At 37.1% G+C, this 139,896-nt stretch overlaps 14 protein-coding genes, 3 long non-coding RNA genes and 2 pseudogenes across 28 annotated transcripts; 9 read left to right on the top strand and 10 right to left on the bottom strand.

The window, feature by feature from the left end:
* The first annotated feature begins 1,799 nt into the window (after positions 1 to 1,799).
* Positions 1,800 to 4,695, top strand: LOC145218887 (3-oxo-5-alpha-steroid 4-dehydrogenase 1-like). Its single transcript, XM_080086286.1, has 3 exons — positions 1,800 to 2,035; positions 2,528 to 2,743; positions 4,140 to 4,695. The coding sequence occupies exons 1-3, from the start codon at positions 1,829 to 1,831 to the stop codon at positions 4,524 to 4,526; spliced, it is 810 nt and encodes a 269-aa protein (XP_079942412.1). The 5' UTR covers positions 1,800 to 1,828; the 3' UTR covers positions 4,527 to 4,695.
* Positions 4,696 to 4,720: 25 nt separating this feature from the next.
* LOC145218863 (uncharacterized) lies at positions 4,721 to 13,283 on the bottom strand. The gene is made up of 14 exons (XM_080086261.1): positions 13,199 to 13,283; positions 12,328 to 12,413; positions 11,948 to 12,049; positions 11,554 to 11,671; positions 11,286 to 11,423; positions 10,982 to 11,108; positions 10,813 to 10,907; positions 10,181 to 10,369; positions 9,293 to 9,484; positions 8,992 to 9,177; positions 8,567 to 8,678; positions 6,090 to 6,241; positions 5,706 to 5,869; positions 4,721 to 5,172 (listed from the first exon to the last, which is right to left on the bottom strand). The coding sequence occupies exons 1-14, from the start codon at positions 13,245 to 13,247 to the stop codon at positions 4,954 to 4,956; spliced, it is 1,929 nt and encodes a 642-aa protein (XP_079942387.1). The 5' UTR covers positions 13,248 to 13,283; the 3' UTR covers positions 4,721 to 4,953.
* Positions 13,284 to 16,524: 3,241 nt separating this feature from the next.
* Positions 16,525 to 21,103, top strand: LOC145209203 (b(0,+)-type amino acid transporter 1-like; annotated as a pseudogene). Its single transcript, XR_013855031.1, has 9 exons — positions 16,525 to 16,829; positions 16,982 to 17,232; positions 17,897 to 18,103; positions 18,268 to 18,404; positions 18,707 to 18,854; positions 19,150 to 19,337; positions 19,919 to 20,029; positions 20,330 to 20,425; positions 20,491 to 21,103. The product of XR_013855031.1 is annotated as a b(0,+)-type amino acid transporter 1-like (transcript).
* A 1,122-nt stretch (positions 21,104 to 22,225) lies between these two features.
* Positions 22,226 to 27,870, top strand: LOC145209525 (b(0,+)-type amino acid transporter 1-like). The gene is made up of 9 exons (XM_080079837.1): positions 22,226 to 22,307; positions 22,861 to 23,112; positions 23,486 to 23,692; positions 24,267 to 24,403; positions 25,419 to 25,566; positions 26,080 to 26,267; positions 27,123 to 27,233; positions 27,402 to 27,497; positions 27,575 to 27,870. The coding sequence occupies exons 1-9, from the start codon at positions 22,226 to 22,228 to the stop codon at positions 27,803 to 27,805; spliced, it is 1,452 nt and encodes a 483-aa protein (XP_079935963.1). The 3' UTR covers positions 27,806 to 27,870.
* Positions 27,871 to 29,065: 1,195 nt separating this feature from the next.
* On the top strand, positions 29,066 to 30,186 carry LOC145222341 (cofilin/actin-depolymerizing factor homolog). Its single transcript, XM_080088443.1, has 2 exons — positions 29,066 to 29,342; positions 29,454 to 30,186. Exons 1-2 carry the CDS (start codon positions 29,143 to 29,145, stop codon positions 29,776 to 29,778), a joined length of 525 nt encoding a protein of 174 aa, XP_079944569.1. The 5' UTR covers positions 29,066 to 29,142; the 3' UTR covers positions 29,779 to 30,186.
* A 995-nt stretch (positions 30,187 to 31,181) lies between these two features.
* On the bottom strand, positions 31,182 to 36,203 carry LOC145222324 (zinc finger CCCH-type with G patch domain-containing protein-like). The gene is made up of 9 exons (XM_080088424.1): positions 36,140 to 36,203; positions 35,780 to 35,926; positions 34,835 to 35,247; positions 33,398 to 33,583; positions 32,979 to 33,112; positions 32,468 to 32,552; positions 32,126 to 32,249; positions 31,615 to 31,889; positions 31,182 to 31,407 (listed from the first exon to the last, which is right to left on the bottom strand). The coding sequence occupies exons 1-9, from the start codon at positions 36,188 to 36,190 to the stop codon at positions 31,269 to 31,271; spliced, it is 1,554 nt and encodes a 517-aa protein (XP_079944550.1). The 5' UTR covers positions 36,191 to 36,203; the 3' UTR covers positions 31,182 to 31,268.
* A 43-nt stretch (positions 36,204 to 36,246) lies between these two features.
* Positions 36,247 to 45,516, bottom strand: LOC145222330 (serine/threonine-protein phosphatase CPPED1-like). The gene is made up of 6 exons (XM_080088437.1): positions 45,310 to 45,516; positions 44,903 to 44,995; positions 44,451 to 44,567; positions 43,013 to 43,295; positions 41,620 to 41,845; positions 36,247 to 37,699 (listed from the first exon to the last, which is right to left on the bottom strand). The coding sequence occupies exons 1-6, from the start codon at positions 45,449 to 45,451 to the stop codon at positions 37,556 to 37,558; spliced, it is 1,005 nt and encodes a 334-aa protein (XP_079944563.1). The 5' UTR covers positions 45,452 to 45,516; the 3' UTR covers positions 36,247 to 37,555.
* Positions 45,517 to 46,861: 1,345 nt separating this feature from the next.
* Positions 46,862 to 50,526, bottom strand: LOC145229965 (serine/threonine-protein phosphatase CPPED1-like). The gene is made up of 6 exons (XM_080095317.1): positions 50,283 to 50,526; positions 50,008 to 50,100; positions 49,755 to 49,871; positions 48,551 to 48,833; positions 47,862 to 48,087; positions 46,862 to 47,602 (listed from the first exon to the last, which is right to left on the bottom strand). Exons 1-6 carry the CDS (start codon positions 50,422 to 50,424, stop codon positions 47,375 to 47,377), a joined length of 1,089 nt encoding a protein of 362 aa, XP_079951443.1. The 5' UTR covers positions 50,425 to 50,526; the 3' UTR covers positions 46,862 to 47,374.
* A 3,913-nt stretch (positions 50,527 to 54,439) lies between these two features.
* On the bottom strand, positions 54,440 to 61,634 carry LOC145227343 (mediator of RNA polymerase II transcription subunit 14-like). Its single transcript, XM_080092355.1, has 7 exons — positions 61,126 to 61,634; positions 60,287 to 61,015; positions 59,471 to 59,631; positions 59,099 to 59,267; positions 58,667 to 58,826; positions 57,700 to 57,967; positions 54,440 to 56,695 (listed from the first exon to the last, which is right to left on the bottom strand). The coding sequence occupies exons 1-7, from the start codon at positions 61,579 to 61,581 to the stop codon at positions 54,679 to 54,681; spliced, it is 3,960 nt and encodes a 1,319-aa protein (XP_079948481.1). The 5' UTR covers positions 61,582 to 61,634; the 3' UTR covers positions 54,440 to 54,678.
* A 1-nt stretch (position 61,635) lies between these two features.
* On the bottom strand, positions 61,636 to 70,832 carry LOC145227359 (laccase-like). Its single transcript, XM_080092356.1, has 14 exons — positions 70,653 to 70,832; positions 70,375 to 70,559; positions 69,834 to 69,935; positions 69,595 to 69,726; positions 68,989 to 69,188; positions 68,463 to 68,603; positions 67,993 to 68,197; positions 65,748 to 66,001; positions 65,037 to 65,133; positions 64,371 to 64,485; positions 63,739 to 63,887; positions 63,545 to 63,650; positions 63,201 to 63,390; positions 61,636 to 63,106 (listed from the first exon to the last, which is right to left on the bottom strand). Exons 1-14 carry the CDS (start codon positions 70,753 to 70,755, stop codon positions 63,049 to 63,051), a joined length of 2,037 nt encoding a protein of 678 aa, XP_079948482.1. The 5' UTR covers positions 70,756 to 70,832; the 3' UTR covers positions 61,636 to 63,048.
* Positions 70,833 to 72,874: 2,042 nt separating this feature from the next.
* Positions 72,875 to 78,168, bottom strand: LOC145209511 (multicopper oxidase mco-like). The gene is made up of 12 exons (XM_080079815.1): positions 78,073 to 78,168; positions 77,674 to 77,805; positions 77,147 to 77,346; positions 76,823 to 76,963; positions 76,318 to 76,522; positions 75,572 to 75,825; positions 75,182 to 75,278; positions 74,319 to 74,436; positions 73,705 to 73,853; positions 73,480 to 73,585; positions 73,021 to 73,276; positions 72,875 to 72,929 (listed from the first exon to the last, which is right to left on the bottom strand). Exons 1-12 carry the CDS (start codon positions 78,157 to 78,159, stop codon positions 72,875 to 72,877), a joined length of 1,800 nt encoding a protein of 599 aa, XP_079935941.1. The 5' UTR covers positions 78,160 to 78,168.
* Positions 78,169 to 81,055: 2,887 nt separating this feature from the next.
* LOC145209466 (multicopper oxidase mco-like) lies at positions 81,056 to 87,118 on the bottom strand. The gene is made up of 14 exons (XM_080079752.1): positions 87,016 to 87,118; positions 86,563 to 86,747; positions 86,120 to 86,221; positions 85,731 to 85,862; positions 85,242 to 85,441; positions 84,868 to 85,008; positions 84,422 to 84,626; positions 83,661 to 83,914; positions 82,992 to 83,088; positions 82,605 to 82,722; positions 81,906 to 82,054; positions 81,681 to 81,786; positions 81,218 to 81,476; positions 81,056 to 81,110 (listed from the first exon to the last, which is right to left on the bottom strand). Exons 1-14 carry the CDS (start codon positions 87,116 to 87,118, stop codon positions 81,056 to 81,058), a joined length of 2,106 nt encoding a protein of 701 aa, XP_079935878.1.
* Positions 87,119 to 87,514: 396 nt separating this feature from the next.
* On the top strand, positions 87,515 to 88,714 carry LOC145209456 (uncharacterized; annotated as a pseudogene).
* A 5,360-nt stretch (positions 88,715 to 94,074) lies between these two features.
* LOC145217577 (uncharacterized) lies at positions 94,075 to 107,212 on the top strand. Of its 3 annotated transcripts, none has more exons than XM_080084861.1 (7): positions 94,075 to 95,013; positions 95,267 to 95,451; positions 96,943 to 97,044; positions 99,196 to 99,321; positions 99,433 to 99,638; positions 99,711 to 100,305; positions 100,650 to 107,212. In XM_080084861.1, the coding sequence occupies exons 1-6, from the start codon at positions 94,923 to 94,925 to the stop codon at positions 99,898 to 99,900; spliced, it is 900 nt and encodes a 299-aa protein (XP_079940987.1). In that variant the 5' UTR covers positions 94,075 to 94,922; the 3' UTR covers positions 99,901 to 100,305; positions 100,650 to 107,212. The 3 variants fall into 3 exon arrangements, with proteins under 3 accessions (XP_079940987.1, XP_079940978.1, XP_079940994.1); XM_080084852.1 differs by having other exon boundaries at positions 96,943 to 97,048; positions 99,200 to 99,321; XM_080084868.1 differs by having other exon boundaries at positions 96,943 to 97,048; positions 99,200 to 99,321; positions 100,626 to 107,212.
* A 1,802-nt stretch (positions 107,213 to 109,014) lies between these two features.
* Positions 109,015 to 114,186, top strand: LOC145217568 (uncharacterized). Its single transcript, XM_080084841.1, has 10 exons — positions 109,015 to 109,073; positions 109,860 to 109,961; positions 111,444 to 111,575; positions 111,685 to 111,890; positions 111,962 to 112,105; positions 112,354 to 112,555; positions 112,902 to 113,158; positions 113,363 to 113,459; positions 113,672 to 113,783; positions 113,950 to 114,186. The coding sequence occupies exons 1-10, from the start codon at positions 109,047 to 109,049 to the stop codon at positions 114,183 to 114,185; spliced, it is 1,515 nt and encodes a 504-aa protein (XP_079940967.1). The 5' UTR covers positions 109,015 to 109,046; the 3' UTR covers position 114,186.
* On the bottom strand, positions 109,067 to 114,567 carry LOC145217601 (uncharacterized). 4 transcript variants are annotated; one of them, XR_013857445.1, is made up of 7 exons: positions 113,966 to 114,028; positions 112,976 to 113,184; positions 112,340 to 112,530; positions 112,157 to 112,264; positions 111,439 to 111,614; positions 109,809 to 109,971; positions 109,067 to 109,239 (listed from the first exon to the last, which is right to left on the bottom strand). It is a non-coding gene; the product is annotated as an uncharacterized LOC145217601 (long non-coding RNA). The 4 variants fall into 4 exon arrangements; XR_013857443.1 differs by lacking the exon at positions 109,067 to 109,239 and adding an exon at positions 114,503 to 114,567 and having other exon boundaries at positions 109,907 to 109,971; positions 113,966 to 114,301; XR_013857442.1 differs by lacking the exon at positions 109,067 to 109,239 and adding an exon at positions 114,503 to 114,564 and having other exon boundaries at positions 109,907 to 109,971; positions 113,966 to 114,358.
* On the top strand, positions 114,283 to 114,567 carry LOC145217593 (uncharacterized). Its single transcript, XR_013857439.1, has 2 exons — positions 114,283 to 114,419; positions 114,501 to 114,567. It is a non-coding gene; the product is annotated as an uncharacterized LOC145217593 (long non-coding RNA).
* A 2,407-nt stretch (positions 114,568 to 116,974) lies between these two features.
* On the top strand, positions 116,975 to 139,657 carry LOC145221697 (kinesin-like protein KIF28). Of its 6 annotated transcripts, none has more exons than XM_080088045.1 (27): positions 116,975 to 117,186; positions 124,450 to 124,488; positions 124,767 to 124,843; positions 124,964 to 124,980; positions 125,102 to 125,124; positions 125,239 to 125,357; positions 125,907 to 125,985; positions 126,103 to 126,166; positions 127,776 to 127,962; positions 128,161 to 128,313; positions 128,489 to 128,586; positions 128,708 to 128,874; positions 129,165 to 129,322; positions 129,792 to 129,895; positions 130,035 to 130,225; positions 130,523 to 130,665; positions 130,924 to 131,067; positions 131,278 to 131,425; positions 131,573 to 131,660; positions 133,140 to 133,313; positions 133,925 to 134,047; positions 134,157 to 134,264; positions 134,422 to 134,583; positions 134,911 to 135,066; positions 135,602 to 135,727; positions 136,373 to 136,570; positions 138,946 to 139,657. In XM_080088045.1, the coding sequence occupies exons 1-27, from the start codon at positions 117,017 to 117,019 to the stop codon at positions 139,069 to 139,071; spliced, it is 3,342 nt and encodes a 1,113-aa protein (XP_079944171.1). In that variant the 5' UTR covers positions 116,975 to 117,016; the 3' UTR covers positions 139,072 to 139,657. The 6 variants fall into 6 exon arrangements, with proteins under 6 accessions (XP_079944171.1, XP_079944175.1, XP_079944176.1 ...); XM_080088048.1 differs by lacking the exon at positions 116,975 to 117,186 and adding an exon at positions 119,512 to 119,540; XM_080088046.1 differs by lacking the exon at positions 116,975 to 117,186 and adding an exon at positions 122,696 to 122,832.
* LOC145221764 (uncharacterized) lies at positions 117,181 to 121,398 on the bottom strand. Its single transcript, XR_013859228.1, has 3 exons — positions 121,043 to 121,398; positions 120,583 to 120,732; positions 117,181 to 119,999 (listed from the first exon to the last, which is right to left on the bottom strand). It is a non-coding gene; the product is annotated as an uncharacterized LOC145221764 (long non-coding RNA).
* Positions 139,658 to 139,896: the final 239 nt, after the last annotated feature.

Raw genomic sequence — 139,896 nt, 5'->3', positions numbered from 1 at the left:
TCTAAATTGAGACCGACAATTAAAAACATAGATTCTTAATCAAAACTGGCCCGCCGGTTAAAGTAACGGCCAAAAAATAGTGCAATGAACACGATTACAGCTACAGGGTAGGGATGATTGCGTCGGTTCGTGCAGGAATATTGAGTTTCTGATGACCCAGACAAAATAAAGTTGAACGTCAAACCACACGACCCAGTCTGCAGAGTTTGGCAGCTGCACGCACGATTACTTTTAAAATTTTAGGGGGTTGCACGTGGAAATTTCGCACAAAACGCATTTAATTGTACTGCCTGGACCTCTTTTGGACATCTTGGTCCTGCACGCACGAGATCTCGTCGGGAACTGCCATGTTCTGCAGACTGGCACACGACCACACGACAGCAAAGTCTTATACACGAAACTTTGCACAACACAATAACCAGGGGTAGATACTTTAACACCAAAAACTAGCGGCACTGGAGTCCGGTTTACTTTAGGTCAAATGACAAATAGTTTATGATACTTTATAAGTGTTGTTTAAACCATCAGAACGCAACTGTTGCTGTGGTGTAGTGGAAGAGACAATGCCTCATGCGCATAACTTTTGGGTTCGAATCCCGTTTATTTTTTATCATTTTTTTTATTTTTTTTTGCAGACTTGTAGAAATGCCGGCGGTTAGGGCTATTAGGGTCAGGTGAAGGTTTAAAATCATAAATAACGTTAAAAACAAGCATTTCCAAACATTTGACCTGACGTTACCTTCTTGACCTAAAGTAAACCGGACTCCAGTGCCGCTAGTTTTTGGTGTTAAAGTATCTGCCAATAACCAGTAACCACAAGGCCAAAATTGCTGACATCATCACGGCCAACTTAATGACTTGCGATTATTCTAAAACATAAAAACGTAACCGATGTGAAGATGAACGAAAAATCAAAATTCAACTGAAGCACCAATTTGTCGTAAATTTGGCCTTTTTCTTGGCGCTTACTTCATAACTACAAAAACAGAAATGTAGCCTAGAAAACGAATTTTACCTCAGAAGGTGAATCAGCCGCAAACCGCAGTACACCTATGTGAGGCCAAACCATATGAATCGAAGTTTTTAAATTGCAAAAACAATTAGAGTGAAACTTCTAAACTTTAGCCCATATTCACCTTGACTTTACTAGTTAAGGGCAGAAACCGGAAAGCCACAAACCTACCGAGAAAAAGTCTGTATCCGCTATCTGGACTTTTAATAGGCGGGTGCTTGTATCGTCACACATCCGTGGTATTTAATAGTCGTTCCCACGAATATGGTTTCATAAACGACGTACATCAAATGGTCAATGCTTGGGCACAATGACTTCTTTGAAAAGGTAGAGAAAGGTTTTGCGCTATAGGTTGGGATCAGTTGGCTCAGAAAAACCTTTGCGAACAGGTTAACCTATTATGTTCTAAGAATTAGTACGTCGTCATAACAAGACGATCTGGGTTTTTTCACCCGCCATACCTTCGTACTTGACAGCTTTCTGTGCTATAGTTGCATACTACTGCAGTGTACTATCAAATTGAGACTAAAAAAGGTCACCATTACATTTAAGATTAGTTCATTAGGTGTATTAAGATGGATGTCATTTGTTTTTTATGCTTTGCAATTAGACATAGACAGATCCACTGGGGAGCATGAGTGTAAGGTAACACCATTTCAATGCTTTACGTGATGAGGGAGTGAGGACAACGGTATACATACATATCGGCTCATTTTCAGATCGGTTTGAATGGAAAAGATTTCCTAGTTTTTGTGTGATTTTGCACTTATACCCAATAAACACAAAAATTATGTTTTTTGGCATATAGATTTAAAAATGGCAGATACAATAGTGGGAAGATTGGTTCTAGCCATTTGGCCTACGATAGACCAAAAACAAAGGGTGGACGTACTTGCCAGTTTAATGTTGGACTGGGCATGTATGGCCCCACTGGTTGTTGTCAGTGGTTTGTTGCCGTATGGTCGTTATGGCCGAAATAGCAAGATGCTGCAGATCAATGCCAGACTAGGATGGGTTTTGCAGGTAACATTCGATTGAGTTTGATGTATAAGTTAGATATTGAAAACTAGTATGATCAGACGCTAAAACTGCAATCGTATTACAAATTTAATATGTAACCGGCGTACTAAGGTTTAAGTATCGTTTGCGCAACAGTCAAGGGTAGGTATAAGGCTGATTTGAATTCGACCAAATTCGTGACTCCGAAACGTGACGAGACGGTAGCTAGAAATGGTCTCATTAAAAGTTCGAAGCTTTAATAACCACAAGCTTTTAATAAACCACCGCTTAAGGCAAACGGAAAATTTTTAGACTGGATTTGGGTTGAGTATATTTTGCTCATTAAAACAAATCACACAGTTGCGCTAAAATTATTACTACGCTGAAACAGCTGGAGAAAAACGCAACATAGAAAAATTTTAAACAGCTTAAAGTTAGAATTTGCCCTACAAACGAAAAGCTCTAGTAGTTGCATGGCAAACTGTTATTGATACCGCCACAAATTTTTTTATGCAGGAGCTACCCTCCTTTGTCATTCCAATCTACGTGTTTATGACGTCATATAGAACACACCCGCCCACGATGACGAACTTGGTTTTGCTGGGAATGTTCTTGTTCCATTATGGGTACCGGGTGCTTGTGTACAGTTGCAGCATACGAGGTGGAAAACCGTCGCCACTCCCATTTTTTATGACTGCAATGTTTTTTTGCACAACCAACGGGTACATGCAGGTGGGTGACATCACGTTGCATGATAGTATGTGACGTGCTAATATAAAAGATTGCCTGTTGGTGCAGTATTGGGTTCTATACGCAGGTCAACCTTTACAACCAGATCAGGCTATACTCAATGTAATACCGATATCTGGGCGTGTTGTTGAATTAGGTGGGCGATACGCACTTTGGACATACACACATACAGAACAACAAGCACATTTGTTGGTGAAATGAGCAGCGTCGATCTGGAGTTTTGTGCTTCGGCATTCGTGTGGTATCTTTCCAAACTGTTTGTTGCTTCACTTCTTGTGCAAACATACAGAATAGATGGGTCAATAAATTTTATATCGTTCAACGAACTCGCTTAACCAATAGGCCACAATCGGCTGTTATACATGTTCTGATTGCGAACAAAGTACATTTTTGCTTTACTGGCCTCCGTGTGAACCTTGGACTAGTTTAATCGACATTTCTAAGTTAAACACTATATACATGGGTTATCCAGAGGGCAAACACACACAGGTATTGCCAATCTGATATTAATAAAACCGGCATGCCTACAAGAGGCTATTTGAGGTTAAAATAGACTTAGTAAAAAACATACTAAGTCCTGCAACTGTTCTGTACAGACGAACAAGTTCACACAAAAAATCGTTTTTGTAAAAATTGCCAGTAAAGCAGGCAAAATGACCCGGTGACCGAAATTCGTAAATAAGCTTAGCCGCAGGAATGTCGCTTTGCGCGGCTTCATGGAAGCTTGCTGTTCGGTGTTATCACCAAACTTGTTTGGACTGTACACACACACTTTGGCATGTCCTTTGGTTGAACCTTTACCACATGTACAACGTGCGTTATAACATGAACACAGTGACTGGAAGAAATCACCAAACTAACCTTTGAGTTCAGTTACAGACGAGTCCAAATGATCAATTGGTGTGCAAAGTTAGAAAAGCCTCACCATATCTCTATGACAACTACAACCCCTGTTTGAAACCTAATTCCCAGCTCAACGTAACATTTTATTTTTGCATAAAACGGATAGTAGCCTTTGACGTTTTTTCTTTCTATTTTCTGTGGCGTAAAAACCAAAAATTAGAAACCATAAGCATATACCAAATAACCTACATACTTTAACTATGTCAGGTTATATTTACGCTTTTGTTTTATGGGAAGATACAAATGTTTATTCGTTACGAGATCAAATACATTGGAAACTTTCACTTGTTCTGGGGTTGCGATTTGATGCAAGTGTCGAAAAAAAATTAAGAGCGTAGTTGTTCAATATCGTCTCGTAGAAACTAATTTTTTTATTTCCCTATTGTTCCAAGCCTCCTATGTGAAGTATCACACTCAATGCACTTAATGTTTCTTGCTTTTGAGGTCTATTTTATTCTCGACTGTTTCTCTGCAGGCAAACTATTTATTACGTCACTCGAACTACCCGTCATCATGGATTGGAGAGTGGAACTTCATCATAGGTTGTTCGTTGTTTTTACTTGGATTCTACACCAACTGGAGGTGTGACGTCATCCTACGAAATCTGCGTGGACCGGGCGAGACAGGATACAAAATTCCACGCGGCTGGGCGTTCGAACTTGTATCAGGAGGCAATTACTTGGGAGAGGCGACTGAGTGGTTGGGCTGGGCTCTGGCTTGCTGGTCACCACAAGGTGTAGCGTTTGCTGCTTTTGCCGCAGCTTTTCTTGGTGCTAGAAGTTATTCTCACCACGTTTGGTACAGGGAGCACTTTAAGGACTACCCTTCGCACCGAAAGGCTTTTATTCCGTTCGTATTCTGATTCGCTCAGTGACGCAATAGTATCAGCGATAACGAAGTGTTTTTCGGCTATTTTACCAAAACTTTTTAATAATAGTTATATTTTCTACGCAACATGTTTTGTTTCTAACAAAGTTTTACGGAAGGTAAAGTTGTTTAAAGTGTGTGTTTGGCGTGTAATCACTATCAGTGCAATTTAAGGCAAACTTCACCACGTTCTGCAGTATATAAATGTTTATTGCGACATGCTGACAAGAAAATAACGCAAAATTTTCACTAAGTTATCAAATAAAATGATTGCAAAATAACTTATTACAAGACCCAAAACAAATATCACAAGAAAATCATGAACACAACAATAACAGTTAACCTTCATAAGGCGAGTTTTTGAAGGTCATCATGAGGTTATCAGCGGTAAACTATGATAAGGGTCGCGGGTTTTGCAACAGTTAACCTTCGTGTGTGTGCAGCACGTGATCACAGGGGTTACCACAGATCATGTTGCTGACTTCAACTGAAAATTCATCGGTAAGAGCGTCAAAACCTCCCTCAATAGCGGCTGTTATCACACGCTCTTCACTCCCTGTCATCGAAACAATTTCATCCATATCAAGTGTGATCACCCGGTTGGGGTTACGTTGCGGGGGCTTAATGGGAAGGACGAACACCTGCAAATAAATACGATAGGCCATTAGGGGTGCGAAATAATAAACAGAATCAGAACAAATGCCAAGTTGGGCGAGTGGTGATCACAAGGTCATGGGTTCTAATCCTATCTCGGTCGCTTATGTTTTCCTAAACAAGAAACTTAAGCGGCATTGCTCCAACCCAGTGGTTCCCAATGGGTTGAACTAAATTGAAGTCACAAAGTCGAAAATATCAAATAAAAAATGATCAACGGACTTACAATAAAAACAGGCAGCGTTGCCCGTCCAGCAAGGATAAAAATGAAACAAACAAACAAATCGACAGTTTGATAATTAAGATGTTTGAAGCAGACAAGATTTGAGCAGATAAGCGTAAGTCATAACTGACAAAATTTTAAGACATTAAGTACTGTATATTAAAATCAATCAATTCATATATATACAACTGCTACAGGCCTGCTATCCAGGTTAAAAACAATTTTAATCTAAACAACCTATGCACAACTATACCTTCCCTAACCTTATTTATAATTAGGTCCAACAAATTTACTTACAATAGCCCCTGTATCTCTGAGTCTTTGTGATGGGGCTGCAACTGGATCTTGTGATTTTCCATCAGTTATAATTAGAACAACATCCCGTGCACCTGGTCTATTACCATTTCCTTCCTTCAACATAACATCAACTGCATGGTTTATTGCGTTTCCTGTTCTGGTACCTGCATAAAAACATATATATTAGGTCACAAGGCAAAAAAGAACTTCTTGCTCTTAAAAATGAAAAATTTCTTATGATATATTGTTCATGTTTTTAATTAGTTGGCGGATGTTAGTTTGAAAACCTGACTTTCGGGTTTTAATTTGTAATTTGAAAACCGTTTAGAAAAACGGAATTACATGAGATCAAGATGATATTTTTTTATACATTAGTAAACCCACCAGATCCATCATATGGGATTTCATCAAAGGCATTTAGCAAAGCATCAATGTCATTCGGGTAATCATTAAGCAGGATTTGTGTGTCGGTATCAACAGCTCTATTGTAACGGAAGATTCCATAATGACTTGCATCAGGAGAAACAGAGAAGTCACTGAGAAAAAAATAAAGATTGAAACTGTCAAGTAAATCTGTTATGCAAAAAATTGTGCACATAAAATACGAAATGTTATAAAAAAGAACGAATTTTACTGGTTAACTGCATTTTGGTCAATTACATATGTAAATAGACAAACAAAGAAACAGCATTACAACAATTTACATTAAACGAAGTGCAGATTTACTTTTAATTAAAAAAAATCATAATAGAACATACACATTTGAAATATAATAAAAACATAATTGTTTCCCCTAAATTACAATGCTATATGTCAAAAATTCAATGGTCGGGCTTGACTATCGGCATGCTGTTAGCTAGTCATGCACTTGATAATAAACTAGAAGGGTGGCTTAGCACATTTTGTGGTTGCATTTACATTATAACATATTTTAAAACATTAATATATTTCCTATGCATATTTTGTATTGGGTCCCATATTAGCCATCGTCTTTTATAACCTTAGTCATTTCTGCAGGCAGAAACTCATGGGTCCCCACACATGCAAAGTTGAAAATAATGCATTTCAAGAGATAACTATGAGAAAGTCGGGTGTTGTAAGGTAAAATACAGTGATCAGCACTGGGCTTAAATAATAATACTATGTAGAGTACAAACTATAAAATTAGATTTACCCCAGATATTGTTTAGATTTACCCCAGATATTGTAAGTATGTCCTATTTAACATTTTAAAAAACTGACCCATTTTAGGGGGCTAGTAGGTAACTAATTAGGTTCGACACACAAACCTAAAAAATATAAAACCACAATGACTCAATCAATACTACTGCAAAATTTCAGCCCAATTCGCCAATGTTTGACCACTAGAGGTGTTTTGAGCAACAACCGGCAATGTTTCTGACGTCATAGGGCTGTTAACAAGCCCCTAACTGCCATGGCGCAAAAACGTCCAGCAAGCAATCCACAATGCCCCAATGAGTAACATACAACTGGTTGCCTTCGTAACACTATTGTACCACAGAAATCTTTCGTTTGTAGTGCAAAGTTACATACAAATGCGTTTTACACTTTGGGTTGTGGGGTAAATGTTAGGACTACAGGGTTGAACACAACAATCGACACCTATAAATGGCATACTATACAAGCTATCCAAGTTTCAGCCAATTCTGACACTGTTTAAAAACTCACCCATTTTAGGGGGCTAGCGGGGTTATCAGGACAAACAAAGTGGGATGCACATCTACATAACTATATCTACCATCTGTGTAAATTTCACCCAAATCCATCAAACATTTGATGGAAAAACAAATCGGACAAACTTTGGGTACAGAATACCCATTTTAGGGGGCTAACTGGGTAAATACTGGGGCTATCAACAAACACAAAGTGGGATGCACATCTACATAACTATATCTACCATCTGTTTAAATTTCATCCAAATCCATCAAACATTTGATGGAAAAACGAGTCGGACAAACTTTGGGTAAAAAATACCCATTTTAGGGGGCTAATGGGGTAAATACTGGGGCTATCAACAAAAAACAAAGTGGGATGAACATCTACATAACTATATCTACCATCTGTGTAAATTTCATCCAAATCCATCAAACATTTGATGGAAAAACGAGTCGGAAAAACTTTGGGTAAAAAATACCCATTTTAGGGGGCTAGCGGGGTAAATACTGGGGTTATCAACAAAAACAAAGTGGGATGCACATCTACATAACTATATCTACCATCTGTTTAAATTTCATCCAAATCCATCAAACATTTGATGGAAAAACGAGTCGGACAAACTTTGGGTAAAAAATACCCATTTTAGGGGGCTAATGGGGTAAATACTGGGGCTATCAACAAAAAACAAAGTGGGATGAACATCTACATAACTATATCTACCATCTGTGTAAATTTCAACCAAATCCATCAAACATTTGATGGAAAAACGAGTCGGACAAACTTTGGGGAGAAGAAAAACAAAGAAAAAAACAGAAAAAAAACAAAACAATTTGAGTAAAATCAATAAGTGTCCCCTTCAGGGAAGGGGACCCATAATTAGTAACTTGAAAACCTGTCCAAAAACTATCACTATAAGACAGCAGTTCCCAGCCGTTCCGGTGCCGTGACCCCTTGATAACATTTGCCAAGTTGCACTGACCCCAAGGATAAAATTAGTAGGCTTTAAATTGAAATTGACTGTATTTTTTTAACAATAACGTGGCCCATGAGTTTATTTATTTGAGCTAGTGGTCCATGGCCTAAAATGAGTTAGAAACCATGTTTTATGCGCCCCCAGGCAAATTGTCAGGCAACCTAGTTGGGGTCGTGACCCACAGGTTTGGAACCGCTGCTATGAGACATACTCAAGAAAGTTTCGAACAAAATTCTTCATTTTGAACCAATTATCATCACCAACAGATGAAGAAGAGTCAAGAATAACAATGAAATCCATTACAGCATAAGGAGGGCAGGATCCTGCAATGTACAATAAAAATTTAATAAAAAACATGGCATAGTCATAGTTTTAAAGCAGTTAAAGTTCTCTATGAAAACATTACCCAAAATGACATTTCAATTTAAGACTATTTTAATTCTCGACACAGTTATGGTCTCAGATTTAGGAACATGAAAAATAGCTTGTGTAATTTAACAAAATGCATATTGTACAGCCAATTCTATTTAACAATTTTAAAACTATCCATTACAAATTGTGACAAAAATATAACACCATTTACAAACATAAATCAAATAATTATTTCTGGTATGGTATAAATAAGTTTTTGCATACTTGCACAACAAGGCATTGGAATATTCCATTCAGTGTTGTTCTGGCAAATATTGGATGTGCTTTCTGGTGGGTACAAGCTGTATGTTGGAGTTGTACAGCGAAAGTTGCATTGAGATGTAGCAAAATTATCCTTTGTGCAATCGATCACTCCATGTGCTAGTGCCTCCTGGTGGTCGCACAAGTTGGCTGCAAATCAAGTAATCTTGTTAAACTCGATGAGCACATTTTTAAATACATTGTATGTCTAGATATTTTTTTGCAATTTATTGATTTATAATTCAATGATGTCCAGGTTACTTACGTTCGCAGGTGGGAACAGGTTTATCCCAGTTTAGTGTTCCATCAAGAAACTCTATGCACTGTGAAGAGTAGTCACCTTCTAATCTGTGGTAATTATCACATATAAATTCACACACTGAACCAACAAAATTTCCATCTGAACAAAGGGTTTGTCCATTTACTGGGGATACTGGAATAGGTGGACATGATTTGCCTGAAAAAAATATGTTTTGTTACGGAGGCTAAAAAGGTCAATGCATACTTTTTGCCCACCATAAGCAATCTTAGGTGCAGCATATTTTATCACTTATCAAGATAAATCAAACAAGCGAACAATTTAATTAAAAAAAGGAAAAGAAACAATATGCTGTATCAAACAGATTGGAACAGCTGTGTTTCGATTCGTGTTAAACTTCTGCCAAAAATTTTATGTTATCTGGGGGTGGGCAGCGCTAAACGCCGATTTAAACCCACACTAATTTGCCAGAGAGACATAGTTATTGTTTTGCTTAAGTGACTCGTTTTATACAGCTAACTTCACCAAGTTCAACAAAAAAGTCGTTTAGTAGTTAAAAAATTCGCAACTAAGAGCAGCATAATTGTTATTTTGTTGGTTGAATTAAATTTGTGACTTACGCTGACAAACTGGTGCTCTGTTGCTCCAAATTCCAAAAATACCCCCGCTAGGTGCTCTCCCGCATACGGAAACGTCGTCACCGATCATAAAATATTCTGGCTCGCATGTAAATTCGCACACGCTTGCGAAAAAGTTTTAATTTGTGCACACAACTTCGCCATTTGCTGGCGCAACGTGGATGGGCAAGCAGGTTATAGCTAAAGACAAAACAAAATACAATCACTTTTCGGGATGCTTGAAACGCGATTTTGCCACCAACGAAATATTACTTACCTTCACACACAGGAGTAGGGTTGGACCAAACCCCAGCACCTCCTTCTTCATTACATGTGCTTCGTCTGTTTCCCTCCAGTGCATACCCCTCTTCACATTCAAACGAACATATACTACCTACTCTGACGTCATCGGTGCAAACCATAGCACCGTTGGTGGGAGACAGAAGTGCCGGTAGGCAAAAAATTTCTGCGAACAATTTTACAGTGTTGGTCAGTTTTATCACAAGATCACCATTGATTGCGGCAGAAGGAGTAGCCGAAGCTAATATTGTGTTGTACAATTGTTTCTATATGGTGAAATAAAAACGTATTTTCACAATTGCTTAGGTTAACTGCGCTACGTGAAGACGACATACCGCAAAAAGTGGACCTTTTTCAGTAACAAATCGAGACTGGCAACGTTGGTAAAAACCTAGCAAGTCGACCCCAACGCTTGTTTAATTCTGAATTCAACCGAAAGAAAACCTAGATACACTTTGGGCGATGGGTAGTTTAAATTGTGACGTATAATAAACACAGGCCAAATTCTATTAGCCTACCACCGACGCAATTTTCTTGTGTTAGCTTTCACCACAACAAATAATCAACTATACGATTTTTACTGTAGTTGTGTCAAATTGTATGATCTACCTCTGCAGAAAGGGGCTGGTGAGGACCACTGGCCGTTATCCTGGCACCGGGAAACAGATTCTCCCTCTCTGACAAAGCCGACGTTGCACGAAAACCTACATGCAAATAAGACGTTGCAGGTTAAATGCTTTTCATTAATTTGTCTAATTGTTTGATGAACACAACTTACAAGCATCGGCTGTTTGCCCTGTTCTCATCCGAACATGACATCCGACCATCAGCGGGTGCAACATGAGGTGGAAGGCAGACTATAGGTCGGCACACGGGGGCGCTGTTGTCCCACTGTTGATTTTCCTCTTTACACAAAAATACATTGATTTGCAAACAATACATTACAAATGCATTCCAGTGACGAGGGCACTACGAATGTCAGCGACTTATCTTGCAATGTAGACTACGTTGTTTTATGATTCTTTAACTCAACTATATGCGACCATTTGGTAAAATGCTCTTATCCGTGAAAACACACTTACGGCATACAGAGGTGGCCTCTCCTTCCAGCTGATATCCGGCATTACACTCGAATGAGCATTCGCTACCAATAGCGTTGCCTTGGGAACACTGTACATCTCCGTTGCTAGGAGCAGCATGAGAGGGTTGACAACGTGGAGCTGCTCAAACAATACACGATGTCACTTTTGTTTTTGTTGATAAAAATGTAACGCTTTTGGAAGATGTGTTAGTTAGGTGGTGTGGGAAATTTAGAACTCACAAAGTAAGCGTCAATTTTATACAACTTACATTTGTCTGTGCATGATGTAAGATCCATGTTACATGAATCGGTGTCACAACAACATCTGCAAACGGACGAAGGATCTTTCTCGTTGCATTGGCTTGGAACCCAGGCGCCACGTGGGTTCTGCAAGATAAAAGGTTTATCAAATCTACCAGTCAGACAAATCAGTTTTGAACCTTTCAAACCAAAAGTTTACAAGTTTTATAACGCCGTGTTCTCTGGCTATCACAGTAAATAAAAAGAAATTTTAAAACGACGTTTAAAAAATAAAATTGCAAGTACTGGAACAGCATTATATTTTTATTATGTGCTGCAATCTTAGGAAATAATTTTGTCACAAAGAGAGATTTCTGCATCACACAATATTAAAAAATATTTACAAAAACATTTGTGTGTTACCTGCACGTAGTTGTTGATGCACGCAAGTGGTTGTTTGCAACCTTTCTTTATAAGAACCCGACTATCCCAGTTTCCGTGGCGAATCTCAGTTTGACAAGATAGCTGTGAAACAAATCGCAAAACATTGAAAATAGCTTTTTACTATTATCCATGTCTTTCGTAACTTTTTCTTGTTGTCCAATAACGAAAGGTCAAAACGTGTGATTTAATTTAGCTAGTCAGTCAATACCAAAATATTAAAACGTGCTCAAAATTTAAAAACTTTCCCAAGTAAGTTTTGGCTTGGGGAAACGATTTATTTCCACATTAGTAGTTTAGATTTTTAAAGTTCTAAGTTATATGAGTTGTGCCTGCAAGTAAGACGGACAAACTCTATACACCTCGTTCACTTGGCATTCTTGCAAATGTCCTTTTGCCAAACAATCCTCATTTCCCCATGCATTTTCACACTGCCAGCAATGAAGGGCTAAAAGCAAAGTTTGATAAATGTTATAGTTGCGAAAGTTTAAATCCAAACTTAGAAAGCAAGTTTATTAAGGTCCCTAGAAAGGTATTTGGACCCGTTGCCTATATTTTTTTAATCAATTCTAGGTTATGAGATACGGGATTCTGGTATCTCACTAATTCAAACTTATATGTACTTACAACGGTTTACAAAATTTGCGGCCTCTTTGTTCGGCTATATGGGCCGAAATACCTGTATGTACTTTATAAAGCAGAAAGGTATTTGGGCCCGTTGCTTATACTTTTTTAATCTATTCTAGGCTATGAGATACGGGATTCTGGTATCTCACTAATTTAAAAAGTATATGTACTTACAACGGTTTACAAAATTTGCGACCTCTTTGTTCGGTTATATGGGCCGAAATACCTGTATGTACTTTATAAAGCAGAAAGGTATTTGGGCCCGTTGCTTACACTTTTTTAATCTATTCTAGGCTATGAGATACGGGATTCTGGTATCTCACTAATTTAAAAAGTATATGTAAGTTACTTACAACGGTTTACAAAATTTGCGACCGCTTTGTTCGGCTATATGGGCCGAAATACCTGTATGTACCTTACAAAGCAAATAAAACTAATTGAGTGGCTTTTTTACTTCTTACTACAAATTTCTACTTTTAACAAATGTACCTTAAGTAAACCATATGTTAGCTTATAGTCTATGTTTTATGACACAAAGAGTGATAAAATGTAACTTAAACCATTGTTTAATATGCTACAAAAATGCAGCAAAAAAGCATAACTTACCACTGACTGCCGAAACACCGAGCAAACAAAACACAACAATCAACTTCATGCTGTTGTTATCCGTTGTTGTAAAATCTTAAATTGTACTTCGCTATTTATAAGAAAACTAACAACAATAAAACTTAGCCTGGTATTCAAACGGGTTTCAAGACTTGACCGACGGCAACGGTTACGACGTTACATGTCATAATACCTACAGAGCGCATCGACAGTGATGCAATAAACGTACCCGTTCGACAAACGTTTTATGGAGGTTGGTACGTTGAAAATTATTTTCACACGTAATACCTCGTAAAAGATGACGGACTCGTAATTTTAAGTTTAGTTCAAGTTTAAAGTGAATGTTTGTACTTGTAGTTCAACTAAAGGTCACATGTGCCTATACCAATAATGCATTTTGTGGAAAATCTCTATCTGTGGTCGTTTTCTCTAAGATGGAGTTAATGTGCAACAAAAAATACGAACTGCGATTCGTTTGTTGGGCAAATTAAATAATAATGAAACTCTTAATTTTAGTTGATGTATATGAATTTTAAGTTGTAAAAATGGATGGTTTCCAAAGAGGTCTATCATGAGAGAAAACAAAAACAAAACAAAACAAGGAAGACAGTTTTTTTTTTCTATTTACGTTTTTAAACTCTTTGTCACTTGGATAGTTTGTCATTCCTACTATTGTGTGGATGGTGTACGTGAAATAAAATTGCCCGAAGGTACAGCAGAATGTTAGTTGCGTAGACTTCTAACTAATGGATTGATAATGTCAGTGCAATATTCCCTTAAGCGCTAATTGCACCCTTCGTGTATCTAGGGTACGATTTAAATCGTTCCTATGCATGAATGCAATATTATTAATTGATTTTGTATCTAAGATGTTTTTGGATTTTTACGCCAATTGTTTATTTTAATTTTTGTTTCTGTTTTAACATCTGTAATCAGTTTTTTTTCTATGTCACCAGAAATTGCGCAATTATGGGCTTACAAATTATTTTTAATCATTTTCATATTATTACAAAAATTATCTTTGTATATATTACATAAATTTTGAAGTGTTTTGTGCAGATGTTTTCCAGATTGCGGGACGGAATAGGTCTACGATTCAATGATTGTACAGAGTAAGTTTGCTGCGATACAGAATTTTCACACGTATATGCAGGTTGTATTCTTATTGACCCTGAGACAACCGTCATTCACTTTATTCATAAATTTACACACCTACGTAAGGTGTCTCAACAAATAGTGCACGGCCATACACACGGCCACGAACACGAATTTAAACTTTTGCGATAATTGGCTTTTGATTCATTTTGGGATTTTTATTTCAGATATAACAGTGAAATGCATAACAGCAAGTTATCACGGTTATTCAAAACCATTTAAAAGAAATCCTAATTTTGTCCTACTCTTTTTAACTACATGCAAAGTGGAAAATCAACAAGAATTTATTACTCGAAGTTTACAACAACAATTACGCACGTTTATTGCAGTGCAAAACGTTTTTCAGGGTTCCCGCACACCTGCTTGTCTGATGAGAACCAAGTTGGTGCCCATAAATCTGCACTTGTAAGTTGTAAAGCATGTTTTCTGAGAATGCCAAATTGACTGGTAGGTATACAAAAAGATTAAAAGTAGCATATTTTGCTTGGCATCTACTAGACATAAATGTGCCTCATCAAATCATTTATATTTAAGTTTGTATCTTGTAAAAACGCAGGCAATTGACCGAAAAGCTTATCTACACGTGTCTACTTCTTGCACAGTCGTTAAAATTTCAAAAACTGAACATAAACGAGTAACGTGGAACGTAGGCAAACGTACAATTTACATTATTCAGATAGTGTAGGATTAAAATTCTCCGAATTTCTCTGGTTCGAATGGCCAATCCCAATTGCAGGTCAAGCCATTGTATACATATTATACTGTATAGTATATTATAGGACCGGTAATGGTGTGAAGTCATCCACCGTTTTTTGATACGTCCATACACAAAGCACAATATAGCGACACAATTGCAAGGTTGTGGAGGACTCAATTGGTGTAGCAAGGCTGAATGCGTGCAGTTACACACCATTGTGAAACATCAAGGGGCAAAAAAGTGAGTGTAATGCACTGTGCGTAAACAGAGCTTTAACGTAAGTGGTAGCGGTCGAGGATAGCCTTAAATCAACCACACGTGACAATTATGCTTCAGAGTCGTTTGGGTAATAATTAGCGATCAAACTAACGATGTACGTAGCGTCAGTTGTGCATGTTTGCAATTTGTAGTAATATGAGTTTTTTAATATTTAGTTATTGGAGATACGGATTAGGGAATATACTGAATGGCAAAACGCCATATGGCGTGGCAACAGATGTTTAAAAGTATTCGTGGTGTTGCATAATCAATTCTATCTAACTATAAAGGCATGTTCGGCGAAAAATGTAATTGCATGTACTCGTACATTACGATTTGTATGTATTTGACTCTATTTCGAACAGTTTAGGACAGTGGTTCCCAAACTTTTTCATATTTTTTTCAAAACGGTCCCTTTGCCATTTTTTCGAGGGCTCGCGGTCCTTAAACCTAAGTGTGTATTACATAAAAACGAAAGTTGATTGCAGGGAGTCGAACCGGAACTGAACCCGAACCCGCGAACCGGTTTGAGCGGTTAATTTCATTAAACCCGAACCGAACCCGAACCGCTAATTACGATTTTCTAAAAACCCGAACCGGAGTTGAACCCCATATTTTGTTTGGCGTTGGACCCGAACCGGACTTGAACCAGTAAAAAATGCAGTCTGTTTGAAATTTTGTGCTTTTTTTCCTCAAAACAACGCGTTGAAGAATACGCGAGATAACACTTACAGGGCGTGTCAAAATTAACAGTGCAAGGGCAAAATTATTTTGGAATTTGATAAGGCCAGGTAGATGATGGGTAGAATTAAACTGAAACGAATAAAAATTTGAATCGGTTTAAAAACCGCAAACCGGTTCGGACCGGATAATTTGCCCAAACCGGAACAAAACCCGAACCCGAAAATATACATTTTTAAAAACCTGAACCGAACCCGAACCCTTAAAAACAAAACCAAGTGAACCCGAACCGAACCTGAACCCATATGACAAGCGGTTCGACTCCCTGGTTGATTGCATGATTTTAGATAGTTATGCAAAATTGCGCATAACAATCATCCAAAGACAGCATGTGACATCACAAACAGGACAAAAACATTACGATTGTGCGCGAACAATTGCGTTTTTGATAGTTGTCATTTATTAAAGGCCATTGTTTAGCAATGGAGACAGTCGATTCTCAATTCTACTTTGATTTAAACTTATTTAGTGGCACAAACTGACGCCAAATAAGATTATAGAATTAATTCAACCGCTTCGCGGTCCCCCAAAAATTGCCTCACGGACCCCTAAAGGACCGCGGACCCCAGTTTGGGAACCGCTGGTTTACGACAAGACGAACCCGCAAAAATGGTCTAAAAACACACATTTGAATCTTGTTGGATTTGTACACTCATGTCGAACTTTAGACTGTTTAAGTTTTCTGCAATCAAAAGATGATGGAAACTCAAGAAATCAACTCAAGTGATGTTGGCTTAAAACGGAAAATTGGTTTCAGCCGAGGGATGAGTATTGTAGTGGGTAAGATAAACAAGTAAAAACAGAGTATTTTTTGAACTTATGTAGGCCTATCGCTACAGCTACACAAGTGTGGTAATATGCCTTATCTTCTTTAAATATTTAAGTGTAAAAAACGACCTTTATGTACATTACTTCACAGTAACTGTTTCCAGGTAGTATGATCGGCTCAGGAATTTTTCTTTCTCCCACCGGAATCTTGTATTACTGCGAGGCAGCGTTGGATTGAGTTTGGTCGTGTGGGTGGCTTGTGGAATTTTATGTTTGTTAGCTGCACTATGTCTTACCGAGCTGGGGCTAGCCTTCCCAGCATCGGGCGGGGTTAACACCTACCTACTGGAGTGCTACGGATCAGGAGCAGCTTTTTTACACGCCTGGAGCTCTTGTCTCATTGTTCTACCAGGAAGTAAGTTCATAATGCCTCAAAGTGTTAAAAATATGAACCAAAAAAGTTGTTTTAGTGCTATTCGTGTTAAGCTAAATCCTAACGCCAACAGTTTCGTGATATGTGTTTCAGAACTGTTGATTATAGGGTAGCAGTTTTTATGTACGGTTTCAAATATTCTGTCCAAATTAGAATTTTTTTTCACGGGGTTCGACCCAGGACACTCCCGGGGACGAATCCCGATCAAGGTTTTTATGTCTGTATGTGGGTTTAGGCGCGCCAGACCATTCGGCCAAGTTCCTGCCCCTGTCCAGATTAGAAAGGTTCGCAAAAATACCTTCACGTTTAAGCGACTGTCCACTAGCGGACACATTTAATTACGTACATTATTACACTAAGATTTAATTAAACGCACTCAGATTGAAAATAATGTAAAAACAAATTTAGCAAAGATTTTGTACTTCGTTTTATCTCGAATCTTTTACAAAAAAAATTGTCATCGATAATTTCGAACTAGGGTGCTATTAGTATATTTAGGTGCTCCAAGAGCAACAGGGTTTTTGGCTTTTTATCACCTTTACATGATAAGTTGGAGATCGTCGCAAAGTCCAGTACGTTAGGATTTACGGAAGCAAATATTTCAGTCATACCGGTTACTGCTTATTTTAAAATATATTTTTCACAGATGGTGCTGCGCTCGGGATAGCCCTTGGTGAATACATAGTGACGCCGTTTTACAATGGATGTGAACCACCTTCCACTATTATTAAATGCGTGGCGGTGGTGGTGGTTCTTATGATCGCAATGCTCAATTGCTTCAGTGTTCGTACAGCCGCTAGATTGCTGGTCGTTTTTACAGCGGCTAAAGTAATCGTACTGGTTATCATATCGGGTAAGCAGATTATAAATTGGTCTTGGGTAAACTGGTATTGGGCGACATTTGCCAACAATACCTTGTGGGATAAACTTTTGCCATTTAAGTAAAAATCAAAAATTATGGCACTTAAATATACCAGTACATAACCTTAGCAGACATGCTAATTTATCACAATACAGTTTCAGGTTATGTTTATCTCGGCGTTGACAATTCAGTGGCCGAAGAAAACTTCAAAGACGCCTTCGATTTATCCAACCCGGTTTATGGGACGGTTGACAAGATTGGAGCTAGAGAAATAAGTTTGGCAATATACCTGGTATAACATTTAAGTTTGGTCGAATATTATTGGGATTCGCTAAAACAGGAAACTGTGGATTTTTGTTGCGACAGAATATATTAAAGCATTTCTGTGCCGCCTAGCTAAATTTCTTAGGTAGTTGAGTTACAATCCAATATGTTGTACCATGCGCACTGCTGGTATTTTATGGGTTACAGTTACTGGTATATATTGAATGCAAGAAAACCTATCATATACAATAGAGTTTGACCATAATTCCCAACTAATATTCGGTTTCTAAACACCTTTAATTCTTTTGTTTAATTGCTGTTGTATTGTAGGGTCTGTTTCCGTACTCCGGATTTGCAAACCTCCACGTAATAATGGAAGAGATCAGTCAACCGAAACGGAACCTGCCACGTGCGATCACGTGCGGTGTTTGTGTCGTCATAGTTGTGTACTTATTTGTCAACTGTGCTTATTTTTCAGGTTTGAAACCAAATAGACAAGTGCTATGAACTGGTAAAGTACTTGTTGCATATGAACCGACATGTTTGTTTATGACAAAATATAATCGGTTTCCTAAAAATCTGAAACATAATTAGCGATTTTCATAAGTATTTGGTTTCGGTCTAAAAAGGCGACATTTAAAGCCACAGCACTAAGAATATAACGAAGCAAATGTTTTAGTGACACCGATTTGGTTCATTGCTGTTATAAATTAAGCAAACCGTTTTAAACTATGAACGGGTAAGACTCGCAACTACGTACATTTTTATTTTAGTTCTCACTCCGAGTGAAATGTTGCAATCCAGATCGGTAGCGTCTTCTCTTGCTGATCGAACAATCACGTCGTGGGCATGGATTGCGCCACTGGGTGTCGCTGTGTCAGTCGCGGGGACAACAAACTCCCTGTTCCTGTCAAATGGAAGGATGATGTTTGTGGCAGGAAGGAGAGGATATTTACCTGAGGTCATTTAGTTTGAATTAAATTGACCACAACTAATGTAAAATTTCACATATTGAATTTTTTGCAACATATAAATCGTTTAAGTCAGTGGTTTTCAACCTTTTACACCCGACAGTGTATTTCAGCAACGTCCCTTTGCGTTGGCCCCATTTACAACAGTCCAGTCCTGATATGGCACGGATAATCAAGTCCTGTTCGTCAACATTTCAGTAGAACACGACAATATATGACATGAAAAAAGGGATTGTTTGATTGGTTCGCCTGTTTGTTTGACAAAACGATATTTCTTTGACACAACCATACCATCGTTTAAAATACTGAAAATATTTAAGGCTACTGACTCAGTAGCTTACAGTAGTACTGAAAAAAGAACGAAACACAACTGCATTGCGACCGCATTGATAGCTGACACTTCGCCAACTCTTGTCTGCCTATAAAACGTGAACTAAATAAAGTTGCTCCCAAGTTATTCAAACTAATTACCTTGGAAGTCCAGGTGAAGACAAGCCTTTTTAAGGTTGACTAGAGTCGGACTCATGTTAGTGACTGAACTCATTTTAACACTGCCAAATCCCATCGACAGATTCTATCCATGGTTCAAGTTGATTACAGTACACCAGCGGTTGCCATCAGCCTCCTTGCAGTATTATCCGTTATTCTGCTCTTCCCTTCAAACTTCGACGCGTTGGTACAGGTATGATGTCACAGCTATCTATTCATATTTTGATCAAAAGCAAAAAAATGTAAGCCTAATTGTTATTTTCTATACATTAGGCGGTATTTTCAAACATGTCGAATTCAAGTTTAACAGTCGCGGTCGATTTTGGTCAAACTGAACATACTTCACATGAGACGTATATGAATTTCGACAAATACGAGAAAAAAGTTTACTTATTTTAAAATCCCATACACAACCGTATATCATAGCCATATTAAAATCGAGCTAAATCAAGTTTACAAAACCAGGCTTTTTGATTGCGTTTTTGTATAGTAGGGCACACAGTTTATGCAATGGCTTTTTATCGGGATGGCTGCCTTGGGTTTAATATTTACCCGTTTCACACGCAAAGATGTGGACAGACCATATAAGGTAAAGTTATTTGTGAGATTATATTTGTGTCAAGAAAATATATTAAACATCTATTGCATTAACAGGTCCCTCTTGTGATTCCAGCGCTTGTTGTGCTGATGTCAGCATATTTGGTGGTGGTTCCGCTTGTGCTAAATCCTGACCCATTTGTTTTATACGCATCATGTTTCACAATCGGCGGACTTTTCTTTTACTTTCCTTTAGTTTATTTTAAGTTGAAAGTTCCGGGGATGCCCCACATCACTGCGTGGCTACAGCAACTGACTAACGTCGCCCCAGAGAAGAGACAAATGTGATTAATTACGGGCGGTTGAATCGCTGTAGCATAGCAATTTGACAACTTATAGTTTACCTGTGATAACCAACAAACGCAAAAAAATGTTTAACCTACCATAAAGAAAACTATGCCAAAAAAACTATTGGCGGGTGTAATTGCTTGAAAAAAGTTGTATGCTTTGCTAAAATTTGTGGGTTTGGACCTTAATCGGAACAACTAAAATGTTTTTTAGCGACTTTACTTTGTAGGCTACAAAAATTAAATTTAGGGACTTTACTTTGTAGGCTACAAAAATTGTACGTTAATACCGACTGTTTTGCTGGATTCATATGCTTGATCAGGCACGTCTTTTTGTCACGTTTGACAAGTCTTATCGAAAAAAATAAATATATATATATATACAGACAATATTGCAACCTTACGGAATCCGCAGTTTGTTAAAACAATAAACAATTCCGTTTGAAAAAGATCTTGATGGTGCCTATCACTTGAGATATATATTTATCCATACATTGAAAATTCCGCAAAAACGGGAGGAAAATAGGATTTGGAGCAAATTTCTTTAAGTGAGTTCGGTGCATAATAAGTTGTTGATGCCCAGCTCAGTTTTTGCTGGTTTGTTCGACATTGGAACGATGTAGGGTTAATAATTACCTAAACTTTTATGCAGTGTCGACTGTTTGATTGCGTGACAATGCATAAACGGATTACTTGTTTACTTTCAAGAAGTGACAGAAGTCGGGATGTTTGCCATTCCCCTGCAATTCCAAGCCAAACCATCACTAATATTTACAAAGCAGCAAGCTGTGCCCTGAAAGAAATTTAATAAGTGGAAGGCAACCTTTACAAATTAAACCCGCTGAAACTATTTAATAATGTTGTTTGTATAGCAAATTTACGATGTTCAGTTAATTTAATTTTAGTTTATGTGGCTTGTTGAAAGAAATGTGATATTGAGATATTAGAGGTAAAAACGTTGCAGCTTCGCAGAATTATCGTTCTGGGTCGACAGATCACGCCAGTTTTATGCACCTTGAGTAAACACAACTTTAGGTATGGCGAAATTGAGGAAAGCTATAAACTAACGAACTTTTTGTTTGATGTGGTTCGGGCAAAAAAATAGCGATCAATACTACAATGACTTGGTATGCAGCAGCTATGTATGTTTGCAAACTGCAGTGCTAGGAGCTTTTTTTGCCTGAAGTTGTTTGCTATTAAAAGAATATATCAAACAGGAAAACAGCTCTAGGACTGCAACGAAGATTTTAGTTAACGCAGATTCGTGTTGTATGATTGAATGAGTTCACCCGATTATATACGTTTGTATAGGCTATATACAGTTTGGCAATTACTAAAGCTGTGAGCACTTCAATTGCGATTACTTTTTTATAGGACACCATTTCTAAACCCAAAGTTGATTTAGCACATTTAGGACAAGACAAAACATGCACTTTGTTTTGTAAGATTTTTGCAGACGAATTTAAGTTTAGTATTCTCTTGGAAATCTTCACAATTGAAAAGTGATGGAAGCTAAAGACAAAACTTCAAGTGATGTGGGCTTAAAAAAGAAAATTGGTTTCAGTCGTGGAATGAGCATTGTTGTGGGTAAGGAAAATATTATCAAACAGAACAGTTGACAAGTTTAACCAAAACTATAACTTTACTTAGATTGGCATTGTAGGGAAAAAATTCCATATTACTTGAGTCTTAAGTCAAGACATGTTTCAGTTCTTGGTTTATTGCCCTTTTCGTTTTTTTACTCTTGCTCGTAGTAACACAAAAATATTTCCATCAAACCATTATCTGTTTGCCTAACTTTCACAAGTGAAAAAAAACAATTCAATCACAACTACGCCACTATACAAAATTACATTCATAAAAACGAGTGTCCGGTTGATCACTTAAAATTAAAAAGAGTAATTAGAAACCGAACAAGTTATCTGTGAAGTTTTAGCGGGCGTTAAAGATTACTTGTTTCAATTCAAGTCAAGTCAAATAGCGCCTCAGAGGGTAAAAAGCACGAGTCAAATCAAGTATTTTCGGTAGTCACTCGATTCAAGCAGATCTGAATTACGTCTTCGCAACACTAAAAATTGTTTCAATACCTAGACAGCAAAAAAACACTTTACAACAACACGGGATTTTAACATTGTTCCAGGAAGTATGATCGGCTCAGGAATTTTTCTTTCTCCCACCGGAATTTTGCGTTACTGCGGAGGCAGCGTTGGATTGAGTTTAGTGGTGTGGGTGGTTTGTGGGATTTTATGTTTGTTAGCAGCACTATGTCTTACCGAGCTGGGGCTAGCCTTCCCAGCATCAGGTGGGATTAACACCTACCTACTGGAGTGCTATGGATCAGGAGCAGCTTTTTTACACGCGTGGAGCTATTGTCTTGTCGTTCTTCCAGGAAGTAAGTTATCATCTTAATGTTAAGTATGTGTTTGATGTTTCACTGTGTCACTACACAACTACTTTACCTGACAATGGTGCGGCATGTAGTGGCATGTGTGTCCTAAGTTTTTGTACAGAAATTAAATCAGTCCTTATTGTCTATAGCTTCTTCCCTAATTCAGACAAATGAACATAAATATACTTTAATCATTGAATTTCATTTACATGAACACCTTTAAATCTATACTGCCATACAATGTCGATAAACACTATTATACACGATTATAGAAGAACTGAAGGAATGCCCACTAAAATCGATAGAACTTTAATATAGGCCTACATTCCATAAATTCGCAGACAAACTGTCCACAAATGTTTAATATTTTCCACAGAAGGTGCTGCGCTCGGGATAGCCCTGGGTGAATACATAGTGACTCCGTTTTACGATGGATGTGAACCGCCTTCCACTATTATTAAATGCGTGGCGGTGGTGGTGGTTCTTATAATCGCCATGCTCAATTGCTTCAGTGTTCGTACAGCCGCTAGATTGCTGGTCGTTTTTACAGCGGCCAAAGTAATCGTACTGGTTATCATATCGGGTAAGCAGTAGGTTTTGAATTGCTCGGTTATTTGTGTTAACCTGATGTATAATACGTGGTTTTGTAGTAATTGTTTTAGTGTGCTCCCCAAACACTGAAAACTCCACTTTATATCCATTATATTTAGATTCACTTTGAAAGAATGTCTTTAATAATTTATGGTATTACGACTTCGAAAGTGCTGGATGTTTATAATTTTGTAAATAAATGTCTTGATAAAAAAACAGTATTTAGGTGATCCCTGCTGTTCATGTGTGCAGTTGTGCCGAGTTTCAAACGTTTATAGTCCCTGAACAAAATATGGCCACACAGCACTGTAAATACAAACCTCACCTCGCAGGACAATCTCTTTTGCATTTAATTTGGATGCTCTACTATTCACCAGTTAAAGTAACTCAAACTTAGCGACTAAAGGGTGTGAAACACATGTTATTTATAAAAAATGAAAAGATTGTATCAAGTGTTTTTTATTCAATTGAAATTTTGTTTGAACAAAAGAGATAGTAATGAATTACTCACAAAACAACAACAAAATCCTGCAACAAACTCTAATAATCACTTTTTTACAAAACAGTCTCAGGTTATGTTTATCTGGGCGTTGACAGTTCAGTGGCCGAGGCAAATTTCAACAACGCTTTCGATTTATCCAACCCGGTTTATGGAACGGTTAACAAGATTGGAGCTAAAGAAATAAGTTTAGCATTGTACCAGGTATAACAACTTTGTTTGGACTTTTTTAGGTGTTTAGGATTTGCTAATATATGATGTTTTTTAATTGTTGCTGCGCTAAATATATAACGCAGTTGTGTTCAAATGTAATTGCCTATACCAGGGATACTCAAATGGTGGCCCGCGGGCCATATCCTGCCCTTTGGGGCGTTAAATGTGGACCTCGACGCTCTTTTGATTACGGCAACATTTATATACATATATCATTTCTGTGTTAATTACTTGAACATTGCTATGTTTAAGGAGTGTAAAGTGTTTCCAAAATCTCATATGAGCTCAGATTGTCCAACTGTGACGAAAAAAGGGTCGATTATTCCACTATACAATTGACGATTGTTCGCGCACAATTGTATTTGTGATATAATAAACTGAATTTAAATCATTACCTTGTGAAGCAATCCTGCAAATCCAGATTAAATGTATTATGTATGGCGTTGTGCCAATATACTCTCGCAAGGAGTAAATTTACGTTTAGGGCCTCATTCAAGCTTTAATCTTGGACCGCGATTCTCACCATTAGCTATAACCCGAACCGGCTAAGATCTATTGCATTTGCATTTTCGAAAGAAGTGTCCGGACCTTTAGTAATTCTTACCTTTTCCATCTGGACCCTTGGCAAAACTAATTGAGTAGCCCTGGCCTATACCATGCAATGTTTTACGAACAATAATACATGTAACTTACGATTTTATGAAAGATAGCGACAAATAGTGATAAATATTAGGCCAAAAAGTGAAAAAGTCTAACCTAAAATGCCCGTTCTAACTGATGTTATGGTCTCAATCGGTTGCTGTAAATGCAACTAAAATAGACTTTGCTGTTTCAAAGGAAACATTTTGCACGGTAAGAATGTTGTTTTGATCGACCGAAAATTCAGTGCTTTAATTAAGATGGTTTTATAAGCAAGTTTTGCCAAAATTTGGTTACCAGCCTTTTTTGTTTTTAAAATTATCTTACTTTTTTGGAAGAGAATTGTATGGTTGTTGTTTTGTTGCAGGGCTTGTGGCCGTACGCAGGCTTTGCGAACATCAACGTGATAACGGAAGAGATCAAAAAACCGAGGCGGAACTTACCACGTGCGATCACTTGTGGTGTTTGTGTCGTCATAATCGTGTACTTGTTTGTCAACTGCGCTTATTTCTCAGGTTCGAAACCACGTTGTTGTTTTTTCAATATACAACAACCAATATATTTTGCATGAACTCTTACCTCTATAAGTGCTTTAAGTTATCAACAGAGTAAAAAGATTTTAATAGTAAACAAGAATTTTATATGCAACAAGTAACTAGGTTATATTTGCAAAAATGAATTAGTAGTTAAACGATTGATGACGCAGAGCTTTTTGGAAACATCGTAAAACAGGGTTCCTAACCAGGGAGAAATTCCTACCAAGGGAGGAAATTTAAAACTGGATGGGAGTAATTTGCTTTTTAAATATGGTTTGTAAAAAGACACTTAAGCTCTGGGATATATGACCTGTGGAGTTGATAAAACATCCATTTTTAATGATCTTTGTATGGTTTACTTTGTAGTAATTAGGGAGGAAAGGAAATGTTTAAACTATTAATAGATGAATTCGACGAAAAAAGGTCGGAAACCACTGTCGTATAGGCACAAAACAATTTGCATGTGCGCGTCGACATTTCTTTTCATTTCAGTTCTCACTCCGAGCGAGATTTTACAATCCAGGTCGGTAGCGTCTTCTCTCGCTGATCGAACAATCACGTCATGGGCGTGGATTGCGCCGCTAGGTGTCGCCGTGTCGGTCGCGGGGACCATCAACTCTTCATTCCTGTCAAATGGAAGAATGATGTTTGCGGCGGCTAGGAGAGGATATCTGCCAGAGGTTTTTTTTATTTTTATTGAAGTGATAGGTGAAATGTGAAATTTAAGTTCAAATTAGGTTAATACGCAACTGGAAATGTCAATCAATATCCAGCCAAACTAGACAAACAATATTTTGACAATCACACTAAACTTTACATCGAATTTTTGTTTCCAATCACTTTTGACCGTTTAATAACAGCGTTAAGTTTTGTGCACCACGTATTGTCTACACCAGTGATCTTTCTGTGGTCACGAACCACTTTAAGGTTACGTATCGTCACCGCGTACAACCCATGCTTATGTAGAGAATATTTTTAATCAGACACCTGTTACTTTCTGAATTTAAAAATCTAGTGTAGCGAAGAGAACAGCACACTAATGCGCAATTCTACTGCTTGCTTTCCATCAGCCGATTAATGCGAGGCAAACACTATATTTCGTGAGTCATACTTTCGCTTCGACATCGTAAAAAATTTGAATTTTAGCACATGCAATGCATTTTAATACCAAGGAAACCAGTTTAATGGTGAGCGCCTAATCGATTTTGTTATAGTTATGACAAAACAATTCAAGACACTTCGTTTACAAAGCTCATATAGTAGCTATATCGTTCTAAATTTGCACAATCAACAAGTGATACACAAACCGTTTGTTTTAGGTTACAAACGTTTTATGTCAGAATAGGCGATTTGTGTGCAAAAAAGCGGAATGAATATAATACCGAAAGGTGTTCGCGTAACACCAGGAATGCCTATACGCGGACACTCATTTGGAAACTTTTCAATCGAAACTTCGGTACATCATTTGTTAAAACATGTCACACAAATAATTCAATGCCAAAACAATAGTAGGTAATATAATATTCCTCTAACAGATTCTATCCATGGTTCAAGTTGATTATAGTACGCCGGCAGTTGCCATCGGCCTACTTGCAATACTTGACATCATTCTACTCTTCCCTTCAAACTTCGACGCATTGGTACAGGTATGACGTAACAGATAGTTTATTTTTCGTGTTTGAATTAACAAAGTAACAACAAAGAATTATGTTAGCATTGTGCATACACAAATTAGGTAAAATATCTTATTACTGCCATATTTGAATTGAAGCGAGTCCTATTTACAAACAGCCCTTATATGTTGTTTTCTACAGGGAACGCAGTTTATGGAGTGGCTTTTTATCGGGATGTCGGCCTTGGGTTTAATACTTACCCGTTTCACACGCAAAGATGTGGACAGACCATATAAGGTAAACTTGTTTGTGAGAGTATACTTGTGCCAAGTCAAGTAAAGAGAAATGACATTCGGACTTTGTTGTATTTACAGGTCCCTCTTGTGGTTCCAGCCATTGTTGTGTTGATGTCGGCATATTTGGTGGTGGCTCCGCTTGTGCTAAATCCTGACCCATTTGTTCTATATGCATCATGTTTCACAATCGGCGGGCTTTTCTTTTACTTTCCTTTAGTTTATTTCGATTTGAAAGTTCCAGGGGTACACCACGTCACCGCATGGCTTCAGCAACTGATAAATGTCGCTCCAGAAAAGAAACAAATTTAAATTTTTTCAAGTCGTTGTAACGTAGTCGTAGGCTGTTAATTTGGAAATTTGTGGTTTACCTCTGATAGCCCACTTATACCCCTAAGCGCATTAAAATTGTACAATTCTTTGATATTTGACAAACTGTTAAAATTTGGCAGAAACAGAAACATTATATGGTCACGCGATCCATAAGAGAAACTCCTAAAAGTTGGTTTTGTTTCGAAAAATATGAACCAATCGCAAACAACGATCGAAGCATGTCGAAAAAGCGAAAAGCTTGAAAAAACATTTGGCAGTAAACAACATGTGATGCATCAAGGTGGCTTAGCTAGTTTAAATCAGTGAAAAATAAAACATAACACAATAATTAATATTTAAAACTTCTGGAAGTTTCTTTTGAATATGGCCTCTCTCTTCCTTGAGAGCACACGCCCGGCAAGACCATATTTGGTCACGGCGACACGCATCAGTGAAAACAACCAATAAAGGTTGATGAAAAAAGAAATGGTAACCGGCAGTTCGTGTGTTTCAGGCCTTTGGTGCGTTTTTCTAAATATGGAGACCTTTTTGTGTTTGTTTCCTGATTAATAGGTAACGGATTAGTTTTCAGGCGAGAAACGTTGTGTTGCGACACGTAACAATACAGTAATTTAACTCTAGTTTAAAAGATATTTTTGTAAGTCTGACGGATCCCCTATTAAGGCTCAGTAAATAATGTCTGCTGTGTTATAGTTGACACTCTAAAGGTGGGCATGCCGGTATTGACAGGGATTGCCTAATGCGGAAATAGCCGTCATTCTTGATCAGTCAGTACGATGGTTGATGCAGACTCTCGGTACTAGTATATAAACAACTGTTAATGTTGCCGTTTGGAAATACAGCATGGAAGTGAAAATGTTAGGCACAGAGAAAAATGCCACAGCTTAACGTACGATTTTCTTCTGCTGAATTTTGGAAACGTTTTTTCGGATGGGTGCTTGTATTCTAATTGTCGTTGACAGTATTTATTAGGGATATTACCAATGTGTAACGTGTTACTGGATTTTTGTGACATTATTTAAAAAGTAGTTGTCTCATTTAACAGGTTTAATGACTTCGCATTATAACTTGTAGCCATTAATTTTACATGATGGCTGGTACTTTTGTTAAAAATCTACTTTCTGAAACAAAATGGTCTATGTTTTTTGTAGTGTGGTAGAGGGGCCCAAAATAAGGGCTATGTTTCAATTTCAATCATTATATGACCTGATTTATGTGTTTATGACAAATTTTGTTAAAAATCTAAATTAATTTCTCATTACAGATCAAGTTTTTTGTTGATTAATTTATTAAACTGAAATACCAAATCCATCACCATGGCAGTGTCCGGGATTAAAGTGGCTGATAATGTTAAAGAACAGATTGACCTTGTGTCAAAAAAGAAGAAGCCTGCATGTGTATTCAAAATCAGTAAAGATGAAAAACAAATTGAGTTGGACGAGGATTTTGTTATCGACCCTAAAGAAAAGAGACCATTTCACAAAGTGCTTGAATACTTCAAGCCTGACAATTGCAGGTAATATTTGTCAAAAAACATATCCTTCTGTATCAGCAAAATTTTAAAAATAATGTTTTGAGGATTTCCAAACTTGGTATTCTCTGCCTACTTGTGATTTGTGTTGTTCAGATATGGACTAGTGGATGTGAAGTTCAAGGACACCGAAGGCAAAAAACAGAACCAGATGGTTTGCATAAACTGGGCTTCTGATTGTGCAACTATCAAGCACAGAATGATGGCTACCTCCAGTTTTGATGCCTTAAAACAGCAATGTCCATCCGTAAAACTGTTCTTGCAGATGAATGATGATAGTCAGAAAAATTCCAACTTTGTTCTAGATAAAGCTGCTGGTAAGGGCGCAAAAGCTTGTCGCTTTGAAAAGAGAAAATATGCTATTGACAAGCGGTCACATGATTATGTAAGTGATGGTGATGATTCTGAAGAAAGCGACTAAAACTTGTATTTCCACCCTGCTCACAAGTTTGTATTCTTAATCATATCCGTTGTAGCCCGTTTAGCTTTCGGTAGCTATCTTATTTCTCTTTGGTAATTCTCCCGCAACCATGACCTGCTTTTGGTCTACAAAATCATTGAAAAAGTGGATTTAATTCATGCCCATGTGAGCTAACAGCATAAAAGCAATTAGTAACCATTCTAACCAATGCTTGATATTTTGTTGATCTGTAGCATTGAAAGCAAGATGATGTACATGTAATTTAAATAAACAGTGAAAAAACATTTTTTGAATGCTATGTGAATACTGTTAGCTGATTTCGTTGTAATTTTTCAATGTAACCTTTCATCTACTATTAAGCAGGCAGTACATTAAGGAAATGTAAAATAAAAAGAGTACCAAACCCAACAGACTGCAAAAACATATTGTCCAAGTTTAGTTGTAAAACTTATTTGTCCCAGGTTCATTGTATAGTGTAGTTTTTTCATAGTTGGTAAATAGCAGGTAATTTATCTATTTAACAAATTCCAGTAATTTGTATTTGCTAGTTGCCTGTGTTCAGTTATTAGGATGGATTAAATGGGTTGTGAAAAACTTAGAACTTCAATAATTACACTTGTGTTTTTTTTCACAAACAAAAACAGCAGTTTTCCAACAGCTTTATGGCTAGAGATCTTTTTGTTAAATGTAAACAGTTCCTTGGTGTTCTATTACGCCTGCGTCGGCCGGATATCGCTTCATATCACGTCACTTCCGCTATTTGCCGCTTAAAGTTTCCTCGTGGGTTACTACAGTGACGTTAAACCGCAAGTTACATGAATTGGGGAAAAACAAGCAAATGTCACAAAATGAATCTTAACTGCAAGCCAAAAATGCTTTCAATCTTTACTGCCAAAAATAACAAAAATGTGCAATGAGGATTTGTGGCTGAGTGAAGAAGACCTTCATAAAAAATAAGTGTTACGCGATTTAACCAACAACAAGCCTAAAGGCGGCTCTGTAGGTTGACTATTTGGACCGTCACATCGTAAAGCAGAATAAACAAACCTGAACAATTATTGACCACGAGATGGTATGTCGCTGCTACGCCAATAGTTTCCAGGGCGCACAGGTGTTTTTTCCACACTTGCAAAAAACTTGTTGGGTTGCTTTTGACCGTCAAATTGGGGATTATACCAGCATTAACGTTCGAGAGTATCAGACGGCACTGTAGTAAAAATTGAATGTGACTTATAAAAAAGAACAGGCTTCATGGTGACTCACCTAGCCGACTTACGCACATTTTAAAACTCTGCTGACTAATAAAGCTGCTCTGGCAAACATATAATTGGCCATTTTTACAAACACTGAACATCGACTCGCTATATTTAAGCCTTGGCTAAACATGTTCTGTGTGACTCCCGTTCAGTTCCAACATTTCTTGTTCAGGCAGCTACACAAATTTTAATTCTCTTAAATACTTTATCAGAAAAAAACGAAATGTTTAAAGTTTAAAATTTTGTCATTTTTCGATGGGTGTCACTTCGATTCTGGTGATTTTCAATCGCTTTGCTAGAAGATTGGACAGATTGAAGCTGCCTCAAGGCTTCCGTCAATTTTTCTTGTAAATGTTTTGCAACTTTTGGATTCCTGTGCAAAAGTATGACGAGATTTTTTGTTAACCAAAACTTTTACACAAAACAGGTTGTGATGTTTTTCCGGGGGCGTCCAAACTTGACGCATAAGTTGGACAGAAATTATTTGATAAAGCTAGTAACGCACCAAAACCACCAAAAAGGTTGGGTTCAACCCGATAAAAAAAAAAAAAAAACGAAATACATGCACAATTAAACTTACTTGTCTTGGTTCCGTTTGACTGATTCACGTAACTTTTTTACTCTTCCATTTAACTCCTTGATTTTTGAATCATTTTGAATTAGATGGGCACTGAGTTTTTTACGCTGCGAAGTCACACCCTTTTTTTCTATGCCAAATGGGTCGACGGGGTCAAGTTTTGGGATTTCCTTGTTCTTTTGTTTTCTTTTGTCCCCCAAAGTTTTGTTTAGGAAGTGAAAAACGGTTGGAGAGCGATGTTTGCTTGCCGTTAGGTGACGCCCTTTTTCCTCTTGTTTCTTTAATATGATTTGTCACTGGTTAGTGTTTCGTTTTAAGTTGGCTCAGCTTAAACACCTGGACGTTATAATCTAATAGGACCTTCAAACGCTTGATTAAATGGCAATGTACTTATTGCACGGTTTGTAATTAGTGTGGAAAGAAACGTTTTTACAACAACCTTCAAATCAGTAAATTCAACAACAAAAATGTTAAAGTCTGAATTAAAACATTTCTCATGCTAGCGAAAATACACCTGTTGTTTCTTCTCCTTGATGTTCATACAATGATCAAGTGACTTTCCCTGGGGTAGAACCACTACCGGCACTGGTTCCACTCGACCTTCACCTTCCTTCCCAAGTCCTTGACCTAACTTGTACCTACAGTAGACACCATGATTGTTACAAACATGTAAATATATACAAACAGTTTTATAACATTTGAATGTGGACAAAATTTTGTTTTGATTTAAAGTAAAAAAAATAAAATGGAATTGATAGTTTTCATGTTAAAAATAATGTTGTGACAAATAATAACAGAACTTTTAACATCGTCAAATTGTTTCTGTATAGTATAATGAGTCGAGTGAAAAACATACCCAAATTTCATCATAATCTTTGATCCTATACCTCTTGTGTGTTGCTCCCATGACCCAACTTTGTCCAAATCAATAGTCTTTCTGGCTAATGAAATGTTAGATCAGTTACATGATACTTTTACAGTAAAGAGTAAAATGGACCAACACATAAATTGGTTTGTTTTAACCAAGTGTGGAAGATGCCATACCAAGTTTTTTATTGTACACATATGAATATTTTGAGTATAAACTGGCCAAATTAAGTTGAGCATTAATGTAAGTTGATAAGTGCCAGAAAAAGAACTTTTTAAATAAATGCTTACAAAAAATGTGGTCATATTTAAATTGTCACATGAACGGCAGTACATCTGCCAAACAAAGCAATTTTTGCAACAAAAAAGGATCAGTAGCACACCTATCAAATTGGAATCACACCCAGCAACATCAAATCGATGTTTTGGTATGATAAAAAAATCCTCTTTTATAAGGTTGGCATAACATGTATAATGCCCTACCTCGTTTATCAACAAACCTGCTGTCATGGAAACGCCGTCAAGCAGTATGACATTATCATCATCATCAGAGTCACTACTGCTATCACAATGGTCATCAATTGGAACAATATCAGTAATACTCAGGGTGGTTGTCAACATTTTGTGAAGGAACCTGTGAAAAGAATGTAGACCTATGCAATACATACCCAAATATTTAGTAAAGAAACTGTTGTGCACATTTTTGATCCATAAGGGTAAATTTGCAAGGACTTGTGTTTGACATATATGACCAGGTTTCGTTAACCTTTTTCCAGGTAAAGTTAAAACAGAAATACAGTACACCCAGTATGATTAGGTTTGGGAAAAACTGGAGCTTCACATTGCTGGTGGTCTGCCCTACCATAAATATTAGAATTAAATCACATTTTAATTTTTAAACATTCAAAGTCATTCTCACTTGACCGTGTATTGGTGATCATCGAGACATTCAACCACAGATGCAAGATGCCACAAACCATCAGGATGTTTTGCTAAACAGGATGAATCTACCACAAAGTTTTTAAAGTCAGGTTCTTTGAAAAGGTGAAGGTCATACAGGCTAGCTGTGTGGCCATGAGAATATTTGCAACTTTCCTCTGTAAACCTGCAAATAATGTAGTGATATTACAACTTGTGTTAGCCTGTAACCAAATTAGTAAAAAATGTACCCAGATTAGGCCCAATAGAAAAAACAATGGCTGCCAAGAGCACACTTTAGATCACAGACTTATTAAACTAGAATTATAGGCCCTAAAGGGTTACTGAAGCTAGGTAAGATAAACAAGGTGCTATATTTGCCCAAATGATAACATGTCACCATAGGCGCCAAATTTGGTGGTGACATGTTACCTAAAAAAACCAAGAGTGTAACACATGTATTGTCATCCCTGAACATCCATTAAAACTTTGTGTCATTTGTGTTATAGAACAGCTACATTTAAATAAGTTTCAAAATGCACCCATATCAACACTGTGCAAGATAAATACTAAACATAGGTTTGCCCAAACTTCCTATCATATACAGAGTATGTAATTCATAGTGTACTTTTAATCTAACTACTACTCGTCCAAGACCTGTTAAAATTAATGGATATAGGGACCATTCTTTATTTGGGTTTGGTCTAAACCAAAGGTGGGCAACCTTTTTGCATGCGTGGGCCAAAAGGTTTAGGCTTTAGGGGCTTGTGGGGTAAATGTTAGGACTACAGGGTTGAACACAACAATCGACACCTATAAATGGCATACTATACAAGAAATCCAAATTTCAGCCAATTCTGACACTGTTTACAAACTCACCCATTTTAGGGGGCTAGCGGGGTAAATACTGGGGTTATCAACAAAAACAAAGTGGGATGCACATCTACATGAATATATCTACCATCTGTTTAAATTTCAGCCAAATCCATCAAACATTTGATGGAAAAACGAGTCGGACAAACTTTGGGTAAAAAACCCATTTTAGGGGGCGATCGGGGTAAATACTGGGGTTATCAACAAAAACAAAGTGGGATGCACATCTACATAACTATATCTACCATCTGTGTAAATTTCAGCCAAATCCATCAAACATTTGATGGAAAAACGAGTCGGACAAACTTTGGGGGGGAAATACCCATTTTAGGGGGCTAGCGGGGTAAATACTGGGGTTATCAACAAAAACAAACTGGGATGCACATCTACATAACTATATCTACCATCTGTGTAAATTTCAGCCAAATCCATCAAACATTTGATGGAAAAACGAGTCGGACAAACTTTGGGAAGAAAAAAAAAAGAAGAAAAAAAAGAAAAAACAAACAAACAATTCGAGTAATATCAATATGTGTCCCCTTCAGGGAAGGGGACCCATAATTACCTGCACTTTCCGTCTAAAAGATACGGACACAATCTCATAAGTTCTGACGTTGGATTAAGAAATAAAACTTTAACTTGTATGTCATCATTGTCCAGTGTTTCGATAACATTCATTATCATAGCGTTATGGTAACTTGTTCCTGACCAGTCTGTTGTAAATGGAGCTTGACATTTTGTGCCAGAAATATCATCACAGTTTTGAATTGTGTCAAGAAATTCCTCATTTAAATTGTCAATTTCGTTTGGAGAAAAGTTTTGAAACTTTTTTGTGGAGTCTTTACAAGTGCTTAAGGGTTGGATTTCAAGAACACATTTATCTTCATTTTTATCATTGTCCCCAATGTCAGCATAAAATTTGGCCATTTCGTCATCCAAACAATTTTCCTCTTTCCCATTCTTGAATGATGTTTTTTTCTGCACATGTTCAAAAATAAAATTAGTAATAAAAATTCCTTGAAATGTTTACAAGCTTGCAGTGGGAATTCAATAGATAGGTAGATGCCAGTGTTTTTTAAGGTGTTTTGGGGGACCGAAAGAAATTTCTCCAGCGGTTTCCCAAAATTGGACTATGGCTATTTTTTGGTATTTAAATGAAACACTTGCGGTCTCTTAAAACTACTTAGCGGTCACCCAAACCAAACCTTAAAAAAACCTGGGTAGATGCATATTTCAAAGCAACATGCTTTCAATCCATTCTATTGAGTATTTCATAATTAAATCAGGGATATTTAGGGCCTTCTAGTTTGCCAAAACACAGGTTTTAACAAGCGTATGATAGAGTTGTATCAGGCATTTTATAAACATCACCTATTATAAAAAAAGTGTATCTTGAGAAATTTACCTTCTAAAAAACCATAAAATTCACATTTGCCTTAAATGACTATTTTTAAACTTCAACCAATTGTCAATCATCATGATCAAATCCTATACCAACACATGTTTGTACCTGGTCATTATTATTGAGGGCTGATATGAGTTGACTTTTCTCATAAGACAACAAGCTCTCCTGAGTTAAGGATATTAACTCTTTCATGTCATTTTGTAGTTGAATTAGTTCTGGATCTGCTTGACCATGTGATAGTGCAAGTTCAACCTAAAAGTGACAAAACACAAAAACTGATTAATGGTGTGTTTTACCATTTTTTCAGGATCATGGTTGGTAAAAATCATTTTTAGCAGAAACATTTATTGACCTTTTTGAGGTTGAAAATTTGCAACATGCTTTAAATTTTTACTTAATAATATGGTATTAAAATTTTGACTATTGTCATAATTTCCCAGAAAAAAAACAAAAACAGTGTCAAACCTGATTAAGTTGAGCTTCATAAGACTTTAAAGTTGCTTTCAGGTCATCCATGTTATCAAAATTAAACCTTCATTTTTAATTAATTAAAACTTCAAAAGTTTTTCTACTCTTAATTAAAAAAAAAATATGCAGTAATTTTAAAAATCAGATGCAATATTTTGAAACAAAACAATGAATTGACCCAAAACTTGTAAAAGTTAAATAGTTGCAGTACACAAATGAAGTAGGTGCACAATTATACAATTTAGGTTAACAATTCTTAAACCCAGTGCTGTAGGGCATGAGTGCATAAGAACATATTTTCATGTGTTACAAAAAAATTTTGGAAAACTTTTTTATCAAGTCGCAAATTGCCACAACCCAAAAACTTAATCCAAACTATGGCAGGCCATATGCAACACAATTTGAAACAACAGTTGAGGGCCAAGCGAAATGCGACCAAGGGCCCTATTTGGCCCACAGGCCACAATTTGACCACCCCTGCTGTAGTTGTTGGTAATAAGTTTCGTAACAGAAGTGCAAAATCGCATGCAATTTAAGGTTTGAAATCAAAACAAAATTTAATTTACAGTGTTGAATTACAGTACACAAAAACACATCGAAAAAGTAAGTAAAGATTTTACAACATATTTTGCTATTACTGTGGACTGAGCAGTGATAAAACATCAAAAGGAGTGTTTGTTCCAGGCAAAAAATCATAAAAGTAGTATTGTTGGCACATCATACAAGGGTAAATATGAAACACATGTAAAGGTGCTTTTGCTCAACTGCCTAAAAACTTACACTTTTAAAAGACATACCTATGTTCCAGAATTGATTAAACAAGTAGAAAACTATTTTAACCCAAAAATGACACACATGTCAACAAAACACATAAAAGGCAAAACAGGACTGTTAACAGAGGTGCCAATTTCACAAATGAGGAAAAACTACCAAAAACATCAAATTTCAATAAAATTAAAATCCAAAATTAATGGACAGATTTTTTTAAATTTTTCAACAAAATTAATGGTCAAAAAGTTTTTTTAACAGACAAAAGCAGCAATTTGCTGGGTCTCATTCCTGATTCAGTAATACATAGAAAAACAGTGATTATAATGCATGATGAAAATAATACAATGAAATAACAAGAGATTAGTTGTTTTGAAACATTGGATACTTCCAAGTAGATAACATCAGTGGTGCATGGTAATGAAGAAAATATTAGGTTGCATTTTGAAAATGACATTGCACAATTACCAGCAAAGTTGAGGATTTTGGCAACTGAACAAAGTGAGTACTTGCACTGATAAGGAGTGAAGAATGTTGCAGTAGAAACACAGGAAAAAAACTAAAGTTGTTGTTTAACAGTATTAAGATATAAACACTATGTGTAAACTTTGATTCTTTAAGATTTTCTTCAAATTTAATATGGAATCAATCAAAGGAAATAGTTTGGGGAATTTCTGACATGGGATAGTAAGTGTGAGAAATGTTATTTTCTGTCACTTTAACAATGTTTATTCCAGATTGTTGATTTCCGAGTTGACAACCAATTGCAGAAGAAACCACAACCTGAATCTGCACATAAAAGTTTCGATATTAAGAACATAGGTTTTTAACCACCTGTCTACTTGTAAAAATAGATGTTATATTTATAGTAAGTGTTTGGAGTAGCATGACTTTGCAAGAAAATTAAATTTCAAAAAAAAATCTTAAAAGATTTTTTTCTTCTTTTTGATAAATATTGAACCTTGAACCTTAAGAGAGAAGAAACATTTGTAAAATACACCAACAAAGTACTGTTTTGGAATCCTTTAAACCAGTGTTTCTCAACCTTTTTTCTTGTACCGCCCCTTTTACGTGTTCGTTATTTATAAACGCCCCCCTCCCGTCAAAACTGACAAAAATAAATACGATTTTATTTCAATGCGATAATTAAGATGTTTAAGCACTTAATCATAAATATTCTCACGTTAACGCTCTGTGTATTGTGACATCAGAAACGTTTCGAATTCCATGTTTTACTTGCTCCCTTTTTAGCCCCCAGGGCCATATTTAAGATGTATAGGTCCTTTCTGCATAACACGTAAGGAAAGCCAACGCCAAGTGAAACACCAACGTTTTTATGTAACAAAGGGCAATTGAGATTGTTAACACTATTTGACGTTTTTGAAAACAGTCACTTTTATTCTTAGGGACCCTACTTGTGTACGTCAGCAGTAAACAAACCACACGTTCAATTGTGATGTCACAAAAACCGTTTATGACTTGCCTTTTACAATATTGGGTAATACGCAAGTAATCAATTCGCAGTACGGTTTAGTAGTGATTGTCTAACGAAGGGGTCACCAAACCTTTTTCACTGCAGGCCGGATAACATTAAAAATATCTTGCGAGGGCCACATAGGTTACGAGCCCTAAGGCGCGTCTTTCCGGGACCAACAAAAGTGCAATCTTTGTTAGATCGTGCTACTGTCAAATAGTAAAATTGTTTTGAAAATTAGAGAATCTCTTGTACAGGCAAAACTCATTCATTCTATCACAATAAACAATAGAAAGCCGTTTGTTCGCGCACAATAATGAAGGCATTGATAGTTTTAGTCTGTGATAAAACAAACAACTTTTGGATCATTTTGTGGGTTCTGTGAAACTAATATCCCGTTTCCATGGCCGTTGGTCCGATCGGACTTTTCCGTTATTTCAGTCCGATCGGACGCAATAAGGAATGACTCAGCATTTTTTTCAGTGTTTTCGCGGACCTCCTCGCGAGGAGGTCCGATCGGACCAACGGCCATGGAAACGGGATATAAGTGAACTTAGTCCTACATGTTGTTGCAGAAATACTTTTCCAGTAAATTAAATTTTAACGTTTAACTAAAACTTTAATTTTTCCAAGACATATATTAGGACGAAATACTCTGGTAGGCCGGATGAAATGACGTCGTAGTTTAGTGAACCCTGGTCTAACGGCTTAGTTAATGCGGCCGAGCGCCGATCATCAAAAATTGCGATGTGCGATGCTCGGCACCAAGTACTCGGGTTCTATCTCGGTTCGGCCAATCACAAATCAATTGCTACCAGCAAATTTTGCTATCAAAGCGCAGGCAAGCCCCGACAAATGACGAATTGTGATTGGTATAAAATGCATTGTGACATCACAGTCAAAAACATGCAGCAAACAAAGTACACAATACAGTGAATACTTTGTCAAATCTACTTTAACTGGTGGCAGATGGAAGAGATATGACAAAAATGACTTTGACATTTTGTTTTGTTTTACCTACTCCATCTTTTCCCAGCGCCACCCCAATCGCCCAATTATTCTCCAGCGCCCCCTTAGTGAGAGCAAATGCCCCCAGGGGGGCGCTGGCGCCCCCGTTGAGAACTGCTGCTTTAAACCATAGGTGGGCAACCTTTTTGCATGCGCGGGCCAAAAAGTAGTGATATATTGCGGCGGCGGGCCGCAACCATGAACATGCAATAACATAGCAGTACTAGGCAAAGTCAAACATTCAATGATTTTGTCTTTGTACGTAACAATGCCTCTTCTCAGTAATAAACTAATAACTCTCAACGTTTAATGTAACAACCCTTTGGTATAAAAATGGTATTTAACATATACATTCCGTCCGGCCGATCAAAATAAAATACTAGAAAAGTGGCTTTCTGATGTACTTCCATTTCATATATTTTATACGATATTTATCAATTTACTATACTATACTATACACAATTGTATCTACATATACGATTGTTTTTGCAAGCAAAAACGAATGGGTCCCCACACGTGTGTTTGTGCGGATTTACGGTAAACCTATGTTGCGGTTATTTTTAGATTCTTAAGGACAAATTTTTCACAAAGCATTAACTTAACTTTAAATGTTTTTGTCCGTATTCTTTTTGTACCATTCAAAAAAATCAATGAAAAAAGAACAGGGAAAATACTTTCAATTTAATCTTGCTTTGACCTTGATATTGTCGTTCAAGTTCAGTTTTTAAACACAAGTTTTACTAGAAAGCCCTTACTGTTACATTAGACACTATATAAAAAAAGTCGTTTGCTACAAAGGTATACATAACAACTTGTTTTTCACTTAACTTTGTTTCGCAAAAACGACCATTTAATGACCTTTTGACACTTTTTTAACAGCATGCAGTCCTTAGTGTTCAACAACACTGTTTAGCCTAATTTATACATGACGTTAGTACTAATTCTTAAATTGAAAAGAATTTAAAGAACATTTATCACGGCGTGAGAAAAAGTTAAGTTTATTTTTTCATATTTATGTTGATCAACGACGTTTTGCCTGACATAAACGAAACCGAACTACGTTTATCGAGTTTAAATTACGTCTTAGGTGTAAAACCTTCGGCAAAACTGAAAATGCGCATGATAACTCCATAAAACGACACAACATTTGCTGTACAAAGAACAGCTGATTTCTAATCATCCAAACGACCGTCTCGTAAAACGTCTGTCCGGACGTCAAGCCGGGAACTCCCGCTCTGCCGCTTTAATCGTAAACCAGTGAATTCCTCCCTTGGGACTTATATCTGACTGATAGCGTAAACATATTATGGGTTATAAAGGTAACTGGCAAAATTTTAAATACTAAACAAATACCCTGCTTAAACAATTGTTAAAATTTTTAAAAATTTCTGAACCATAGGGCTTGTATTTCTTGCCTAAAACTAAAACCGAATATTTCGGGGCTTAAATGGTGAAAAATTGGTAAATCCGAAAAAAAGATACAAAATTCTTTAAAAAACCTTACATTGCACCAAACAACAAAGCATGAAACTCCAAGATGCTGTACTTTAGTTAGTACAGCTGTTTTAACATTTTTACGTTTTGGGGGCCTGTGGGTGAACCGCTAGGTCAATCAGGGTCAAACTTCAGGAGGATCAAATTTGGATTTTTAACTAACATCTCTGTAAATTTGAATAAATTTAAAGCACTCTTTCTTGACTAAACGCGTCTCACAAACCAGCGTTTAAAATTTTTACGTTTTGGGGGCCTGTGGGTGAACCGCTGGATCAATCGGGGTCAAACTTCAGGAGGATCAAATTTGGATTTTTAACTAACATCTCTGTAAATTTGAATAAATTTAAAGCACTCTTTCTTGACTAAACGCGTCTCACAAACCAGCGTTTAAAATTTTTACGTTTTGGGGGCCTGTGGGTGAACCGCTGGATCAATCGGGGTCAAACTTCAGGAGGATCAAATTTGGATTTTTAACTAACATCTCTGTAAATTTGAATAAATTTAAAGCACTCTTTTTTGACCAAACGCGTCTCACAAACCAGCGTTAGACAGAAAAAAGAAAAAAGAAAAAAAGAAAAAAGAAAAAAAAATACGGACAAAAACAATATGTGTCCCCTTCAGGGAAGGGGACCCATAACTAGTCGCGGGCCGCTCAAAAGTTGCTCGCGGGCCGTAGGTTGCCCACCCCTGCTTTAAACCTATACTCTATTTGCTTATCACATTTTCATCTTACTGTGTGTTCAGTTCCATCTTCATTAGTTCTGCTCCATTCCCCACCAGCTTGACGATGGTAGTGGCCATGAAAAACTGTTTTTATTCCAGCATCAGCAAATTTGTTTAACAATAAAACCCGATCAGCTTTTTTGATGGAAAAATAATTGTCTTCTTCATCAACATTGTCCAGGAACAATGGGATGTGCATGAACAGAACTACATGCTTACATGAACTGTTTTTGGCTCTGCAAAAATATATGTCACATAGTGACCAAAATGTGTAGACTTCATTACATTGTAAAACACAGAAACATTAAATACCTAATGGACACAGATTTATTTATTTTTCAAATGGGTACAGTTTAAATGAAACATATCACTGTTTTTTGCACACTATCTGGGTAAAGACAAATCTAGTTAAATGCATAACCAAGTTTTAAATTTGCCATTATGCAAATGCTGTCCAACTCGTTGTTAACCAAAGTGCTAATTCACACTCCAGCACACAAGATGTACACAATGACACCTCATCAGAACCAGCTCAATACCCATACATGACAGAACAATTTGGAACTTTCACATACAAAACCACTTCTTAAGTTCTTATTGCAAGTATTTTTTGAAAACCAGGGGACTAACTAGATCAGGGGTGTCCAACCTTTTTGGCCAAAGGGCCACATGCGGTTTACGAATGATTGCGCGGGCCACTTGAGTGTTTACTGCTAATTTGTAATCTGTAAATGTATGTCCACATGCCCACGTTTCTCAGAATATACTGTTAGCGTTTCTTGCTTTTTGTTTCTTATTTGGCATAATCTATATCACTGCAGAGTGCGGAAGATATTTCACCGCTAAATGCGTTTTTGGCGAGTGTTTGATATCAGATGTACATCAATGAAGCAAGAAATATTACTGACTGACTCTAGAAGCAAGAGTAAGACTGTGACGTAACAATGCAGAAATTGTGATGCGTAACAATGTGCATTGTGATGTAATAAAAGTAACTTGAACAGTTGTGTAATACTCTATTGACAAAGAAATAAAGCAAACAATAAATGCCAATCCTCGGAATGTAAGATCGCCATAAATTGAGAAAGCATTAAAGTTCATAATATAAGTCATTTCGAAAAATATCGTGCGGGCCACTGAGAACCTTCCTGCGGGCCACATGTGACCCGCGGGCCACAGGTTGGACACCCCTGAACTAGATTATGTGGTTAGGCCGATTTTCTTCTTATATTACCATTTGGGATTCATAGCCCAGTACAATTAGTGATATAATGGGATTAACCAGTATGCAATTAAACAGAATTGTGTGCACATCCACCATATCTGGTCGCATGAGCTATATACATACACACAATACTTCATGTCTTACAGCTTATCACTAATTACAGATTTACATATCTTACTTTTGAAGAACAGAGGTGAACCAGGTTTCCTGAGCAGCTGATCTTTCTGGTGTTAATGAGTCATCAAACAAATATTGAGAATCGATAACAATGTAAAACACTCCCCCAACCCAAAATGTGTAATATTCATCTCCAAATTCCTGGTTGTAAATATCTCGTGTCTCATTGGTTGGAACATTGCCTACATCATGGTTGCCACTAGCAACAAATATTGGAATGTTCTTGTTAGTTCGAGAGAATGAAGCTTGAACTGATGCATATTGTTCATCTCGATACTGCTGGCCTAAAACAAAATTTTGTTGCTTTTTTGTTTGTTAATTACTACTGTTGTACTGTTTTGGGGTTTGATAACTATCATTAATATCACTGACTGCATTGCAGACAAATCAGGTTTGATTTATTTTTGCAGTTTGCCAAGAGGTGCAATTAACCATAGTAGGACAATATCAGTTGTCGGTTATATCAGATTATTTGTCACAATGATTATTTTGCAATTTTCTCAATCACTTATAGGTCAAGCTAAATATATTGTTGAAACTAAACATATCTCACCAAAACAAAAAACCTGATTTTACAACTATAAGTTAATTTATTCCTGGCAAAAAATTTTCCACAACAACATACAGGATAAATTTTATCCAATTTAATGAGAGCATCTCACATGGAAAAGTTTCATGGACAATTTATCAAGTTATTTATAAGACTAAAACAGCAAATTGTGCAAACAATCACCTTCTGTAGTTACTTGAAAATAATTAAAAGACCACCTCTTGCCACTGGACTCATGTTTATGCATCAAGTTTTTGCTAATACAATTGCAAAATCTGACATTACAAAAGATTGTAGAAATACTTTAAGGCCCTTCCACTGAAAATGCTTTGTGTCCCTTAAGCAATTAGTGATCCCAGTTTGGAAACTGATGTTCTAAATAGGACTTGTTGTTAACCGAGGTGATTTGCCACAAACTTATCTGCAGCAACAAAGATACTGAAAACAAATGTTTTTTTCAGAAATATATCAACACGCAGAAAAGAGAGCACAACATGATGTTAGACTGCTAAATGTTAACTCAGTGCTAACTAATGTGTGTTCGAAAAAGATTTAAACACAAAGGTGTAAACTGTCTGTGGCACAAGTGTTTGTCAGGCTGGTTGAAGTGTTTGCCATCATTATAAACAATTCAACCCTGCCTTGCATAAAAACATTTTACTGACAACTGTCACAATCGTCATCTATTTCTGGTGCTAATTTGTTGCTTGAAAAGTTATTGTTACTAAATAAGTTTTTGTATCCTGCTGTTCTTCAAAGTATGCTGAAGTGTCAACATTTTTTACTTATAATTATGATGATGTAAAAATAACTTGTTCTTCAAAAGAAAAAGCATTTGTGCAATTTAAAATCATGTAGTCAAAATGCTAGTTCGGTATTTAAAAGTTACCTGGAAAAGCATTTAAAATGTCACCACCAAGAAACACAAATTTGGGTAAAGGATCTAATTCATTGATTGCATTGACTGCTTCATTCATTAGTTCAATTTCTCGATCCCAGTTACTCCCTGCAATGTACACAAAAAAGAAACATGTTATCAGAACCTTTATTACAATAATCACTTAACAGAGTTTCACATTAGCTTAAGTACTTAAGTTTTTCGCGTACCTGTCTAATTTACACAAAATAGTGCAACCGTGAAAACAGAAAAACTATATTTAAAAAGTTGCTGATTGAAGACATACAACACAACTGAAACCACAAGCTCTGTTGGTTTTAATAGAACATTTGCTTTCTTGTAAAATTAGTATTATTAATGAATTATGTTCTTGTATAGCCCTTATGACAAGTCATATTTGTTGTTTATAATGCAGTGATTTAGAACTCAAACTATTCGCATACCATTTCCCTCTTGTTCAACTTGGTTAATCAATCCTGGTTGTGGATCAGCAGCAAATACAAAAGCATATGATCCTTTCCAAGACCCTTCTGTTTCTGTAAATTAATTGCACATTATATCCCAGCTAAAATATTGAACATGCAAGAAGTTTTGGGAACATATTTGAATAAAACAATTTAAACCATTTCAAAACCAAATCTTATTTATCTTCAAGAGAATGCTGAGTGCTGATGCAGTGGGTCAAAAGTTATATGGACCTATCCATCACAGTATCACATGAAAAAATTTGAAAAAGGTAAACCGCCTTATTCTTAACCAAACCAAAGAAACAAACTCCAAACCCACAGTATGGAATAGCAGGCTTAGCAGCACAAAACATAGGAAAACATTTAGCTGATGTTCAACTGACCTTCAGAATAATTTTCAACCAAATGATTTCTAGCCTTGATAAAACAACTTGTTGAAGCTGGTGGATTTGACATTATTACTTCACAACAAAAAATTGCAGCTACACATATTTGCAGCACTAAGTTTAAAGCAGAAACACTCATTTTGTGTCTACAAGACTACAGTACAAGCACCAAACTCTAACTAAACTACAATATGCAACTGTACATAGTAGTTCAAATAAAGAACATGCAAAAAAGAAACATCTAATTCCAACATGCAATCATTGCAAATTGTAATGCAATGTTAAAAAACAATTGTTTTTTCTGATTACAATTTAATCTAGTCTAGGCTATTCCAAAAACGAATTTGCATTGTATGTGCAATGTACAGGCTTCTGTAGTCATGATAATAAATTTACTTTGCAAAAATTGTACCATACTTTTTGATAATTAAATATTTTTATGTTTGCTTGCAAGCGGTACAGATTGTATTGCCGTTGCCGAGAGTGCAGCCAAAATTATGAATGGTTCTAGCGCCCACTTTTGACAAATTCTCGAAAGACGCTGCGGTCTCGAATTTGGTTGTGTTGCAGTTTGCAGATAATATTTTAAATTTTGACTTGTACCATCGTGACGAATTTGTGCTTGTTTAACACTCAGTCCTATCGTGCTGGCAATGACTGTGTTGCAAATTGTTATACCCCCGTACGACTTGAAAATATGTTAGAATTTTCCCAAGCCAGATGTTGGATTACCCCGTGTTGATGGTACACTAAACTTTTGGCACATTTTGAGGGCTGTAATGGTAATCACTGGTCCGATTAAGCTAACTTTTTGCACAAGGACCAGGAACGTAACCTATAACAACCCGGTTCCAATGAGCATTCGTTGAATTAAAACGTGATCAATACGAATCAAACCCAGAATATCAGATACTATAATCGGCGATTTATCCAAACCCACTCAATAATCAAGAAAAAATCTTACATCACAGTTTGTTTGACTTGGTCATTAATATTGAGAATAGAAATAAACTGACCTTTCTCATGAAAACAACAAACTCTTTTGGGTAAGGACTTTTAAATCCGCCACATACTTTGTAATATGATTAGTCCTGCTTGAACATGCAATAGTACAAGTTCAACCCAAAAGTTTATAACCCTCCACCAGCTAAAACATTATTTTGGAAATATGTGTGATTTTGGTTAGCAGTTAAAATACCACACACTTATGTTCAGCTTGATTGGACTTCTAAACTTTGCCATAAAGTCAGCTATGTTAACAATATTGAACCTTATTTTTTTCACTTCCATGTGACAAAACTCAGACAGGATTTTTCCTTAAAACAATGAGTTGGCCACACAATTGCCAATCAAATGTAGGTTGTTGATTAAAAACTTTAGGTTAAGGGTAGGCAACCTTTCAGGGGTAGCATGCCCATAAACAATATTTGTTAACGGAAATGACTTAACATGCCAACATTTTTGTGACTTATAGTGGTTGGTACTAACTGACATTTCATACAAAAAACTCAAAATACAATACAACAAAAGAAAACATAAAGTCCAAGAAAACAGTAAGATCAGAAATTTTGTAGAATTTAGTGTACAATGTATTTATGCTCAAATTAAACAAAAACAATGACACAACTGACAGAGTAGGGCAATAAAAAATGTCCCAAAGTACACAAGTATTTTAAAGTACCAATGAACAAATAGCACTTAAATCATAACAAAACAAAAGATTTATTACTAAGACAGAATATATTCTTTAAAAGTTTGCTTGCATTATATAAAGTAGCTAACAGTGGTAGTGCATTGCATTAAAAAATTAAATATTTTTATTGCATATTGTATATGATATTGCACAATTACAAAAAATAAAGATTTTGGCAACTGAAGAAAGTACATTAATAAGAGTAAAGAATATTGCAATACAAACAGAGCAAAGAAACACTTTTGTCAGTTCAAAGTTAGTTGCTTTTTAATAGTATTGGGACACAAACACTGCTTGTGCTACTGTAAATTCTTGTTAGTAGCAAGTCCAATTTGTTAAATAGTTAGAATCTTTTTTACTAATGATCGGTTACAGTTTGAGATGCAGTAAGCAATAAAACAAAATTTGCAATGTAATGAAATTTTCTGAAAATAGAAAATAGTGATTATTTAATCGATTTGAGGAATTTCCTGGAGGAATTTCTGACATCGGATAGTATACGTGTGAAATATTATTTTCTGTCACTTCAACAATGTTTATTCCAGATTGTTGATTACCAAGTTGACAACCGATTGCCGATGAAACCACAACTCGAATCTGCATACAAAAGTTTGGATATCCACACACACATACGCTTTAGCAGACTTCCTACCAAGCAGGGGAAAAATATCATTTTTTATTTTCACCAACAAAAAAAATAAATTAGCTTTAAAACATAAAAAAACTGTTTAAAAAAATCATCAAAAAAAACTTTTTGTAAAAACTTGTCCCTTTAGAAGAAACAAACCAATCAGAAATTTTTGTTTTGGAACCATTTAAGTCTGTCTTGTCTTTGCTTATCACATTTTGATCTTACTGTGTGTTCAGTTCCATCTTCATTAGTTCTGCTCCATTCCCCACCAGCTTCCCGATGGTAGTGGCCATGAAAAACTGTTTTTATTCCAGCATCAGCAAATTTGTTTAACAATAAAACCCGATCAGCTTTTTTGATGGAAAAATAATTGTCTTCTTCATCAACATTGTCCAGAAACAATGGGATGTGCATGAACAGAACTACATGCTTCGCCAAACTGTTTTGGGCCCTGCAAAAAATATAAATTACTTATCTTAAAGTACACATGCATGTGTTGGCAGGGACCAAAATGTGTTGTTATTGTTGTTGTAAAATAATAATACAGACAATTGCAATTACCCGGTTTTGTATGCACTTAATTAGGCACAGTTTTTATTCTTAGCACACTTTCGAGCATTTATATTAAGATGTTGATGCTTACATTTAATAACCACTCACATAAAGCCAGAAAGTACAACATGTACCTCATATATTGCAAAACTGACCTAGATATTGCATGTACTTACATTGACAACCTATGTAAAACATGCACCCACTATATTTTAGTTTCACAGTTCATGTTTACAAACTTTAGTAGGGTATATACACTATATTTAGTATGTAAGCACACAATGTATCTGATACTAATGGTAGACACAACGTTTAACGTTCTTAAGACCCCTTTATAGGATCTTTTATTACAGATATCTTACTTTTGAAGTGCAGAGGTGAACCAGGTTTGTTGAGCAGCTGATCTTTCTGGTGTTAATGAGTCGTTAAATAAATATTGGGAATCAATAACGATGTAAAACACTCCCCCAACCCAAAACGTGTAATATTCATCTCCAAATTCCTGGTTGTAAATATCTCGTGTCTCATTGGTTGGAACATCGCCTACATCATGGTTGCCACTAGCAATGAATATTGGGATATTCTTATTAGTTTGAGAGAATGAAGCTTGAGCTGATGCATATTGTTCATCTCGATACTGCTGGCCTAAAATACAATTTTGTTTGTTCTATTATAACTATACTACTGCATTTGTAGTTTAACCTGCTATTATTAAAACTGCATTGCAGATAAATTGAGTTTGAGGCACAGACAATTTGGCAAGTATCTATGCAATTAAGCAGGGTATGCCATTATTTGCCATCAGTATTCACAATAGATGTTGGCAACATAGGTCATAATTTGCTATGGGTTCATTTTTATCTTTTGTATAGTCCAAAACATTTTCTCAGAACTAGATCAACACAGCAAAAAATACAGTGTGGCATCACACTGCCAAACCAATGTAGACTTAGTGTAATCAATAATGTGTACATCACACAAGATTAAAGCACTTTAAAGGTTTCAGAATCAGCATCAACATTGTAAATAAATCCTGTGACAATGTCTTGAAATGAATAGCATCATCTCTAGGCATTAAATCTTTGCTCCCTTAAAACTTATTAGAAACATTAAACTGTGCCACCTTGAAACTCAATTTAATACTTGAATCAATCCAACAAAGCAGTGAAATTCTGTTCTATTATGTTGTTAATGCATATAACATATGCGTAACTAACCAATGGCATTTTCAACAAATCATAGGCTGTGGAAAAATAGTCTGTGATTAACCGGATTTTTCAATACATTGAAAATTAATAACATGTTGTTTTAACCCACACAAAAAACTGTCAATCATTGTGAATAACAATTGGCATGTATAAAAGGTTAGGAATTTAACATTATGTTTTGAACAAAGCTTGCATTGTTTCTTGATTTAGGGGGCTTGGTAAACCTTTGTAATAAACAAGATAACATTGTAATAAACTCTGTGTAAGGTCATAAAGCCGGGTAATAGTTTTCTATCTCTGGTTTAACTCCTTAGCCCTGATTACATGAATGATTAGATTTTCTAAAAATAAGATTTACCTGGAAAAGCATTTAAAATGTCACCACCGAGGAACACAAATTTGGGCAAAGGATCTAGTTTATTGATACCACTGACTGCTTGATTCATTAGTTCAATTTCTTGATCCCATTGGCTGCCTGCAATGTACATGAAAACATATTGTCAAGATTTATTACAAGGGGAGCATTTTGGATGGTGCTGCTGGAGTAAAACCCTCCAGTGGTGATATTATTACTGAAAAAATATTGATGATATTATCAACTTTGCACTTACCATTTCCTTCTTGTTCAACTTGGTTAATGAGTCCTGGTTGTGGATCAGTAGCAAATACAAAAGTATAGGATCCGTTCCAAGTCCCTTCTGTTTCTGTAAATTAAATGCACATTATACCTCAGCTAAATTGTAAAATGTGCATTGAAGAATTGTTGAAATAAAACAATTTAAACCAACTTTTAAAAATTCCTATTCAAGTTCATGATTTCACCAAATTTAAATCAATTGATAAAAATGGAAGAGGACCCAAACTTAGTTAGTGTTGTTCAACTGACCTTCAGAATAATTTTCAACCAAATGATTTCTAGCCTTGATAAAACAACTTGTTGAAGCTGATGGATTTGACATTATAACTTTACAACAAAAAACTGTAACTACACATAGTTGCAGCACTAAGTTTGGAGCACAAACAATCATCTTGTGTCTACAAAACTACAACGCACACACCAAATGCTAACTAAACTACACCATGCAGCTGTATTAGTAAAAACATATAAGTAAGCAACATTGCACATGCAATTTAGAAAAATCCATTGTTTTATTCTAACATTAATTTAATCTGGGCCATATAGAAAAATGATATGTGAAGTAAACATGTAATCAAAAAATATTTTGTACATATGAGATCGAGAGCTGTTATGATTATTGTTGTTATTTCTTATTTAAAAATATAAACAGCAAAAAATAGTAACAAATCATATAGCACAAGTTAACAGGCAAGACCAATTATTTGTAAGCAGAAAACTTTCCATATTTTCTTTTCACATAATATGGTAAGAAATGCACTAACTTCACAAAACAAATAAATCTGGAAACACTCAGAACAATATCACACTAGTTAAACACATAATCCGTTTAATTGCATAGGGATGGACTTTGAACCAAGTATGCGATAAACCAGAATGGTTTTCTATGTGATGATCGCACAGTTCCATGATTTCAAAACCTAGGGTTCGTAGCAAGAGGTCGCAAGATCTGCTTATAGATTAACGTGACATGGCGAAAAATGTGAGAAAAAGCAAAGATGAAAAGTGAAGAGATGACGCTTTCACCTCAAAAGCTGTGTCACATATGTCCTGGGCCGGTGCTTTAACCCGCGTATGACTAGCCGACTGTGCAAATAGGCCTACTGTTGGGGAAAGTCACGTCACATTTTGCGCTGCTGTGTGAGCATAAATGTAATTTTGAGAGCGCAATTACATCTCTTCCGGATTACTAAAAAGGGAGAAAGCATGTTTCCGTTGTGCCATCACAATTCGATTTTAGTTTAGGACGTAGCCTATAAATTAACGCTGCTATAACCAGGTACATAGGCGCCGAGTTTTACAAAAATGCAAGGTTGTAGGGAGGTGTTTATTCGAGGTACATCGTAATAGAATAACACAATGAGCGAATACGCCGCATAAGACGAGAGTCAGAGAATGAAGGCAATCTGTCCCACACGATAACGGAAGTGAGAGAGGCCGCTACATGACCCCCCTCCAGAAACGGTCATTATTAAATTAACACATTAAAAATTAACACGACGGAGTGCGAATTTGACGCGTGCGCGTGTGTTGACCCGAAGGTAAAGTTTCTAGCTGGTGACCTGGTGGATCCGCCAGGGCAGGAACGGGTTCGGGTGGAAGCGGACCGGGTGGTGCTGAAACATGCGATTCCTTCTCGGATGGCACCGGTTGTGTCGGCGTTGGTTGGTGCGCGGAATTGGGAGGGTGACCACGGGGTGGGGGTTGCGCCACTTGTACCGGCTGCGTGAGGTCGACATGCGCTGGCTTGAGACGGTCGATGGAAACGAGTTGGTTGCTTTCGCCGATGGCAAGCGTGAAACCCTTGCTTCCTCGATCAATGCCGCGAAAAGGGCCATCGTAAGGTGGCGTAAGCGGGGGTCTGTGGCCTTCTTTCCGTACGAAAACGTACGGAGTGGAGGCCAATGCTGCGGGGACCGTTGTGCGGACAGGACCGTGGCGTGACATTGGAGTCGGTACAAGTTGACGCACCGTAGCCCTTAACGATGGAAGAACCGTTTGGGGTGAAGGCTGTGATGTTCTTGGCGGAAAAAATCGCCTGGAACGGTGATGGCAGATCCGTAAACAAGTTCGGCCGATGAAGGCTGCAGGTCTTCCTTTGGAGCTGTGCGGATTCCAAGCATAACCCATGGTAGTTCGTCGACCCAATTGGGGCCCGTTAGACGTGCCATGAGTGCACTTTTTATGTGGCGATGAAACCGTTCCGCCAGGCCATTAGCTTACGGATGGAACGAGGTTGTGCGGTGCAGTTGAATGCCAAGAAGCTGGGTGAAAACCGTCTATAGATCGGAGATAAACTGGGGGCCGCGATCTGATGATATGTCAGCAGGAACCCCAAAACGGGATACCCAATGGAAAGCAAATGCGCGTACACACGTTATGGCGGTAGAATCAGGCATAGGAATTGCTTATGGCCAACGAGTAAAACGGTCGACCAAGGCAAGGAGGTATCTGTTTCCCTGCGAAGCGGTCCAACAATGTCGACGTTGAGATGCTGAAAGCGTGCATAGCAGGGCGGGTAGCTTGCTAAAGGCGCACGGAAGTGGTGTTGGACTTTTGCCTTTTGAAAGCGGACACACCGTTTTGCCCAAAGGCCAACTTGGCGTTTTAGCCGTGCCAAACAAACGACAAGTGAAGCGCCAAGTTTGCGTGTTGACCGTATGGATGGGTGCGAAAGACCGTGTATAATGTCAAAAACTTTGCGTTGCCATGATGTTGGGACAATTGGACGAGGCGATCCAGAGGAAACGTCACAAAGGATTGTAATTCCAGATGGATCAATCTGTATGTCCTCTAGCTTAAGGTTAGTGACAGCGTTAAGATATGCTTAAACCTCCGGAGCGACCTGCGCAGCTGCCAGTTGGCGTGCTGACCACGGAGCGGACACTTTGGTGAAAGCAAAGGTCAGAGGCTTGTGATCGGTATAGGCGGTAAACACGCGACCTTCCAAAAAATAGCGAAAATGACGAATGGCGAGATGCAAGGCGAGCAGTTCCCTGTCAAAAGCGCTGTATTTGAGCTTCGGCGGTCGCAGACGTTTTCTAAAAAATGCCAATGGTCGCCAGGCATTATTGATAAATTGCTGGAGAACAGCCCCGATTGAATGCTGTGATGCATCGCCAGTCACAGCAGTCGGTGCATCAGGCAAGGGATGGTGCAACAGCGTGGGGTTCGCTAGGGCGGTTTTTGCCTCCGAGAAAGCCAAGTCTAAGCTGACACTCCAAAGCAACGTTGTAGGATTACCCTTGAGTGCCTCATAAATAGGAGTCATAATGCGTACAGCGCCAGGAATGAAACGGTGGTAAAAGTTTACCAAACCTGCAAACTCCTGAAGGCCTTTGACAGTGGTGGCGCGCGGAAAACTTTGAATAGCCTCGACTTTGTTAGAAAGGGGCCGGGCGCAGGTACTGTCAACGCGATGCCCCAGAAAATCAATTTGCACTTTCCCAGGTTGATGATGAAGGCCATGGTCGGAAAGCTGTTTGAAAAGCCTACTCGGCGCCTATGACCAGGAATACTATTTACACAGAATTCGGATCAACACATACCTGTTAATTGCATAGAAACACTGGTCAGACACCTTTCCATTCGTTGAACACTTTGACATTTAGATTTATTTTTATTTAAAAACTTCTGAACCTGTTTCGAATAGTGGGATTGAAGTTATTAAGATAAACTTATGACCACGGTATATGACCGACGTGCCCATCTGGTGGCTGTTATAGGCCTAGATGAAAAGCAATCGATATTTTAGAACTGAGTGTGTGTGTCGTTCGTTTCCAGAGTACCATTCTTCGGGCAGACATGATATAGTTTATTAAATTGAGTGAAGTGTAGCCTGCATTATCTGTCTGGAAATTAAACCTAATGCCAATGTCGTTTGATTTGTCCTACTACCATTCCCTAATCAACTAGTGTTTGTATAACATCACGTCAGAATCAGTTGCCAAAAAGGGTTCGAATTCAATTTCATAATTCGTTTGCCCAAAGTTGTCTCTGTGTTGTTTTTGGATTGAGCAGATTTGTGATATTAACACAACTACCAAGGGTATGGCGCAAGATTTGCTAGTGGGAAACACGTTTATTTTCAGGTAGATTAAGGCAAAGTGCGGCCCACGCCTGTTGTTTTTGTGTTAAATTTTTGTTTCAAACCTCTGAAATAAGGGATGTGGTCCCACTTGAAAAATCGCTTCAAAGTACAGTGCTCCAATATGTTTCCAATCTATGTTCTAATCTAGCAAAAACCATGTGAGGTAGCTGTTCATAGAATACCATTTAAGTATTTTTTTGCATTTTTATATGACCACGTTAGTTATTGCAGTTCCGCATTTTTAATCAACCTTTTTTGCGAGTTTGCTTTGTAAACATTTTTATCATTGTCATCATACGGAAAAACGTGTTGACAATCAAATGCAACATCTGGTTTATTGCTGCAGTATCACGTGTATCAGAATTGAAAATGCAACATTGCAGTGAAAGTGGAACATGTTTGTTTTAAACACTCATGATTTGGCAAGTAGTAATTACATCATGACTAGGCACAAGCCACAATTCATGTAGGATCAAACAGCTTGACAAAACAAAAAAATACTATGGAAAGTAAATGTTTTACAAGGCAATGACAAAACGTCGCTTTTAACAACACTTAGGATGCCTGGATTACGAAGTTGTCTATAATCAGTCTGACAGCATTCGAAAACCAATTCTCACGAACATCGGGAATGCGATTTAACAATTCGTCGACCTGCTGTAGAACATGGTGAATCGCAGTATTTCCCTGAAGTGCTTGGGGCAGAATATTCACCGTGGGTTTCTGGGGCTCATGCAAAAATGGGATCACTATAATCTGGGGGCTCGCTTGGGTGGTCGGTGGCAAAATTTGAGTAAGCTGAACAAACAGTAGGATTTTGTCTTTGATCAGTACAGAGGGCATTCCGAACGGAGCAATAGAAACCCTTGGTGGAGACGTAAGACCTATGTTCATCGACCACTTTGCGTTCGGCCCTGATCCACGTGCTCCACTAAGCTCCATTCTCATCAGCTGAATGAAATCCTTCAAAATGCGAGCGGGAGCACAAATCATTGTGAAGAAAGATTTCATTGCATTGAAACGATATGGGGAACACGATACTCGCATGTTGAAATATTCCTCGAGATATACAAGATCGTCTGGATTCCAGCTTTCAATTTGTTGTCCTATTTGCACGGGTTGGATTTTCAACACTAATTGCTGAAAGGTTTGCGGGTGGGGCTTGCAAATAAACTGCAGAGATCTAGTGGCAAAGGAGGACGCTAGAGAGCCATCAGCTCCATCCACGGGAATAATTGTAATATCGCTGCTTGCACCTTTAATGCAACGATCGAGGTTGCGACGTACCATGGTGGTTCCTAAGAACTGTTCAAGCGCACACGGAGTGAATGACTGATTATGGTTGCGTCGATTTTGGATCATCCCAGGGCTGCACATCATTTCTAGAGCATTGTGTGGCAACAGAGTGCAACTCGCACCCGACCACGCGGAGTATTTGATGTCTTGCAATCCATATGTATCTGACGTCAAGGTTCCTGGTGGAGCAGGTGCTGGAGAAGGTGGATTGTCCTTTTCCATATCGGAGCGATGCCGGACGTCTTTGGGGTCTTTAAACCGAGCCAGGAACGTTGTGAGGCCTGGAATCGGGACGAAGTGGTGCTTTATCTTGGCATAATCAAACTGCGAAAATGACCCGTCCCTGATTGCGACCAAACCGTCGCTTCGAAAGTAAACATCGATGCAGTAGGTTGACAGGAATGTTATCCTTACATGAGTGGGAGTTTGAGCAATCACCGAAAAGACTTGGTCGGCAACGTTAAGTTTCGTACTCACCCCGATGAGTGGAGTGGACGGAAGTTGGGCGATCGCTTGAAGCGGCGCTGAAGTATCGAGTAGTACGTGCATGAGTTTGGAGATATCAGGGTTAATTTTAAAGGTCTCATTAAGGTAATGTCTTGTAAGGCAATGCGCGTTGCTGCTTGCTGCGTTGTCGCACCGACCGAAATGAAGTTGGTATTTCTTTTCAGGGGACCATGTGATTGTGACAAAAAAGGTCGGCGGCTTCCCGTATTTGATGGTAATCGATTTGTAATTGAAGGCATAAAGTTGAGTATCATTTCTCAGGGTACATGCAGGGTGTTTTAACTGCTCACAGAACAAGTAGTAGGGTCCATAGAGTCTTGCCACAGCACCCCAATCGGCCAAAAATGATTCCACTGGGTTTGAACCACCAGGGGAGTTTAAATTTAACCCGATTTCATAGTGGAATGTTACTTGCATAGATTCACTTTGGTGTCGTGGTGTGACTGGTTTTAACGGTGGTGCTTTCATTAAAAGTTCCACAGACCAAAACTTATTCAATCTCTCCTGAAGCCTAAATGAACACTGGAGTACAGCATCCTGCAGCAGAGCGTTAACTTCTGAGCTGACGCCCTTGACATTGGGAAGAGTTACAATCTTGCAGATAATCCCAACATCCGGGCCTTCATCTTGTGCTCCCTGGTGTTCAATTCCTGCATCCCTCAACTTTTCCATGAGTGATACAAACGGGATTCTGGCTGAGCATAGGGAGGTTATGTGAAGAAGCTCACGAGCATTTTCATCCAAAGCTTCAGAAGAGGTCAATTTTTTTCTGAAAAATACAAATACTTTAAAAACCAAAAGATTTCATGCATACCGACCTCCGAACTGTAGTATATCATAATATATTTCAGTTAATTACAAGAAAAAGCTTGACAAATTAAAGTCATTATGATGGCGGGAAAAAGTGGGGAAATGGGGATGCTCCATCCCGGGAAATCGGCCACAGTCGCGGGAAATTTTTAACTCGTTGTGTAAAAGCGAACACAAAAGTCGAAAATAAGTTTTGCGGTGGACTGGTTACATCCGGCGGTGCAACGAAACGTGACGTAACTAAAACGCTGCGACACACAGGTCAACACACAAGGTGCTGAGTGTCTTTGTTCGCATTGCGTGTGTGTGCACCAGCACAACAATACGCATTTGTTTTACGACAAGTATAGCAATGGCGCGAAACAAAAACAAGCAGCAACATGAATGAAAAAACAGAGTTAAATCCAGACGCACAATAGTGATAGTACACATCGTTGTTACGAATTTTAATCTTTACTAATCAGCTGAAGTTATTTTTAGAACTTGACAGACTAATTATTGAGTTTAAAAATATACAGCATCTCAGTGTTTCGTATTTTGAGCAACGAAAGCGCATAAATAAGTTTGGATGACTCTTTGTGTGCGAAAATTACCACGTTGGAAAGGTGAAATACGTTGCGTTAGTTTAGGATTCCTGTTGCGTATAACAACTTGGGGGATTTACCGAAAAATGGCGGGAAATTTTGGTGGCTTCCCGGAAAATTTGCATTTTTTTTCTTCTAGCCCTTGTCATTATTAAACCAAATCAAGTGATTCAAGTCAATTAAAAATTTGCTGAAGTTAACTATTATCCAGTACTTTTGCCAAACCATAAAGAATTTTGTCAAAAAACGGTTATTTTGCCACAATAAAAACAGTTTGTTATAGAAACACACAATTGTTGAATTGATACCACTAACATTTTCCAGATATCTTTACCAATATTGTTACAAAGTCAGATAGAAATAACTTTCACACTCTAACCTTTTGTTTGGTGGTTGTTCAAAATCCATGTTAAAGTCGGTTAATTTGGTGTCAAGTTGAACTAACCCAACAGCAAACAATTCGCTGCTCCTCGAGTCATTTTCCAGATTTATTTCTGATTTCACAGGCGGGGTTGTGCTTGTTTGAAGAAGGTAATATTTGTTTGTAAACCTTGTTGGACGATTCACATCAAAAACCATTACCACCACAATATAGTACATAGGATATCGTGCAATCTTTATGTACATGTGATTTTCACCAAATTCACCTGCAACAAGCAAACAAAATAGATCGGTATGACCCTTGATATTTTGACAAAGCTTTCAACATATTGCAGAAACAGAAGTTTAGATATTTTTAAGTTGTTTTTACTTATTGGTCCCTAATTTCTACAGCTTATTTTTTGTGCATAAGGCATATAGGTAACTGAAAACCATGTGTGCACTAAAAACTACAAACATTGAAATGATATAAAGTTCAACTACATCAAAATTTAAATTTTTGTTTATACTTTTACTTCTAATTATTTAATATTCAGCTATTTACGCCCAAACACTTAAAAAGTAACAGTTGGCGACAAATTTAAGGTTAACTATTTATGATTTAAATAGTGATGCACTAAACTAACTAAACTTGGCTTAGACTGAACTAAATATTTGGCAGTGATCCTAGTAGTATGAGTTGTTGGCTGTCATTGCCAGTCTAAAATTCAATGTGTCAGTGTAAAGATTTTGTAGGACATAATTAGTCAACAAATTATTCAGCCGAAACCGAATCTTTGCAAAAATTTCTTTTTCAGCCAACTAAATTTGGCAAACCTAAGCTTTGGTATGTCACTAATTTTTACCATTAATAGTCACAAAATCAAAATGTAACTTGACAGGAAACGCTGACACAATGTATGTTATATACTAGAAGCGTGACTTAGCCTTCAGGGAAGGGGACCCATAACAATACTGTTACTTACTGATTGGGTGAGTTTGGTTGTTTGCGAATGGTAAGCGATCAAGACAAACCACTGGCAAATGCTGAACAAAATTGCGACATCTGTCTTTTAATGCCATACACCGAAGTGTGGAAATCCATGTTAATATGGACAGTTGGTTCTCATTTATTTCCTTTTCAATCTAAATGTAACAAAATTTAAAAACTAGTGTTATATTTTATGACAACAATACTATTAAAGTAACACATAACTGTAGCTTATCATTATGCAGCAAAGAGTAAATAAATTTAAAACAAACTAGTAGAACATACAACATTACAACAAAACAAACTTGCTCAGGCCACAATTATTTAATGTCATGAACTGGCAAGGGCATAAATAACATAAGTGTTACTTTTGTACTGCTGACTGCATGTTCAACTAGACAAGACAAATTTGAAATTTTTAAACAACCTTGTCAAGAAGAGATTGCTCTGCTTTGTCAAGAGATGGAATGAATGCTCCAGTTTGTGGATCAACATGGATGCTTAAACAATCTTTTTCTTTGTAAGGTTCCAGCAATGGAATAAGTAGAACAGAAGACTGGCCATTGGATTTACCAGCAAAGTATGAAGGATCATTTCTAAAAAGTTATTGGGTTGTTTCATGGCAGCAAAATCTTTAGGTGACTTTTAAGCAATAAAAGATATATAGTAAAGAAATACCAATTCAGGATAACATTTTTTCCTATATGCTATCCTTAAAGTGTAGTGGTAAGTAACATTAAAATGAGATTGTAATGCAAACTACACATGATTCCAATCTATCATTGATGTAACATATTACCTGATATGTTTGTGAAGCATTTCTTTGAGTTGAATAAGTATGTGATAGGACCGAATACATATAGATTGATTGATGAGAAGCTCAAGAGAAAGATGATTAATAGTGGAGGCTGATTCCACAAGACTCACATCATCAAGGGGAACTTTAGGAATATGAATTACCTGTGGTCAAAAAAGACACATGTTAAGACCGACACAAAAAGTTTCATGATCATGACCAGGGGTGTCAAATTCGCGGCCCACGAACACTCAACAACAATTGTACAACAATTGGCGGCCGTGATGTAATTAAAACTCCTTTGCCAAATATTTGGATTTTGAAACTGCTCTAAACAGATTTTGTGTTACTGAAAAGAGTATTACCGGCCAAGTAGCCATATGCGACATACTGTTTAATGCGAAAAAACAGGTACCACAAGCGTCACAATATAGATTATGACGGCATAAACAGTTAAAACTGATCTTCACACTGTGCAGCTCAATATATGCATCCAACTTCTCTCTTCCATACCTATTTCTTTACAACCGTAATTTTAAAGCAAAAACCAGCAGGTAATTGGCGGCTGTAGGTGAAATAAGGATCTGCAATGTGGCCGTCTAGCGAAAAGGTTGTTTAAGTGTATAAAACTAGATTAAAAATCACATGCGGCCCTCAGCATAATTTCCAAACTGCAATGTGGCCCACGAACCACACGAGTTTGACACCCCTGATCATGACTACTTCATTGATTGGCAAGAACATAAAGTCCCAGACTGTAACAATACATAAGTGAGACAACAGGAATTGTCAATTTTATGGAATAAATAGAACACAAACCTGTAGTGGATTTGATGGTTTAGTAGCAGATTGTCGTATCACAATTGAAAAAGGTTTCGTTTGCTTTTTGTAAGGATTAACTCTCCAGTAAGAGAGGGTTAACTTTTGTCCTGCCTGATACTCATCAATCTGTATGAACTTTCCCCAGCGCAACTTCATCAAACGATCTGCTTGCGCTTGCAGAACCTCCAGTTTCAGTGATAGACAAAAGAAATGCAAAATATTAAAAAGATCAACCAGTGGTTTGTCATTTGCAACCAGCCTTGACTGAACAAGCTCATGAATGTAATTGACTTGTATACTATGGACAAGTGCCTTTCCATTTCCCACTTCACGATCTTCAACCAGAAAATCTAGTTTAAGTAGCCTCCAAGGGACATCAGCACCATCTCCCATTAAAGTAATTGAGGCCTTAAATTCACCTGGCACATGGAGGTGAACAACACCTTTCTCAACTTTTAACTCATTTATTTGGGGTGGTATAATTTCAGTGACCAGCCTAAACAATATGATCTGTTCGATACGTTTCAATGTCGCTTTCTTTTCTTTTGGAAGTATAGGGTCAGGGGGAATAATGCGATCCCGAATGCAGTTGGGTAGTCGTGGGTACGTGCCTGTGGTAAGAACATCAACTGCTGCTGGAACAGAGAAATTTGGTAGCCTGGCTTGGACAACCACTTGGTTTGCTAAGATATGCATCTTGTCAGCGGTGTCAACAAACAGCATTGCCTGAAAAAAATTACAAATAATTGTGAAATAATGTTGCTCGTGAATTTTCCATGATCGTATTAAAAAACAAAATATAACAGAAGCCGAAATATAGATTTCACATTTTTTACCTGTCGATCAAGGAATGATGAAATTTCACTGCATTTCACAACTTTTCCTACAGAGCTTGCCCATTTTACCAAACTTAAAAGCCTTATGAAGAGTTGTCGGGTTCTTGTAGTGAACTGAACAATTGCAATCTTTCGTTCCATATCTGTCTTACTGGGCAACAGATCTGCCATTACTGTGATATCATGGTAAGTTTTGTGGACCACAAATTCAATCAATGTGTTAAGTGGAATTGTCCCAGGTGGTGGGAGGTTCTGATTTGTATTAGCAGGCATTACTTGGTTCTGTGGAACACTCGGTTGAAGAAAGTTTGAGTTGACCTGCATATTTTGCATGGGGTGGGTCTGTTGTTGCTGCTGATGCTGCATTTGATTGACTGATGGAATATTCTGGTCAGAAAAATGCATTTGCTGATGTTGGTTAAGTTGAACCATCGAGTTTTGCATCATATGAGCCATGACCAAAGTTCCAAATTATCCAACAACAACTTGGCAGTTAACTGATTCTACTGCACATAAAAAATGCAATAAACATCAGCAAGATATTTAAATAATATTGCAAAAAGTATTTAAATAATATCAATCAAATAATCGTTGACTTAGCGACAAACGTGTACAAAAAATACAAAATGTATGTGAAAAAAAGTTTGTTTCAAATTGTGTACGTGGGTAATACGACACTGACGCCTAACGAGTCTATATTATCACATATAACCGTGAGATGTCGTATCATTTGAGAACAATCAGCCGTAATCAAAAAAGTAGACACAGCAATTCGAGTAGCGAGTTCCAAATCCCAACCTCGACTCACCGAAACTTGAAATCCACAGGCACAAACTAGAAACTACATGGGCATGGTAGAGCTACTAACACTGAGCTTCACCTTTGGCTCGACCTGGGAACTTCTGGTAGGTGGCGCAAAAGAGCATAGGCGTTTATGGTGCTGTTATAGCAATTTGGGTTTCCGGTAAGAATAATTGCTGAGTCAGCACCATAAACGCCTATGCTCTTTTGCGCCACCTACCAGAAGTTCCCAGGTCGGGCCAAAGGTGAAGCTCAGTGTTAGTAGCTCTACCCATGGGCATTGGGTACGTACAATAATCCGTAGCTTGGCGGTCTCAAGAAAAATAGTTGTCCTGTACGGTACAATACACAATTTTTACATAATCTGCTTAGCAAATGTCAAGTAAAATATAATTTTTGCCGAAGTGATTTGCAAAATCTAATAAATCAACATTCTACATGTATTAAACACGGTTATGACTTATGACGTGACACTGAATTCCGCTTTTTGTTTAAACAGCACACCGTGTGCCGCCAAACGCAAAAAACGCGACGCTTGCCGCAAACCCCGTCTGGTGTAAATTCAGCTAATCTGTTAGCAACTTTATACCTATTTCCATTTTTATACGAACATTTGCGATGACATGGTGCGTTTCTTCATGTAATGTAGATTTTGTAAGCATTTACTGATAACTTTATACCAAAGTATAAATGAACTTGCCAGTTCTCTTATTAGCCATAGTAGTTGCATTCCAGGATTCCCTAAAAGAGTGTTATTAGACGACGCCGAAATAACTATCAAGACAAATTTAAATTTCTTTTGAAACAGTTCCAATCAAACCACTTTGTAGGGTGGTTGGCGAGAACGATAAAAAACTCTTTGCCAGGCATCATTTTTTGAACAGGCGAAAAAGGCGGAAAAGTCCGATCATATCGACAATATGGCTCTGGAGTCGGGGTAAAGGTTTTGCAACCTTATCTATGGATTCGTTGTGAAAAGTGCATAATACGGTAGTATATTTTTAAGCATTCGAGCACAAAATCTGAACGATTAGGTATTACACAATATTTCCAGCAGCGTAAAATCTGGTTGTTGTTTTGCACACGGCTTTTCTTTTGCATCCTGGCAGTTCAAGTTGTCAACTAAGTTATCATCAAGTGCAGGTAAGTTCCGAACAGAAGCATGTAGATTAGAAGAAACCTTTAATAAATGTTTTTTGTTATTGACGGTGTTACAGTTAAAGTCTTTCAAGAGCAGGTTGGATAACTTGATTAGAATTATAAAGAGCGGTTACCTGCTGTTGATGGAACGAACTGAAGCAGAACTCGTAGTTGATGTAATCGTAGGGGTAGCATTTGTTACGGTACTTATAGTTTTGCTGTTGGGACATGGGTCGGCTGCATTGCTAAAAGGATAAGTGTCACACTTATTACAAGTTCCAGGGTAGGCATCACCTGATGCTATCGCTGCTGAGAGATCTGAACCTGTTAACGAAAAAAATGTCTAAGATAAGAGTAACTGTTTAGAAATGTGCAAAAACAAAAACAAATAAAAACCAATGTTAGAATGAGTTAAGATTTGTGTGAGGTTGAGTTGTATATTTTATAGTACTTTATTTAAACTGTCGTTTTCTCCAACCTTGTGGTACGATCTCTGTGGTCAAAGTCATTCCGGTATCTCCATCGTTGAGAAAATGGCAATGAACAACAACAGTACCGAGAAATTTACGTGGAAGAAAACGGATCTGAACAGCAATTAGATTTGATATGGCGGTTGATTATTTAGTGTTACTGGTATTTGTAAAGGTACCGTGGTGTCGGAAAGTAACTCACTGTAATGTTGGAAAGAGGTGGAACCCATACAACATCTCGAAACTCCCCAGCCTCAGCATAAGCTAATGTCCCTTTTCCTCCCGCCACCCATCGGTCATAGTGACCGGAAAAGTGATGAAGATTGGATGGAAGCGGTATGTTGTCGTTTGCTGGGTAATAACTTAAGGATTATGATTGCATATTACACTTATAACTAAAGATATTGATTTTTCCGAGTATAGCTCACCCTTTTTTACATTTAGACGGAAATATATAGAACAAAATATCACATTTTTCATGTCGAAGCATATATGGCCCTTAAGGACTCGAACCAACTCTGCGCTGTGTAATATGGCAGTGGTCGGCAACCGCCGGTCCGCGAGGAATTGTTACCGGGCCGTATCATTTTTTAGGTTAAATGCTATAAAACATTTTGCCCATGTATCCCGGGGATGATAAACTAATTTAAGCGTTTTTATTTCTAAATATTTGTAGTTTTTTGAAGATCGATGCGCGATAAAATTTCACTTTCAAAAACGGTTCGCAGTGCAAAAAAGTTTGCCGACCCCTGTAATAAGTTAAATACAAGGGTTTGATTTTGTTTTCGTTTTACCGTGGTTTGACAAATTTTTAGACTTTCAAGAAGAACTAACGATAGTTGAAGCGTTGATAAAAACAAGTCTGATTGTCCTGTCCGTACATCGTCCATTCCAATGTACGAAAATCAAGTGCACCTATGGGTCCGCTGTAAGGCTGAAAATTGATTATCTGCGAATAAAAACATGACCATATAAGCATTGCCTAACAAAAAATACTTTGCATTTTTATACAAAGGAGCCTAGAAAATGGTGTATAACTTTTCCGACCCAAGTTACACTTTCCCATTAGCCAATGTCTTGGGATTTGCTGGTTCGTCGGTGTTCAAATAACAAACACACATTTCAGTTATCAGTGGCCAACCTAACTTGATTTAGCATCTGAATTTACAAAATAACCCCACTTAGAAACACCATACACGGACTTGAAAGTAATTTAATCATAAACATAACTGCCAAAGTACTGCCTAGAATACACCATGTGGCCGTTTCAACAATAAGTCGATTGACAACCTGCACTGATGATGACAACAGAGATTGTCGAAACGTCTGCATGATGTATTCTATATACACCATACTTTGGTAGTTATGATTATGATTAAAAAACACCAAATTACTCTACGCAACAAATCGGTAAGTATTTCGTGCTTATGATACACTGATATTAAAGATACATATTTCATAAAGTATGTCAGCTGTGCGTCAACTTTATGCTTGCCTTACCTGAAAGTGATTGATGTGCATATGCATTGGATGGGGAAATAGGGGTGACGTATTAATAATTTGCCATTCTTGTAGAACGCCCAATTCCATTTTGTATCTAAGCAAAACAACAAATAAGATGCATTAACGTGTTCGTTAGCGGCCACGTTTATAAACAGACATTTGTTTGTTACTCAAGTAGCTTACAGTTTAACAATTCGTTAAAAAAAACTGACAGAAGCAGATCTATTTGCACTTAATCCGTCTCATGGTGTGTTGGTATTTAATAGTTGTTTGGAATTTTTTTACGTTTTAAACTTGCGTCGAATTGACACACTTTTTTTAACGTACCACTTTGCAGAGAATACACACTGTTTAAAGAAGCATTTTTTAAAATAATCTATGATAGGGGTGACTGCCTTTAATAACAAAATGTGACCGAGAATTATCTTAGCCCTGAAACATATGGGACGAGAGTTCATCACTTTGCAAAACAAATAATTCGCAGCACATTTCGTTTCAAAGTTGTATGCGGGCCTGAAATTGGGGGCCCGAACCCTTTAAAAACAAACAAATCAGGCCCTAAAGTAGGTAAAATTGCTGCAAAAGTGATACGGAGTGTAAAGTATGGCCAAATAATCTCGTATGTTAAAACTCAAGCCCGAACCCTACTTAGGCACTCCACTTAAAAAACGTTGATATAGATACACCATAACCACTTCCATTAAATACCTGTAATACTGCTCGCATGTAAAGTACTCTCGGTTTAACCCGAATGCCGGACTTAGTTCCAATATCCACTTTCCCTTGATATCTTCAGATGGAACGTTCCGGAAGTCCGATAGAAAATCTGGTCGCTTTGGCAACGTCTTGATAATTTTTGTGGACTTTTTTGGACCTTTGACGTTTATGGTAAGAAGAGTTCCGCTCCACCGCACTGCGTCTCCAACTGAAAGTTCGTCTGCGGTTTCTGCGTTTGATCGCAACTACAAAAAGAATTCATTCCATTAATATTAAAAACATTCGTGTGTCTGGGTACAACGGAAACATTTCTGACCGAAACCCAAAGGAAGGAATGGATACTATTTTCTGTGGACGAAATAAGCCTGCTTAATGCTTTCGCCGTCAAGCTGGATGCCGTATTGTTAGGGTCCAGGGGTGCACGACCTTTTTGCTAGAACGGCTGCATCGCAGATTTTTATTTCACCAACGGCCGCCATTTACCTGATTATTTTTGCTTTAAAATTACTGATGTAAGGAAATTGGTTTATATCATATATATAAACCATCTAATGCAGTGGTTCCCAACCTGTTTGTAGTCACGGACCCCTTTAATAAATTTTATAGGTCCGCGGACCCCCTAAGTAATTTAGTCTTGTTATGTTTTTGTTTCCTGCATTATACTTTGCTTTTGGGGGAGAATTTTAATTAACGTTCACAGTCAATCTCAAGGTCGTGAGTTCGTTCCTCACTCGGGGCACCAGCAATGTTGCGACCTATTATCTAACAGTTTATTCGATTAATGTGTGAGCTAATCGGGCTGTCAACTGATTGTTACTACCTATTGAAAATAGATCGCTCGTGAGTTCTTATTTTACCGCTGTGAAGAGTCAAACCTTTGATCACGTCTGTAACAAGGCACAACTGCTTTCTGATTACTATAGGATGTATATACAAAATGTTAATTCGATATTAGATTCGATACACGTTAGATATGATTGTTACACGAAAAGGATGAGACACAACGAGAACTGCCCTTCAGCAGCAAAGCAACAGATTATATACACCAAAAATGCCTTTTGCAAGGCCTCACAAAAATGTCGGTATAGCTTGGGAAATCGTGCGATCTTTAACAAAGAGATTACTTAGAGAAATAGCGATCTCCTCCACTTAAAGAGGTGTGAGCGACTGAGAGAAATAAGGAAACTAGCGGACATAAAACAAGAGAACGGCCTGGTCAGCTATAAGCAGCGAAGCGTAAAAGCACCGTACGAAGGCTAAATATGGTAGCGTCCGAAGCTGTTATGACGTCATCAAACTGTCATTTTGGCATAAATGCCCTGTTACCAAATGTAACAGTCAGTCAATGCAACAAAGAAATACAGTTCCTGGTGTACAATACCTGAAACAAAGCACTACACACCATAAGTTATATTGTTCATGTGTGTTGTGATGAAACAATGGAGGTAACAATCATACAAAAAGTTTTCTTGATCCAAAGGTTAAATAGCAGTTTGCACTTGTATGCAGGATTGTAAAAACGGTTTGGAAACTTAAAAATATTGTACTGTTAGTTAATGGTACTGTTTGCCTTCACAGACCCCCTAAAACCATCTCACGGACCCCTTGGGGGTCCGCGAACCCCAGGTTGGGAACCACTGATCTAATGGCACCCAAAAAGCACGGATTTTGCTGTACAGTATGAAGATCAGTCTTAAGTGTTTATGATGTCATAATGTATACTGTGATGCTTGTGGTACCTGTTTTGTTTCCATTGTTAGCACACAATAGACATACAAAAAGTCTGACGTATATGGCTACTAGGCTGGTAATACTCTTTCTAGTACCACAAAAACTGTTTGGAGCAGTTTAAAACTCAACCTATTTAGTAAAAGAGTTTTATTTGCGTCACGGCCGCCAGTACATATATTTTACCAAACATGTTCACGGCCGCAGGTTGTGCACCCCTGTGTTAGACAATTGTAACCAGTCCTGCAGTACTTGATTTCGGTTTAATTCAACAAGTTGGACCTTAGGATTGCAGCAATGTTTAAACACAGGGGCCTAAAATGAAATCACGTCTCCGAGCCTTGCGGTTGCGCTAAAACTCTTTGTTGATTTGTTGACGATATATATCTATGATTATTCTGGTTGCGAACAGAAGGACTTTGGCAAGAAATACATGTTTTAAATAAATGCATAAAATACATTCAAAAGCATGTAAGTAAAACAAGTTTTGAAGAAACGACTCACTCACCATGTATTTGCCCGGTCTGCTGCAAATAACCAACCAATCACAACGTTGCGACGGCATTAGGAAAGTTTTGTTCAATCTTTGTTTCCTCGCTTCATCCAAGTAAACTCCATCAATAGCAATCTCATAAACTTCGCACGCAGGTTTGCCACTAGAGGCGTCAATCAATTCAATTTCGAGGGTGGGACCTCCACCAGCATTTGCCAGTCTGTATTACCGAAACAAATAACCACTTTACTTCAAAAACCGCATTGCACTTGTAACTGCGCTTCCGAGTGTGGTATTGAAACAAGCAATTGGCTATGTTGAGATTTTTTTTTACATTAACTTTTATCTATAAACATGCAAATCGTACTTGTAAGAACATGCAAATCGTACTTGAAGAATTTGTTTTTAGTTTTGAACAATTTGCTAACAGTTAACATCAATAAGCGCAGAACAAATACAACTACATACGCCTACATTCGATTTACCTAAATCTTTTAACTTGACCAGTCGTGATGTTTAGGACTGGTTCGATTTTCTCGTTTGTTGTAAAATAATCGACGCCGTTGTTATCGTTTTCCATCCACTGTCTGAATGTTCCACCAGTTGACACATTGTACCGATTTAAACTAGGGAAGCATAAGAGCGGAAATAAGAAAAACAAATACCAAATTTAATAATGTAAATAACGGCCCAAATGGACGTAAAGAGCGACATGCTTGTTCGAACGTTTCGGCAAATGCTCATGACATGATCAGTGATATGAAGGCCATATCAGTTATATCCGTTTATATTTACTTGAACCACGTAATAGATTGATAAAAAAGGCGCGAAACAAGCCTCGCGTAATAACGATAGATAAAAAAGGTCCTTGATTTTCATCATTAAACTTTTGAACAGAAACGTATACATAGTGTTTCAAACTACCAAATTACTGGCGAAATAAGACCGATAAAGCTATTGTGGCTACATATTGTGTTGTAAGCTGTAATAACAACAGGTTACACTCCTTACTCGTCAGTTAAATCGCCAACTTGATCTTGAATGCGGGTAAATTTAAACATTCGTGGAATATTCGAATAGAGGAGAAGCGGTTGAAACAAAAGTTGAACATCGTGCTCACAATTGAGCGGACAGGACACCGACTTGAGTGTTTTACTCAAACTTGAAATTTCGTCCTCAATTATTATAAAACCAGCCAATCCACCATGGACCTAAATAGTGAAAAAGTTTCTGTGAATCAAGATTAAATAGATGCATATTGTATCAACATTTTTTAGCTCTTCCAGCAGTCTTTATTATAATATGTCCCATAGTATGTGATAATTAACCAATGCTTGTATATATAGTGAACGGAATTCTAATTTAAATAAATGTTACTTTGACATTTTTTAGACGTTAAAATTTGTCGACGTTATTGCGGTTGCTGCAGCCTTTGCTACAACGTTGTAACTTAATGTTATTTGTTTCTAAATTCTGTACTACCAAATTTTTGCGAGGGCCAAACAGAGCAATTAAAGCAAATCCAGTCCTTATTAGCTTGCGCAAAAAGTCGGTAGCTATACTTTAGGTGCTAAAACCCAGGAAAAATACGTTCGTTTCAAAAGTCAGTCAACCCACCTGAAGTAAACTTGACCCATGTTTATGGGCGTGGTACCAATAACTACCAGAAGGATGCAGTGGCTCAATGTAATATTTGTAGTTGAATTCCTGTCCAGGGTGAAGGTGTATAAAAACGTTGTCACTTGGCGCCTGACAACAATAAGTCTTATTTGTTTGAAAAGAATAAAACAAATAAATAAAACACATGAAGAATCGGTTCCATGTACACGGTGGTTCACCTACGTTGCCTAGTCTACCTTGCTTGATATATGGAGGCCATGTGTATGAAGATTTGTACTATTGGGAAATTGCTGTTTGTTGTGGCCGAATTCGGGATTCGGATACGTCAGTTTGTTTACCTGTAAATACAAAATATTTTGAGTTTTTGTGATTAACTTTTGGACACTAAACGTGATGCATATCGAGTGTTGAAGATAAACTGTGTGGAAAAAAGCCATTTTGCAGCATATAACACTAAACTATAGCGGTGATGACGTAAGAACCACAACAGGCTCGACTCTTGCACATGGGGCTGTAAATAATTACGCGAGCACTAATTGCTTCCAACATGATCACTGACACCCACGGGTTATAAATTGTGCTATACTATCTATCGAAATATTTGACCAAGATGTTTGGTCTTCATTGCACAAGTCCGACAAAAACATTTCTCCAAACTTTTAAAATACAAATTAAAAATTGGCCACTTCGTGTTGGCCAAAGCAAAATCAACAAAATACCTATCTAATCAAAAAACAAACTAAATAAAACCGGATTTGGATTCGCTTTCAATCTTACCAATCTAACTTTGACATGATCTCCTTGCCTGAGGCTCCAAGTAGGACCGACGACAGACCCATTATACATTCGCCGTCTCAATGTCAACCAATCCACATTAAAATCGCCGACATCCACAGTTAGTGTTAATGTGAGGCTTCCGTTTGTGGAACGAATCTGACGCGGTTGCTCCAAATATTCACCTCCTGGAAATACATCATTAAACTTTGGGAAGAAATTATTTAAAAAAAAAAAATTTTTATGAAATATTTGAATAATTGTCACTATTTTCAACTCACCTTTTAACCTACACGGATGAGTAAAGTTGCATTTGAATTCGCCGATTGACGTCACAGTCAAAACACCAATCAGGACAAAAACAATAATCACGTGTTTATTCATTCTATATTGCAATAACAGGGTATAAACTACCTTGAAAAAAATCTCGCTGTTGTAGCATTGCAGTTGTGGCTGGCACAACATGAACTTTATTTTGTTTTAATAAACTTCGCATTTGATGCCATGTCACTTTGACACATAAACTCCAATACAAATTTGATCTTTCAACTTCTATTTTTTGCTAAAAAAACTTATTTGTCTTCCTTTGCTGAAAAACTTAACTGTAACATACACTTGTCAGTTTGTCCCTAATGAACGTTAAAAGCGCAAATGTAACGCTCATGTAGAAAAATAACTTCTTTGTGACGCCATCTTGCTCCTTTTCTATAAAAAACTAGTTTGCAAAGAATCGTTTGAATTCGTTGCTGGAAAATGTCCAAACGTTACATTGGTGCATGCTTAAAACGCCCATGAGGCAGTTTACGCAAAAAGGTCATGCTGGGGCGCAGGAGATTACGAAGAATTTTGGAAAACGATTTTGTGAAATTGCCATGTACTGCACGTTAGTAAAACACGATACATCCGCTTGAGTTATTACATAGGTTAGTGGTGTTTAGCCGGTGGATCACCGTGAAAGATTACAGATGTTCCGCATGGAAATTAGTAGTTTGACTATTCCATTGAACAGCGTTTGAAAATGCTATTTTTTTCACAATGGGTGTACATTACTATTTTTTAAGAACTTATTCATCCACTTTCATCAGTTTTATTGTCCTGTTACGATTTGCTTCATTTATTGTTCTGCATGTAATAATTAGACTCGTTGTGTAAAATTAAGACTGTAATTGCGTTGGTTTTCCGCAAGATTATTTTGATGCATTAAGTGTTCCACGGCTCAAACAACGTTGAAAACACTGGCATAGGTCATAATTCGACCACAAGGAAATGGAATTTGGTGCCAAACTAGGTGTGGGCAACTGCACGGCTTCTTGTGGTCGAGTTTTTATTACTACTTGAACCTTATTTGGTCTATATAGGCTATTTTTCCAGGATAGGACAAACGGTTAAACGTTAAACTTATATTTTTTTTAAAATGATGTCGTTTTGCAAGTTTGCGGACCATCTTTGTTCTAAAGTAAAAAACTACCTCACGTTCACTAACAACTAAACTTAAGCAGTAACAACTTTGAAAAAAAATTGCTAACCCAGAACGTTTATTTATTTATTCGATATAAAGTATGCAGCATATACTTATATATTTTGATATGATGGCGGTTATATGTTCCACTACAGTTTTCAGTTATCAGTTTTATTGCGTTTTGTGCATTATTGTGCTAACAATAAAAACATGTGAAAAATGATTAATCGCTTTGCTTCTTTTTGTGTCGTTGACAGTATGTGTTACACTTGGCCAAACATACACCACATTCCGCATGACCACAAATTGTACAGAATCTGGTTTGTTTTGCAACAATTTGTCATGCGTTACAATTATGTTCTGCAAAATGTTGTCATGGGAAAAGCTGCAGTCGCCTCGGCGATAGACTGAAACTTGTCGTGGAAGTATATTGTGGCGCCATCTTTCTTTTTTGGGGACAATCTTTAGATTGCAGAAGTGTTTCTGAACTTTTTTGAGGTACAGCACAACAGAGGACAAAAAATAAAGTACATATTGACTCAACTTACAAGCGTTACAATTGGGCACTATCGGCTATGTAACGATCAAATTAAAATTACATACTCTTAAAAAAGTGCTTTCGGCAGCACCCTTTAAAAATGAAAATGACACCCAAGTTTTGACAACCCGCCTAATAACCACCAGTCTAGGGTTAAAGGTACGTAATGTTATTGCTGATGACTTTTGTAGGCTAATTCGTTTTGATTTATTTTAAAGTTAATAAGTCGTAGTAAACAAGTTATATTTGCGTATTGGAGGTCTAACAAACAATGCTTCATGGTAAAACAAAGCATTATTAGAATAAAACAGTCTAACATTTAATAACACCGGATTTTGCCAATAAACTTTTCTAAAAAAGCAAACAAAAACAGACCATTTTGCAAATGCCACTGTGGACACAAGTATAGACAATTAGTTTTTTCACAATACTTTTTTAAAATATACAATATGATTATTGTTTTGCGCGCGGTGTTTGTACAAAGTAGGTAGTTCAGGTCACATTAACTATGTCATCATCAGCATGTAAGATACGAATGGAAGCAAGTAGATGGGAAGAAGCCTTAAAGAAAATAATAGCGGGTAATACCAGATAAACAGTTAAAACGTAAACAAACTTTACATACACAAAAATACAACAAAGAAACGTTTACCTGTTGACAACAAAATACGGAGCGGAACTCGTAGTTGAAAATCCATCCGTTGTTTGGCTTGTAGCAATGGGTACTTCTTCAGTTGATGTTATCATAGGGGAAGCACTTGATATTGCACCAGGAGTATTAGTCTGGTCTGTTGTAGGTTTGGTGTTGGGACACGGGTTGGTTGTATTGAGAAAAGGGTAAGTGTCACACTCATTACACGTCCCAGGAAAGGCATTACCAGAAGCAATCACTGCTGTGAGGTCCACACCTGTGCGTGGAAAAATGATAGTGAAATTGTTACAAGATGTGTGAACGGTTTAGATTTTAGAAAGTCTTATAAAAACAAATGATATTGAATGTGTTGTTTTCTAAGCCGAGAAATACAATATAAAACGGAGACTGTGTGCAACAGATGCGGATGTGTTCCAGATGTATCAAAAATGAACTTTGAAAGGTTGGGCCAAAGTTTACCTTGTGGTACGATCTGTGTAGTCAACATCATTCCCATATCTCCGTGGTTGAGAAAATGGCAATGGACAACAACAGTACCAAGGAATTTATCAGGAAGAAAACGGATCTAAACAACAAGTAGATTGAAACTGCGTTTGTGAAGTTGGTAACATTGCTAAAAGATAAAGTGAAAAAGACCCAGAGTCACTGGCAGTAGCGCATATTACTTAACAAATTATTACTTACTGTGATGTTGGAGAGTGGTGGAACCCATACAACATCCCGAAACTCTCCAGCTTCAGCGTAACCCAATGTCCCTGCACCTCCCGCCACCCAGCGGTCATAGTGGCCGGAAAACAGCAGGGGATTTGGTTCAAGCGGTATGTTCTCATTCGCTGTATAGAAAATCGAGCAACGTAGATAAACGAAAATCAAAAATTAACACCCTGCGGTTCGACCAATATTAGTAAAGCTTTGTGGTAACAAAATAGTCACTGCTGAAACTAAAAAGGCAGAAGCTGTGTATGTCAACTTGGAGAAAAAATACCTCGGTGTGGCAAAAACAATATACGTCCAGATTAGGCCAACAAAATATTTCTATACATTCTTGACAAACCGAAGGCACCAACTTGTCTTGCGGCGGATGTGTAAACTTTTAGGGTACGGTTCAGGTTTAATTATAGAACCACAATCGAGTATAAATTCTAATTTCTGCCAAGTTTCGGGCCTATTGATTGAGTCACGCTTACAACTCCGTCCTATACTGTACCGAATGAATAGATATCGGTCCAGTTAATATACGTGATGTTCAATTTCTTAATGGACCTAACATGTGGTTGAGTTTAGTTTAGTGAACCTACGCTTGTAGTTTAAATGTTGGTAGAAGCAAGTCTCGTTGTCCTGCCCATACATCTTCCAACTGAGTGTAGGAATATCAACTGCACCCACTGGTCCGGTGTAAGGTTGGAAATTAATTACCTGTAAAATAAACATTGACCTGACTAAGCTAAAGATATTACTGTGTTCCAGGGAAATGAGTGTTGGGCCAAAATTAGTTTGCAAGCAACACTGTAAAATCGTTCTGATCCCAGATATAGCCTATATTTATAAAGTAGCATCTTACGATTTACTATGGTTCCGAGAGGACGACTTGAAGGTTATCGAGGATAACAAGTGGGTATATATATGGCCAATTAGAAAGTAACTGGTTGACAATATTGCGAAAAATCAAGCATTTAATTTTCTGAAAACAAGGTGATTTGAACTAGCTAAGGTCAGGGGCTAGTCCAGGAAAAAGAGTGTACGTCCGAAGGGTGTAACAATGTCTCGAGATTTACTAAAGTGTTTACGTCAAAAGTTATCTCAAGTTGGGAAATGTTTATTTCCGGATTAAAATCAGTTGACAGTGTCAAACAGAACAAATTAATTTCGTTAAAAAGCATCTTCAGGGCCTAGTTAGCTACTTGGTTGCAATCAGATCATTTTGATGCCACCTTTCAGCAACTAAGTTTGCGATATTACAATGACACAAATCCGAGTCACAAGTATTTCACACAACGGGCGTCACAAAATCCGAGTCACAAGTATGTCACACAACGGGCGACACAAATTTTTCGCAACAAGCCATCTCATTAGACAACCTTTTCGTGTCGGCGTAGAGCAAATTTGGCGCTCGGGCAAATAAAACATGTCATGTTCCATGATGTTTGGTCACTGGCCATACCTGAAAATGATTGACGTGTAAATGCATTGGATGCCCAACAAAGGGCGACGTGTTAAGAATTTGCCACTCTTGAAGAACGTCCACTTCCATTCTGTATCTAAAAAACATCGTTTATTAGGGATAAAAAAATTGAGTAGGACATCACCTTTACAGACAAAAGAACTATATGGCAATAGCTTATAAGTTATATAGAACTATATGGACCCTTCAGTCCATTTAAAAAGGAGCTATGACACCAAATGAACTTGTAGCTTTGTTCAAGGTTTTGGAAGTGCATTGATCGCAAAGAAAACAGCCAGCGAGCTTGTGTGGATGATGACAGCAGAAGGACGATTACGTTACGGTTCTGCCTCCCCCTTTAAAATCATAAACCACGCACATGTTGAATACCTGTAACGCTCTTCGCAAGTGAATCTCTCTCGGTTTAATCCGAACGTTGGGCTTGTTTCCAAAATCCATTTTCCTTTGATTTCATCTGATGGAATGCTGCGAAAGTCTGATATAAAGTGTGGTCGCCCTGGCAATGTCGTGTCAATCGCTGTAGCGTTTTCCGGTCCATTGACGTTGATGGTGAGAAGGGTTCCGCTCCAACGCACAGCAGGGCCGAGAGAAGCTACGTCAGCAGGCTCTGGGTTCGATCGTAACTGGGTGACAAGTCAAACATTTGTTGAATTCCCTTGTGGGTATACAAATATCTGTATGTCGGATTACCAAAACCAAAAGAAACGGATTTAAACCAAAGATGGAAACATTATCTAAAATTCTATGGTGAATCAAACAGGATGACAAAAATCTATTCTTGGTAAACTTTAGACAATGCAGTGACTATACACTTATCGCGTTGCTTTTATTATACTGATTCTAGTTTATATCACTTTAAAATTAACCGGATTGACGTAATACTATAGCCCATGCAGAAAAAAAACTGTAACACTATAGCCCATGTACCCAATCTCTTGCCACCAGTTAAACTAAAAACTTTTATAGGTTGTTTCAATAAACGCGGTTATAATGTACGTGTTGTTGTGTTTATAACGTTGTAAAACATAGTCTGCATTAAATATAGCAGAATCTTATGCGAAACATGAAAAAGAAGTCACAACATAAAGTGTTTTGAGCCAATGATCTAAACTTACCACGTAAGTTCCTGGTCTGCTGCACATAACCAACCAATCACAACGCTGCGAGGGCACAAGTAAAGTTTTGTTTAATCTTTGCTTCCTTGCTTCGTCCAAATAAACACCATCTATGGCAATCTCATAGATTTCGCATGCAGGTTCGCCACTAGAGGCGTCAACTACCTCCAACTCGAGGGTCGGTCCTCCACCAGCGTTAACCATTCTGTCAACAAAATAAATCAAACACTTTGTTTAAGCAAATAAATTCGACAAAGCGACATAGGGCACGTCTGCATAAAGTAACTGTTTTTGGTTCTGGCTAATCATTATTTCTTGGTTTTAGACGAAAATTCTGCATTTACATCCTAGTGTTGAAAGTCTTGCTAATAACATTCAATACAAACTATATACTAACAGACTAAATTAATCCTTTTTCCCAAGGGTTCAAATTTAGGATGCTTTTGTGCTTCAGACAATTTGCGGCTAACTTCCTAGAAAAAATAACAAACTTATGATCCCAGACCTGAATCTCTTGAGTTGGCCTGTAGTGATGTTTAGTACTGGTTTGATTTTCCCGTTTGTTGTGAAATAATCGACTCCATTGTTGTCGTCTTCGATCCACTGTTTTAATGTCCCGCCGGTTGACACATTGTACCGATCCAAACTGTAAGAGTAAAGTTGCAGAAATTTTAGTAATTAACCAACCAAAGGCTAACCAAAATCAAACAATAAACGCCAAAATCTTAAAACGATCCATGTTAAGCACAATTTTAAAATATATAGGTTGTTGTAAATACAATGCTGTAAATCAAAAGTGTAAAATATTGCCGTTTCACATATTTCTTACTCGTCTGTTAAATCGCCTATCAAATCTTGTATAGAAGAAAATTGATATCGTTCTAGGATGTTTGAATAGAGGAGAAGCGGTTGAAACAAAAGTTGTACATCATGCTCACAATTAAGCGGACAGGACGCCGACTTGAGTGTTTCACTCAAACTTGAAATTTCGTCCTCAACTATTATCAAACCAGCCATGCCGCTATGGACCTAAAAAGTTTTTGTAAACTAAAAAAAATACATGAGAATTTTCCCCCATGCACAGTACTTTAATAAATTGATATATTGCGTAGAAATTTTATTAATGAGTATCTTTATTTAATAAGTTTTAATAAAAACATGCCATAACGTAGAACATTTTGATTTTTCAACACTAAATTTATGGCACTCAAAGTTTACAGGCTCATTGCATTACTGACAGAGCAGACATGCGTATGTTTTCATTACCGGCCAGTATTGACCCATGACAATCTTCTCTAATGCTGTAGATTATGTGGTAGACATTTTTAACATTGGTTAATGTTTTAAGAAACTAACCTGCAACAAAGTTGATCCGTGCAGGTGGGGATGATACCAGTAAGTGCCCGACGGCTGTAGATTTTCAATGGAATATTTGTAGGTGAATTCTTGTTCAGGATAAACGTGAACGAAAGCGTTGTCGCTTGGAACCTGAAATGACAAACTATTTTTTGGGCTTTCCGTGTACTCAAGATTTGATTTCTTCAGTATGTAAGTACTATAGCAATTAACTGTATTCCAACTAACAACTAGCAGCTTCCAGGTCATTTTGGAAGAAGTTAAAATCTAACTAAGCAGAAAGTCATGAAGCTTAAAGCATACGTAGGTTTACAATATCGAAATCCAGACACTAGTCTGATTTAGGGCCTGGACAGGGGATACCCTGTTTTATATGTAGATATCATTTGATCTTTCTACCTCACTTGAGATGTGAAGGCCGTGGGTGTGAAGATTTGAACTATTGGGAAATCGCAAATGATTGTTGCCAAAATTCGGATTCGGCATTGTGAGATCGTTCATCTGCAAAAGTCCAAAAACGGCTATTATTTTTTTGTAGTTCAGTTCAAACGTGATTTATAGCAGATAGGCTAAAAAATATAAACTAACATACACCACGTCGTTTAGAATAGACTTGCAGGGGAACATTGCCAAGCACAGCCTTACCCCAACTAGCGAATTTTTTACGGTGTTTTGACATTCATGAAACTGCTGAATTTAACATATTCAGGCGGAAACCCCAAAATGTTGCTTAGCATCAAACCTCTCGTGTTTCTTATTGGAAGGGAATTTGATTCGCTTTAAAAACAGTAAGTTTACGGGCCATTATACGCTGGAGCTAAATATTTGCCAAAAAACGCAACGGTCTTGTCTCTTGCGTTTGGCTAAATTTTCATTACACCTTAGCAATTTGACAATGCCTGAGATAAAAAAAATAAAGTCACTCAGTTTGTTTGCCCCGCAGAAAAAGATTTTCGTTTTATCATCCTTCATACAATTTTAAAATGCACACACACAAGCTGTACATATATCTGCAATAGCAGTTGGGCCAAGGCCTATTGTCAATGTTACATGTTACCAATCTAATTTTGACTTGATCTCCTTTTCTTATGATCCAAGTAGGACCGACGACCGATCCGTTATACATTCTCCGTCTTAATTTCAACCAATCCACATTAAAATCGCCAACATCTATTGTCAGTGTTAATATGAGACTTCCGTTTGTGGAACGAATCTGATGAGGTTGTTCCAAATATTCACCGCCTGAAAAATACGAAGTCTTTTTGGTACATAGCGCCTCGAAAATACGAAGTTTAGTGCATTGCGCTCAAGCCCGTTTTAAAATATTTGCCAATTTTGCTCAAAAAATTCCTTGAAAGCTGCATGACCTACTTATTAATCCACCTTATACTTAACCACCCGCTAATTCAGTTAAAATACTTCAGTTTAGTCAACCGTGATTAAATAGGCAACCAGCAGGTGGACGAAACGTTTGTTCAGCATCTTTCGATGAGACGCCCAACGCATTTGCCATTTTACAAGAAACGATGCTTTTAAAAACACATTAGTGGCTCTTTTCAAAAAACAATGGGTCAATTCTAAATAGGTTTTATAGTCAATGTATTTTAGTCTAGGTTTAACCCACCATTTAATGGACATGGATGAGTAAAGTTGCAATCGGTTTGTCCGAATGAGGTCACGCACAAAAAGCCAATCACGACAAATAGGACGATCACGTGTTTGTCCATTTTAACCACCAGGTATATAAACTATCATTCAAAAATCTTGCTCTAATTGTTTTACAGCTGCTGTGAGTACAACATAGGTTTAACTTGCTTTTTTGCTTTTTATCACTTAGGAATGTCTTTGTGGTCACTCATATTCAATGTCACATCACCTAACACATATGTTATGAGCGAAATAAATACTAAACTGATTTTTACACAATATTTTTTTCTATCTAAACCGCATTTGTGTGTCAACTGTCCGACTGATTTTTTCTTCGGTTCCTCAGATTTGCAAATTTCACCCGCAGCAAGGCCGCCTTTATGCTCACACAAAAATCACTTTATTGTTACGTATCTTGCTATTTTTTCGCAAAAAGCGGGGAATTGCAATGATCCGTTCAAAATCTTTCTTGGACGGTTGCGTCTTATGTATGTAGAACGTTCTGCATGAAGTTTAAACTATTTTGCGACAGGGTTGTAATTTGAGCGGGCTTTTTGTGTCGGGTTAGGGCTTGAGCTCCAAGAAAACTTGCCTGACTTCAGATTGGGCATCATTTTCCTGCATAATTGCCAAAGTTTGGGCTGGGTTTCGAGCTTGTACTTTAGGGTTTGTGCACCAATATCATCATGCCTTTCGGCTTACTGCACTGCATAAATATTTGGTTAATTTTTGATTCATTATTCTTTTTCTGTATTATTGTCGACAAAACGGAAAGGCAGATAGTTTTTGAGGCTCGCCTGCATGTGGAAAACGTCAGTGCTCTGATTGGTAATGCGACTAGTTGTACCAGTTGAATCGGGTTAATGTTGCAAAATTGTTTAAATGCAAATTGATTTAAAATTACTTTTCATTTTGGAAACTGCGATAACGTCGTAAAACTAGTGCTGCTTGTTTTTTCTAGGAGAAGTAAAACCATGGGTATTTAATGTAACTCGTACAAATCATTTTCACACATGACAGGATGACAGTAACAGTTTTAATTTTATAAAAACACGCAGCGTTAACACGTTTTGGTGACTAGGCGAACCTTGGCCTGCCTTTTCAAACTTAATATTGTGGCGGCACCTTTTTGAATTGTGACAGTCTCTAGCTTAGGGCAGTGTCTCTCAACTTTGGGGGTTAAAGCACCACAAGCGTTCCAATCAAACACTTGCCTATATTACGATCAAATAATAATTACAAAGTGGTACAAAAATTTGTCAAGAGTGCATGCACCCCTTTAAGAATGAAGTTGACACCCAAAAATAACTCGGTTGAGAACCACTGGTTTAAGGGTAAAGACAAGTAATGTGATTGGTGATGAACTCTTTCCGACAAACTAATAGCTTCGAATCATTGCAAAGTTAATGAGACATTTCATGTGGTAAACAAGTTATATATGTGTGTTGGAGGCCAGACAACTAATTACTTTCCCCAGTAAAACGAACGTATACTCTGGATAAAAGCAACGTTCCGGTATTATTTAAACATTCGATTTTGCGAAGAAACTTTACCTAAAAACCACACATTTTTCAAATTGCAATATGCAGACTATGGCTTATGTACAAAAGTTTGTAAACATTCTAGTGCAAAGCATCAACAATTAGGTATTTCACAATCCTTTTTTTGAATATAAAAAAGACTTGTTTTGCGCGCGGTGTTTGTACAAAGTCGGAATGTCTGATCATATCGTCAACTATGTCATCATCAATAGGTAAGACACATACAGAAGCAGGTAGATAGGAAAAAACCTAGAAGAACAAAATACATGTTATTACCAGTTGCACAGGTAAAAAGTATACCAAATGTAATTTATGAAAGCTACATATTTTCAAGAATACTACAAAGAAACGTTTACCTGTTGATATTAAACAATGGAGCGGAACTCGTAGTTGAAAATCCTTCAGTTGTTTGACTGGTAGCAAGATTGGGTAATTCTTCAGTGGAGGTCATCATAGGGGTAGCACTTAAAACTGTACCAGGAGTACTAGCCTTCTCTGTTGTAGTTTTGGTGTTGGGACACGGGTTGGTTGTATTGAGAAAGGGATAAGTATCACACTCATCACACGTTCCAGGAAAGGCATTACCAGATGCAATCACTGCTGTGAGGTCTGCACCTGTGCGTGGAAAAAATGAACACAGCTTATGGTGCGTCCGTTTCAACAAGGGCAAAATTTTTAGGATTATTTTTGAAAACAAATTGTGCCGAAGATGTTGTACAAAATAAATAGAATAGTTAACTGAGGTTAGATTGTATGCAACATAGGTCCAACTTTCAGTGTTATTAAAAGTTAACGTTTATAGGTTTGGTCAAAGTTTACCTTGTGGTACGATCTCTGTAGTCAACATCATTCCGATATCTTCATGATTGAGAAAATGACAATGGACAACAACAGTACCAAGAAATTTATCAGGAAGAAAACGGATCTAAACAACAAGTGGATGGAGCTTAAGTTTATGAAGGTTGGTAAGGTTAGGATATAGTTTAAAGCGCTCAAAGGTGGCTGGTATCTGCTAAAGTCACTTGATGTCAAATGTGAACTCACTGTGATGTTGGAGAGTGGTGGAACCCACAACACATCTCGAAACTCGCCAGCTTCAGCGTAACCCAATGTCCCGGTCCCTCCTGCCACCCAGCGGTCATAGTGTCCGGAATACTGCAGGGGATTTGGTTGAAGCGGTATGTTGTCGTTTGCTATGAAACAAATGGAAAAAACGTAAATACAGAAAAAATTAAAACTAACACGCTGAGACAGAGCAACTCGGCCATTAACTCCAAAACCGAGGCGAAGGAAGACAGTTGCTGATCAACTTAGAATACGGAAATATTTACAAACTCTTGCTGGAACATATAACCTTTAAAAAGGAGAACCGAAAAAATAAATTTCCGTATGAAACAAATCAAACGTTTTTGAACAATTGTTTGCATTTATGTGAGCAATTACATATCACATGTCATATTTTTTGCCAGAAACAGTCTGTTCAAGCAACTCCTTGTTCGTAGAAAACACTTCGTGCATCTCACGGAACCTCAGGCCTAGGTTAATTTTACTTCTAGCATGAATTTGACTTGTAATTGTTAAAATAAAACAAAATAAGGACTCAATAAATGTTTCTAAGACATTGCCCTACAAAGTAAGGACAATCTTAGAAACAAAGTACGATATATATAGGCACCGACCTTTGTCACGCGCCAGAGTTGTAAACTATACTAGTGGGGATCGAAAAAAAATTACAGAACTTACGATTGTAGTTAAAATGTTGGTAGAAACAAGTCTGATTGTCCCGTCCATACAGCTTCCAATCGAGTGTATCAAAATCAACTGAACCAACTGGTCCGGTGTAAGGTTGGAAATCAATTACCTACAAAATAAACATCGGCTTTACTCAGCTAAAGAGATTACTGTATTTCAGGGAAATGAGTGTGGGACCAAAATTATTTTACAAACAATACTGTAAAACCTTTGTTGTCTCACGTATAGGCTTTATTTATAAGGTAGCCTCTTAAAATTTACCATGGTTTTGTGTTAACATTACAAATCCGCACTTTTTTGGTTACGGCAAAAACAATAAAATTGGCGCTCGGGCAATTAGTAGGTGACATATTCTTTAATGTTTGGTCACTGGCCGACCTGGAAGTGATTGATGTGTAAATGTATTGGATGACCGATGTCGGGTGACGTGTTAGTAATTTGCCACTCCTGTAGAACGTCCACTTCCATTTTGTATCTAAAAACAACACGGTTTATGAAGCAAGTGCCAATATTTAAGTCATATAACATTTAGCTTTAAAAAAGTCATGGACCTTTTTGTATTTTTCGGGCTGAAAAAGAACTATAAACACTCAAGCTAGTGACATTTAAAGGATGTAAGTTTTTTTTAATTTAAAAGGAAGCTTGACACCCAATCAACTCCAATTTTAGCTCGAGGTTTATAGGGTAAACTGATCTAACACTAAACTGCCAAAGACACTGTATGAAGAGAATATCGAAATGCACAAGTTTTAGCAAACGCTGTTGCCACCACAAATCGTGCAAAGCAAAAAGTGGACATGTGAACAACCGACACTAAAAAATCTGACACCTGAAAAACAAAACTTGACACTTGATGATGATAATGACAACAGAGAACGTTAAAATGTCGACATGTTTCAATACACACAACCTCTCTGTCATTTGTTTGTGATCAAGCTACTTTTTACATACTGCTTCCTAAAAAGTCCATATATAGTGTTCCTAAAACGCAAATGGGTCGGTTTTGACCCCCCTACTGAAAACACGAAGAACCCACATGCTGAATACCTGTAATGCTCTTCGCAAGTGAATCTCTCTCGGTTTAAGCCAAACGATGGGCTTAGTTCTAAAATCCATTTTCCTTTAATTTCATCTGATGGAATGCTACGAAAGTCTGATATAAAGTGTGGTCGCCCGGGCAACGTCGTGTTAATCGTTGTAGCGTTTTCCGGTCCACTAACGTTGATGACAAGAAGTGTTCCGCTCCAACGCACAGCAGGACCGAGAGAAGCTTCGTCGGCAGGTTCTGGGTTCGACCGTAACTGCATAACAACTCAAACAATTGTAAAAGCGTATCAGATCACTGAACCAAAAGCAATATAGATTTAAACCAAAAGATAAAACTCTTTAAGTAAAATTCCGTCACTATTTAGAAGAAGTGACAAGACCTGCATTTGTGGTAAACTTTTTGTGAAACCATGTGGACAATGGGGTGACTTTTGTCTGCTCAGGTCCAGTTTATACTGTTTAAAAATAACTACAAATGCCTTGTCACCAGTTGAACTAATATGACCTTATAGGTCGAAACAGGATACTTTGCTGCAGCGGCTAACAATAAGGGTATAGCTAGGAAAGTTATTTATATTAACTCAAACAACGTTTGGTGATGCGAATGCTGATTATGTTGATCGAAACATTGTGTCAAAGATACGAACTGATGTGGTCTTAACCTTGCATAGTTTAGTTCACACTATACGAAGCTTAATCTTTTCATAAAAAAATGCTTATGCGAGTACAAAGAAAAAGTTTCACCAATTATCTACACTCACCACATACGTTCCCGGTCTGCTGCACATTACCAACCAATCACAACGCTGCGACGGCATCAAGAAAGTTTTATTCAATCTTTGTTTCCTCGCTTCGTTCAAATAAACTCCATCTATGGCAATCTCAAAAACTTCACACGCAGGTTCGCCACTAGAGGCGTCAACTAACTCCAATTCGAGGGTCGGTCCTCCACCAGCATTCGCCATTCTATCAGCAAAATATAAAACAATTAAATATGAAACGTATGTTTTTTGTTTTTTGTTCTGGCCTATCATTATTTCATAAACGTTTTTAGATTGATATATTGAACGTCAGGCTAATAACATTTAATACAAAACACATGAAAACAAACCAAGGTAATCTTTTTCAACCAGGGTCAAAATTTAGGATGCCTCTGTGCTTCAGACTAATTAAGGCCTATTACTGTCAAGAAAACTTAATACCAGACCTGAATCTTTTGTTTTGACCCGTAGTGATGTTTAGAACTGGTTTGATTTTCCCGTTTGTTGTGAAATAGTCGACTCCATTGATTTCGTCTTCGATCCACTGTCTGAATGTTCCGCCGGTTGACACATTGTACCGATTTAAACTTGAAACGCAAAGATGTATAAATGTTAATAATCTAATAAGTCTGTTTTATTGCATGATTATATTCACATTCACTCGACCTTATACGTTAGTTTTTTAATGCTGGGCAAAGTTTAACATGTAATCAGACAAAGTTTAAATAAACACAAAAATCATGAAAAGGTAAACGCTGAGTGTAAATAAAATACTGTGAATAAAAAACGTAAATTATTGCCTGTTTTACACATTTCTTACTCGTTTGTTAAATCGCCAAGCAAATCTTGTACAGCAGAAAATTGAAATAGATCTGGAATATTCGAATAGAGGAGAAGCGGTTGAAACAAAAGTTGTACATCATGCTCACAATTGAGCGGACAGGACGCCGACTTGAGTGTTTCACTCAAACTTGAAATTTCGTCCTCAACTATTATCAAACCAGCCATGCCGCTATGAACCTACAAAACGTAAAAAGTGTGTTGTAAACTATTATTAAAATTGGATTACAATTACAAATGTGATGTACTGTGTAGAAATTTTAATTAAAGTGTATACCATTTTAAAGATTTTAACAACGTGATTTTTTCAATAAAAAAAAACCATAAAAGTTTTCAGTTATTATCGCATTACTGACAGAGCATACATATACAGGTTTTCACTATCGGCTAATGACACATGATAAACTACTGTACTGTTATAGAATATGTTCGAATTTTTTAACATTGGGTAATGTTTTTAGAAACTCACCTGGAACAAAGTTGCTCCGTGCAGGTGGGGATGATACCAGTAAGTGCCCGACGGCTGTAGATTTTCAATGGAATATTTGTAGGTGAATTCTTGTTCAGGGTAGACGTGAATGAAAACGTTGTCGCCTGGAACCTGAAATAACGAAGAATTTTTGCACTGCAGGATGCGTGGAAGGCTTTCGGAATATTGAAGATTTCTTCAATATTTACGTACTATAACAATTTACTACAGGTAGCGTCGGGGTAATTACAGAAATAAAAACCGAACGGCAAAGTCAAGGAGCCGAAAGCATAGATAAGTTTACAATCATTGAACTCACGATCATGGTCTGTTTTAGAGCTTAAACAGAGAACACTTTGTTTTATGTCCATACTGGGTGACTTTCCTACCTCACTTCCAATGTGAAGGCCGTGGGTGTGAAGATTTGAACTGTTGGGAAATCGCATTTGGTTGTGGCCAAAATTTGGATTCGGTTTGGTTAGTTTGTTCATCTGCAAAAAGTCCGAGTAAAACGATATTCCATTTTTTTGTAGATCAGTTAAAACGCTTTATAGCAAGTACATTTAACTAATTATAACTCGTTGTAGCTAATGAGATGTAAAAACGCATCGGCCTTGCCTTTTGCGTTTGCCAACATCTTGCAGGAATCTGAAAACGTCCGAGATAGCAACCTTTGAAATATATAAACCTAGTTCGTTGTTTTGTACAAAAATATTTAAGGGTCAGATTCAAATTCATTTGTCCTCTCTAGTTTTAAAAATAAACGCGTATACACATAATCTGTACATATATTTAGAACCAAGTAGCATTATTTGCTAATGCCGATTCTTACCAATCTAATTTTGACTTGATCTCCTTTTCTTATGATCCAAGTAGGACCGACGACTGATCCGTTATACATTCGCCGTCTCAATGTCAACCAATCAACATTAAAATCGCCGACATCCAAGGTCAGTGTTAATGTGAGGCTTCCGTTTGTGGAACGAATCTGGCGCGGTTGTTCCAAGTATTCACCGCCTAGAAACCACGAAGTTAGAAGTTTAGAACATAGTTCTCCAAGTTTGTTAAAAAATTTCCTGAAATCTGCATCATGACTTACTTAATATGCTACCTAACATTATCGGGCGTTTGTTCAGCACATTTTGAGACGCCTTGTTTCAGCACTTTTAATTTGGTATAAATGAATGCTTTTCAAAACATGCAACGCAAGGGAATTTGTTTCTACATAAGAACCAATAGGTCAATGGTTTTAAATTCGATGTATTTTAGTCTAGGTTTAACCCACCATTTAATGGACATGGATGAGTAAAGTTGCAATCGGTTTGACCGAATGACGTCACACATAAAAAGCCAATCACCACAAACAGAACGATCACGTGATTGTCCATTCTAATCACTAATAACTATGGTTGAAAAGTCTTGCTTTTGTTGTGTTATAACTGCTGCGGATACAACATATAAGTTTAGTTTTTTTTTTTTATTGACTACAAATGCGGCTTTTTTTTTTAATTGCCACCTCACCTAACAGCATTTTTATATGTGATGTCAACAATAAACAGATTTTTTTACTTTATTATTTTTTCTACTTGTAGTACATCTGCCTGTCGACTGTAAGACTGACTTTTTTCTTCCGAATAAAACGCTTCAGAATGGCCGTCTTTATACTCTTGTGACGTAACGTCTTTTTTTCGCAAAGAGCAGGGGATTCCGAAACCGTTCGAAACCTTGGATGGTTGCATCATACCTGTTTGTTAAACGTGTTGGATTAGGTTGACACTACTACAATGGGAAAGGAAATGCGACACCAAAAACACAAAAAATACAATAAATGCGGCACAAATTATTTAGGCTTCAGTGAGTGTCAACTATACTGCGTCAGGGTTGTAGGTTCGGCCGGTCTTTAGGACCGAGGTTAGGGGTTGTGATTGTGGCATTAGACCCCAATTTCCCGCAGACCTGCTTGCAACTCTAAACTACGTGACTGTATGTTTTAATTTTGTTTTACCCGTTTTTTATGTTTATGTCAACAAAACAGAAATTTTGGAGGTTTGTGGAATACATCAGTGCTCCGATCAGCAGTGCGACTTTTGTATGCGAATTTGTACCAGTTGCACCGGGTTAACATTGATACATTGGTCGAAAGCAATCGTCGCTACTTGGTCGTAGTGCCGGACCGACGTGTTTTTAAAGCTGCTGTAATTGTTAAGTTTCTCTATTCTGTACGCTTTATATTGATGACTTCGTAGTCAAGATTTCTAGTAATACCTGATGTAGCAAACCTCGAAAGTTATTTGTGACACGGATCATGAATAACGTTGCGGTAAGGAAAAGTCGAACTGATACAAGTGCTGAACCAAAAGAAAACTCTGAGCCCACGACAAGTGGTGTTTAACCTAATGCAATCTAGTGATCGGCGCCTGACCTCAATTGAAAATGACCGGCGGGAACGCATTGGCCAAGATGAAACAAGACTCGAGAATGCGCATCAACGCATTGATGAGCTCGAAAGCAATTAGAAAACAACTTCAGGGAAACGCAAGTTCCATCGAAACAAGAGCGTGTTATGGATGAGCTGCGCTCAAAAGAGTTTAATTTACTGTTTCATGGCATCCCGCAACAATCTAATGTTGAATCTCCGGACCAAACCGAACATATTGTTCGCACGGTTTTGACTGATAAGCTGCAGTACCCACCTTCTGATCTCACTAAGATTGAACTTAGTAATGTAGCCTACACCGCCTACCGCGCCGCTCGTCTTCAACAGCAAATACTGGATCTAATGATTTGCCCAAATCTGCACCAATTGTTGTAAAGTTTATCAAAATGTCGGACAAAAGAAAAATTCATTCTCTTGCTGGTCGGACCGGTTTTACAATGCAAACATTACCAGACATCTACTGGCTTCCATGCAATCACACAGATTCATCATGCCAACAAGTGCTAGAAGCAAGTTATTTTGCAAAGATTCGGTTTTGGCCGAATAATTTCTTGCGATCTTTTACGAAAAAAAAAGCGTTAAACGTGTCTTTGTGCTTAGTAAGATACCACGCAATCATTTAAACTGCACCATAAGGATAAATGAGAGAGACATTTTTTCGTGTCAAAAGCGTAGCGCACAAATTCGTGTGACATAAATATTTTGGTTTGTTTCAGCAGAATTTATTCGGCAAAACTGCCGAATACTTGGTTTCAGCCGAACCGATATTTAGCTGATCCGGTGCATCATTACTCATAACACATCCGTGAAAGTGGATGAGCTACATGCCATTGCATTAAATCGTGGGTTTGACATATTACGGAAACATGGCTTGATTGCAATATTAGTGACGAATGTTTATCAATTGATGGTTATCATTTACCCTATAGAAAAGATAGAAACAGAGTCATTGCTTATGTTCGTAATGGCATTTTTGTGAGCGCACGGGCGCTTACAAGACCGATGACTGTGGAGTATGGATTAAAGTTACGTTTCCCAAAAATACTGTGGCTTAAAATTTCTACGTTTCTTGTTGCATAATGACACGACAAAGCATAGTTTTTAGTTTTCGGACTGTCACCTGATTGTCGGAAAATACAAAAAATGCAATCTGAGACAAAATGGCTTTCAATTTAGACATTTTGCGCAAACCGCGACAACGTCGTAAAACCAGTGCTAGCGTGAAGTCCCCACAACATATTGGGACATAAAACCTCAACAAACACCATGTGCCTAAATTTCCAGGGAAAAGTGAATCCATTGGTAAACAGTGCACCCACTGATGTTTACCCACCTATCTTTACCCCGAAATTCTCCTAAATTTGGTTTCAAATTCAAGTGAAATTCCCCCTTCAAGTTCCCAAAATGTCATTGGAAACTCCCGTTTTCGTTTGTGCAACCCATACGAGTATATTTAGAGGTAGATGGTTTGCCAGAATCGCCAGGAATCTAGACGTGCTTTTATGGGGTTTTCGAATGCCTTTTATAGAAGGGCCATGTTTACACTGAACTTAACAAAGCACTATGCCTACCATGATTAATTGGTGTGATTTGCTTCCTTTTTTGAAATGTTTTTTCGCATAATATCTGATTAAGAAAACTTATGTGTAGGTAGGTATATATATATTCAAAGAATACAATTCATTCGTAAAGATATTAACGCGCTAAAACTTTCCCCTACTTCTGCCATATTATAGGCTACCACAGGTACATTGTTACGCAATAACAACAGTTTGTCAAGAGTAAATAGATTGGATCGAATGATGTTGTTGTATCTCAATAAAATAAACACAGGAGAAATATTTTCTTGAAATTAATGGTGTTTACGTAACATCTTTTCTGCCTTTGGGGTCGTGTTAGACCTGTAAACTACAATAGTCGCACACAAACTTGGCAGACTGTGTTTCTTGCGTGGCTGGGAACAGGTGAGCCGTTACAACGCACAAAACAACAATGATGAATCAGACTGGAAATCCCAAGTTGAGTTTACATACATAAATAACCATATACGTTTCCACAATTACCAGCAGGCGCACGGCACTGTTTTAACCATAAAAAATGTAATTGTAAAATTGTGAAGGTATAAGTTTCTGTGCCGGGCCATAGGCTACTTTTAGAAAAAAATGCGACCTAAATAAACTTATTCAAAAAGATAACTGCTGACAAGGCAGCTCTTATCAATTTATATTTTAATGCGTGTGGCGTTGTCAACTAAGTATGGAAAACATCAATAAGATCAAAGGGACGCCATCTGTGCTAGTTATCACGGCTTAAGGCAATTGGGTACAGTGTAAACAGATCCTCTGAATGCCATAACCAGTTTATCCATTATTACAGAACCTTTAAGTAAGTTTTAGTTTTGCCTTGTATTTAAACATATGAAAAACATTAGAGAAGTGCAGCCTTGATCACGGGTCAAAAACACGCCAAACGATTTACATACTTATGCTGACATACTTTTTGAAATAATTTAAATTATTACATTGCTGGTTTCCGTCTTTTTTGCAACATAAATCACGCGTAAGTTTTTGGTACAAGACGTGGAATAAACAAAGAGAGTATGCACTTCACTGGGATTAAAGCAGCGGTTCTCAAACTGGGGCCCGCGATCCTTTAGGGGTCGGTGAGGCAATTTGGGGGGGGGGGGGGGGCGAAAAGGTTTGAGAATCGACTGTCTCCATTGCGAAACAATAGCCTTTACTGCAAAATTTTCTGGAATGTCACAAGCTGTCTTTGCATCATCGTTATGCGCAATTTTACATAACTAGCTAATATCCTGCAATTTAACGTGTTGCTTCTTCAAACGGACAAACAAAATACAGCGCAAGCTTCAGATAAAATACTTTTCTTAGATACAGTTCAATACAGTTTGTTAAGAAGCAAAATTTTCTGTAAGGTACAGTCAAAGATTAAACCGCGGTTTTTAAACTATGGGGACGCGTTACTCGATTTCATCTTTCTACTATATGTCCGCGTCTATTTTCGGTTAAAAGCGTGAGGGCGTTTGGATAAATATGGCTGTTAAAAATTGTCTAAATTATGTGAATATACAGCCTTTTACACCCAAATAAGAGATCGATTATAACATTAGTTGTTTATCCTTGTCTGCCCAGCGTCAAATCTGGATGAGTAAATGTGACCCGCAAAGCTAAATGAGTTTGACAGTTCTGGATTAGGCCATTTCACGGTCGAGGAATTTTGGAAAATGTCTGTTTTGGGAAAAAACGTAGAGCGGAATTACACAGTACTTCGCATTAAACGACGTCGTTACATTGTAAAATTAATGTTCGCAGAAACGAATATTGCCTACATAAGGAACTGCGTCGCCGTAACACAAAAATTGAACTGTCAATAAATTCTTTTAAAATAGTTCACTTGCCCCCAGATTGACTTGGACTCAAATAGTTTACTGACGTACCCCGGGGAAAATCCACACGTATAATCGAAACTGCCACGGTTGTTGTAAATAAATGGTAACGTAAAAATTGTTTCGGTTCCATCTGAAGACTGCACACGACTTGATGTTTGCTGTTTTCCGATTTAAAACAGCAGAGATGCCATAAAGTGTTAAGTCAACACAATGAAAGAGAAATGTTTACACACTACAGTTTAAGTGATAAATCAATCAAAATATTGGACTTTTACGTTAATTAACCATGCAGTTACGGAAAGCTACATAAAAGGGAATTAGCACAATGTTTAAATTCGTTTAAGCCAAGTACTCTTCAATAACGTGTGAACTTCTAGTTCCGAAAGAAAAAAAAGATTTAGCCCTAAAAGGATATGTTTTGGACTTTGTGCGATATTTACCTGATTCAGTTTCAAAAACGTAGGCTATCTGTCGGAAATTAGGCCTACCATATGCACCTTCAAATCTACCGATACAACAAAAAGGATCAATATACCAGTTCACTTATATTGTGTTGTTTACATAATGTGATCAAGTTAAAAACTTCATATTTCTCTTGTAGGCAACAGGAAACTTCGCCTCGCTGTGGCGAAACGACAAACTCTTTACTGTCACCCAATGGCCGGGAAAATCTTTCTGCCTAATAACTTTTAAGTCGAGAATGGGGATTCATGTATGCGAATAAATTTTGACTTGGCAGAAGTATGGTTTGATTTTGTATGTTTCCCGGGGCAAGAAGCTCTAGCGGAATTGTTCCAAAGCAATAAAGATTTACAGCAGGTTAACCGAACTACAGCCCCCAGACCCTAAAGAGAGTTGTTTATACGATTAGAAAAGATATTATTTTAGGAATTGCATTTAGGATTTAAGTACGGCTTCCTCCCGAGCATGTGTTGGTTACACCTTGTGCAAGTGATTGAAAATAAAATAAAAAGATTTTTTTAAATACCAGTTTAACTTGCGTCATAGTCTTCAAATGGGACTCGCCAGAACTAAACTCCACTCAGAACAAAGTTCGCCTGCTTACGTATGAACAACAAATACATATTGTTCTCGGTGGTTAAAAGCACCTAATGCCAGTAAACACATCTTTCGCAGAAACTGCTAATTAATTTTAAAATGTCCTCAACAAAGAAGTGTGGTTTGTCTCAGAAATTGAACAATGCTTGAACTTTTACAATATCCTATCCTAATTTGAGCAATAATCTTGATTCAAATCTACCACAATCAATTGGTAAAGTAGCCTAATAAACATATCACGATCTTTAAAACAGTCGTAAGTCATGAAAGCTTGCTACGAAAACGAAACAACAACAAAAAAGAGAGGTGTAGTTAAGGTGAAAATTTTAACATCACGATACTAATATCTTTAGTTTGTATCACGTGTGACAAATATTAAAAATTGACTCAATTTTGTGTCGTTTGAAGTTTGTAGAGCAGCGCTCTTCTGGCAAATGTAATTTTATTCCGACGTTTCCTATACAGGTCGTCGTCATCAGGGTAAATAACACTACTGGCGACTACTATAGTGTATATAGGACGTCGAAACGTCGGAATAAAATCACATTTGCCAGAAGAGCTCCACAAACTTGATATTATGCCTGGCAGCAATAGCTTTTATGTTTAGTGTCATATGTTATTCAGTTTTGTAATGCAACACTGACCTTTACCTTAGTTCCGCATGTTGGATGCAGTTTTGTAATAATAATTAACCAAACTGTTGACTTAACTAAGTGCGTTTTAGTTAAGAACGATCAAAGTCCAGGTCAATAGTTTGAAAACAACCAAGTTATATCAGCAAGTCGTAAATAAGTGAAGGTCGAGATCAGCGAAGTGCGCGTCAATTATGTCAGGAGTGGACAGATAAAGAGAACGTTTAGGTAATTGAATCTTTTTATTCCAGCTAGCTATGAGTCAAAATCAACGCAGTCAACGTGGGGCTGGTGCAAGGTCTAATTTAATTTAATTTGCATCCTAAGTTATCTGTTTCAAATAGATTGATTTTGCAAATTCACCTAACAATTAGCCTATGGCAAAATAACAAGTAACTTAAAGAAATGTGTGCTTCGTCAAAACCACGTGTCGTATTTTTTGTTTAACCATCCGACGCTGTCAGTAAGAGGTTTAAAACATGTAGCCAAGAAAGATGCCAAAAAGTCGGCATTAGCACAACATGCTACTGTTCTCAACCACACCATAAACTTTTCTGTCGCCCAGGTGTTAGCGAGAGAAACCGATTTTCACAAGCGAGGTTTCCTGGAGTCGTGGAACATACATTCCCACACCAACACGATGAACGTTAAAACGGACGTTCTAATGCCGATAACTTATCGGTCGCTTTTGCACCATTGAGCTAGGTGTTATCACTCGACCATTGATGCGCACTGCGTTTTTTACCACCGCCCCCTTTTTTGTATGTGTGTTTCGCCGCCCTTTTCAGTTTATAAATACTTGTGTTTGCAATTTATGTCATTACCCTGATGAAGGTGTTTCATATGGGACATCGAAACGTTGGCATATTAGAAATAAAAAAACTGCCGGAAGAGCTGAAATGTTGTTGATACATTATGCCTGGCAACAACAGTATATTCGTTTAAAACAATAGTTTGCGGAGGCTGCAATTTTTTTTTAAACCTAGTTACTTCTTAGGAATTCTATCATACCTGGAGTCAGACATGGGGTCGAATACACGCGTCTTGTATTCGAATACTTAACGAATACCTGCATTACTGTATTCGAATTTATTAATACTTTGGTAATTTTTGAGTGACAGCCATTCGAATGGTATTCGAATAAAACGAGTCAAGTATTTGTATTCATGAATTGTTGACCAAGCTACAACGACAAGTAATTCGAATAAACCAAGGCATGTATTCTTATTCATGAATTAATTCTACGCACTTTTTAAAGTTCGGCAATTCATTAATGCAAGTGAAGTATTCGTATTCACGATTTGTTTCGTAATGTTAAGGTGGCAGCAATTCGAATTCTATTCGAATAAAACGTGTCAAGTATTAGTATTTATGAATAGTTGACCGAAAAACAACAACGTGTAATTCGAAAAAAACCAAGCGTGTATTCGTATTCATGAAAAACTTTGTACTTTTTGAGATGTAGCAATTCGAATTGTATTCGAATTAACAGTTCTAGTTATTTGTATTCACGAATTGTTCAGTTGTTGTAAGAAGCAAACAATTCGAATAGCATTCGAATGTACCGATTCAGATATTTGTAGTTGCGGAAATAAAAGAAACAAAAGAGCCCCGAAAAAGTTAAAAGGTATTCGATCAAAAAGTAACATGGGTTTATGAATTGTAAATTTAGTGCCCCCTCTTGCCCCTACGTGGCGGCGCCCATGCAGGTGTCGTGCAGTTTTCAAGCGCCATGTGGACTTGAAGGTTAGTTGGCAGAAAAAAATAACATATTGTGTATATTTGTAATAATTCTAATTGTTGGAGCTCAATGGTATGGCTTGGGCGCCGATTGAGCAAAACAGCTACAAAGGATTATTTTTATAAGAAATCTCTGCACGGATAACCTCAGACTGAACAAGCATCTTCTAAAATACAAACACGTTATAGCTATCTTTCGAATGCTGTAATTAGCTACATCAATAATTTGAAACAGTACTGTCTTTTTTTATTTTACCAGGTGGTGATACTTTGCGCCAACCTGTTCATGAGGTCTCAACAGACGGAAACCTGTCCCTAGTTCTTTCTGTGCAGGTGGCAGATTTTACGGTCGATTGGTTATCGCTACAGCGGAGGACCTACAATGGAGAAATACCCAGTCGAACTTGGCGCGTAAAGCGACGTGACGTCATCAGACTTAATTTGGTAAAATTTCCTGTCAAGAAATTTAGGTCATCCTTAATCGACAGTCTCGTAGATAATGGAAGCCAGACCAAAACGTAGGCTAGATTTTACGTGACGCCTCTCATATCATTACATCTATTAACAGTTCAGCTTTGTTAAAAAACTGTCGCGTGTGCTACTGGAACTTCCTACACCCGCAAAAACAAACTGTTTTCAGGATATAAATGCTGAGCTTTGAAAACCACCGGGATGTTTCGTCATTCAGAATCGCAAAACGAATAAAATCCTTAAATTAGGGCTAATTAAAACCAGGGAGTTTTTGCGAAATTTATGCGTAGAAATTTAGTTAAATGCGCGCAAAAAAACCTAGTAAGCCGGTTGCTATGTAAACAGTACACGCCGATAACATATTAAGTGCTAATTTTCACTTCCCCAGCTAATACAAAGTTGCAGTGAAAAACTATGGCCAAGTAGTATTACTTTCTCTATTTAGTTGCCGAGAATAACAATAAGTATACTCTTATGTTAAAAGTAGATGATCTTACACAGCGCAGGACATGATGTATTGCTTTTTAACTGTCGTGGCTATGGTGCAATCCACCGAATGTGATGGGGAAACAATAGCAACGCACACACACCCTTTAATTAGAGCACATACACTCCACCAGTTCGCTTGTTTTGTGCTTTCTCTTGTAGCTAGATCTAATTGAAGGATACGTTACATCACATCGTATCCTGATACTTGGGAAGTGGCCCAACATTCCGATTTGGGAACTTCCCAAAAACTTAACGTGTAATTAAGATTGGTCATCCTTTTACATTAACTGACACTCTAACACAGGGGTTCTTAACCAGGGGTGCACGCATCTCTCCCCCCTCCCCCCAAGGGGTGAGAGAACTGTTTCTAGGAGGTGCGAGGATGCTTGTATACAAATTAAATTACAATAGTTTTGTTATTTAGGAAATTACAAAGGGGGTGCGAAAATTGGTAGGTGATATAAAAGGGGTGCAGCAAGAAAAAAGGTTAATAACCACTGGTCTAACAAAAGTCAATATTCATTTTAAACTGTTGCTTCAGCGCAGGCAATTTGACAAGTTTTAAAAATGATGGCCTAGTAAAGGTCGAACAAACATGAGTTGATTACACCATCATGTCGTCTTTTTCCATTTGAAAATCTCGGTTCACGCGACTTTCACATAGAGATCATTTTTCTAGTTAATCGCATATTTCGTTAAAAATCGATGCAGTTTATGTAATAAACCGGTATGAGATTAACTGGACAATTTTCTTAACAAACGATGGACGACAGTTTGGGATTTTTAATTGTGATGCAAGTAAACGGATTATGCGATTAACCAGATTGGTCTGTATTTGGCTGTGTTGTTGGCTGAGGCTTAATAAGGAAAGTGTTTTGGTAAGGCCATGCTGATAAGAACTTGCATTGATATGAGAATGCACCGACCAAAGCATTTTTTTATTAATTACTTTTTCACCAGTTGCTTAATTTATAGTTTAATGATCTTATGTTACCGGAGAAAACTGACCCCCTAAACAGTCTGAGGTTTCCGAACACAACCAACATGCACACACACGGACTCCACATTAGTCCAAAGGTGGGTATGCCTGAAAAAAATGTTCCATTCTAGCATGGGTATTAATTGTCAACTAGAAGAATGGCTTAGCACATATTCCGCTGGCATATACACCTTAACCCAGGGGTGTCCAACACGTGGCACGCGTGCCAAAAGAGGCACGCAGAGCATTTGAAAATGGCACACAAGCTTTTGCACATTTAGATAGTAAACACTAAATTTGTCACGCAATTAAATTCGTTTCTATTTCTTCTTCTTCTTGGCTTTTATTCTAACTTCAGTAAAGATTATCAGTAGTAAAGTTACACAACTCGCTCATGAAATTGTTCGTTTTTTGACAAAACTTCAGCTCCGTTGCAAATTATTTGTATTTTGCGTCGCATAAACAAAATAAAGTGTTTCTGGAGTATCATAAATAAGTTAACTCGCACTTGACGACATTTTTTCTAACCATTTAATAGGGTTCTACAAACTGGCCAAGTTAACGGATTGAGCCCGTACCGTTCAGACTTTAATACATGGTTAAAAAAAAGTACCAAACGTTGGTACGCAAGTATATTTAAAAACCAAAATTGGCACGGCGGTGTGTTCGAGTTGGACACCCCTGCTTTCAACTATTTTAAAATATTATTATATTTACTACACTTATTTTAAATTGGGTCACATATCATCCACTGTCTTTTTAACTTTTGGTCCCCACATACACAAAGTTGTAAATAATGCATTTTAAGAGAAAAAAGTTTAGTGTCATAAGGTCAAACACAGTGATAGAGCTACAGGATTGAACACAACAATCGACACCTGTAAATGGCACACTCTCTAAGGCAGTAGTTCTTAACCATCCTGGTGAAGTTTCCCACTTAAGTCAATCAACAAGTTCGATTTTCCACCTCTATGTTATATTTATATTGATGTGTTGTGCCCTTAATTAACAACAATGTATTCTTCAGTTAAAATAGTTTTGTGAAGCACTTTTGTCGGGACCTGCAAAAGCTTAAAGGCTTACTGCAATCTTAATAGGATTAAAAAGTGCTTTTGTGAGAGAGTAAAATAGTGCAGAATAATGAAGTCTTCTCTGCTTGCAATAGTCACTTATTGCATCACAATTAACATAAGAAAGGCATTTATTTGCACACAGTGACAAGGGCATTGATACTGTTAAGCTTGTCTGTGGTGTAACAAACGGTCTTCGGATTTTTATGTGTCTTGTGAAACTTGGTGAAATTAATCTTAAATGTTTTTGAGGGAATACTTTCGCAGTAAATTAACTTTAAACGGTTAACTCAAGGCCTGATCTGATCCGCAGGCCGGAGTTTGGTGAGCCCTGACTTGCACAATTTCCCTCTGCATGCCCTAAATTTAGTGGGAAATTTCCCACCGGTTAAGAACCACTGCTCTGAGGTGTCCAAGTTCTATGCAATTCAAACATGGTTAAAAAAATGACCTGATTTTGGGGGGTAGTTGGGTAAATGTTGGGGCCAGAGGGTGAAACACAACAATTGACATCTATAAATAATAAATTGTACATCCTATACAAATTTCATTTAATTTTGACACTGTTTAAAAAACGCATCCATTTTATGGGGTAAGTGGGGTAACTGATAGAATTTAACACACCAAAGGATAAAATATAAAACCACAATGACCCAATCAACAGTCATGCAACATGTCATCCAAATTAGCCAATGTTTAAAATTCTAAGCACTGGAGGTGTTATTAGCAACATGTGTTAACACTTCTGATCTCACACGGCTATTAACACCACTCTGACTGACATGTGCAAAAACATCAACCAAGTAATGCACAAACAAGTGCCGTATCTTCTATTGGGGTCTAGCGGTAAAAATACTTGGGTTATTTGATCAAACTGTATCTACCATCTGTGAAAGTTTCATCCAAAGATTACATGCCAAAAGTTAATGGACAAACTTCTTCCAAAAAAAAACAAACTAAAAACAAGATGCGTCCCCTCACAGGGAAGGAAACCCACCAATATTTTCTTCAAATTTAGCCACAGTCCAGCCTTCCATTTGCCATTTTGGAGGTTATCTTAAGTGAGTAACATTCCCAATACAAATCTGATAGTACATATTAGTAAACTAGGACTATTTGTTTTGTTCATGACTATAACAAATATTTCAGGTTTCATAAAAAAATGAATATTTACCATAGGAAGAGGATGTGGTGGTTGAAGCACGTCCTGGTGGCGATTTGTCTTATGAATACAACATTGAGGAAAATCATCCCAGTGGCACATTCTGGTTTCACCCTCATGTTCATGGATCAACTCTGTTTCAGGTTTGACACAATTTAAAACATCACATGAGCATTAAAACTTATATTTTTCCAGCATAGAACAAACAAAAAAATTAGAGAAAATAGTATTTCCTAGCCACAAACTCCTTTTAGCTTCACAGTGGGATGGCAGGGATGATAATTGTTGAGGATGAGGAAACTGACCCAGGGTTGTCACAGCAACTAAAATCTGTTTCTTGTCCATTTAATTGCGAACATGATATACAGCTTATTTTTCAACCCACTTTACTGTACTCAAATGTGAAGAATGCATACAAATTTGCATCAATGCAAGATGACATTGAAGATGGCATTGACAAGTAAGCATACATTTTAAAGCTTTTTAATTACTCTTCTTCATAAAATACATACCAACCAACCTCTTTATTTAGCCTTGCCAACTACATAGTGGCATCAACTGGAAAAACTTTCAAGGATTGGATTAGCAACGACGCAAATGGAATCAGCTACTTTACAACTAATGGACAACTTAAACCAACATTGAACATAATGACTGGCCAGCTGAAACGATTTAGGCTGAGCAAATTTTTTGAAAAAATTTCAAACTCCCAAAAAACATAAAATACCTTCATTTTTAAACATTTTGATAGTTATTGGCCAAAGTTCAGAAAGCAGACTTGGAACTGAAAATTTATTTACCCTTGCCCACTACAGACAATAAATTCTAATTTGATCATTTAAAAATAAGACCAAAAAGATTGTGCAGTTAAACTACATGTGTTTGTGTAATCAGTCAGGTTTTGAGCTTACCATTTACATTTTAGATTACTGGATGCTGGCAGAGGTCCATCATTGGAGATTGAAGTTGTTGATACCAATGGTGTATCTGCCTGTGACATCCGTGAAATTGCAATAGATGGGGTATATTTAGATGAAGCTCGCTTAATGAAAGAAGGCAAAAGTATGTTAGCTCCATCAACTCGAGTTGATTGGCAGATCACCTGTTCATCACCAGGAACATACCTTGTAAGCATTGAATGCTTTTTGCAAAATAAAGCCATATGTACCTTTTCTGTTGAAAACTGTTATCATAGAAGATTTTATGCTGGACAAACCTAGATTTATCAACAACAAAAATGTTTCTTTCAAAAATATATTAAAATGCCATAAATGTTGCCAACAACCAGTTTTTTTTAATACTGTGCTACTGTTTGTCATCATTCAAAAAAGAATGGTTGTTTCACAATATATGGGATAAAATGATATTGAAATATAGTACCAATAATCTAATGCAACAGCTGGCTCAACTTTAATTGCATCTTTTTATTGTTTTTTTTTATGACAAGTAACACATAAAAACACAATTGCAGCTTCGTTCAAACCCAAGCAGTGACATGTCACTTGGTAGTCTCAGTAGATGACATGTCACTTGGTAGATATACAGGCACACTACTTACCATCAAAGTGATTGGGGAGAGTGTAGCTCCAGATCCATTTGAAACCATCCTACCAAAAAGACCAGATTATGTAGGTAATTTCATGTCTGCATCTCAAGAAGAAGTGAATGGCCGATTTGTGGTGGAATTAAGCCCAATAACAGCCCTTAATAGGAAAAAATTTCCAGCTGACATAACATACAGGTAAAAGGTTGTTGTTTTTTTGTTTGCTGTAACGGAAAAAAAGCATTTAAACAATGAACATATCCAGTGATGCACCCATTTTTTCAACTGCATTGTTAATATGGGAGAATAAAATCATCTGTGTAAGTTTGATTTTACCCATTATGCGTTTCGATTTCATGTCATGCTGGAACCAATCATGTCATTTAAATACAAAATTGAAGTTGGCAAACTGCACGCTGGTGAAAGTTTGTTGGCTATTATTTTTCGGACGACAGAAATTATCTCCCTTTAACTGCCTGCAATTACACTTGAATGACATTGTAACTAGGGATGTACCGAATCGGCGAAATTTCGATTCGGCCGAAACCGAATATTCGGCGGTTTTGCCGAATAAATTCGGCCGAATCAACCTAATCATTTATGACGTCACGCAAAGTCGTACGCTATGCGTATGACATGAAAACATAAGTTTATCTACTTGACACTTAGTGCAGAATGGTTGTGTTTCGTCTGCATTTTAGTTCTGTGGGGTTTAACATTGCCTCAAGCATGATTGCCAACCCAACAATGAATTACTGATTTTTTTGTCTGCAGTGGGAAAAGCGTCAATATGTTAAAGAATATAATGACTGACGCGATTTTTGTTGGCACTAAGAAGAAAGGACACGTTTAACGCTTTAAATGGGTGCTCGTAAAAGATTCGGTTGCGGCCGAATCGCAACAAATTATTCGGCCGAAACCGAATCTTTGCAAAAATGGCCGATTCGGCCGAATAAATTCGGCAAACCGAATATTCGGTACATCTCTAATCGCAACCATTGACAAAAAATAATATTTTTAACAGATTAATTTGTCTCTGTTTAAACCAGGGGTCACCAAACTTTTTTCACAGCAGGCCGGGTGAAATTTAAAAAAAATCAGCCAAGGGCCACATACATTACAAGGCCCTCCAAACGTGTCTGCAAAGCGCTTTTGTGGAACCAAGAACAGCACAGTCTAATTCAGAGTCAGTGGTGCTACCGTCAAACAATAAAAATTGTGTTAAAAACTATGAAATCTTCTCCATTAGCAAACCTTGTTCATTTCATCACAATTAACAATAGAAAGGCGTAAATTCGCGCACAATAACAAAGATATTGATACTTTTTGTATTATTTGTGATGTAACAAACAGTATTTGGACCATTTTATGCATTTTGAGAAACGCTAAAATAGTGTTTCTTTAACTTATCTTTCAACGGTTATCTCAAGCATCAGTTTTTTTCCCGAGAACAAAATTAGATATGTGTGATCAAAACATAATTTAGGCCTTTGTGACAATATATGTCAATTACAATAAAAATTGGTAATAAAAGCATAAATGTCTGTAAAACTCGACTTGACAGTGGAGGAATCTCAATTATAGGCAGGAGTTTTACCATACCCATACCAATGTGGTATAAATAAACAGTCATCACAAAAAGCATGGAAAAAACATCCAAATACAGATTTATATTAATCTACTTAATTTGTAACTTGAGATCAGTGCTCTATTGTCAACCGTTTTTGAAATGGTACATTCTTTTAATGTTTACTCACAAATCGTACACCCCCAATAATTAACTTTTTAATGCAAAAATAACCATGACTAACAAGAGAAATACAAAATATTGACGCCATTAATAAAATTTTGTAGTCCACAAGCTAAGTACACTTCAGGTACAGTTGTACTTGTACCATGTACTGTACACTATACTTTCAAACGCAAACTTGGCTGTTGTGATACTTGCTCATAGGTGTGTTGCATATTATGGTGCTACATAGGCGTCGATTCCCCGGGTGACAGGGGTGGCGTGCCTCCCCACTAAAAATCTCTGGGGTGGTACTGGTAGCCATTAGAAAATAGCCATGCTGCCACGCCAGAAATTGTTTGGTCGCATTTATATTCGTGCATTACAGATATGCGTTTCTTTCATTTACATGCGCTCTTTCAAATGGTCGGTATATTTCGAGTACGTACAAAGCAAGCTACACGAAATCCTTTGTTTTTAAACAACGCATAGGGAAAAACCATTTTGCGCCACTCGCTACAGTGATTTTCGTCAAGTTTGCTCCAGAGCAAAGTCTAAACAAAACTTTTGACGTAATAATGCCAATTTTGACGTTTTCATTTATTCTGGATGTTAATTGGCAGTTGGGGATTATATTGTTCATTTTTTAATGCGCGGAAAATATAATTGCAGCGGCCACCCATGTGCGCGAATTCCGTGTCGAAACTGCAATGCCGATTCGATACTTTTGCAAACTTGAACACGTAAAATAAATTTGATTCCTGTGTAGGTATTACAAGCTACGTTTGCGTTTGGTGTGTTATGTCAGTGCTCTTCAACTGGTGTGCACGGTGCACCCTAGGGTGCACCAATATATGCATGGGGTGCACCAGTACGGAAAGGTATACAAGGGTGCATCACAAACTTTTAAAGAACCATTAATATTGGACACAATATTTTGACTTTATTAGAAAAAGATGTAGGTTTCAACTGATGTATAACGCAGGTAAACTTTTTCAGTATTATTTTCTCGTGTCAAGTTTGATAGTGTGTGTGTTACATTCGGGAAATCGAGTGTTGGCTTTTTTGCTGATGTTTCATAGAAAATTTTCGAACATATGCTAGGCATGTTGGTAGCAAATCAATCGAACTCTTACTGACAGTGTGTAAAACTTCGGCAGCTCCTCTCGGTTTAATTGACATGACGATATGCATAATGATTTTTCGTATCGCTTTTTATCTCACCTTTTAAGTAAACAGTGTGCATGAGTTGCATCACAACAGTGTGCATCACAACAACTTTAAGGGTTCACCAAACCATAAAAGGTTGAAGAGCACTGTGTTATGTTACCTTTTGAAACACACTACTTCTTACGAAATAATAACGCTACCCAGCACGAGGTACACTTTTCCTTCCACTAACCAGTAATACGCTGCTGTGATTACATCACTGACGTATTGTGACATTATAACTCCACAACTAGATGGACGATTTGTGAAGTAACTTTCATAGGTGTTACATCCAAGTTAAGCGAGTAATGTACCTATTAGTTTCCTGCCAATAACCGCAAAAAACATCTACAAATCCTAAAGTGTAACGTAGAGTGTTTTGATCACTTAAATCAGGGGTGTCCAACTCAAGTACACCGCCGTGCCAATTTTCTAAAATAATAATAATTGTAAATTTTTTGGTGAAATAAATTCCTTGGGCCAACATTAAACAATACAATGTGCTTATATATAGGCTATAGCCGCTTTTAGACGTTGTTATGTAGGTTTGCATTAACGATTCCTAAGCCGTGTTTAATGTCCGCTTGCAAAGTCTTGCAACGGCCTAAACTTGATCAAAGGTTAACTAAGTTTAGGCGTCAACAATATATTGTCTGCTATATTTGAAACTTGAATTGCTTTTACTATTGTTTCCCGCCATAACAAATTACTTAAAAACTAAATCGTATATTTAAAAATGCTGATTCGGCCAATCGTCCTTTCGGTACGTGCACAAGTTCTTAGACGCACAGCAAACGTCCCAACCACACAAAGATATTGTATCAAGGAACTATTATACAAACTAATCTGACAGAAACTACAAACTAAACTCATAAAAGGTATTGGTATCAGTCGCATAAGTAACGTACGGATACAAATACTGCACACGCACTCGCGCCCCTGGCATTTTTTAAAACTCGCTTACGACAAGGGGGGTTAAGGTTTGTCGAAAAACGAACAATTCAATTAGTGGGTTGTATAACTTTAACTACTTTAATATTTACTAAATTTGGAATAAAGGCCAAGAAGAATCAATAGAAACAAACTTAATAGCGTGACAAGTCCTAATGTTTATCATCTAAATGTGCAAAAGCTTGTGTGCCATTTTTAAATGCTCTGCGTGTCACTTTTGGCACGCGTGCCACGTGTTGGACACTCCTGACTTAAATAAACGACTTTACCGAATTTCGCCAGACCACAAAGGAAAATTTATGCTAAAAAATTATAGTACACCCCATCAAAGTGGCACACCCTAAAAAAATTATAGTAGGCTACACCCTGGGGTCAGGGCTGCCACTCCTTGGGGTTTTTCGCAAGATCTTGGGATTTCAGTGCTAAGCTTGGGATCTTGGGAAAAACTTTTTAAACTTTTGGATTTCAGGAAATTATCCGTTTAATACGTTTAAGATACAATTAATACTATTGTTGCAAACAAAAATGTATCTTTTGCAAAAATCATCTTTTTATGTAACGATTTGCGTAACAGTGCTTCATCAATTTTGTGTTCTAAGCCGTGTAAGTTGATTGAAATTCCTTGTCAAAACTAGTGAAGCAGGCCAGTACTATCAGGCTTTCCGATGTATCATGTACCAGTAAAAAAATTGAATTTTTGGTATTTTTCTGGTATTTCTTAGCGTCCTTTTAAATGTACGTGATGGCTGGGACCTGGGGTAACTATAATAAAGATTATGTTGCCTGCGGGAATTAGTTATCTTGGGATTTTCAGACAAACCTTGGGATATCTTAAAATTCTCAGTGGCAGCCCTGCCTGGGGTGTACGATGCACCCGGTTGAAAAGCACTGCTTTAGTAATTTGTTTACACGGTAAAGCTTATAACGCAGGAACCAAAAGTAGCCAGTTTGCTAATTTCTGGCGCAGTTTTTAAAATTTTCAGTGAAACTGGGGTAAGGTTGGGGGCAAAGTTTAACATACAGAACTGTGAGTTCTCACGTTAGTGGCTCCACCTTTTTTCCGCCCTTTTTTAACATTATGCCACTGGTGCACGCCCTAACCACAAGTTTCTGTGGAATTCATATTTTGTAAAAAAAGACGTAGCCTACAACCAGTTTCAACGGTTTTGATACAATTGTTTGCTTGGTTCATTTTTATGTAATCACTTATATTTTTCTTCTTTTACTCTAACCCTAAAAGTTTCCAAGTAGAGAGAAATAGTAGCCTATAATGAAAATAATAATACCGAAATATATAAGTGATTGTTTACTTGTCAGTCAAGCGTCAAATCTGGATGAGTGATAACTCGCAAAACTGAATGAGTTTGATAGTTCTGCATGGATTAGGCCAATTCCCCATCCAAGAATTTTGAAAAATGTCTGTTTTAAACATATAGCACAAAGACTCAATAAGGCGTTGTTTATACCATTATTTTAAAACATGTTAAACAGCATTTGGGATTTATATAGGTGTATGGCAGGGGTCGGCAACCTTTTAGGCGACGCGTGCAAATTTACTTGTTATTTCCATGTGTTAATGACCTCGTGTGCCAATGTTTTTTCTGAATAATAGTGGTTCGTGCCAGCAGATATCAATAATAAAGAGAAAGCAGAGTGTTTTGTGCATGTAAGGCTGAATTTTAAGACAACGACACGATAAAAGCTATAAACAAGCAGTGTAACAGGTTAAATCAAGGTTGTCCAACACGTGGTACGCGTGCCAAAAGTAGCACGCAGAGCATTTGAAAATGGCACACAAGCTTTTGCACCATAAGATGGTAAACATTAGGATTTTAACGCAATTAAATTTGTTTCTATCGATTCTTCTTGGCCTCTATTCTAACTTCAATAAAGATTATCAGTAGTAAAGTTACACAACCCACTAATTAAATTATTCGTTTTTTGACAAAACGTTAGCCCTGATGCAAACTATTTGTATCTTGTGGCGCATAAACAGAATTACAGGTTTCTGGATAGAAGAAACAAGTTTACTCGCATTTGACGACATAATTTTTTTCTAACCATTCAGTTGGGTTCATATTTGCCAATAAAGGCCAAACGTTAGCACGCAAGTATATTTAAAAACCAAAATTGGCACGGCGGGGTGTTCGAGTTGGACACCCTTGGGTTAAATTGTTACTTCAAAATAAACACGCAAATCGGTTGGCGTACCGTGACAAACCACCTCGCGTGCCAACCCTGGCCGCGTGCCAGGGGTTGCCGTCCCCTGGTGTATGGCTTTCTCCTCAGCTTGTGTTAATTAAGCCCTGTTCAGCTGAACGAGAATAAGATTACAATATTCATCAGACCAAAGTTCGTCTGCTTACGTATGAAAAACAAAGAGGTATCTTGGTGGTGAAAAGCAATTTTAGTATCACTTGTTATTCATTCGTTTGTCTGCAAACTTTTTCTCAGTGTAACGTAGTTGATTGTACCTTTTCTCGTTACTTTTCTGTGTATATAAACGCGCTTGTTTCCGCTTGTATTTTACATTATATTCACTGATGATGACAATGTTTTTTGTCGAAACGTCTGATTAATAAAATGAATACGTTTTATTTCACTTCGCTGGCAATTTGTTTTTTAGTAAAGTTATTCATTTTGTAATGCAAAACTGTCCTTGAACCTAGTCCCAGATGTTTAACGCGGTTTTGTGTTAATAATTGAATAAACTGTTTGATGGCGTAACTAATGTGTGTTTTAGATAAGAACGAACAAAGCTCAGGTCAAAGTCAATGGCTCAGAAACAATAAACTTTTCACAAGGACGTGAATAAGTAAAGGTCGCGATCAGCGAAACTCGTTATTTTACGTTATGAGCAGTAAAAGCTAACGTTTAGGAATCTTATAGTCAGAGTCGGAGGTCTAATTTAATCTCGTTTCGTATATCCTTAATAATCCTCCATGTTTCGAATTCAATGATTTTGCGAATTCACGAAACAATAGCCAAAATGACAAGTTTAGAAATAGAAATATGCGCTTCGACAAAACCAAGTGTAATTTGTTTATAACTTACGACCCGACGCAGTCAATAAGGAGTGATGTAAAACGAAGGTTTGCCGAGGCTGCAAAGATTGGTTAAAAGTAAGAAAGTGGTGTTTTTTTTATTAGATTTATATTTGTAGTCGGTTAGCTAAACCTTTCGTTTATGGCAAAACTTACCCTTGAGCTAACGACAACACATATGCGAAATTTGAATCAACACATTTTTTGGCAATAAGTATTAACGCTCAGAGGTTTTACCGTAGTTTATTTTATTTCGTATGGCATTGTCTCCAAAGTGCGACCATGAACCGGATACGGGTAACCGATATTCCGCAAAATTTAAAAACAAATGTGAAACAATAAGCTTGTCGAAGTTATACAGACATACATGTACTTCATAACACTGTAGCGGTATGAATTCGTACAAATGTTAAAAGGTCGTACCCCATTGCATCGAACAGATTTGGTGGGACATGGCTTTTCAACTTGTTAGTCCCTATAAAGTGCGAATGTTGTAAGGAGGCTATCTCGTTAAAACTTTGACCCCCTTGAATTGTAGTTGATTTTAAAAAAAGAGAAATCAATACACATAGTTTTTAAAGTAATGTGGCCACAGTTTATGAAAAGATTAGGCTATCTTCATTATACCTATAATAGCTCTTCTAAAATCTAATTGTCTTAACGACGCAGTTTAAAGGATTGTTCAGTCCTTTTTGTAACTTTGTTACAAGATGTCAAAACATTTTATTATTGTATTTTTCTGCATCGGGACGTTTTATCCCACTTTGTCCAATGCTCAGGCGTCGTGTAGTTTCCAAGAACCATGTGAACTTGTAGGTAAGTTGGCGAAAAAATAACAAGTTATTTTTTATCATGCTAACTGGAGGAGCTGCATGGTTTGGTCTAGGCGCCGATTAAACAAAAAAGCTACAAAAAATATATTTAAATAAAAACCCTGAACATACACCTTATTCATAATGTGTAATCCTGCTTTCCAATCGAATACGTATCTTTTTACATACAAAAAGGTTATGACTATCTTCCAAATGCTGTAATTAGATACATCAATAATTTGAAACAATACTGACTTTTTTGCCAGGTGGTGAACTTTTGCGCCAACCTCGTCATGAGGTCCCAACAAACGGAATCCTGTCCCTATCTCTAACTATGCAGGTGGCTGATTTTACGGTTGACTGGTTATCGCTACAGCGGAGAACCTACAACGGGGAGATTCCAAGTCCCACTTGGCGCGTAAAGCGACGTGACGTCATCAAACTTGATTTGGTAAAATTTCCTGTCACGAAAGTTAGGCCTAAATTCTTTACAAAAATGTATTTTGGCGAGAAAACTTTCCGCCCATATAAATCTAAAACGCTGTAGCGTCTTCTCTCGCTAGTTGGTTTATCTTGCGTTATGCGAGTCCGAAAGCACACCGGGCAGGTTTGTTGATATTTTATGCGATATATGCCGTAAGACGAACCTTGTTGCTTTATCCAATTTTGCCTTAGGTTATGGATTCCAAAGTCCCCGCTTCAATTTTCTCATGCCAACTTGAAGTAATTAGAGTTTAAAACGTGTTGTGCGTTTAGCGATTCACCTGGCACTCCTACACAGAACAGCTGATCATTAGCTACTACTGTGGCCGGTTCAATAGCCACTTTTTGTGTTTAAAGCGCCAGCATAGTCTAGTTAATAGTGGAAGCAAGATCAAAAAGGCATTGAAGACAACCGAAATGTTGCGTCCTGTAGAATTGCAGGACAAAACAAATAAAATTCATTTACGCTAAATGTACTTGTACTCGACGGACTTTTACAAAGAGTAAACCGGGAAGTTTGTGTAAAAAATAGTGTGCTGGGACAAAAAGTGTAGCAAATGTGCGCCACGAACCGTGTTAGATAATATAATACATCTGCTTAGTTTAGTTTAATGCCAAATAAGAATATGTCCCGAAGAAGCAGATGGTATGTCAACATCAATGTTTAGGCGTACCACGAGTACCACAATCTTTTTAGGGAGTTTTCTAAAATGCGCATTCAATTGGGTATCAAACGTGGAAATTGTAAGGTGGTTAGGTATTTTTACAGCACGTATTCGGGTGTGCCTCACCAAGGGAAAAATTTCACTAATACAAAGTTGACAAAAATTTCCATTAATATGAGAATGCACTTACTTACAAGAGTTTTTATAAGCTCACTGTCCTTTTTCATTTGATAATTATTTTTTAGTACAATGATCTCATGGAACCGGAGAAAACTGAGCCCCTAAACAGCCTGAGGTTTCCCAACACAACCAACATGCACACTCATGGTCTCCACATTAGTCCACAGGTAAGCATGTCTGAAAAACAAGTTCAATTTCAGCATGGGTAATAATTATGGGCTCCCCTTCCCTGAACGGACACACACTGATTTTACTTAAATATTTTTTTTTCTTCCCAAAGTTTGTCCGTCTCGTTTTTCTATCAAATGTTTAACGGACTTGGATAAAATTTACACCAATGGTAGATATAGTTATGTAGATGTGCATCCCACTTTGTTTTAGTTGATGACCTCAGTATTTACCCCGCTAGCCCCCTCAAATGGGTATTTTTTTCCCAAAGTTTGTTTGACTCGTTTTGCCATCAAGTGTTTGATGGATGTGGCCAAAACTTATACAGATGGTAGATATAGTTGTAAAGATGTGTATCCCACTTTGATTGTCCAGATAACCCTAGTATTTACCCTGTTAGCCCCCTAAAATGGGTGAGTTTGTAAACAGTGTCAGAATTGGATGAAATTTGGATAGCTTGTAAAGTATGTCATTTATAGGTGTCGATTGTTCTGTTCAACCCTGTAGCCCTAACAATTACCCTACAAGCCCCCAAAGTGTAAAACGTATGTGTATGTAACTGGGCATCACAAACAAAAGATTTCTGGGGCACAATAGCGTTACAAGGGCAACCAGTTGTATGTTACTCATTTGTGACTTTGTGGGTTGCTTGGTGGACGTTTTTGCGCCACGGCAGTTAGGGGCTTGTTAACAGCCCTATGACGTCAGAAACATAAACGGTTGTTGTTCAAAACACCTCTAGTGGTCGAAATTTTAAACATTGGCGGATAGGGCTAAAGTAATTTTTTTGGTTTCATATTTTTTAGTTTATGTGTCGGACCCCATTAGTTACCTTACTAGCCCCCCAAAATGGGTCAGTTTTTTAAACAATGTCGGAATTGGCTAAAATTAAGACCACTTGCAGAATTTACCATTCATAGGAGCTGATTGTTATGTTTAACCTTGTAGCCCCAATTTTACCCCACTAGCCCCCTAAAATGGGTGAGTTTATTAATCGGGATTTGCTAAAATTCTGGTAGCATGTGGACTACGCTATTTGTAGGTTTCGATTGATGTGTTTTACCTTGTAGCCCCAACATTTATTCAATTACCCCCCTAAAATAAATGAACGTTAAGAAAACGTCCCAACTATAAGAAATCTGTAAAGTTTATTGAACATACCTGTCCTCAAATGTTATGTTTTGCCCTGTAGCACCACAACTTAATCAACTAATCCCTAAAATGGTGACCCTTTTAACAAATGTTCGAATAACAAATGCTAAGCCACCCTTCTAGTTGTAAATATTTTCTTTGAGTTTTAGCCACAGTGCAACAGCTTTTTACATGCCATTTTGAAAGTTACTTTGAGTGAGGAACTTTAGCACTTCCCAAATACAAATCTTATAGTATTTGCATAACTGCATATTGCTTTTGTACATAAATGACACCATTTTACAGTCTTAGTTACTGATCATTAAATATAAGAATGATTATTACCACAGATTCCAGAGGATGATGTGTTGGTTGAAGCACGTCCTGGTGGCAGTTTGCATTATGTATACAACATTGAGGAAAATCACCCCAGTGGCACATTCTGGTTTCACCCTCACATTCATGGATCAACTCTGTTCCAGGTTTGGCACTAATCAAAAGTATCAAATAACCATTTGCACCTAACAAAAAAATTTACAAAAAAACAATTCAGAAAACAAATCGTATTTTTTAGCCACAAACTCTTTTTAGCTTCACAGTGGGATGGCAGGGATGATAATTGTTGAGGATGAGGAAACTGACCCAGGGTTGTCACAGCAACTAAAATCAGTTTCTTGTCCATTTAATTGCCAACATGATATACAGCTAATTTTTCAACCCACTTTACTTTACTCAAATGTGAAAAATGCATACAAATTTGCGTCAATGCAAGATGATATTGAAGATAATGTTGACAAGTAAGCATACTGTTAAAGCCTTTCAAATACTCTTATGCATAAAATACATAATAACCAACCCCTTTATTTAGCCTTGCCAACTACATAGTGGCATCAACTGGAGAAACTTTCAAGGATTGGATTAGCAATGATGCAAATGGAATCAGCTACTTTACAACTAATGGACAACTTGAACCAACATTGTACATAAAGACTGGCCAGATGAAACGATTTAGGTTAGGTAATTTTTTTTTTAATTTTCAAACTCCCCCAAAAACATAAAATACCTTTATTTTTTGAACATCTCAATAGTTATTGACCAAAGTTCAGAAGGTAGATTTGGCACAGATAATTTATCCATGCTTGTCCAATGCAGAAAATAAATCTTAGTTGATCTTTAAAAAATAAGACAAAAAAGTTTGTGCATTTAACTACATGTTTCTGTGGAATCAGCCAGGTTTGGAGCTCACCATTTACATTGTAGATTACTGAATGCTGGCGGAGGTCCATCATTGGAGGTTGAGTTTGTTGATGCCAATGGTGTATCTGCTTGTGACATCCGTGAAATTGCTATAGATGGGGTATATTTGAATGAAGCTCGCCCAATGAAAGAAGGCAAAAGTCTGTTGGCTCCATCAACTCGAGTGGATTGGCTGATCACCTGTTCAGCACCAGGAACATATGTTGTGAGCAATGTTTTTTTGCAAAATAATGTCATGTGTACCTTTTTCTGTTGTAAAACCATTATCAAACAAGTTTTATAACAGCGCCTTTTTCAACAGATCTATTGCCTTGTATGCTGACTAGAGTTACCCACACCAAAAATTCTTCTTTTAACAATTCAACCAAATCATCATAAATGTTGCCAACAACCAGTTTTTAAAATACTGTACTACTTATTTGTTATAATTACAAAATAATTTAAAAAAATACTAATGTGCAGCTGGTTCAACATAACCCATTATAAGTTTTTTTGTTTTTTTGTAAATTGCACCTGTTTTTTTGACAAGTAACCAAAAAACACAATTGCAGCTTCGTTCAAACCCAAGCAGTTCAGATGACATGTCACTTGGTAGTCTCAGCAGATTTACAGGCACACTACTTACCATCAAAGTGAATGGGAAGGTCGCAAGTCCAGATCCAATCGAAACCATCCTACCAAAAAGACCAGATTACGTAGGTGATTTCATGTCTGCATCTCAAGAAGAAGTGAATGGTCGATTTGTGGTGGAATTAAGCCCAATAACAGCCCTTAATAGGGAACAATTTCCAGCTGACATCACATACAGGTAAAAAGTTGTTTTAAGACTATTTGCTGTAACAGAAAGAGCATTTAAACAACAAACATGTGCATTGCTGCACCCGTTTTATTCAAACTGCATTGTTATAATAGGAGAATAAGATTATCTGAGTAGGGTTTGATTTAAACCATTAATGTTTTTCGACTTAGTTCAGTGACTTCATGTCATACTGGAACCAATCATGTTATTTAGATACAAAATTGAGGTTGGTAAACTACAGGAGTGGTATTTGATTAACACTTCACCCAACACAAACCATCCAGTCCATATGCATGTTAATCATTTCCAGGTATGATGCTAAAATAATCTTATGCAAAAACAAACATAATGCAATGTTTGTGAATTTTGGGCCATTTGGTTTGTTTATAGTGTGTGACAGAATATCAATGCCCTTTTTTAGTAACGGAGTAGTTAAAAATGGTTGGCTAAACCTTTCAAAAAGCCCCAAAACATTTAAGAAATTTTCAGTACTTATATTTATTCGCATATTTTTTTTAATAGGTTGTTGAATATACAAGTTACACAGGGCCTTATGGAGTGAACTCTGGACCAGATTTTATGTTCTACAGTCAGAATAATGAAACATGTTTCTATCAACATAGCGGATATTCAGGTGACTTCAAACACAAGTATAATGAATAAAAACATACAAAACCAATATTGCATGTAAAACAGATTGTTTTTAGAAAGCATATCATTTTTGCTACCACAACAGCTGTTTATATTCCTGCTGTTTGAACCTCTATTACAGACCTATAGACAAATATAATGTTTTGTAGAAAACACTGAACTTACAATTCCGAATGACCCTCTTAAATATCTTGGACACAATGATCGTTGGTTGGCTGGAGGGAGTGGAACATTGGGTTATGCTAAAGCAGGAGAGTTCCGAGACAATTTGTTGGTCCCTCCACTTTCAAACATTACTGTAGGTCATTTTTACACAAATAAGATATTACTCTTTTATGGAATTATTTTCAGTATTTTTATGAAAGACTCATATATCGTAAAGTGAAAGTAAGTAAAGTGCAGTTTTAACCAACATACCGTTTATTTAAGGTAATGACTTAAGTGCAGAAGTCCCATCCGGCAATGCATATCCTGGCACATGCATGAAGTGTGATCCATTTCCTTTTAACAAAGATGTCAGTGTGTGTTTAAATGAGGAAGTGGCCGGAATGAGCAACCCTGGATGTGACCCAAATATTGATCCTGACCATTGTGATGCATTGGCAATATTTCCCAACAAGTAAGCGTTGTAAAGTTATGTATATATACTCATACTAATCTTGTCTGTACATGACATTATATTTTAATTGTTTTTTTACAGACCTTTGGCACTGTTTACAAGTTTGCTGGCTATTATTCTCCTGAAGTGAAGAAATGAACTTCTTTCCACTGCTTGCAATTAAACTTGAATAAGTGTAAACATCGACAAAAAATAAGCTTTTTTGGTTGACTAATTTTTAATGCTTTGGGCAATGACCTCCACCTAATTCAAAAATAAATAAAGCCTTTGTTACAAACTCATTAAAACGTAACCAATGCCTTTGTTACAAAGTATGTTTATTGCAATTAAAACATGGTAATAAACGCTAAAATAAACGCAAATACTTGATGTGCCAGTAGAGGAATTCCAATTATAGATCAGACCTTGTTATAGTCTAGCTTTAAATAAATACACAGCCTTTAGAAACCACCAAACAATACCAAGAAATATATGCAAGAAAATACAGACACAATTAATGGATGGGTTCTTTTAGTCGTCGCATTTGCCAACTAATTAATGCCATTTTTTGAAACTTAAACTGAATGATACAATTGAGACAGGCTGCATTGTTAAAACATTTTCGATTTTCAAACGTAATTTAGAGGTTCACGGCTGACACCAGTACATAAAGTACGCTATAACCACAAAAAAACTGCACAGAATCTACTTCACAATTTTGTAACTTTAGTTATTTGTTTCCCGCTCTTTTTAGATTATGCCACTAGATAGAGCCCTAACCATAAAATTTCTGTACAATTCAGATTTTATTACCAGTTTAAAAAGTTTTGATACAATTGTTTGCTGGTTTTATTTCTAAGTAATCACTTATTTTCCTTAAGTTAGTAGAGAGAAATAGTAATAAAAATGTTAATGCCGAAAAAAATGATATGGGCATTACAGCATAAAAGTCTGACGTCAAAGTACAAATCAATGATATTTCACTCTTAAAAATTTGTTCGAGAACAACAGACAACATTGATCCGCGTCATTAACGCGATGTTCATCAGCAAATAACAACCGTACTTATTGTATTCCCGCCCAACAAAATTCATCAACTCTGTTTACTCTAATCATTGTTTGTGACGTCATAGTATCGAACGTGCGTCTTGTTTACAATCGAATAGTCAAACGATGTTTGGTGTGCCGAGCAGTTTGTGTGGTGGTCAAACCTTGTAACAAGAGTTTTGAGTGGGGATATTTGGAGTATAAGGACTTCAAATTACCGCCTGTACATTTTTAGCATCAAATATCGCATTTTATGTCTTTTTTGTGTACTTCTTGTATAGTGCAGTCAGCTGTAAATAGACCTGAGTACCATGCTACCAATTCACACTAATTAAATATTCGTTTTAGTTTTTGATTTCAAGTTTCTGATACCATTTTTGATTTCAACAGTACTCTTGAGACGCAAAGTTAGAGAAGTTATACGTGATGACGTGACCCTATTTGAAACGTAATGTAGTATTTAGTCTTATGTAATGACGTATTTACGTATTCCTTACGCAAAAAAAATGGACTGTTGAATTTTTCATTGCATATCAGATACAAGTAATGTAGTAAAAGATCTGCTTTTAGAATAGGTTGCATTATACTAGCTAAATATATTTGTGACTTTTATTAATGTTTCAACGAAAAGCTGGAGCTGAGAAGCAGAGTTGGACTTTAACAATGAAATCGAGTCTTCGTGGAAAAAGGGACAGGTAGAGTAAAAACAAAGAATTTATTACAGTCCTGTACTGTCAATAGATGCAACGGGTGTAATTATTATTTAACATTTAATAACAAAGTATATAAACCAGTGAGTGTCGTTTTTATGGTGGGTTTGATTTAAATGTTTGTTTGGCGTTTTTGAATACTGCGTTGGTAAAGGATAGCTTACCATGGAAAATCGGTCATGATGGATTTTTTTGAATGTGCCAAAAAATGGAATAATATTTGACGGTTTTAGGCGTTAAAAAAGCTTAATTGGGACTTTCTCATAGTGTTCCTAATTTCCTGTTGTTTGCCTTGTCAAGGCTATCCCATGTGTCCAACATAGGCTAGTTATCCAGACATTTTTCATGAATCTGACTGAGTGAAAGTATTCGGCAAATCATTAACCCCATTGCTCAGCGAAAAAATCGTGTAAGGTCATTCGGCTGCCAACCACGTCAAACATTGGCATCTATATGCTGACAAAACATAAAACAGCACCACTCCTAGAATTAGCCGTACATTTCCTAAAGAGTGTTTTCACATTCTCCAAATATAGTTGCTAATAAATAAATTATAAGTTTTTTAACGGTGTTTATCTGTGACCAACATTAATAAAATTTGACTATATACTTACAAATAGTGTGCGGAGGTTACAATTGGCAAACAATCATTAATTACTTGACCAAAATTAGTAATGATCCAGGGCAAGTTTCAATTGTTGTTGACAATAGCCACAATCAATTATACCTTTTACACATCTACTTTTTTAGTTGTCTGGCAATTATACCTTTTTACACATATACTTTTTTATTTTTCAAAAAGGCAACACTAACGTTTATTTCACAATTAGTTTTGGTAAGACTTTAAAGTAAAACTTCATCATGAAATTGCCTGCAAGCAGTAAGACCGTTAGGAAATGTCGCAACATTAACAACAATAATAGTAGCAGTGTTGTAAGCAACTATGGCAATTCAAGTAGGCTTGTTGTTGCCAAGAAACGTTCACCAGATCCTGACTATCGAACTAAAGTTGTCAGACCAAAGAGGAATTGGTAAGAATAAGATTTTGTTTATTTATTGATTTGATCAAATTGTCGAGGCATTTGTTTGTAGCAGTCAAACTACAATAACATATGTAACTAACATAAAATACAACTACAAAAGACAGGTTCTAGATTTTTGGTCTTAAGAGCTTACTGGGTATCTCCACGTCAACTTACAAAATGTTACTTAGTTGACCTTTTTGTGTCATCAGTTTTCCATGTGTTACCTGGACGTTATGTTCAGCTTGCAAAACTGCTCACAAACATACGTAAAACTCCTCACAAAACAGAGGTTTGTGTTCGGTAGCACTAGATGTACGGTACAAATAGCAATAAAAATAAATACTATAATCGTTTGTCTCTGTGTATATCGTGTACAAAAATACTTTCGCTTTAAAAAAATAGTTGTAAAAAGCAGGGTTATAGCGCCATCGTGTGAGCAAAATCCTTTTTGTTACACCGCCACTAGGTCGCAGAAAAGCAAAGATACAAAGACTTGGTCGCAACGAGCAACGGTCGGGGGCGCTAGATCCATGAACAGACATAAAAAATACTTACCGGGGTTTGAATTTGGGAGCTTCTTCAGTTTAAACCTTACACAAAATAAAAAGCGAATTTGGGTAAGCGAGTGATGGAATGATTTGATGGTTGTTGACCTAGAAACAGACACAAATTACCAGTTCGGCCACTCGGATAAATGTCTGAAACGTTTTTAGCACGAAAACGAAAAGACAACTAATCACAGTTTAGCGTAAAAGCGTGAATTATAAAAAAGAAAAAGGAAACGACCAACAATCGTTTTCGTTATGCTGTGACTACTATTTAAATTGGAAAAGCACCCTAATTTGCATTGAAGCGTTTTCTTGAACAAAAAAACCCTCATCAGTTTCGACCTTGGTATCAAAACAACAAGGTCTAGACTCGTCGGGACAGGTTGTACGTGTTTCGTATTAGCTAACTGGATTTCACGTTTGATTGCACAAGCACAATTTATGACGGAATAATAGCGTCTATGTGTACACAAACCCTCCCTCTGACGTCATACGAAGATTTACTGGTGTAGTTGAGGATATGAACAGTGTTTACTGGAAGTAGCCTCAAATAATGATTTTCATTAAATCTTTACTTAGGCACAGAAATCAGGCCATCAACATACCAAACCAATGTCGGTTTGCAAAAGTACTGCAGTATAGCGTATCATTTTTATGCTGCAGCCTTGCATTATTATTTCCAGTGTATTTCCGTTGAGGCTACATTAGCAACTGGGACATGTGTGGGGAATATAGGTCACCAACAATTCACCTCTCACCATAACTGTGTTTTTGTCTGTTATCTTTATAAATAAGCCTTGGGCCACTAAACACACATTGATATTTAGCTACTTTGAAGGCTGGGTGGTCGCACAGTTGCCCAGAAAAGACCCCAGGCTCTCCAGCCCTCATCTAATGCGTATTACCTAGCGGTAATTTTGAAAAGTCATGTTTTAAAGTCAGTAGGTAATAGGAAAACTTTTTGTTTGACGTCATACAGTCTTTATTGTGACAGGAGCCTTGCCCCAAACACTCACAAAACATCGCATTTTGTGTAGCTTGCACCATCCTTTTATTCGGCAACACCCAACCAAGTAAATGCGTGGCTATTATGTTCTTGATTCGCTTTATTGTGGGTCGAGCGAGATGCTCGGGCAAGTTTGAACTTGATGCGCGACAGACGCAACGTAAATCGATTCAACGTCTCCCGTAAATTCGAGATCTCCGGACGTTCGCGCCACTTGTCATCCAATGTTAGCTCACAGAAAACACGATTGTGTGGTCATAATGACCCCTTATCCAAACAAAGGTTAGGTTGCGCGTTCCACCATAGAAACGTGTGGAATTGTTGTCGAGCCAGGCTTGGTGACGCCCCAGGTCGATTCGCGCTGCAATATTGGAATGTTTGACCAAACGCAGGAAGGTTCAAGGTTCTTTTGTTCTTGCATCAGACAAAGCCATGTGTGACGAACAATAGTTAGATTGTGACGCAACAGAAGGGTATTTGTTTAACGATCTGCAGAGAAGTGTTAGAAGAGCACTTTGAAGTTGAGTACTTTTGTGGAGCGCCACTTACGGTTATGTGGTTTGTGCAAAAACCACCGAATTCCTAATGTCGACTTGTCACTTTCTGTACGCCCGATTATAAGAAAAGACAGTCACCTAAAATATAATTTGTACAACAAACTTTGTTACCATAAAAACACTTGTTCAACCACAATGTCTTGATTTCAAGATTCTATTGCTATTTACCAATTTATTGATCAAATTTTAACAAAAAAATTATTCTCGAAGACGACGAAAAGAGGATTGTGTCATAATGAAAGAAGAAGCGTAAGTCATTTTTTACTTAAAAGGCGTTATTTTGCCTTTATTTAGATACATTGGCTAGACTGTGTAGTGAAGTTTGACGGGACAAAGGCAAATTGTCACATCACTGTGGTTCTATTGTAATGTGAGGACGATGTTGTGATGTAACAATAGGCCCGGTGGTACCGCCTGTATCAAATGTGGTACACGTGTTGTATTGTGTTAAATACAAAATACCACCAAATATTTTGTTGTGATAAAAGTTTATAATATTGTGGATTTTGTATGAAATCTGGCCGCTTAAAGTGGAGGCATTGGAAATGCTCTTTGTGCGTAGCGTGTTTTATCGGGAAAATAGGCATTTGCACATAACCGAACCCAAACTGGTTTTCCCAGGATATTTTTTGGCTTGTATATTTTATCCACAGCAGTCATTGTGTGATCCCTTTTGCCCATTGACAGCGGTTGTGACGTTGTTTGATTCTGTAAAAACGATTTTTTGTTAAACCAGTTTGATTTTCATTTTTAGAAATCAAACTAAACAATGGCGCTTTAGATGTTTCTCTAGCTTGCTACTTTTACGATTACTTGTCTAGAGTATACTTGTGACGTCAAGAAAGGGTTTGTGCGTCACCAAAGTTTCATTGTTTCCGCTGACAAAAAAAAATGTTTACCCACGAAAAGGACTTAACGTATTAAGAAATGTTATTTGACCAAATTAACTTCTAACACCCCCCAAAAGTCCCACAGTTAAATTTGTTTGCTGAAAACTCTTTATAAATTGAGTGTTGGCCTTTGGGTTTAGTGAACACAGTAAAGAAACTCTCATTTGTCTTGAAAAGTCACGTGTCAAACTAATAAAGGACTTTCTCTAACTGTTGACCGTCGTTTTTTATAAAACCATGACCCTTAGGCAAGAAACTGAAAAATACGCATGTACCATTTAAAGTAAAGATCATGCGAAGGCCGACAATTTAAAGCTAAAAACACCATGTCTTAAATAACAAGAAATGGAATAAGCGATTGTTGAATACGCCGAATTGTCAATAAATCGATGTTCACTTACCATAATCGGAGTTCGTGTGAGGGTCAATGTGCAGAAGTTGTGTTGACTGGAGCGCAGGTTAATGATCAGTTTACTACTTCCGAAATGCGACCGGTTCGGGAAAACCAGCAGTTTTAACTTTTAACCACGGAAGGGAATCACTACGCAGTTCTAGAAATTGAAGTGTAAACTTTCACTAACAAAAGCACATGTCCTTTTTAAAAACAGATTGTTGACACTCAGTACGAGTGGCAGGCCTATACAACCAGCAATCAACATGAGTAAATCAGTTCCAATAATTATACGTGCTGCCAAAACAGTGGCCAAAAAAATCAAAAGCATAATTATAAAATGATAACGATAAATTGAATTTTTTGAGACTTTTCAATTAAATAAATAAAAAAAATTAGTACATAAAAAATACTAGATCAAATGCCAGGTTAATTGATAATAAAAATAAACATAACCTAAAAATACTCACAAAAGCTTTATAATCCGTGTTTCCAACACAAATATTCCAAGCGGCATGAATAATGAATGGATTCTTCATCCCAACAAACCTGTCTGGCGTCACAATCCCTCTTATGCTATCACCAAATTCAATTCCTAGCTTTCGTTTGTTTAACGTTATGGGACTTTGGAATAACCTGTTGAATGGAAAAGCCCTTTTTTGTTTGTTCGCGCCCTTCACCTTCGTCTCATTGGATTAGGCCAATCTTCAGTCATTTAGGGTTGGTTGGGGTTGAGAGTGGTCGAATTTTGTGCGAGAGACGATTTTAGGCCTTAGGTGTATTAGAGTTTTAAAAAGATTAGAAACTAAAGTAATACAGATATAACTTTTTGTTAGTTGAACTGTTGTGAATTTTTAAATGAATCAAGTGGTTTATTACGTTTTGTATTTTGTAGGCCTTAGTGCTTTTATAAACGTGTTTATAAGTTGCAGGTAATTTGCAGTTCTATACAAAATTATCAGTTTTGTATCAAAGATTGTTTTTTTACTGGTAATAAGCAAAAAAAGAAATAAGCGGATAACATACAACCAGAATGTTTAACCAAACGGTTTTGCACCGAACCCGCCTTAAAAGGTCCGCCGAATATTTGGCCAAGAGGCCGAACAATTTCGACTGTGTCTGACCCCGCCTGTAATGCTCCTAATGGATGTTTTCTAAAGAATCATATGTTGTTCATTCAAATAAACTCGTTACCGTCATTAACAAAAAACTTTTGTAATACAGCACAAAATAGAAAATATTTTGTAGAAAACATGGCTCGTACTTGAACAATGAATGGTAAACAAATTACACTGTAGTTGGCTGATTTAGAGCTTAACCGATCAATAATGTACACAAAAGCTTGTGTTTAAGGCAAACTTTAAAAAAGTTCTGACCAAAAACCGCAACATAACCAAAGGTCATATCGCTCGGAATGATTTTATCCAATCCGTTATAACTTCGGTGCATCGCTAATAATAACCCCTCAAAAGCCGACAACTGATTTCCTAAATTTGCAACCTGCTGTACAAAACGACAGTTAAATCATCTGGAGGTAGTTTTAATAACAATCCATCAATTTTGATTATTTTCACCCTTAACCTGGAACTCGCGAAATTGTCAAATTTTAAACAGCATGGACATAATAAAATCTTTATGTTGTAAGAGTTTAAACATTTTTCACGAAGTACCCTTCATGGGCACTTTTGGTGGTTCAACTCAAAAAGCTAATCAGACAAAAGCCTTGAACACGATTTTAATCTCTGCCAAAACTGTTGCTAATATAGATATAGTTTCGCAAACACTACACAATATTTGCGATTCTACCGTACAAGCAGTTTCGTAACGCAGGTGTTCTATACTTTAATCGCCAAATTAATAACAATTGTTCAACACTTAAACATAGAGACCGTGTCGGCATAAATCACTTGTTCAAGACAAGCGGTGGGATTTATTGTTCAACAACGGATAATTGTTTGGTAGTTTATCAAACACTACAGAATCGCGATTCGCTTTTGTGACCGCACAAAGCGGCGGTGTCTGGGGTTTCTTTGAAGAGATCGCCCATCCATTTACTTTTTTTCTTTTTAACATTTTTACAAAATTTTATTTACGTAAATTAGCGAAAGTGCAAATGTTGTCAGTTTGATTTCATTGACATTAAACTGTGCCTTTGTCGGCAGTGAAGATTTTAGGAGTATTTTTGGGAGTATAGACGTTTTTAACAATTTTACCCCTATTGCTGGAAAACTTTCATATTCAACATGTCGGGAGGCGAATCGTAAGTAAAATTTCGTTTAGTGTATAAGTCTTTGTAAAATATTGTGCTTTGGATAAATCGTACTAAACGCTTCCATTAATAGCAACATTAGTTTTGTATGGGAGCGTTTTAGTGCGGGCTGGTTAAAGGTAGTGTTGTAGCTTCAGACGCACAGAGGTGAACTTGTGTTTTGCGCATATCAAGCGAACTCAAATTACACGTCATTTGAGATTGTACATTTTCCGGTGGTCTGCAACGTACATTTACTACGATTCAATTTGTTTTCCAATCCATAAAATTTATGGATTACATCATAAAGCCATTTCATTAACGATGCAGGTTGGCTTGAACATAATTCAAACTCGACTTTTCTGGAAATCAGGGTAATGACCTCTAAACTAGTCTGATGATTGTTTGCTATAGGATAAAATGTATCAAAACCCTATACCCGTGGAGATACAAAACGAAACTATTTAGGGCGCTCTCCAAATGTAGGCTATAGCAATGTGTTCGTACATGGGCCTTTAAATTCAAGTTGCTTTTATTTTACCAACGGGCACGCTTGACTGCACAAAACGTATTTGAAAACCCGCTGCAAACGTTACACTTTACTTTACACTTACCACTTGAGTGATTCACCTTTCGCCTAATATTGGTGGAAGTTTGGACCAAGTTACGACGCGTAAGAATATTTAAACTTTATTACAATTCGTTTCATTGTGCTTGTGGCCAACTACTATAAAAAATATTGTTTGTTTTGCAATTTCTGTCGGTTCAACGTAAGGTTTATAACCCTGTCAAGCATAAAAATATCTGTTGATAACATTCTCTGCAACCACTAGCACTTTATGACGTCATTGGGTATTTTCGGCTTCAGTGCCGTTGCTATGGCTCAAAACCAAAGCTAACGACATATTGTATGACGTAAACAATGGTTATAGTATTGTTGCTGCGACGAGACAAAAACAACTGAACGCGTTGGTTGTGAAGTGGTAATGTCATCTGTCTGTTGTCTGTGTATTCACAATGAGATGAAAGTCACAGAGATTACAGGTTCAGGGTTATTTATTTAAAACCTGCCGAAAATTTTCTGCATGAATTCGAATTCGTAAGTTGGTCTAGCATTTGTCTTTCAAATTGTAGTAAATTTAACAGTGTTTTTTTTTTGGTTTTAGTAAAGTTGATTTACAACTGTTGTGTGTACGGGACATTCACAGTTAATGAGTTGGGCAACATAGGATGTTTGCGTAGCTATAAGTCTTCACTTTCACTGTCAAACGTACTAGCCGTCATAAACAAGCTTTGCAGACACAATAAAACCTTTTTGACGATATTGTGTGGTTTTTGAATTTGGTTTTATACGTTTATCAACATTGACTAGATTGTACCACTTTGACAGTGCTAACCTATAACCTATATCTGGGTAACAGTGCATTTATTGCAACCTCTTCACAACAACTAAAATTATTCCCATTTACAAAATTCATGTTAAATTTCTAGACAGACTACTAATGTGTAAAAGCAACTTTGTGTAGACATAATGTGAATTTGTGACAAACTACCTATTCCATTTGATATTAAGCAAGAACACATACAAACTTAAAAAGCATAATCTCTAAATTGTTTTTTTTTTTTCAGGGTAAAAGTAGCTGTAAGAGTACGGCCTTTCAATCAAAGGTGAGAATATTTGTTGTTATTCCACTAATCTGCACCATAAATTGGATGAGAAGAATGATAATAATGTATTTTGCAGTTTTGTTATTTGCTTACAATTCAATAACATTTTAATATTGTTTATTATACAAGCGCTATTTGGGTACTTAATAACATCAAGTGGAGTAGTTGTTTTAAACCAACTAAAACATTTTATGCGGAAAGCGTATGAACAAAAACGTATTGGACATGTGCTTGGTGGTTGCTGTTTTATGTTTATGCTTTAATGTTTGATGTAACAGGGAAAATGACCGAGGAGCAAAATGTATCATAGGAATGAATGGAACGACTACAACAATTGCAAACCCAGAAACACCAAGTAAGAATGTATATTATTTAATGGACATGTAAAATATGTTTAGGGTGTTTCTATTAAACATGACATGTGATTTAGAACCCTGGGCAAAAAGACTAACATCTTGTATTTTTTTGTTTTCAGAGGAGGAACCAAAACAGGTTAGCAATATAATTTAGACAAATCTGAAAAAGCTTGTTTTATTTTGTATATTGTGTTTTTCTAAAATGCGGTACAAATCAACATTATGCTTATAACATCACATTTATTTTTTCTTTTCAGTTTTCTTTTGACTTCTCATACTGGTAAGCAAACTTATTGATTCAATCACTAAACTATTAAGTTACTGTTTAATTTCATTTTAATTATTCCGTTTGTAGTTTAAGGCTAAATGCTTGCAACAATTCATAACATTACAGGTCACATGACAACTTTGATGACATTGATGGTGTCCTAACAGCAAAATCAAAAAAGTATGCAACTCAACGTGATGTATTCGACAATCTCGGACAGGGTGTATTAGACAATGCTTTTGAAGGTAAGTTATGCTACTCATTACAAAACATTGCTGACAGCTAGATGGTTGCATTTTGATTGCAATGGGTCAAAAATATTTGAAATGTGATGATTCAGCAAACTTGCAGACAACCCCTTCCATGATTTAAAGCTTTAATCTTATTGTGGCCCAATTTCAAAGTGGTCCAACCTTACCAGACAAAAGGTTATTCACTGTGTTTACACAGTTGACCAACTTGTTGTCTTAGGAATCCTTACTTTTGTTGTAATCAAATAAAACCTTTGTTTGCTCCATGACACTGCAGAGCTTTCGTTTTGCCCAACCCCAATCTGACATTTCAGGCATTACATAACTCCCAATATTGAACAAACTTGTACCCTTATATATGGCTTAATGACAAGATTTTATTATTGATGCTTTTTATGGGAAGTGAAACCAAATCTTTTTACATTTCACACATATGCCATCATTTTTTTTCTGTGTGCTTACGGAAATTACACAAAAGAGTGGGGATGTGGTTTTCCAAACATGTATTTTAGCAAATACAGTATAATTTCTATTGATCCACAGGCTACAACTGTTCGCTATTTGCTTATGGACAGACTGGATCAGGAAAATCATTTTCTATGGTGGGATATGGAAAAAACAAGTATGTCAAAGTCTGTTTTATCGAAATAATAAAAATATTATGTTGCTTTTTAACTCCAAAATATTTCTTACCCAAAACTACGATTGCTGTTTTATCATCTTTTTTCTGTTTTCATAGGGGTATTGTCCCAATCACATGCGATGAATTGTTCAAAACAATTGGGAGAAGCTCTGAAGAAACAGTAAGTAATGAAATGGTTAAAACATGCTATGGGTGAAAAATTAAAAAATCTAAGCATTTGGAGACAGCCGTAAAATTGAAATATCAAACTTTTTGTTAGCTACGCACAGTTGCACAGTTCGTGTGATAAAAATCATTTGAAAGTTTTCAATAACCTTTCTCACAACATATTATGAATCATATGATGCTCCTTTAATGTGTGACTCATTTCACTCAACTTAAGTGCATCACTGTGGATTGTGCCAAATATCAGTTTACAAAACTCCCCATACCACCAGCTGCTGTAGCGTGTATGTAATTGTTTGATTCTTCGTTGTCAAAGCACCTTTTGTGACACTTAATGAGAAATTGGCCTCTCCCTAGGCAAACTTGATTCCAGTTTCTGTTTGTTTTTGTGTCATTTTCATGATGGATCAGCCACTTTTTGAAAGTTATTGAAATAAATTAGTGTTATGCGTGACCGGGTGTTCTAAAACCAACACCACCTGCTAGTTGGAACCAGAATTGTTTGTATTTCTCTGCGAAGGGTGTAACTGTTTGAGATCATTTCCTTGGCAACAGTACATTAAATGTTACTTTACCATTAAAGGTTTCCCGGTATAGTTCCATAATTTGCATTGATAGCAAATTTTTCAATGTATTAAAGGAAAAAAAGTCTTACTAAATTAAAATCAAAAAATGGTTTCATTTTGTTTTTTAAAGTACCAAAGGATTTAAACAAAAGAAGTTGTTTACTGTTTTACTCACAAAGATTACAAAACTCCTGTTAAGTAAAGGATATTTTTGTGGGGAAAAATTACATTTATAATATTACCGACATATTTTAAAATGTAAAAAAAAAACGGATCAGATATGTGGTCAACCTCATTTCAACTGCAACCAGACATCTCCATTGTGTGAATGGAGCTGAGCAAATTGACATTAGTTGGTAGAGAATTGAGAGTAATGGTTGATTTACCCCCCCAGACAGTTGAAGGTGCCATTATGTCTGTTGTCTCTGGGTCAGAGAAAGTGAATAGAGTCACCGGCCGAAATTTAATTGCCCTTTTACCGTATTCGATGTCCTTTTTTTGCAGCCAACATAGCAATATTGTGGGTACACAAACTATTTGATCTTTTTATGAATGTCATAGTTGATTGACATCAAACAATCACAAATAGAATCCGATGGGATCGCTCGGTCTTAAAAACTATTTCTCTGTCAAGCCATTTTAAAGTATTGTTTGCCCTTATATAACTGTTGCCATAACAATGTACAACATATTTGAAACTTGCTTAGTCACAATATATAAATTCAGAAATGAGCCAACCCTCATAATACAAGCTGGTTTTAATAAGGCCAAGAGCACAAAACACTTCAGGGAATTCAATATTTTGAAATTTTCGTGATAATTATCACGATTATAATCATTTGTCCAATGAAAGTTTTTTTTTAAAAAAAACAGGCCAAGAAACCTAGTTAGAAATTATCATTATGCAAATAAACACAGTCATGTAACAAGCACTGTACCGATTTTGTTTTTGTAACTTGTTCACTCTGGCAACAATACTTTGTCACCAACCATGCCATGGAGTGTAATACCTGATTTGTTGATTTTGCACACAAACAGAAATATGAAGTGACATTTTCCATGTTGGAAATTTACAATGAACAAGTTCGAGATCTTCTCACAAAAGACAACCCCAAGGGTGGATTGCAAGTCCGTCAGAATCCCAAACTGGGACTCTTCTATGTCGAGAAGTTGAAGAAAGTTGCTGTAGGAAGTTACAATGAGATTGAGAGGCGTATGGAAGAAGGTGCATAAAAAAATACATAGAATTCTTTTCTGCATTTTTAGTCACAGAAAAATCGTTGAAAGATACTTTTGCTTGTGTAATACTTTTCAGGTTTAACCTCCGTTTAAGATTTAATTAACCCTTCATTTAAACACAGGCATATTACAAAATAATATACTGTTGGTCTGTGTTGATAACAAGTTGTTTTTCTGCAAACAGGTACTTCAAACAGAACTGTCGCATCCACACAAATGAATGCAACAAGCTCCCGTGCTCACACAGTTGTCACCATAACATTTGACCAGATTCAGAAAAATGAGGCTGGACAGGAGACTAAAAAGAGTTCTAGCATCAATCTTGTTGATTTGGCAGGTAAACAGAGATTTTCACCTATATAGGCAGTACTGTATATGACAGTTATGTAGTCAAATTTATTGATGTTAGACATATTGACTTCTGCAAAATATTTGAGTGTATAAAAAATACAGCCACGATTAAAGTTAAACAAAAGATATAGGATGTAAACTGCATAAATACAATGTTTAAGGTTCTGAAAGAGCCGACAGCACAGGAGCTACTGGTGATCGATTGAAGGAAGGAGCAAACATCAACAAATCGTTGTCAGCTCTCGGAAATGTCATCTCGGTAAGTTACTACGTCAAAAAGTTAACCCAGCTCGATTTACGTGCAACCTTGCTGTTTATCCCACTTGTTTTCTGTTTTATCGAGCCTGTAATGCACGACCCTTAAAATATCTTTTGTACAGGCCCTCGCAGACTTGTCCCTTGGCAAGAAGAAGGTGGTAGTGCCATATCGTGACTCCGTCCTCACAAAACTGCTTATGAATGCTTTGGGAGGAAACTCAAAGACCATTATGATTGCTGCACTTTCACCCGCTGATATAAACTACGACGAAACACTCTCAACTCTTAGGTAAACAACCAAAACTGCTTCTTATACCCTAATTTGAAATAATGCAAGAAATTGCTATCTACTATTATTTTCGAACACCCACAAATGTTTGAACACCATCTTTTAATACACAGGCGAAACCGAAAGTAGTTGTTTTTGAATTTATTAATTATTTATTAAAAACATTTTAAACAGCAACGGATTATTATTAAAAACATCAACGGATAAAAATGTTAGCACTACGGATGATAACAATTTCAAAGAGCAAAGTTTATTAGGCATACATATTACAAACGTTAAACTTTTTGCAGATATGCTGACCGTGCGAAAAAGATCAAGAACAAAGCCGTGGTCAACGAGAATCCTCTCGACAAACTGATCCGAGAACTTCGGGAGGAAAACGAAAAGTTGAAAGGCCGATTATCAGGCGACATGAGTGTGGTGCCACAGAGTGGAATGAGTCCAGAAGGTAAGATAGGGTTTAAATTAAAAACTGAATTTTAGGGACTTAAAGAACTAATTTCGTATTCAAAGTTTGCTCCAAATGATTATAATCATTATGATTATAAGTGTGTTTGTTTTCGAGTATTATAAACTACTTTAATTAGGTAGTAAATTTAGTACAATTTGACAAAAAATGTAAAAGACATTAGAACTGAGTTCAATTTATTCCAATTCACCTGAGAGGTATAATCTTAAAAACATCTGAAAAGGAATACTGGAACGAATTAGAGTACCCCAAGCCTGCAAGAGGCGTTAAGCGTCATTTCCAAACAGTGTAGACTGCGATGGGATTCGAACCCACCAACCTATCAGTTGATTGTGCATAAACAAGTGTAACAACAAAAAACAAATCCAATTTTTCAGGCCTTTGATTAACAAACGTGCTCATTGCATTACATTAGATTATAGATGAATTAACAATGTACAACATTCAGACATCGAGGCAATGCGTCGCCAAATGGCCGAAGAAATTCGACTTCAACTGATGGCCAACCAGGAAATGATGAATGATATGGATTGGGATGCGAAACTTGAACAAGTAAAATATAGAAGAAGTTGGTTAAAATATTTTGGTGCAACGTGGAATGTATAATGTCTTTCATATTGCAGACTTGAAACGTTTTTGTTGTACTTATTTTACAGGAATAAATTTTGACCCAACATTTTTTTTGTTTTAGTCTCGTCAAGAAGACGTGATTTTGGAACAGAAGCACGACAGTGGAAAGATGAAAGCCGCACACTTCGTGAACTTAAACGAGGATCCAATGTTGTCGGGGGTTATTAAACATAAGATAGAGAAGGGAAAACAAATCAGAATCGGAAGGAAGGACGCCGATCCAGCACCTGACATTGTGCTCACTGGTTTAAGGTGGGTTGGGTCTAGTTCCGAAATTCAATATAATTTTGTAAATAAGTGTATAACCAGGGTGTTATAGGGTGTTCTTTTTTACTTGCTATTTTTTCAGTTTTGCTGTACTACTACTGACACCGTTTTATCATTGGTTGAAACAGAATAACTAATTCAGGCTAAACAGCTCTGTAAACTAACTTGCTCAAAAATATCTTTGCACAAGTAACAAAACACAAGTAACATATCTTAGGAAGTTAAAGAGAAAGAAAGTCTCCCAATCACTTGACTACAACAAACACATGTTTTTACCCGCAGCATCCAGAAAGATCATGCCAGCATTCATTATGAAGAAGAGGATGTTGTCATCAAACCAGGAGCTACAGGATCAAAGATCAAAGTTAACGGAGCTCCTTTGACTGGAGAGCGAAAATTGGAGCACAATGATCGTGTTCTATTCGGTAAATAGGCCGACATCTAACCATATTTAAATAATTGCAATTGAGAACACACCCAATTTAGATGTCAGTTTTTCAAAAAAATATTCAAAAACTGAAAAATATTTAAATCAATTCAACTAAGGAATTAATCGTATCATCGTGCAACATAAATTTCTTACAACCGGTGCATTTTGCTTTTTTTCGTTTTGGCAAAAAATGCGCAATTCCTGTTTTACGTACCTAGATTGTAACGTCATTGACATGTTTGTGACGTCACAGGTTCTAACCATCTTTACGTGTTCGTAAATCCGTTGAAACCGGACCTACCAGAAGGTTCGCCTAAAACTGTGGACTGGGACTTCGCACAGAAGGAGTTGGCTGAAAACAGCGGCTTCTCCACTCTACAAGCTGGAATGAGCAAAGGTGAGAAACCCACTGTACAATAAGTCCCCATAGGATAATTAATTTAGATTTATTAATTTTGAGAACTAAAATTGTATTTACCCGCAAAGTTAAAGTCAGTGTTTTTTCTTCTCAGTTTTGGCTCGAAGGTTTATAAAATGCGTGCTATCCCCTGTACTTTAAAACAATACAATCAGACCTGCTTAAAAGTAAAATTTTGAAACTTTGTAGACCAACAACGCACTCAGGAACAGGTTTTGGAACTTCTGCCGATGATCAGCGAAACAAATGCTGTCTCGGAAGAATTAAACAAATACAGATCGTTTGAACTTGTTCTCATATCCGGAGGTTTACAGGAAGATAAAGATAAAGGACCAAAGTATGATTATTTGCCCCATTTATATACAATGCTTAATAGTTAACATTTTTTGAATTAAAAATACATTTTCTGCCAGGCCCTCAAAATCCAGCATGCATTCAAAACTGTACGAATCTTATAAGTCTCATGTTTGCTTGTTTTTCTCAGGCCCATGGTCAAGGTTCGAAATCTTTTGAACGACAACATCTGGTTGTGGGAGCGGGGAAAGTTTATGAATAGACGTTACATGATGCAGGTGAGATTGGTTGTATGCCAGTGCAAGTAACCTACATCTGTGGCAAGCGCAATACATATGTACATAAGCTAAATACACATCAAGACCAAAACCTTGTAAATTAGGTTCATGTGAGTTGTATTGCAGATTTTAGGCACCTACAAGGTAAATATCAAGTAATGATGTAAGCCAGTGGTTCTTAACTGGTTGTCCATGATGACTTTTTGTATGGTCCACAGGACGTCCACTACAATTGTTGACAAACTGGAGATAACTTCATATTACATATTTCAAAATGCTCAAATCAATAATTTATGTCACTTTTCAAAAAATCGGTTTTCGGTGCTTGTTGTGCATGCTTACTTTACTCAAACTCGAAAATTAAATAGGCAACGACAAAATTAAATAGGCAACGACATTATTTTAATAGGCTGGTTGCCCATGGCCTTAAACAGTCAAGAACCACTGGTGTAAGCTCTCCTGGAATCTCGCAAGCAAATAATGTTTAAATGTCTCGCCTTCAGTCAGTTTAATTATGTTGGCCTGGAATGACTTGTTTTTATTCCTAAATACACAAAGTTTGACACTGCACCTCGTTTAACCCTAGCAACGCCATGTTTCAAGGGTGCAATGTGTGTCTAGTTGTCGTGGCAACCGACGCATTTAAACATTGCCTTCGTCTCCTCAACCGAGGGCAAATATTCTGGCATTGTGACGGGCGATGCACCATTATGACGTCAAGTGTGGTGGAATGCAATGTTTGTTGAACAAATTTCACGTGCTTTGTTGAATCTTCTGGCACGTCACCGACAGTTAACTTCTAGTTGCAAGTAGTTTTATGGCCCTGTAAATTGGTTCGAGTCTAGACTTGCTTAAGTAACACCTTGACAAAGACCTACTTGCGGGTAAAAGGTAAATATAATGGATTTGGCTGCCTGGAAACATGCTCTTTGACGATAATTTCAAATATGTTCTGGGTATGACAAATAGGGGTTATAAGTTTAAGGGTTTTTGCATTGACGTCAGTTAATATGGAATGTTAAGTACGATGTTTCCAATCGTGTTTTAACTTACGGCACATAATAATTTCGCGCCACCCAGCGACAAATTTATAAGTGTTCCCATCAAACGCAGCGTTCAAACTTGGATATAATACCTTAAATTGTTTACTGCGACGTATTGATATATATATATATATATATGTTGGTTAATCTTATCTTGACGTTGATTGCAAAAGCAATAAAGTATTGCCACCAAAAATATGGAAAACCACTCGCGACACGGTTGGGATCAACAGGTTTATTGTGACCTTACCGCCTACCTAGTACACTTCGCATTAAAAAGGTTCAACTTAACTCCGGGTTTTAGACTATTATACTACACCTTTTTTAAGTCCACCAACTTATTTAAAGATTTCAAGTCATTTTATTGTCAGTGGGGGAATTTGGTATGTCTACTAGCTGTTCTGAACTATTACTTACTAAAACTTGAAATTTTCAGGAACAATACCAGCAATTTGTGGATGGTGACGACAGTTACAAGAACATTCCGCTCGACAAAGATCCATTTTTCGATCCTCCAGAAGATGTGATTATTGGAACTTCAAACGTTTTCCTTCAATCTCTCTCATATGCACTTGATTTCGACGACAAACTTGCTGTGTCAAATTACAAGGTATGCACAGTGTGTACATTCAGAACGACTATATACTGGGGATACCAAAGTTGCCCACATGCAAACACAAGTTAATTAAGCAAATTCGCCAAGATGGCCGAGTGATTAGCGCATCCGCCGCGAGTTCACAAGGTTGTGGGTTTTAATCCTGTCTCGTCACTTGTGTTCCCTGAGCACAAAAAACGGGCCTAATTGCTTTTGCCCAAACCTTCGGAAGTCACCTAATTCCGTAAGTCGAAAAAATCAAGTACAATGATTCAACGGACTTGCGAGGAAACAGGCAGCTCGACGGTGAACTCACGGCATAACGCATTTAGGTGTTGCCCGCCCAATGAAGACAAATATGAAACGAACACACATACATATAACAGAACAAATTGTTGCTTGACATGTGAGACTTTACAGTAAAGTTAAATGAGACAGACAACGACATCTTGCATGCTGTCGATGTTTGTTGCTCCTGTTAGGAAGCGAAGTGCTAAAGCTGAACAAGGTCACTTGAATCTCCAGCGTGTAGATTTATGACTTAATCTTGCTTTTATTTGAATGAACATCTGTATTAGTGTTCTAATGCTTGGTTTGTAATTCACCGAATGTCATTGATCATGTAGGGTGACGAGGAAGGCTCACTCTACGTATCTGTGTCTCCCTGTGACGGAAAAGGGAAGTCCTTGGACGAGGAAAGCTTCATCGAAGATCCCAGTGAGTTGCTTGGAAAACCCTACTACTTCAAGGTAAGCTGAATGACCTAACAATATCAACAATCCTTAATTAAAGACCACATATGTACTTAATTGGCTTAAAAACTGTTTAATAGAAGCGTCAAATTTTACTTTCCTGTAGGTTGCAATACGAAGTGGAGAAATCAACAACTCTCGATTCACCAAGGGCGTTTACGTCAAGTACAAGACTTTGGGAGACGATCAACCAGTTTCGACCAAAGTTGTCAAGGTAGCAAACATTTAAACGCTTTTATCCACGTAATTCTCTTTTTTTATACTGCAGCCCGCTTGGTTTTCTTAAATTGTTAACGCATAATTAGCTGAAGATTTTTTTTATTATTTTTGCTTCTTTTTTGTAATGACGCTAATCGTTTGTGACGTAACAGGAGAGTCTGTCACCGGAGTTCGGGTACAGTCGTGTGATAGCGATTCAGTCTGTAAACGAAAGCCACCTTGATTACTTCGAGAATAATTCCATCACATTCTTCGTGTACGGATGCCAGATGGACACACCGCCCAATTCCAGCGTGGAAAAACTTAACACAAAGGTACAGAAATTACAATAGATGCATTGTTGGTGTATCAATGGTGGGATAGCCTATAACATTCGTATATTTAGTTAATTAAGTCTCTTTATTGTACTAGTGCGTCTTCATTTTCTTGTTTTGCGCCTGTAAGATAAATTCCAGTAAGGTAAATTCATCTACTTATAGTCATATATTTCCCCATATACTTTAGCTAACTCTTTTTAGTACAGACATGTACAAAAATAACTACTTCAACGTTAAACAGACAAACTATGTACAACACCATAAAATTGATGTACTAAATTTTGGTTGGGGTAACTGTATTGCAATGTTAATTTAACCTTACAGGAGCTACGTGAGATGGCTGGCCAGATGCGACCGAAGATGGTGCGAAGGGCTTCGATTCTACCCAGCAAACCTGCAGACGATCCAAAACTCAAATCCGAACTTCATACCTTACAGAGGAAATTCGATCGACTCGAAAAGAAGGAAAAGCGAATCCAGGTTTGTTCTCGAACTTTCTATGAGTAAACCACCTTGTGGAATGCTTGGATCAACTTGTAGGGAAAATGGTTCATTCTAATTTCATCGCTTGGTAATAGTCCTTTCGTAACAATTTTCGCATCGTTGTAATTACAATCACAATGTACTAAAATGCACTGAAATCACAAGATACCATAGTGTGATGTAATCTCAATGTACTATATGCCTTTCTCTATACGACAAGGTGAAAATATCTATGATTACAAAACAGTGTACTTTAAAAATGTACAATTAAATTGCCACAACAGAAAAATCTGCGATATAATCACCATAATATATTAGTGTGCCATGATCGCTGATCTGTACCGACGCTTCAGGGCTGATCCCTGTTATGAATTTATCCATAATACACATTACTGCGATATAATTACCAATTTACCATGCGATGAAGCTACCACAGTAAAAAAGTACTGTGATAATATTACCGGACACAGAAAAAAGTCAACACCAAGATGCTAATCTCTGCTTTTGGTACTTACATATATTTTTTGCACAGCAACTTTGCACTGACTGGGGTGAGCGAGAAAAGGACCAAGACTTCCAATCCTTCTACAATTCCATCAATGCTGTGGCTTTCAGTAGCGGCAACAAACTCAAAAACAAAGTTCGGATCATCACTGGCGTGAGTATAACGCTTCACTAACCATACGTGACTAAATTTCGTATTTCTAAGCAGAGAAAGATTGTTTTATAATTTGGTGGTAATTGATTTTTTTGGCAATTAAATTGAATTTTACTAACAAATTTAGTTATCCTTTGTATAGCTGATGGCGCATTATAAATATAGTGTAGTTATCGTTATTTATCCAATATATGCAAGTATATTTTTTCCGGTAATATGTTAGCGTAGCTGTTGAATTATAGACTATAGTAAATCGAATGCTGACTGTAGCGAATTTCAAAAGCTCTATGACATAATAATGATGACGTAGGTAATATTTTCTACGATTTAACGATAAATTCTTCTCATCAGCTGATTAAAGCCCAAAAATACGTGAGAGAAAACCAAAACGAAAGCGTAAGCATCTGATGATGACGTAATAGTGACGTAGACAATAGCCTTTTATGATCTAACACTTTGGTTTGCTTTTGATCTTGTTACTAATGCATGCTTAGTATTCGGGAAACCCCCATTTTGCTCCCTTGCAGTCCAAAGGGGACGTCATAAACAAAGTAGTTGTGACGTCATAGCGAGGTCGGTGATTTGCGTTGACGCACCTTGACACGTCACAATGCATGTTAATAATTTAATTGTGATGAAACACAGGACGAAAATAGGAGGAACTCAGACGCTTTCAGTGTGTACAGTTTCGAATTGACCCCAGATATGCGGATAATTCCTGGTCCTTATGAGGAAACAATAAAAGAAGAAGACGAGCCTGATTCGGACAGTCGTAGAGGTTCAGACCCCGCCAAGAACGGGGGAACTACCTCCATCCCATCCAATGGGACGGGGAAAAAGCCGGTAAGAATATGAAAGGCGAAAACACACAAGCTTGTTATCAGAGCTTATTGCGAAGAGTTTGTTGGAAGTCATTGGAAAATTCCGCGAGGTTTTGGTTGCGGTAGAAGTACAGGATATAATTTTAAATAAAGCCCAGTATACTCTCAATAAATAAATTCAATTTTAGTAAAAATAGACTTAACTCCAGCGTATGTGTAAAATGCATGTTGGTGGTGGCAGGATTAGAACAAAAAAAACTCTCAACCGTTATAAGCTCTGATAACTCCGGGGCAAGACGAGTTCTTTCCCCAAGCATGTGTCACAATAGTCGCAGCATCATAATACGTCATCTCTAACACGTAGCATGATTCAGCAATTTTTCATCCCCTGCATGAATCGGTGTTTTGTTTCTGTGGTGTCGTTGCGTGAAAAACGTTTTTCACAAAAATGACGAAACCAATGTAAAATTCGTATCGTTCACAAAACAACATTTTAATTCGGTGTCAAATGTAATTTCTTTACATTTATGTTTAAGTTTCAGTAAATCTCATTGAAAACATCGAGCCAGTGTTTTCGGGTCAAGTTGTTTAACAAAAAATGGTTTGAGCTGCTAAAGGATTTAAGACAATGTTAGTACTCAACTGCAATGGCTTTAATGTTCTCTATGAGCTCACTGTCTGTACCGAGTATCCTACTAAGCCTTGTATATAGCCAGTGGTGGGATTCAAAGTTTTTGTCAGCCGGTTCTATCACAAAAGTCATATTTTTCAGCCGGTTCTGTTACAAAAAGTCTATTGACAGTAACCAGTAATGCTAACCGGTCGTTGATCTCATATAATTTCGCGAGACGGTTCTATAGAATCAGTGCGAACCGGCTGAATCCCACCACTGTATATAGCTATAACATTGTAATGTTAGTTGGCCAATAGCCAATAGGCTGTTAACATATAGCGTTTTGCGCAATACTGACTATACCTAGCTTGGCTAAAACTTAAATGCATGAAACTTAAACCTAAATGTCTGTCATGTAACGTTGAAACAAACGTAACGAGATTAAATCCATCTTTTTTACGCTAAGACTGTTTAGTCGTGTATGACATCATATACACCAAAGAACTCGAACAAGCACTCTTGTATTGTTAATTATGGAAGCATTAAGTCATGGTTTAAAGTGGATGTGGCTTCACATCATTAACAAACTTCTGGGTTTATTCTCATTTGGCAACCAATTTAATTGCTTTGAAAATTATTGTTTAACAAACTAGTTCTCAATGGCGTGTTACAAAAATTATTAAATGGAAAATTAAAATTGTGGGGTTTTAACACATATATAAACGCAACTTTATCATAAAATTAAGAATGTTGTACATTGTACAATGTATACGGAATACCCTACTTGCTTTTAGTGGTGAAACATCCACTTGCACTATAATTTGTCAATTTTAAGCAATCACGTCACTTTATTCTATGCATTCTGACTGGCCACTCGCCTCATTATGTCATGATGCTGTGACCAATCACTGCCTTTCGTGTTCTTACTGTTATTGTTGTGATTTCGAATCGACCAAGAAGCTTCTTGGATCGATTTGTGACTTGTCAATTTACACGCTGAAAACTTTCGGGTTTTAGTTCCACCGCTAGATGGCATAGTTGGCACTTTGCACTTCGTAACTGCACAACAATCGGAAACAATTATTTTTTTGCTAGTGCAGAAAGTAGTTGAATGAAAAGTTACGGGATTGACGTCATACGATCAGGGAGCAAGGTAGGGGGTCGGAAACCCCCCCAAACACGCGCATCCGAATCTGCACATTCTTTAGATCTTGCGCTTGCTTCGCCGTACTGGTGATGTCACAGTGACGTCAGGTCGACAAAGCCTGATGCCGTCACGTCGCGTAAGTCTCATACCATCGCGAAGAGGAAGCCTTGTGACGTCAAGACGGTCAAGTATGACGTCACGACGCGTAAGTGAGACTCCGTTTTTCCCACTTGTGGAACAGAGAAGGAGTAGTGACGTCAGTGTGGTGACGTCAACATGCTGTGGTACAACTGTAAGTTATATCAAGGGGGTTTGTGATTGTTCATCCAGATTGGGTTTTACGGGAAGGGGGAAATTTATCTCATACATGACATGAGATCAACAAACTTGAGAAATCCGGATCAATTCAGGGGTTTGATTTTGTGCATGCTAAATATTGATTACTCACATATTAGTATGCCGTGCTTTGCTGTGACTGCATGATACCAGTCTGTGCTTTGGTATTTCTCGTCGTGTTTGTGCTTGTCAAATTTCAAGTTAAACTGTATGAAGGGATCAAGGGCTTTAAACAAAAATTTAAACGCTTTGTACAAATTGGCGCGTTTCACCGAATGACATCTCTCTAATGTTCTCACAGATTCTTCAAGCTTCGAAACAACAACCGCAGCAATCCAAAGCAATAGCGTCCCCTGCTAACGGCCGGCCATCGCCCACATCGAGTGGAAACAGCGTCAAAGGCTCGAAGGCGTGTGTGATCATGTGAGTGACGTCACAGTGCAATACCGACTGTCACTATTTGTTCCATTATGACATCACACACGTCTACATTGTTTATACGTAGTTAGCTGCATAGTGACGTTACAACCTTGCTTTTAGTATTTTGTTTTGCGCGTTGAAAATTACTTTTATTTTTTTACATTGTTCTCTCTTGGATCAAAAGTTGGCCTTCGCGTGATGACAGTACAATCGAATCGCGCTTATTTATTCTATTTCGCTGCAGTAATTCGTATTTTCGAGCCATGTTGCACTTAACCAACTTTCCCTTCCGCGCTAGTAGGAGCTTCGCTTACATTTGGTGACGTCATGTTAGTTGTGACGTCATTACATGACGTATACATGAGATAGTTTTACCCACAAGCCACATGAAGTCGTACTAGGCATTATTATAGTTTTCGCTCTTTTGTATTTTTTTGTTTCCTGTACAGAGCAGATTTTCTATCAACATTTTCTATTGTGTTTTTGTAATTGTGCCTTCGTGACCATTGTAAAGTACTTTCGTCACATCATAATTTGCCACTGTTATTGAATCGATTTTGTTTAATTACGAATAAAAGGCATTCACCATTTTATATTGTCACACACATATAAGCTTAATAATATTGAGTAGATATAGAAAAAAAAGCGCTTGAAAGTCATGGGTTTTGTAAAGGTTGGCTTGGGTTTGTATAAACGTAATCGGCAAAAGTAAAAAGCCAATTAAAACAAAAGTTCCAAGTACCTAGTTCTTTAACCAAAACAATTGAAAGTTAGTAGCACAAAAATGGCAATGAAACTCCTTTTGTGGCCCTGAAAGCCATGAACTTATATT

Source organism: Phallusia mammillata, chromosome 1, assembly GCF_965637545.1.
Source record: "Phallusia mammillata chromosome 1, kaPhaMamm4.hap1.1, whole genome shotgun sequence".
Classification (NCBI taxonomy): Eukaryota; Metazoa; Chordata; class Ascidiacea; order Phlebobranchia; family Ascidiidae; genus Phallusia; species Phallusia mammillata.
This window is presented reverse-complemented; position numbering and strand designations above follow the sequence as displayed.

Coding starts and splice junctions, on each gene's coding strand:
- LOC145218887 (XM_080086286.1), top strand. CDS start 1,829: ATGGCAGATACAATAGTGGGAAGATTGGTTCTAGCCATTTGGCCTACG. Junction 2,036..2,527: donor GACTAGGATGGGTTTTGCAG/GTAACATTCGAT, acceptor TTTTTTATGCAG/GAGCTACCCTCCTTTGTCAT. Junction 2,744..4,139: donor CAACCAACGGGTACATGCAG/GTGGGTGACATC, acceptor GTTTCTCTGCAG/GCAAACTATTTATTACGTCA.
- LOC145218863 (XM_080086261.1), bottom strand. CDS start 13,247: ATGAAGTTGATTGTTGTGTTTTGTTTGCTCGGTGTTTCGGCAGTCAGT. Junction 10,370..10,812: donor ACCAGCCCCTTTCTGCAGAG/GTAGATCATACA, acceptor AATTGTTCGCAG/AAATTTTTTGCCTACCGGCA. Junction 9,178..9,292: donor ACCTGTTCCCACCTGCGAAC/GTAAGTAACCTG, acceptor CTTGATTTGCAG/CCAACTTGTGCGACCACCAG.
- LOC145209525 (XM_080079837.1), top strand. CDS start 22,226: ATGGAAGCTAAAGACAAAACTTCAAGTGATGTGGGCTTAAAAAAGAAA. Junction 26,268..27,122: donor GGAGAGGATATCTGCCAGAG/GTTTTTTTTATT, acceptor TTCCTCTAACAG/ATTCTATCCATGGTTCAAGT. Junction 27,234..27,401: donor ACTTCGACGCATTGGTACAG/GTATGACGTAAC, acceptor TGTTTTCTACAG/GGAACGCAGTTTATGGAGTG.
- LOC145222341 (XM_080088443.1), top strand. CDS start 29,143: ATGGCAGTGTCCGGGATTAAAGTGGCTGATAATGTTAAAGAACAGATT. Junction 29,343..29,453: donor TTCAAGCCTGACAATTGCAG/GTAATATTTGTC, acceptor TGTGTTGTTCAG/ATATGGACTAGTGGATGTGA.
- LOC145222324 (XM_080088424.1), bottom strand. CDS start 36,190: ATGGATGACCTGAAAGCAACTTTAAAGTCTTATGAAGCTCAACTTAAT. Junction 35,927..36,139: donor ATGAAGCTCAACTTAATCAG/GTTTGACACTGT, acceptor TGTCACTTTTAG/GTTGAACTTGCACTATCACA. Junction 33,584..34,834: donor CTTTTAGACGGAAAGTGCAG/GTAATTATGGGT, acceptor CATTATTTGCAG/GTTTACAGAGGAAAGTTGCA.
- LOC145222330 (XM_080088437.1), bottom strand. CDS start 45,451: ATGAGTGTTTCTGCTTTAAACTTAGTGCTGCAAATATGTGTAGCTGCA. Junction 44,996..45,309: donor GGTTGAAAATTATTCTGAAG/GTCAGTTGAACA, acceptor ATTAATTTACAG/AAACAGAAGGGTCTTGGAAA. Junction 44,568..44,902: donor AGTTGAACAAGAGGGAAATG/GTATGCGAATAG, acceptor TGTACATTGCAG/GGAGTAACTGGGATCGAGAA.
- LOC145229965 (XM_080095317.1), bottom strand. CDS start 50,424: ATGATTGTTTGTGCTCCAAACTTAGTGCTGCAACTATGTGTAGTTACA. Junction 48,834..49,754: donor CATTTTAAATGCTTTTCCAG/GTAAATCTTATT, acceptor ATTGTATTTTAG/GCCAGCAGTATCGAGATGAA. Junction 47,603..47,861: donor AAGATGGAACTGAACACACA/GTAAGATCAAAA, acceptor TTTTGTATGCAG/ATTCGAGTTGTGGTTTCATC.
- LOC145227343 (XM_080092355.1), bottom strand. CDS start 61,581: ATGGCTCATATGATGCAAAACTCGATGGTTCAACTTAACCAACATCAG. Junction 61,016..61,125: donor CATCATTCCTTGATCGACAG/GTAAAAAATGTG, acceptor AATTTTTTTCAG/GCAATGCTGTTTGTTGACAC. Junction 58,827..59,098: donor AGCAATCTCTTCTTGACAAG/GTTGTTTAAAAA, acceptor TGTTACATTTAG/ATTGAAAAGGAAATAAATGA.
- LOC145227359 (XM_080092356.1), bottom strand. CDS start 70,755: ATGAATAAACACGTGATTATTGTTTTTGTCCTGATTGGTGTTTTGACT. Junction 66,002..67,992: donor GCAGACCGGGCAAATACATG/GTGAGTGAGTCG, acceptor TTCTTTTTGTAG/TTGCGATCAAACGCAGAAAC. Junction 63,651..63,738: donor CACCTCTTTCCAACATTACA/GTGAGTTACTTT, acceptor ATTGCTGTTCAG/ATCCGTTTTCTTCCACGTAA.
- LOC145209511 (XM_080079815.1), bottom strand. CDS start 78,159: ATGCCGAATCCGAATTTTGGCAACAATCATTTGCGATTTCCCAATAGT. Junction 77,806..78,072: donor GCCTTCACATCTCAAGTGAG/GTAGAAAGATCA, acceptor TTGTCATTTCAG/GTTCCAAGCGACAACGCTTT. Junction 75,279..75,571: donor ACTTGCGAAGAGCGTTACAG/GTATTCAACATG, acceptor GATGTTTTTTAG/ATACAGAATGGAAGTGGACG.
- LOC145209466 (XM_080079752.1), bottom strand. CDS start 87,118: ATGGACAATCACGTGATCGTTCTGTTTGTGGTGATTGGCTTTTTATGT. Junction 84,627..84,867: donor GGTCAAAACAAAAGATTCAG/GTCTGGTATTAA, acceptor TTTTGCTGATAG/AATGGCGAATGCTGGTGGAG. Junction 83,089..83,660: donor ACTTGCGAAGAGCATTACAG/GTATTCAGCATG, acceptor TGTTGTTTTTAG/ATACAAAATGGAAGTGGACG.
- LOC145217577 (XM_080084861.1), top strand. CDS start 94,923: ATGAATTGTAAATTTAGTGCCCCCTCTTGCCCCTACGTGGCGGCGCCC. Junction 95,452..96,942: donor ACGTCATCAGACTTAATTTG/GTAAAATTTCCT, acceptor CTTAATTTATAG/TTTAATGATCTTATGTTACC. Junction 99,322..99,432: donor ATGGATCAACTCTGTTTCAG/GTTTGACACAAT, acceptor AACTCCTTTTAG/CTTCACAGTGGGATGGCAGG.
- LOC145217568 (XM_080084841.1), top strand. CDS start 109,047: ATGCGAGTCCGAAAGCACACCGGGCAG. Junction 111,891..111,961: donor ATTGAAGATAATGTTGACAA/GTAAGCATACTG, acceptor CCCTTTATTTAG/CCTTGCCAACTACATAGTGG. Junction 113,460..113,671: donor TGCATGTTAATCATTTCCAG/GTATGATGCTAA, acceptor TTTTTTTAATAG/GTTGTTGAATATACAAGTTA.
- LOC145221697 (XM_080088045.1), top strand. CDS start 117,017: ATGAAATTGCCTGCAAGCAGTAAGACCGTTAGGAAATGTCGCAACATT. Junction 127,963..128,160: donor TGAGAGGCGTATGGAAGAAG/GTGCATAAAAAA, acceptor TTCTGCAAACAG/GTACTTCAAACAGAACTGTC. Junction 131,068..131,277: donor ACAAGCTGGAATGAGCAAAG/GTGAGAAACCCA, acceptor GAAACTTTGTAG/ACCAACAACGCACTCAGGAA.